At 38.0% G+C, this 144,179-nt stretch overlaps 2 protein-coding genes across 8 annotated transcripts; one reads left to right on the top strand and one right to left on the bottom strand.

Moving 5' to 3' along the window:
• Window positions 1–17,792: 17,792 nt before the first annotated feature.
• Window positions 17,793–22,474, top strand: SMLR1 (small leucine rich protein 1). Its single transcript, XM_008499284.2, has 2 exons — window positions 17,793–18,044; window positions 21,690–22,474. Exons 1-2 carry the CDS (start codon window positions 17,912–17,914, stop codon window positions 21,884–21,886), a joined length of 330 nt encoding a protein of 109 aa, XP_008497506.2. The 5' UTR covers window positions 17,793–17,911; the 3' UTR covers window positions 21,887–22,474.
• A 5,329-nt stretch (window positions 22,475–27,803) lies between these two features.
• On the bottom strand, window positions 27,804–135,665 carry EPB41L2 (erythrocyte membrane protein band 4.1 like 2). Of its 7 annotated transcripts, none has more exons than XM_030446941.1 (24): window positions 135,611–135,665; window positions 131,674–131,747; window positions 89,490–89,974; window positions 87,420–87,617; window positions 77,115–77,219; window positions 73,265–73,307; window positions 67,424–67,499; window positions 65,738–65,956; window positions 65,205–65,292; window positions 63,564–63,716; window positions 61,945–62,042; window positions 57,511–57,683; window positions 54,692–54,873; window positions 50,205–50,267; window positions 47,307–47,453; window positions 45,901–46,005; window positions 42,860–43,003; window positions 41,743–41,796; window positions 40,984–41,541; window positions 39,475–39,597; window positions 38,885–38,983; window positions 36,742–36,822; window positions 33,781–33,919; window positions 27,804–29,901 (listed from the first exon to the last, which is right to left on the bottom strand). In XM_030446941.1, exons 3-23 carry the CDS (start codon window positions 89,958–89,960, stop codon window positions 33,812–33,814), a joined length of 3,288 nt encoding a protein of 1,095 aa, XP_030302801.1. In that variant the 5' UTR covers window positions 89,961–89,974; window positions 131,674–131,747; window positions 135,611–135,665; the 3' UTR covers window positions 27,804–29,901; window positions 33,781–33,811. The 7 variants fall into 7 exon arrangements, with proteins under 7 accessions (XP_030302801.1, XP_030302803.1, XP_030302805.1 ...); XM_030446943.1 differs by lacking the exons at window positions 131,674–131,747; window positions 135,611–135,665 and adding exons at window positions 132,938–132,942; window positions 134,791–135,221; XM_030446945.1 differs by lacking the exon at window positions 40,984–41,541.
• Window positions 135,666–144,179: the final 8,514 nt, after the last annotated feature.

Here is a 144,179-nt window from a genome sequence, read left to right as displayed (position 1 = left end):
CAAATGTTTTTCACAACATTTTTAAGTTATAGAGGTCTCCTTACCCTTGGCTATGATGCAATTTGCATTAATGTGTTATATGTGTATCCTAGGCAGGTGAATCTACACTTAAAACCCAACGTGTGCACATTGCTTTTGTTTTGAATTCAGCTGTCGAGTAAAAGCTTGAACCAGGAGAAATTCTAAGATCAAGAAGTACTTTTGCACTGGTTTTACCAAGCTTAGAAGGTTCAGAATTGTACAAGTTAAAGATAATTATAATGGACACACAGGGATTAATTAAAATTCCCTGGACATCTGCATTCTTGCATATTGGATTTCATAACTTCTTTTCTAGGTACAGGTTATACATTCATGTGGGACAGAGAAATGGTACCCTTCATTTTTAAAAATTAATTGATTGTGGAGCTGCAATCCAACTTCTAAGTAGTCATCGTATGGGCAGGTTACCACTTGCAGAACTTTTTCTACTATTTGAAGTAATGAAGAATCTAGTAAGACTAGTACTAGTAGATGTTTAGGCTCTGAGAGGGATATTAAGGCAGGTCATGGCTCAAATAGTTGTAGAATCTCAGGTTTCATTCCACCTGTGGGAAAGAACAGCTCTCACCCTCACTACTGATTAAACATTACGTATGACTTACTTGATCTATTACTATAAATAAACCATTTAAAATATTTTTATAACTTGTTCAGAAATAAGCACTTTAGTTGCTCCAGAGAATATGGGACTGGAGTTCTTTGCCAGCAGTTTTTTAGGTACACAGTCTATGCAAAACATCTTTCTGATGCTTCCAATTCTAGCTCACATGGAAGGAATTGAATTTGGTTTTCCAATAAAAGAGGGACAGAAAAAGAGAAACTGGGGTGACTTTCACCAAAGCCAGCCAGATTAAATCACATTTTGATTTCCAAGTTAATTTATTCACTTTGTTATCTTTCATTTTCATTCTCTCAGTGCTTGCTTCCAACTGGAATTTAAAATACAGAAATGTTAAAAAAAAAAAAAAAGTTCTAGCAAGACATCCATTTTGCAGGCTCAGAGGAGACAGAGAGTTTGAGTTAGGTTGAGATAAGCACTCAGAATAATGAATGCTAATCTGAACTAAACTTTGAGGTTTTTCATATTATGAACAAGCATCTTAGCTGCAATCAGGGAGGTAAGAGAGCAGGACTGACTTGGGAAGAAGTGCTCCAGCCACCAGGTTTCTATTTCTGACTCTAAGAAAGTCTCTCTATCTGACCTTTGGCCAGAGATTTAGCCTCCCTCCACCCATCCAGTGCATGTAAAATGGAGATAGCAACACTTCCCTTTCCTTCAAATACTCGTCTCTGCTCCCTGTTCTTAATGTGCCCAGAAGGTACAGCAGGCAATTTCTCAATATGGAGAATTCCCTAACTCTGTCGGAACCCAAGTTATTGTTGCAACACTAAAAACATAAAAAACATAATTCCTTGGGAATTTCTGCCATTTCCTCCCCAAGTTTGTTTACTAAATGCTTTTAAGTGAGGAACCATACTTAATAAAGCCGTTCAGTGGAGAACTCAGACAGATGTATTTACTTAGAAAGCTTTGGTAGAAAGAAATCGTCGACAATTTTAAGCACTGAGGTTTTGCAAAGGAAAACACCCAGTACACTAAGGGAAGTGGAAATAAATCATGTAACATCTTTTCAAATCATCTAATCAGTTCATGCATACAAGCTCATGTCTTACCCAAAGTGGTGGTTGCCAAAAATCTGGAGAAGTCTAAAGAACAGTCCAATTGCCTGACCTGTGAGAGCATTAGCTAGGAGAGATGTGTGATGAATTTCCCTCTCAAGTTGAATTTCTACCAAGGTTTACTGGGAATTTTTTGTAAAAACATTTAAAGTGCATTTGAAGGCAAGGTAAAGAAACCTGCAGTTTAACTTAAATTGAGCTTAACAACAAGTTTTCATACTGCCTATTGATTTGACAGATGATATGATATTAAAAGAGAGATCAATATTAGGTCCTTTAAGACTGATGTGACAATGCTGGGAGTAGCTGCTGCTCCAATACACTTATTCAAGCTATTGGTATATGGATATGATGAAGTAAAGCCATGAATTTCAGCTCCTAACACCTGTTTGCAGGTCAACAACCTGAGACAGATCTCGAGAGGTGTTTTAAAGCTAAAACCTTAAAAAAGCAAAATAATCAGAGACAATAAATAAATAAATAAATAGAAAGCAGCTCCTGTTACCAACTACATGTACATGTACATGTACCAATTACATGTACTTCTGTAATACAGAAAGAACTTCTGTATTACTGTGGTAGATTATTCACTTAGACATAGTGGAGTAGGTTGATGCCACTGAGATAAAGAAAAAAAAAGCACATTGTCAGAGATCTGTAATTTATTGCCAGTCTCGTTTGCATGGTAGTGCAAAGCTCTGCAGGTGTCTGAAAGCAAGGTTCAGGTGGGAGCTGATAAAATTACCCAAATGAAAACAAGAGAACAAGAATTTAAAAAGAAGTTCTCTTTGACATAAAATTTCCTTTAATTACTGAGTTTTCATTCCGAAAGCTTTTTTAAGAGAAGCTCTGTTTCCACAGACTGGGCAGCTTCAATGAGCAGAGGGAGAGTGTTGTGCTCCCTCCTACTGTACAGCATGGAATTTGGTGAATTTTTATCAGACAAGTGCACTGATGAATTAACTTCAGTCACTCCCAAGGGGCCCCAAACCTATCTTGTCACTAGGCTCCATTCAGAAAACTTTGTACCTTCTGGTGAGAACTAAGTCTGTAACACAGAAAACTGGTACAGAGTGCAGTTTGCTTTGCAGAACAATTCAGATACTGCACATAATTTACATTTTCCAAGAGATATTATTTTTTTTGTGAATCCCTTAGGCTTAAGGATAAAGTCTGAAATATCCCACTATGAAATCTCAAGTTGTTTATGATTTAACAGTGAAGTACAAACATAGCACAATGAGCTCATCTTGGCCTTAATGGTCTCTCTGGTGACAGCAGTTTAATCCATGAAAGATTACTGAGACAGCTGAAGTCTGCACTTTAAACCATGAAAACCTAACAAGGCAGTTGTGGGTGTGTGTGCAGGTTTGGTCTGAGAGGCTTTCACTTCCCTGCATCTGTTCCTCCAGCCTCCTCCTTCTCCCTGCCTCTCCCCCCCTGCTCTCACCCACACCAGCAGAGTTGTCTTTCTGCCCCTGTACTCAGCTCTGGTGAGGCCACACCTCGAGTCCTGTGTCCAGTTCTGGGCCCCTCAGTTCAGGAAGGACCTGGAGCAGGTCCAAAGGAGGGCAACCAGGCTGGTGAAGGGACTTGAGCACAGATCCTATGAGGAGAGGCTGAGGGAGCTGGGGCTGTTCAGCCTGGAGAAGAAGTGGCTCAGGGGAGACCTCATCACTCTCTACAACTCCCTGAAAGGAGGGTGTAGCCAGGGGGGGGTTGGTCTCTTTTCCCAGGCAACTCTCAACAAGACAAGAGGACACGGTCTTAAGTTGTGCCAGGGGAGGTTTCGGTTGGATATTAGAAAGAATTTCTTTATGGAGAGGGTGATCAGGCATTGGAATGGGCTGCCCAGGGAAGTAGTGGATTCTCCGTGTCTGGAGATATTTCAAAAGAGCCTGGATGTGGCACTCAGTGCCATGGGCTGGGAACCACGGGGGGAGTGGATCAAGGGTTGGACTTGATGATCTCTGAGGTCCCTTCCAACCCAGCCAATTCTATGATTCTGTGATTCTATGCACCAGCCATCTCCTCTCTCATCCTGCAATCCAGCCTTGCTGCTTCCTTCTAATGCTATGGAGCATCTAGTCTTGGCCACTTCTTTTGCCTTCCAAAAAAATAAAATAATAATAATAAAAAAAAAAATATATATATATACACACCCTGTTCTCTTCCACTTCTTTGACTTATTTTTCTGAACAATACCAAGACACCAATAGGCTCATATATGCCAGTTTGCATGACATACCCATGATTTTCAGGTTACTCCACCTTTACATCTGGGAGGTGATCCAGAAGGTAGCACCTTGTAGAGTTGACTCAGTAACTGCATTCAGGTTATTTGCCAAGTTTCCTTGCTGTGACAACCACCAAAAGTCATGGCTACTGTGATAAGGATGCTGCTTATTTCATTGACTGATATGGTCTTTATCTACACTTAACTCTTGGTTATCTTTCAGTGTACTGGGGTTATCCATTCTTTAAGGCAGGTGTTATTTTTTTTTACCTAGCTCTATTTAAAGCTTTCAGAGCAATGTATTTATACTCCATAATTGGCAGTACACTGATGGAACACTAATCCAAAGTACTGTCAACTAACACTGCATGCTGTGTTGTAGGTGTCAGTGTAAAAAAGCAGCATGAACCACAAGTTTTTAAAAAGTGAAGCTTTGCTGTTCTTTTGGTAATATTTCTCTTTGCAATACTAGAGAAAAAAGTTAAAATATTCAGTTTTCCACAGCAGGTGTTTCTAGAAGAGGTGAAAACAAGAACTGAGAAGGGAGTCACTCCATGCACAGAAAACAACACAATAAAGAAAATCAAATAATAAAAGTTTACTACATTATTGCCCACAATTTTAGCAGATACTGGATGTCACAAACATGATTCAGCTCACAATTGTCTCATACTTGGCATTTAGACCATCTGCCTATAAGGCAGTACCTATTTTTTTTTAAATTTAATTTTATTTATTTATTTACAAGGAAAGGCATATTGCCACTCCAAGATTCAAATTCATTGACTTTGCAAGCTACACCACATAGCTGCATTATTATGCTTTCAGGGTCCATTTTTTATGCCTAGTGTACCAGGAAAAAAAGGCTTCCAATTTCTGACACTGCATTTAAATGAATAAAAGGAGCCATGGGGGATAGCTGAAGGCCTAAAAACTAGAGCACACTCCATGCTTTTGTGAATACTTACATTTAATTAAAGAGCACCATATGCCATTAAAAGTATTGTTGGCTGGGTAAGGTCTCTGCTAACAGATGTGATTACAGACAAAGGGTAAATATTATGCAGGAAGACATAAGAGAAGCACAGACCATTGGGAAAGGAAAAACCTATAATATGAAAGCTACTCTAAGCAGCAGTGAGCTATTTGGCAAGAATATAACCTTGCTCTGGAAAATACCTACCCTTCAGCCTGGTATAGAAAAATTCACAAGCTATCCAAGCTTTATCATAGAATCATAGAATCGACTGGGTTGGAAGGGACCTCAGAGATCAAGTCCAACCCTTGATCCACTACCACTGCAGTTACCAGACCATGGCACTGAGTGCCACATCCAGGCTCTTTTTAAATATCTCCAGACACGGAGAATCCACTACTTCCCTGGGCAGCCCATTCCAATGCCTGATCACCCTCTCCATAAAGAAATTCTTTCTAATGTCCAACCTAAACCTCCCCCGGCACAATTTGAGACTGTGCCCTCTTGTCTTGCTGAGAGTTGCCTGGGAGAAGAGATCAACCCCCACCTGGCTACCCCCTCCTTTCAGGGAGTTGTAGAGAGTGATGAGGTCTCCCCTGAGCCTCCTCTTTTCCAGGCTGAACAGCCCCAGCTCCCTCAGCCTCTCTTCACAGGATATGTGCTTAAGTCCCTTCACCAGCTTAGTAGGTCCCTTAGACCTATCTTGAAAAATACACATGGTTGCCCCCCAAAACACATAAACATGCTGTGGGCTTTGTATTTTACCTGAGAATGAGGTTGCATAGAAGTACAATTGGCTTTTATTGCAAAATGCCCTGTATCAGATACTTCCAGCCCACCCATTCACTCTTGCACCACAGACCCACAGTCCTGCTTCCATCAGTAATGAGAAAGCCCCTGCTAGGAACCAGTCCCTGCACCCTGAACAAGCAGAAAAAGTTGCACCAGCCAGTCACCAGCTTCTTCAAAGCAGTTTGCATCCCAGCAGCACAAAAAAATAAAAAGTATTTGGGCTCTGCAATACTACATTGAGTCTAGTATAAAACCTGCTACCTTACTCTCGGGCATCCCATTCCTCTAGTTCCAGGTACTCATTCCTCCAGTTCCTGGTACTTCCTTCCTCACACTGTGCCAGGCCAAACTATTTAACAGGAAAAAAGCCCCACAACTATTTAACAGACCACAGCCAAACTATTTAACTGAAAAACAAAAGGATGAGAAAATAGCAGAAGGGAAGTGAAACAAACAAACAAACAAAAACAAACAAACAAAAAAAAAAAGGAAAAAAGTGAATGGAAAATAAATGAAAAGGAAATGTACTGGGAAAAAATTTAAAATCTGCCTGAGCTTTAGTATTATTTCTTGCCATGCAAACTGAACAGTGAGTGCTGGTATGTGTGTGCCAATGGAAAGCAGAAAAGGCATGTCAAGATGCTTTCATTCCTTGCTTACTTCCTTTATTGCTAGAATATCTGTAAAGTAAAAAATAGATTTTTGGGTCATTTGTATTATTTATGCAGCTTAATACCAAGGATAAAATAGCTTTCTAACCACCTTAGCTAGTTTAAGATAAAATAAAAGCTATCTGTATCAATATAGGCTAAAATAGACTTGAACTACAGGATTCAAAGCCTGTCAGCTGCAACTGCCAGACTGTAATATTTGCTGAGCATAATTATTCTTTCCTGCTGGCATGGAAACATGCTTTAAGCTGCTTTTGGCTGCAGTCAGGTAGAACCCTGGCCAATTACCACAATAAAAAATCCCCCATTAATGTCAATGGGCTAGCAAACATATTCAGAAATCAGTTGTAGTTCATCTAAAGTACATGTTTGACAAGAAAATATGTTAAAAGAGGATGTCAATACCACAGCTCTCCAAATATATGAGTGGAAAAAAGCTACTAACTTTTTATCAGGAAAGCTGATGCTCCACAATACTGACTGATGTCATTGCAACCCAGAAAGCAGGTCCTTCCTCAACCAAACTGTATCTGTCAAGAACAAGCCCTAAGAAATCTTTTAATCTCTTTCTCTGAAAAGATGACTAGTCTCACGCAGAGAAAGAAACTACTGATGCAGCATGGCTTGAGGTTAGTAAGCCTTTGATACAGCCCCATTTCTGTTCTCAGAAAAGAGCTTGAAAGGAAGTCTATAAGGTAGCTGCACATTAACATGATAGCCTAACCTGCTTCAAATGAGAAGGTCATTCAAGTCAGGTCATCTAGTCTGTCCCAAGACTACTGTATTTCATATCTTTATCAAAGACTTGAGTGATGGGCTAGCATGTTGGTTAAGACAAGATGAGAAGACAAGCTTTTAAAATGGATATGAACAACTTGGGGAACAGTCTGAAAATGAAAAATTCAAAGTACAATGGAACACCTTAGAAACAAACTGAAAGTCGTACTTAAGGGGGAATAGTAAAGGTAAGTTTCAGCAGTCGGGGCCTTTTGTGGCTCAAAAACTGGAAGTGAAGAGATACTGTTGCAAAAAAAAGATTCTACTGAAAGTCACCACAACCATCTTTCCTTCCTTCAGTTATGGGGATAGTGACAGTGTGCTCAGCTCTACATCCACCCTTTCCCACCTGCTATTCCTTCTCCAACCCATTCTATAGGTAAAACTCCATGAGTTTTCCCCCCAGGCATCAATTCTCCAATTGTTCATCTCCATAGGGACTTTTCTAGAGGAGCTCCTTTTCCAAGCATTGTAGGGAAACTGAGACCTACTAATCCCACCAAAACTCCTCCCAAGAATTAATAAATGTCTGGCTTTTTATAAGACTCCCACTAATTCCTTAGGCTTTCTCCTATTTGAACTCTTCTTGAAGATGCTGTCTTTCCATTTTGTATGGGATGGTATCAATTACCAAGACATTTCCCCTTTCTGAGCCCTCAAGATCTCCTTTTCCGGAGACAGCATCCACCACCTGAAGGTTCCTTAGTATTCAGACCACTTCCTTCTTTTCTTGATCCCCTTTGAAAGATCGATGTAAATATTCTCCATCTTAGCCAGTTTTCTACTACCAGGCTTGTTCTTTCTGATAACCAACACTTCCCAGATGTGGCAGGCACACCTAAATGAACAGTTTACCTATATGAACAAAAAAAATTGCATGGCAGAGAAAATGATTGTACTCTGAGTACAAGAGTATATTATATATGTATGTAATATATAAGAGGACTTGAGGCCTCCAGTTGGACTGTGAGCAGCTCATTTTCAAAAGGGTATAGAAAGGCCGAGTATAATTCAGAGAAGAATAGCCACAATTATAAGGTTTCCAGAAATGAGGTGTACAGATATAAAAAAGATTGGCTTTCCCTGAAACTGGAACGAAAGGATGCATAAAGCAGACTGCAAAGATATGGAGTGTATTAAAAAAGAATGATGAAAAACTGAAAAACTGTCTGAAGAATAACAATTAATTTTCAGTAAGGGACATTTAGGCTAAATAGTAGTTAAGCCTCAGGATACTTACTCATTCCATGGCAGGATCTCAGTAGAATCCTGGAACCTTGATCTTTGGGAGTTTTAAGGTTATTTTGACATGTTCAAGAAGCACAGATGATCATGACCCTGTCTCAGAGGAGAGGTATTGTCAACTAGTTTTCTGGCACTTTTCCAGTGCTATTTCTTTGATTTCTCAAATAATTCCCTAACACTCTCACTTAGGGTGAGATTCATAGCTGCCCAGAGATTGTCCCTCAGAGATCATCAAAGCACAGTGACAGGGAGTGAAAAAGGCCATAAGGCCTTGGGGAAGGGCAGGGGGGAGCAGCTACAGGAAGAAATGTTTTTAGGCAGAGAAAAATCATAATTCACCAAGTAAAAAGGGCAGACATCCCAATGGTTACTAGAGAAACAGAATGTGGAGTGCAGCTTCTTTTCAGCAGTTACCTGCATAGAATGGTTGATGCAATAGGGAAAGGAGTCCTTCCTCTTCACTTCAGCACTAACCAAGAATTTATAAACAGAGAAGAGAATTTCCTATTCCCTGAGCCAATAATCCAGCAAGAAGTTCATATTATCCCTTTTTATGCGTGGTTTAAAATAAGGCTAAGTTTTCAGAGTAAAATTTTCCTCTCAAGTACACTTCTAGTCTGAAAGCTTCTCAATATACTGAATTTGTATAAAGGTACAGCAAATTACCTCCATTAAGTCTTTTTTTAGCCTGATGATGTTAACTTTGCTTCATTAAACACCATCAACAATGACAGAAGACTTAGTATTTAAGTAAAGTTCCCTAAATTTTTCTGGAATACTGCTAATATCTGAGATAGTCTACCTGCACTATTTTTAATACTGCTTCTCCGAGTTATGCTGAATATATCTAGAGCAGCAAGCTGAGCACTTAAAATTTGCTTTCCCAATTCACTCTCTGTAATATTTCCTACTAGTGCTTAAACTTAGTTTTATTACTGCCAGCAAGCAGAGAGTTACCTTGATGGCAGCAGCATATGTGGTCCTCACCTTCTTTTACCACAGGAGGTTATAGGAGCCAAATCTTTTGCCCCCTTTCCACCTCAGCTGGTAGTGAACACACCAAGTTATTATTTAAGGAAGTGAAATAGAGATTTATTTCTGAGAAACTCTGTCTACTAGTGAAAAAACAGGACTACATTTCTTTGCCTTTCCAACCTCTCAGTAGCCAACAGTGCCATTAATACAATTTCTCTCAGGCCTGAGGCACCAAGGCTCTTCCTGCTCCATCTCTCTGGGTTCTTGTCTGCCTTCCACTTTTGCTTCATCCTCACTCAGACCAACAGGCCCTCTAAACTATACCCATTGCCTCCCCTTGTGTTCAGAGCCCCGAAGAAGCCCTGTTACCTTCTGTCAAGGTACCATCCCACTTTTTCCACAGTGATTGGTGTGGGTATGGCCAAATAAAGATGTACCAACTTACTCTGCCCCTCTGATTAAATGAAATTCAACACTGCCTCCAACCAGCTACAGCCAACCTGTGTGTCCTCCATCCAAGCAACCTCAGGAAATGTTTAGGTGGTAAAGAAGATGTTTTCTTACTATAAATTTGTTACGACAAGGTAAAACCCTAGTTTTGTTGCTGTAAAACAGGAATCATTAATCCCAGCATTCCCAGAAGGCACTGAAGTCCTCAGCACATTTAAGAGAGCAACATCCATTATTGCTTTGCACAGTGCTTGGGGACCCTTAGATAGAAAGCCCTATCACAGCTTCAGATGTTGGTATTAGGACTTTCTGACAAATGCACAAATAAGCACTAGAGAAAGACAGGAGGACACATTTCTCTAATGTCAGTGATTGTAACCCATTATCTGAGTATCCCCAAACACACTGTGCTTCAGCAGGCTGCTGATTGAGGAAGAGTGCTAGATAATAAATGCTTTTTGGAAGTCATTAAAAAATCAGTAGGTTGCTGTCACACAACTAACTGTAAGTGAAAATAGATAATGCTACCAAGATAAAAACAGCACAAATGGAAGAAACAGTGTGTGGGAGAGAGCTCTGTATAGGTGATGGAGGAAGAAAATGAAACAGAAAACTTTAAAATGTGTATTTTTTCCTAATTTCTTCCTAGCCTTTTAATCTACCAGAGAAGCAACATGCTGCAACAATAATTATAGATGATTGTAGCTCTGCAGCTGCCATGTTGCTTCTGTTTTTGTAAACAACAAAACTGTCCAGACACTAAAGACTGATAAATCATAGTCTTTAGATCCATGCCTGCATACACTCACACACAGAAATATGTCACCACGTAGGAGAGGCTATGAATCCACAGGCACTCTCTGATTACTATCCAGCCATCCTCTCACCAGGTGAGTGATTTCAGCCACCACATGTTGACAGGGCAGCTAAAAATCTGCCTGGGGCCACATACCCACTGAGTAGCCAGAGTGCTGCTCTGTGTTCATACACTTTTCAATCCATATGGAATAAAGTTTGTTTGATAGCACACTGAGTTAGAGTCCTCGGTGTGTTTAGTACATTATCTTCAGAATTTCCTGCTCATCTTCTTGGTTTGATCTCCTTGACATTTGTGACTTCCATTCCTTTAATGTGTCAAAATACTGAGGGTACTTTTAAAATGAAGATCAGACATCTCTATGAGAACAGCCCCTAGCCGAGGTACCACAAGTAGCTAAATTAATTCCTTTTTTAAGCATCCACACTGGAAGAAATTGAGGAAAACCCCATGCTGGAGCTCTTTGGTGGAGAATAAGGGGGCAGCAAATATCTGAAACTTTAAGTGGTGCTAGAAGAGGTTACTGAACAAACTGAAAATGAACACTAAAACCCCCTTATTCCCTGAGAAGTTCTAAAAGAAATCAAGGATAAAATAGGTAAGGTACAAAGAGTGGTGTGTAACTAGTTAAAACTGCTTCAGTATCTTGGGGCTTAATGATGCAAAAAAAAGACATCAAGTTTTAAGAGAGACCTTGTGCACTCCAGGGTAAAAAAAAACTGATAAAGCTGATTCGGTGAATTAGTAGAATCACTAAGGAATGATTACTCCACTCCTGGATAAATACAACCTGATTTATGGATAAATACAACCTGATTTGAAAGAGCCATCATGGTTTCTGCAAAGAGACGTTCCTTTACAAACTTCTGAAATGATCAAGAAACAGCTGTAAGAACTAAGTAAGTTAACTTTAAGTAAGAACACTGTAAGAACTGTATGTTTTTATGATTTTGGCTTGACCTGCAAGTTGGTATCTCTGAGCATCTGGCTTGGCAACAGTAAGAGGTCATGAAGGGAATAAAGGACCAAAATAGGATGGGACTGCAATTTTTGAGTCAAAACAGATCTTATGGAAAATGTCAATTTGTGAAAGCTAATTGCAATTCAACTGAAGGTTTTTATAATGGGTTCTGAAGCCCCACAGGCTGAACTTCTCATCAACCTGAAATGCCTGACCATTTTATCAGAAACGAATGCTCATTTCACTATTAGGTTATTCTTTAGGTCTAGTCTAAAATCAGAATTAAAAAGAGCATCTATGATCTTCAAATTTTACAAGACAAGAAAACCATGCCCTCCTGATCCCCTAGTCCTGAGTCATTAAGCATTTTAGTACAAAGCAAAAGAAATCTCATTTTCTCTCACTCTCATCCTTCAGGATTAACTATTCAGTGTCTTGAAGTACCTTTATGAATCAGCTAAAGAGCCTTGCCTTCCCTCCCCTTCTCCCCATAGAGAGATTTGCTGCTACATTGATCGGTTCTTACAGGGCCTATCAGCATTTTCCATATAAATTGGGCCCATGATCTGAAAAGTCAGCAAATTGGGCTCACAATAGCTCCTTCAAAGCAGCCATGCCTTTTTCAAACAGGAAACATTTGTCTCAATTATTTTCCCTTCTTTCTGTTTTATCATTTTGCAATTCCTTTATCCCAGTGCCACAGCTCTACATGGTTTAACATTCATGCTAGAGAAACTGCTGCCTGCAGGGCAGTTTTCTGATGTGGATGGAGTATATTTACCTAACAACTTTAATGAGAAATAGATCTTAGAATGCATTCCTCATCTGGGGAAAAAAAAAGCAGATGTTGCTGTCTTAAAGCACTACATGAAGCTTTCCAAAGCAAAACATCCACAGTAAGTATTTTAAAATTATTGAACAATACAGGGTTAAAAACTCATTCCTTGGTCTTACATAGCTGCATGTGTAAATTAGCATTTGTTGATGACAGTGCCAGGGTTAAGCATAAGGTTTTCTGGATATGTTACAGTATAAGGAAAAACATGAAGGGCTGTCTGCCCTCCTGGGGAAAAAAAAAAAAGGACCATTTCATGCCAGCAGATGGCTACAACTCATTACTGTGTAAATGTATAGCATGGAAAATGGAACGACACACTAATTAGCATTTTCCAGGAATACATAACAGAGAATGGTATGTGCTCGTGCCATTTTATTCCATGTCACATTAATTGAGTACTGGATAAGTGACAAAATGCATTAAACTAACCATAGCTTTTGTCAGCAGCAGCAGATAAACTGAATTTTTCTCTCTCACAGAGATTTTATTTCCTTACAGACACAATGACAGAGGAGGAACCTGTGCACGGCCCAACCCCCACCTCCAGCATTCTTACTAACTTACTGTACTCTTCATTTCACTGTAAATTATTTTTGCCCAAGGTTACATCAGGCCTTGCCCCAGTAAATTTCTGATGAAACAATAGCTCACCCCTATTTAAGCAGCATCTTGTCTCCCTGGCATGGGGCTGCAGAAGGGATCCCTTTCTCCAGGGTGGCCATCTCTGCAGCAGGTTTGGCTTGCTACCAGGGAATCTCAGAGGGAAAACTGGCATAAAGTGGATTCCAGACTTTTAATTAATAACTTTAAAAGAACATTAGGTTACTGGCAACAGTGAGATGGACACTCTGACTGCGACCCTTGAGTTTTCAACAACTCCAGTAACTCTGTAAAAAACCTGGGCTTCTTTTTCCAAGTACATCCAAGTACATCCAATAAAGATCTTGAAACTAAAATGCTGCCAAATGCTCAGCTGTCCTGAAAAGCAGCTGAGGCATTGTAGCTCAAATAATTTTTATGGCACACAAATAAGCTAATTTTCTAAAAATCATTTGTATTTGCAAAATGCCATTTCTTTTACTTTGCAGAACCATACCTCAGATCTAATCCAGCTACACACCTGTGCACACTTAGCCACGGAATGAAATGCACCCAGCATTTGATTGAGGCACCCAGTGTCACCTGTTCACAGGGGCTACAAACAACCATGGCAGCCTTCTTTTCCATCCTTGCTGTGGGTGTCACTGCAGCAGCCCCAGGTTACCCAGGGCTGGGGTCAGGCTACTCAAAGAGCTGTGCACAGAGATGGCTGGGGCATAACCAGCTCAGCTTCTTGAGCTAACAGGGCAGAACTGTAAATCCCTCTCAAGGTGCCTGCTCCCCATCCTCTTTTACCATGGGGAACTGGGAGGAGAAGATGTGCATTGGGTTGCAGCTGTACGGTGACTCAAAACTGTCTGAGTTTTGGGTAGCCAGTTTTGTAGTAGTTTTCTGGAGCAGTCAGAAAGAGGGGAACCTTCTGAATGTTGAATCTGTCCCAGTTTTCAGAAGAACATCTTGTTGCTTTGTTTGTAGCTCAGTGAAAAATGACCTGTCAGTCAGCAAGCACTAACACAGCAAAGTGTAATCAGAGCCCAGGCCGTGGGTTATGGGCAAGACAGAAAGAGAGAACTGGGCTACTACCACACTGCTCCCAGTTCAATCTTGCACTGCCTTTCTGGGATACCAGAAGAGCATGTTGTTACACCACTCCTCTACACTGCCTAAATGTTACATCAATATCCCTCTTTACTAATCAAGGAGGAAAGTACACCAGGAGGCAGCTGTGAGACATCCAAGAGGTGGGATAGAGTTTGTTTTGCAGAGCTCATTTAAAAGGCTAAAGATACCCCTTCCATTTAGCTCATTGCTGTTTGAAGCCTCATGCTGAGAGCATTCATCATATGGCTTCTATAGATCTGTGATCTTGTAACACAAATGAGATTCAGTGGCAGGAAGGGACCCTGTAGGACTGGATTATACAAGGAACAGGTCAAATAATCACTGACTGTAGGGTCGAATTTCCAGTCAAGGAAACATTATTGGTTACCCAGGAAAGGCAGCAGCAAGAAATAATTTTTCCTCACATGCAGCAGAAACTGCAATGCCTCGTTTTCTATAAACTTATATCCTTTGCTACTTTAACCCTTGTTATGTCAATAAATCCACTGTTGGACCCATGCCCCTTGTGACAACCATACAGAGTGAGTAGCATAGCCAAGGGGTATGGAGGCAGTGAAGCTGTGAACAGAGAAAGTGGACACTATCAGCTCCTTTTATTATGGAAAATGCAGTGGTCAAAGGGCAAGGAATAATCAGACTTTTTTCTTCATTGTTGTAAAATTATACTGGAAGCAAGAGAGATGTTCACAGCAGCGTGTATCATGATGATTTAAATAATAATGTATAGGAAGTACTACTGCCCAATAACTGTTTTAGTTTGTACTCAAAAAGAAGGCTCATCCACTGGTATGACTGCCAGTGATGATGCTTCTGTATGGGGAGATTAGTATTTGCCTGTACAGATGATTAATAACAAAGCTGAAATTTAAATAAACTGTACTGAACAGAAACACTTTGAAAATCAAGAAGCCTGGAAGAGGGCTAGAAGTTGGCTGAGTAATTTTGTATTTCACTTACACTAATTTTTCAAATATCTTTAGCATAATATTGAGGAGACTAGAAATCCATCATTATCATGCCAGTGCTTACAGGTAACACAAATAAAAGCAAGGCAGGAAGAATGCAAAGACTGTCCAAACAGATAAAGAACTGGAATATAAATAAGCTTCTTAGCATGGCTTATGCAAAGTAGCTGTTACTCTCTTAATGAGATTACAAGTTTGTTTGATAAAGGCAGCCACAGCTTCAATACACTTAAATGTCCTAGGGTGCTTGAATTAGTTATACACAACGGGCTCATTAAAAAGTAATCACTTTTCTGTATCAATAAAGCACACAAGTGACAAAATCAGGAATTGCTGCAGGGTTCTTAAATGTCATCTACATCCACGGGGCAGTGGATGCAGGTAGTGCTCCTGGTGAGGCCACAGCAAGGCATACACTGAGCAGCAGTGCCAGTTCCATCTCCTGCCTCACTCTCCTTCCTCATCAGCCCCTCATCACTGCCTCTCCACAACTTATCCACCCTGCCAGAATTCTCTTGTGGATGCCCACACGATCAACTCCATCAGAAAGTGGATCCTGTTTAAAAATAATCTAGTTAGTACCTTTCCCTCAAAGCCCAGAAACAGCTTATGCAGCTTTTCACTGGATCAAAGTTAAGCCAATTTACTTTGTAAAGGCACAAATGCTTGCACTAGAAAGGCAAAAAACACCCAGAAAATAGGCAAAGTAGGAGAGGAAAAAAACAAAGTAGAAATTGATGTAAAAAGTGCAGATGCTCAAAGGCTTGATGCTAAGTAACAAGGAGAACACAGCAGCTATGCTGTGATGTGGGTCATTTGTGAAAGGCTGGGTTACCTATAAGAAAAAGCATCATAACATTTCCAAAGCAAAGTTTTACATCTAGAATCAAGATCAAAAGGTCATCCCTAAAAATTGTCCACAAATAATCAATTTATTGGATTCTACAAAGGTCATGGAAAGAAATTGCCCATAATGGTATAGACACAAACTACTTGATCTAATAACCTTTAGCAAATTCAGGTTGAAAGGAAAATAAAAGATTTTTGTGTTCTAGTGAAACATCCAGGAGAAAGATGAGGTCTAAATGGTCATTTAGCATTTAAATTTAATAAATTTAATTCACTTTTCAAGAAGCCTTTTAACTTGATAGCCCAGGAAACTGAAGACCTTTTCCCATTCAAAATGTGTCTCCTGAGCAGTGGCCAGACCAGAGGACACTGGTGGGAATATCCAGCCCTACAGACTCAGTTTTCACTCTGGCTCACAGATAAACAGGAGTCTGCCCACCCTCCTTGTCTGTGCTGGAAGGCTCTGTCCTTACAAACCGTTGCCTCTTCTTTCTACCATAATTAGAGAAATATTGACTTTTTAAAAAAAGATTTAGTCTTACAGCAACATTTTCTTTGTTTTCCCTGAGAAAGAGCAACCTCAGCTCTGCCAGTTCAGCTGCCATGCACATTGGTGATTTGCCTTTGCAGAATGTGTGCATCTCGGTTAGTGCCCAACAGGCTCTGGAACACCTGCAGTAGCCAGGGTTTGGGTTTGGTTGGTTTTGGTTTGGTTTTGATTTATTGTGGCTGAGTCTTCACAGGTAGATCTTACTTCTTCCTCTCAGCTCCAATAGGTATTTCTTGGCCTTTTTACATTCCCTAGCAAACTCATCCAGAAATTTCAAGGGAAGTTTCCTTTGGAAACTGTGATTGAATGAAAATAGTCACATATGCAGATGAGAAGTTAAAGCAATTCCTTCTAACAAGGTAGGTGTGATGTTCATCATTTCTAATGTCAGTTGGCAAGTTTTGGAAACAGAAGCAATTTCAAGTTTGAATGAATCCATTCGTGTTCATATTTTATGTAAATAATCAAAACAATACAGTTGAAATAAGAGGTTTAGTGGCTCTAAAATTAACGTTCCATAAATTCCATTTCACGGGAAATTAGGTTTCTAATTCAAGCCAAAAAAAGGAAAATTTTGCAATGGGTGAATTTCCTGGGAGCCAGGAAGGGAGCTTTTGGCAGGTCAGCCCCTGTGCTGGAGGTGGGAATGGGAGGGGGGCACAGTGAATCATCAGTTGCTTCTTTCCAACCCAGTTGCTTGAACTTTTAAAAGGTTGTTGAATTGCTTGCCACATCTGGCCCCTCCAAAATCACATAGTTTAATCTTCTCTAAAAGAGAAACCTTTCTGAGTTTCACTGTTCTGCAACTGCTTTTTGGAAAAAAATGTTGGTTCAGCATCTACTCAGCCACTTGCTGCTTGTCTCAAATGTCTGCTCTTCAGAACAGACACCTCATGTATGCTTGCATGGTATTTATAAAGGGTCTTCAGCTCAAGTAAGCATCTCAGATCCATTCAGATCCATTTCTGGATGGCCAGACCATTGTAAAATTAATAATATATCTAGAGAGAGGGTGTTTATTATTCAGAATGGCCTGCACAACATTAGCATATGACAGAACCCACATCGCTCAAAAGGCAGCAGCCTGGTGTGTTAAACCCTGCCCAGCCCAACATATCCAAAGGGTTCAAAGCCCTACATTGCTTGAATATGCACTTTTAAACTTTGTGGTTGAGTAACTCTGCAAGTGAACTCCAGACCCACTGGGAATCACAGGCCTAAGCAAACGAACCAAAGTCCACAAAGAGATGATGGCCTGAGCAAAGGGCAGAATGTGGATGCAGAGAAAAAAAGGAAGAAAGCAGAATAAATAAGCTCCACACCTGGAAACCTGAAGGATCTTGCTCACCATTGCCACAGAGAAAAATGAGAATGACTTACGTACTCTCGGTGTTTTTGAATGAGCTGCCTGGCTATGTTCTCTTTGCTGGGATCTTTATGCCAGTGACTTTACTCCTGCTGCTGGTAATTGTCTACTTCAGGACTGAACTACTGGAAGGTGAGTCAGGAATTGGGGACAAAGAGGGAGGAAGATAGACAAAACTTCTTTTTCAACAGGCTACTGTTAGGCTTCTACCACTAACTAAACTGATGAGAACTATGATCATAAATAATTTATACTGCACTTTAGACCATTTCCCACTTAAAAAAACATTGCAGAAATTTGTTTGGAACTTAGATTGAATCCACACTTAAAACTCCATATTTTTACATAGAAGATTTTACTATACTACACTACAAGGGGCAACCAAAATGAAGAAAAAAACCAGGGTAGTTGAAATGCAGATAATTTTCCTCTGTGCTTTCACCATGCAAGTATTCAGTGAGATAGGTAACAGCATTTACACACTGCAAGTATTTTGTTACAGAGCACACTACTGTGTTCATTCAGAGGTATGTACTTGCTTCTAGCTTGTACCTAAATGCACATTTGCCATGTTATCTTTTTCTATTTTAAAATCAGCTTCATACTCACTTCAAAAATCAATCTTCAGGGTAAAACCCAAACAAGAATCAGCCCCACACCAGTAAGCTCAGAGAGAGTGGAGCGCACCTGGGCCCTGCAGTCTGGGGCTGTTCACACAGCCTGACTCATCCTGCACAGAGGCTACAATCATAGCAGGCAAGGAGTTTCTTCTAGAAGTGAAACCCTTGTACATCACACCACCCAGTTTTTAATGGCATGATCTTCGTGCCTACCAGATTTCAGTTTCAGCTGCAGCAGCAGATTCACACTTACTCTCTACTAAACTTCAGGGGCTTCTTGATGCAGCTTTGTGAGAACCTTGCCTGGGACAATGGTCCCACATCACACACACTATGGGTTTCAGCTCTAGCAGCTCACCCACAACCTCAAAAGCAGAGGCAGGCAGGGCTATCCTGAGCACAGGATAAGCTGAGGTGTTTAAGAGCCAGAAATAAGCTGGCCAGAGATGCATTATCCCAACAGGAGAAGACTAGATTTATCCACTAGCTCAAAGAAAGGGAAGAGCCCTTACCTAGGTTGTCAGATCAAGCACTGTGATTTGTACGTTCATTAAGCTTGCCCTATTCTGCAGTCTTCTGAAATCCTGACAACTGGACAATTTAACACTGTTAGAGAAGTAAGGAAGACCACACATTCCCAGAAATCTCTAAAGGTTACACTTTCTATTTTATATAGCATCTCCAGGTGTTTAGACCCCGGGATTTAACAGAGAGGAAGAAGGGTGCCTCTTTGCATACAAGTGTACACCAGAAGTTACCTTCAGGCTAGTAAAACCCAAACATTTCCTGTTAAACTTGTGCTCTCAGATACTAAATTAATCAACCAGGGAATTTGTGCCTAACCCAGCTCTGTCTTCAGCTATAAATAATCATTAGAGCAAGGTGCTGACAGTTTTTCACACACTAATGAATACACAAAAACCCCATTGTGGTGCCAAAACATAATGCAACTGTGTATCTATGAGGGAACAGGAAGGCTAAGTATTGAGAGCTGTGTCTTGAAAAACAAGCTGGTAACATTATTGTATTAGACTTTGGATAAAAGCAGGGATTCTCCCATTCATCATCTCTGTGTCCAGACAGACATCAACTATTATGAAACAATACTGAGACACTACTGAACTTTTTCTTACCTGGAGATGCTCTTGCTTCTCTGTTCCAGCCTGGATCAAGTGATTACAACTCCCACCAGTTCAGGTGTTTTGCTGAGGCTCTGACAACACTTTCATGGAGCCAGATGTTCACATTCACTGCTGACACAGGCTGTCCTACCCTCTTCCACTGTCACCCTATCTTTCTTAGCTGCTCTTTCTGCAGGTCTGTAAATCCTCTGCAGAACCAGATGCCAAATCCTGCTTCTTTTAAAGTACAGAGATTTTAGCTTTCCATTCCTAGTGAGTTTAAGTAATGATTTCCAAAATTTTCTGAGATTAGCAATCAAAGCTTTAAGAGCGAGGTGAATGAATAAGCTGGCAAACTAATTTGCCAAAGGAATATCGCTTCTGTGGTTCTCTCTTTCACAACTGAGAAGGATGCTTTAAAGGAATCATCTGGCTGTTCAGTGCCTGAGGGAAGGAGATTTCTCAGCTTGCAGATCATAGGTCTAGTGGTTGGGACTATCATGAGGATGCAAGATCAATTCCTGTCTTATCTGGTACTTTGGGCATTGCAGTCCCAGCTGTACCCTCCGGATTTGAAACTGCCAGAGTTCAACCTATTGATTAGGTCTCCAGTCAGCTCACACACATCATCCCAAACAACTTCCCCTGCACAGGCAAGAGCATCAGAAAAACAGCTAACCACAGATAAACCTGAGAAAAGACTCCTTCAAATCCCAATCCTCCATCTCTGACAACATCTCCGAAATTCACAGAGTCACAGAATTTTGTCAGGGTCAGAAAAGGCCTCTAAAATCACCGCATCTAACCATTAACAGCTCTTCCTCCAAATAAAATATTAATCAACTATTAATGCCCACTAGAGCATGTCCTGAAGTGCCTCATCTACACAGTTTCTTAAATACTTCCAGGGCTGATGATTCCACCACCTCCCAGAGCAGCCCACTCCAACATCTCAGTAAAGCCCATTCCAACATCTCTCTTCTCTCGGTAAAGTCTTTCTACTATCTAGTCTAAACCTCCCCTGCTGCAGCTCCAGGCCATGTCCTCCAATCCTATCATTGTTCACTTGAGAGAAGAGGCCAGGACCCACCTCCCTACAACCTCCTTTCAGGCAGCTGTAGAGAGAAATAGTGTCCTCTCAGTCCCCTGTTCTCCAAACTAAACATTCCCAGTTCCTTCAGACTCTTCCTAATAGGGTTTGCTCTACATTCAGCAGGTACCTATTAAGTACCTATTTCCTTATATGTATCATTAATTTTTTCTTTTTAATAAACCAAATTTGCATTACTAAAAGTAAGGCTTCCTTGTTTCATTGTCAAATAAGCATTTCATTTTTCTCTGTGCAGCACAAAAGGCTCCATGTAAATGTATCAAAACCTACCCCAGTAAAATCCCTTAAAGATTCTTTAAAAATAAAACTAAAACCAACAAGCAATACAGCACACATTTGTTCTGAACAACCATCAATGACAAGGGAAGCTAAGGTTCTGTTACATGCTAAAAAGGCTAACACATGTTCTCCCTCCCACCCCCAACCTTTTTTTTTGTTGTTCTTTCTTCTTCCATCTTTCTCCAAATACTCTCCATCTTCTAACACCAGCATGTTCTGAGGATGCCAGGCAATGAGGGCAGAGATCATTTGTCTGTTCTGTTTGCACCACAGGCATCATGGGGAGGATCAGGACAATTTGAGGCTCTCATGGCACTGCCACAGTACAGCAGAAGGTAAACTGCTGACTGCTCTCCTTGACATTGTTTAGGGACTTTATTCTGGATTACAAATTGGTGGAGGCAAATTAGAAGAATATTTCTGTTAGTGGCAACAGGATTTGTGTCAGTGCTTCACTGGGCAGAGGCACAGTCCCAGCCTCACATTTTCCTCTAGACCATAAGCAAGTGATACTAATGTGCTACCTAGGCACCTTCAATTTACAAAGAGTAATTGTTACCAATATATGCCAGCTTCTTTATGAAAATTCACCACAGGAAATTAGCCTATTCTTATGGAATTTTGTGTTGTTTGGTTTGTTTTCCAGTTAATAAGGAACTGGCCAAGGCCCAAGACCCCGGAAACGCTCACCAGAATTACTATGGCCAGTGGCAGAAACCCAGGAGGCCTTGCATAAAGAGAAAAAATGCAAAAACTGAAGGACATTTAAGGGTACCTCGCATCTCAGGAAGCAAGATTAAACCTAGAACTCAGCTCTGCAGGTTTCAAAATAACCAGCTGTAGATAAATACCACAGAGGAAAACAAAACAGAGAGAAATTAGTGCTGCACTGTACAAACGAAACAGCTGCTGCAGTTCAAAAAGGTCTTTTAGCAGTTTTGCTTTCTCACATGAGGCCAAGTAAGCAGTGCTTAAAGCAGCTCCTGGGACACCAGAGACCTCCTGCAATGTACTGACTGCATCAGTTCCCTTCCATGAGGCAGGATTTTGGGGGAGGGAAAGGACCTTGCACACTACCCCTTCCCTGGCCTACTGAGAATAAAGCTGTCTAACAGGTTCCTGAGAAAGCTGAGCTGGCTTATATAAGGCAGGCAGTCTAATTCAATTGAAGATACATAAATAGCAAGCACTAACATCTAGGAAATTGAGAAGGGAACACTTTGTACACTTTGGGAAGATTTGTGAAGTTTTGCATAGAATTTGGAAGCAAAGTGGAACAATGAAGGGAAACAAAAGGACTGCTCTCTGCTGACTGACCATGCCAAATTCTGAAACCATGGATTCATTCAGTACTCCACAAACCAGCTATCATTCCAATTTAAGGACAAACTGATGATTTTTCTAATTAAAAACCCCTAAGTATGGACCCTTCTTTTTTTGTGTCACTTGTCATACATTAAAAATCCTGTTTCCCCCTCTCTTTAGCTATAGATGTACAAGCTGTAGTGCACCTCTGATTAGCCATGGCAGACAGCCCACAAAAATGCAACTCAAACTGTTTTAAAGTACTGTTGCTTTTTGACCTTTATGTTTCTGATTCTCAGTTTAAACTCAAACTGATGAATAATGACAACTGGCTATCATTACTGTCCCTGGTCTTGGCTATCAATTGCTATCTACAATTGCTTTTCATGACAGATGTTTGTCATCATCTGCCCTGCAAGAACAGAGCAGAAAATGCTCTGAGATTGTGTGATTTTTCTCATAGACTAAGAACTTCTTCAAATAATTTTATAAAAACACTGAGGCCATGACTACAGTTTTAAGAAAGTTTATGAAAACAAGATTCAAACAGCAAGTACTTTTACTATACATAACAGAATTCTAGTGCCTTTTAATACTATCCTATTTTTAAAACTACACAATTAAATCACACTGGTTTTATCAATTAAATTGTGTTGAACAAGTGAAGAGCCAATTGCTTATTACTTGGAAAGAGCTACTTGTTCACTTGTGCAGTAAAAGTAAAGGTTAGGTTACTTAAATTCTATTACCTCTAGTAGTCTAGAGGTAATAATAATTCTATTACCTTATTCTAAGATAATAATTCTATTACCTCCAGTAGTCTCTACTTAAGTTCCCCCCCAAATTATTTATGTTTCAAAGTGCTTTGTAGTGCCATTTGAAATCAGCAGAGGGTGCTGGGTGGAAAAAGCCAGAAATACATTTAGAAGTCACAGCATTAACATGCACAGCAGAAGTTAAATACAAGATGGAGGTATGGACTTTGGCTTCAAGGGAAGCGATCCTGTAAAAGAACCACAGCAAAACATGGAAGTAAAAACAAGCTTATCTGTCTTAAGTGCAAAGTACTGATACTTTACACCGTGTACCTCCAGACTTGACTGTAAAGGCAGAGAGTCTCATGAGGTCTTACTATTGCTCCACTCCTACCTCCAGTGAAGTCTGCTCTTGTACTTCAAGGGCTGGCACAAAGCAAACAACCTAATGCTGCTCTTGTTGAAGGATCCATCATAATCCCATGAAAACAGTGATGATGGTAAAGAATGCGATAATGTAGTGAAATGAGGCAACCACTAATTGCTGGAACTCACAACCTGGGCATGCTTGGCTTTTTCTGCTTCTATGAGCACCGTGCTGACCTGACTGCGCCCCTGGAACTTTGTCTCAGCACCGCACTAACTTGGTTGCGCCATCAGAGCTCTTCACCACTAGGGTGAGGCTCGAGTGGCACAGCCGGTTAGCGCGCGGTACTTACACAGCAAACTTGAGCAATGCTGAGGCCGTGGGTTCCAGCGTGAGCTGAGCTTGTGAGTTCAGGCCTCACCTTTTACTGGCCCCCTAATCCTGCTCATGCGCATTTGGGGCCCGCCCTAATCAGGCACAGGTGGGCTTAACACAAGCTCATGCCACTCCCTGGCAATTAGTGGCACCTGGTTGCCTCATTTCACTACATGATAATGCTTTGATTCATTGCTAATGCTTCTAAGGTTAGATCTATACCATTATGTAAAAAAGTTATTATACCACATAAGAAGTGTATTTATGAATGCTTGTGACACAGGGACTGAGACATCAAGATGCAATAAAGATTCTTTACAAAAGTCTTAACTTATATAGCTATTATTAACAGAGGTAAACAAGCCTGTTGCCTTCATTACACAGCTTCTTCAGTTCTTTGATGTTCCTGTAGGCTGTGATGTTAAAGATCAAACACACCACAGGTAGTAGAGAACCAAAAGTTAAAGCCAGGTATAAACATGGTGTCTAAGGAGAGAGATCTGCATGTTTGATTCTAGTGTTCTACCTCTGCTTTACAGCTGTCTCACCTAGAAAAAATGACACATTATCAATCCACCTGACAGACAGACCTCCTGCCATGACTGCTCTGTACCTCCCCAGAGGATTCTTGTTTCATCATTTGCTAGTTAAGTGTCTGACAATTTCCTCAGCTGATACAGATTCTTGCAACATGTAGCCCATACTGCCAATAGACTCAATATCCTGTGACACAGAAGAGTTCTGTTTTCCTACATACACCTTAGGTAACAAGTTTTTCCTTTCTAAGTAGACCAGCAGGTTTGAAGTGAAAAAATGCATTTTTCTACCACATCAGTGAAACTACTGTTACCTGAATATATCAACTTCTGATTTGGTATCCTTAGAGAAAATATGTAAATACTCTGCAATACATTCTTTCCTCTTTTATTAACCACAACCTACGTAATCTTTTGCAGAGAAGTTGAGCCAGCTGCTGCAAAGAATTTACTTTTTACATTTAAGATGTTGCCAGTAGAAAAGCACTGACCTTGGTTGCTGATCAGAGGTTAAAGGCACTGTAACACACACAAAAAATTAGAAATAATCATTCACCCAAGAAAAGATTGGCCTGGACCACATATAAAGTTATAGATTTTATGTTTAACAAGGCTTAGCACAACACAGAATTGATCTTATTGGTTTCAAAAAATGACTGAGAACAGCGGGATTTAAATAACTGAAAAAAGTATTATCACTCTTTAACAGCACTTTACTCTAAAATGGTGGTATGGATACTGGATAGGCTATAGATACACTGCATGACTTTGACACAACTGCTTATTGAGATGTAATTGCTAGGATGTAGGAGGATCTGACATTCAAGATTCACTAACATGCCATGAAAATACTCAGGTCTTCCTGTTTTCAGTTGAGTTACTGAATAGTGTTAAGAAATAATCTGTTTTCACACTACCAGGATGAAACACATCATAGTATCTCACACAATTCCTTCAAAAAGGGAAAAATGTATCTATTTCAATAGCACTAAAGAATTAAGTCTTTGTCCAGGTAAATTATAAAAGCATTCCCTAAATATACATGAACTGGCTGCCAGGAAATAATTTGGCTTCAGTTATTACCACTGAGGAGTCCTCTGCCTTCCTGTCACTGGAAATAACATGAAGCTGGGATTCCTCTCCATCTACATCCTGTAAGCATGCTTAAACGTTCTTGCCTGTGATTGCTACCTTTTAATTTCCAAGAACAGAACTTAAACTTTCAGCATTTAATAGGTAAGGCTCAGAACAAGGTGATGAAAACTGTTAAGTGTCTCTTCTTGTATCTGCAGTGGTGCTGTCGAATGAAGCTAGCACAGCAGTCAGTCAAAAGGAAAAGGCATTTATGTGGCACACTGAAAAACCTGCCAGAGGAATATTTTAAAAAACAATCAGTCAAAAGTCCAGAGAGACAGAAAAATCTGAAAGTCTGATAGAACATAAAATCTTTGAAAATTGCAGGAAGAACATTTGGGAAAGTACTGCTTTCTAGGATAGTACTTAAACACCCCCCTAGGTGACTCCCAGTAGCCTCAGAGACCGGAATCTGGGAGTGTTGGTCATTTAGCCCAGCCCAGCCGTTCATACACACTCACCTCCAAACCCTCTGCTTCATACTAAACAGAATAATTTAACACTACAGTAAATCCAAGTACCTTTTTTTCAAGTGCTTTTTCAACTCAAAAAACCCTGAGCAGCTTGAAAATCAAGAATCTCCAACCTTTCAGAGAGAGCAGTAGTTGGATATGCAGTGCAGGATATCAGTTTCTGCAAGAAGACCACTTCCACAGTTAAGATGTCCAAATGCTGAGGAGCTCCCACTGCACCCCAACCAAGGGTACACTTAAAGTTGCCAGTTACCAAATCTCAAACTCTGGATTTTGTATTAGTATTTCATGTATTCTGCTCCACCGTCCTGGTTTGGGCCAGGATGAAGGTAATTTTCTGTCTTGTATTTTTGCTTTCAGCTGAGTCTCTTGTAAGTAGCTGCACTTGCTGAAATTAACAGCAAGTTTCTCAGACAGTGTCTGCTTCTGGGACTGGTAACACTTGATGTTTATAGTTACAGCCAGAGACTGGTGTGCAGAGCCAAGGACACTGCTCAGCTCCGAGGAACATCTTACGCTCTGTAAAGAGGAGAAAAGAGGTCCCACCTGCAGCCCTCCTTTGGGGAGGAACAGACAAGATAGATGCCAGAATTGACCAAACAGAGTATTCCATCCCATACTTGTCATACTCAGTATAAATTTCAAGGATCATGAGGGTCAAACCCTTTCCTGCTTCCCCTTCTTCACCTGTTCCTGTTTGCTTTGGCATCCTGGGAGGATTATACCCGTTCCTCTGCCTGTGGTCCTGATCCGTGCCAGCCCATATCTGTGTGTTCCTGCCTCCAGCTCCCGACTGCTGCCAACTCCAGGATTCCAGCCTGGACTTTCCCAGGGCTGCCCTGCAGCCTCGGGGCTGACGTGAGAGTTACTGGGGGAGAGGAGGGAGGAACATGGTATCAATTTTCCTGTATATTTGTACATATCTAGTAAAATTTTTCCTTTTTATCATTAGTTTTTCATTAAAGCTGTGTAGTTTAGTTTCCAACGCATAAGTCTCTCTCCCTTATTCTCTCTCCTTTCTTTATCAGGGCGGAGAGGGGGATTAACAGCATCTGTCATTCAGTTTAATTGCCAGTCCAGTGTTAAACCCTGACATCCACATATTAATGACTTCTGTGGCCAAACTAAAAGCCACACTGTTTGAGTTGTCATATAGAATACTTCAAGAAACACTTTATATTGTACTTGTTGATTGCTTTGACCAATGAATCTTTTGCTATTTTTGTTTTTTAAACAGTCTGTTACATGGGTTGCTTGCTTGTCTCCTTTATGAAACCTTAATCTATGAATCAACCCATAGAACAATTCCAACATTTTTATGAATCCTTGGATGATCATGATTAAAAAGATGTATTAAGTATTTTTCTGTAGGACCCTCATGACTCATTGGTCTAAGTATTTACACAGAATTAATTACTGAAATATCTTCTCATTAAAAGGACCTCTAATTATATTTGAAATTGCCTATGTACTATAAAGCCAGCTTGTGAAGTGCCTCGAGAACAATTTCTTTTGTTGCCTGTTTCAGTTTTGCTATAGATACATTAAAAATGTAACAATGAACATTCACCAGAATTTCACAATATCCCAGGAAACTCAAATAATTAAGTAAAATCAGAAACTGTAAAACTTGAATATTTTTAGGACTGATCACACTTGGGGCTTATGTTCTTTGTGTGACAACAGCTGTTTAATTTGTACATGTTTAATTAATGCAAGTAATAGCACAAGCTATGCTGACCTGAAAGCACTATTAATTTTTCCCTGACTAAAGGTCCCAATTAGTATTTGAAGAAACACAGCTCTCAGTGGAGGTAATGTTTTCAAGGATATTATATTTGCAGGTTTAAGGATTCAATACAATTGCATTAAAAACCAATATTGATCTAGCGTCTAACATCAGAGGGATCCAAATCGATAAGGAATTGAAGTAATATGCTTTCCTCCCATCAGCTGAGTTCTGCAACTAATACCACACCACATCACAAATACCAGAAAGATTTTATAGAGCTTTTTCTTAAACACTTCTGTATGAAAAATCAATTAGGAAATCCTCCTATGTGTATGTATCCCTCCACTTTGACTTTCACTTACATACTCCAAACTTGTCACTTCCTTGACAAGACTGCCACTGATGCAGTGTTGTGGCAGTGTTCATGTTAGGAGGCTGGGTGGGGTTCTCTTCCCTTTTTTGAAAGGTAGAACATGTCTGTTTTTGAAGAAAAGCTGGTAAGATTGGTATCTGATATTTTTCCAGAGATTATGGGATGCAATAAAGAATGCCTGTATGCATACAGAAATCAGTATCTTGGTTACTGTTGTCTTATGTTATCCAAATAACATGAAGCCAAAACTATCAGGAGTTTCTGTTAAGCAAGCACACCGACAGATGGCAGCAATCTCAACTGAGAATAGCACCAAAAATGCATTGCTCACAAACGAAAAAGAATGTAGTGAGAAGTGTTATGATCTGTTTTGTTACTTGAAGAGCATCATAGAGTCTAACTCAATGAACTCAGAAACTCTAGTAACCCTGCTACTACTTTTCAAGGTTCTGAGGCCTCTAGAATTGCAGTTCTCAGAACTGACTTGGTCAATTTAAATATCTCTCAAATTTACATCTGAGTGCCAGAAGTCATACAGAGAATAAACAACTTTATTTTATAACAGAATTACTGAAAGCAAAATATCACTTAATACAACTTCAAGCTGCTATAAATCTAATTTGGCCTTTCAACTTTACACAGAGATGACAGCAAAAAAAAAAAAACAACAAAAAAACCAAAACCACCCCAAAACAAATCCAACCAACCAACCCACCCTGGAAGAACAACATAAAAATAAACTCCAAAATAATTAACAAGTTTTCTCAATGGCAGTCTCAAATGATGGTACTGTCTTATTACTTTAAGAAAGGAGTCCATTGTACACTCAACTCAGTATCCTAAAAACCTGCATTAACCATTAGATGAAGCATTTGAAACATAAACCTTCTCAATAACAGCAACGTCAGTTCTAACATGGAGACAGTGCAGTTTAATAAAAAGCAAGCATTCTATACAAGTATTCAAATAATGGAAGTGTTGAAGTTTGGACACAGTAAGAAAAAAAAGCACTAAGGTTTTAAGCTGCCTAGATCATCTCTCGTTGGAAGAAGACAAAGAGATTTTATTCCTCCTTCTTTCCTTATCTGGAATGCTGCAGACAGCAGAACATCTCAAAAAAGTTGAGCATTGGCACCAAAGTGCAAAAAGAACACAGTGCTCAGTCAGAAGAAATGGGTCTGCAACTCCTTCTCCTCTCTAGACTGCCACACCATCTCTGCTCCACAGAGTGGAGGACCTTAGAACAGAAAGAGTTACAGAGATATCAGTATAAAATTTATCCAAAGAAACACATTTCTTCAAATTTTAGGAAATGCTGTATTTTTATAAAAATCTTTGTTATGTGATACCATATATTTACCTGAATAATCTGAAAAAAAAAATTCTGTAAGTTACTCCAGTAAAAGATTTCACTTGAAATATTTGGAAAAACCTATCTAAATTAGTAAAGATCCCCTTTCCTGCACAATTACCACCTCCTCCAGTGAACAAAGCTCTCCACACTTTTTTTTGTTCACTTTCATGTAATTAAGAATCAGCTTCAAAACCACAAGTATTTGTGCAAAAGAAGATCATACCCTCTAAAACTTCATTTTAAAAAAATAATCTAAGATTGTTAAGAAGTGGTTATAAAAATAAACAATAAAGACTGTAAGGAAATATAGACCAAAGATGTTAAAATGGAGTTTGGTATTGGCATTTAAGTCTTGGTCATCATTGTTAGGCTTGGTGAATTCAGTTGAGTAGTGATGACTTGGAATGATTACAGTTCTTCGTGGTCATAATCATGGTCAGTATAATCTTTGCTTCTGGAAGAAAAAGAAGGAGGAAGATTACATAAGCATTCATACAGGATATTATGTGGATGTCAGATCAGAGTAAAAAAGTCATTTTTTCATACAGGTTATTTTGGGGGAAGTTTTTTTCGTAAGAAACTGGCAATAACTACAGCCCTCTTCAATCATGATGTAAACAGTAACTCGGTTTCTGTCTACACTTTTCTTGCTTTAGGGTATTATTTCCCTTCACACAACTGTCACAGTATTTTAATGGTCACCTCTTGTACAGTTTACTGAAAATTTTAATCCACAATCTAATACATAAAACAAAATTAGTATTATTTGTTCAATTAGTTCAATTTGTTCAACCCCTCACAATCTTAGCATAATATCTCTCACTTTTATCAGAGAACACAAGTCTACAATATTGTCATATGCATCATGGCAGAGCTTTCAGCACCCTATAGACACCTAAATCAAAATTCATGGCATGACTCCATTGCCTAAACATAATCACCTAGAGCTGTTCCTGCAGTCCCACCTGTCCTTCAGTTGCTGCTACAGGAGGGCACAGGGCTCTTGATAGTTCAAGCTGCAGACAGATATGCAAGGCACATCAGGTGGCTCGTGTTTAGGGAGCAATTTCTTTTTCTTAATGTTTAACTGAAAGTTATCAGCCAAACAGGTCATCAGATTATCACTCAATTATATTTTGGAAACACCATTCCACAATGTATGTATTTTTTTTTAAAAAAAGAAAAACATCCTCAGCAGATGGGAGGAATTCTTTGAATGTTTATGCTGCATAAAATGTTCATAAACTAGTTAAATATTCAATGAAGGAACAGAAGCAACTTTGCAGCTGGTCATTAATGTAGAAATGCAGTGCAAACCTGCCAAGTTTGTTTCTTCCTACAATGACACAGTCTCTCCTAGAAAGATGCTGTCACTGCTTAATAGGATAGATTATAACACCAATTTTAAAGACAAATTCTGGATTAAGGTAGTATAATCAAACTAGCACATTATGCACAAAATATAACAGAAGAGGCAATCCCTGCTACCAAGACCTTTAAATTCACACTGTTTAATAATAAATGAAAAAATTTAATAATAAATATTACATATTAAAATAGTAAATCCTTTTAAAACAAAATGATCTGTTCTGCTGTCTCAGTGAAGCTTTCACATTAGGTCCTGCCATGTAAATGCTGAAAAAATCCAAGGAGGAGAGCTTGAGTATACATGTTTAATGTTGCTGTGTGCCAAGGGACCAGTGAAACTAACTAAGCCAGAACCATTATCCTTGTTACAAACTCTCTCAAAAGTGATGTGATTTCCTCCAAGTCTTTTTGGAGCATTTGTATCATATGAGTACTCATCCACACATCCCTATCTGACAGTTCAGTACAGTTCCATGCCCTCTGAAAACACATCTGGACCATACGTACCATTCCCATTCTCAGTGTCGCCAAGCAACAAAGCTACAAAATACCTCAAATTGAACACTGAAATAAAGGTACAGAGATTTGTACAACCTTATTTTTGTTGACTTGTCCTCAATTCTCTCTCCCTTTGTTATTTCCACAGTCTATAGCATTATTAAGATTCGTAATAATTTTTGAAAGGATTCATGTTATAACATTAATATCCAGGTGTCTGTTGACCTAGCACTTCCAAATTTGATCCATGTTGCTTTCCTGATTTCCACACTTAGAAGCAAAAATTAATTCCTTTTTTGAAACACACAGTCTGATCAAAACAAAATAATTTTTCAGCTCAAACTTAGCTCCACTGTGATGTAAAATCTCGAGCTTCTTGGCAAGATCAGAGGAAAATTGCCTAAAAGATGATTTATAAACTCAGCTAATCAAAACAAACATTGTAGTGCATGAGGCCAGGAAAAGCAACTGGAATCACTTTGATGGAGAAGGTGGATAACTGGATAGTTTTCTTTCTGCAGGCAGAGGGCAGGTATCCTATTCTTGTCCTCCTGGACTTCTCCACAGCATTCAACACTTGTTCTATGCAGTGCTGCACTCCTGTCCAGATGTTCAAGAAAAGCAAGACCCTTGTGAGTAGATTAAATAAACTATAGTCTTTGGTCTGTACATTTCAGCTTCAAATATGCATCTGAGATCAGTGACTAGCTCAAGGAAGACTCTGATGCCTTGACACTGGTCCTCTTTCATAAGTAGCATCCAATAGGTGCACTGCATAGCCTCTCAAACTGATGCTTGCATCTTTTCTCCTCTGCACCACAGAACTGATACTTGAAAGTAAAATCTTCAGCACCAGGGAAACTCAGGTACAGCAGTAAAAGCATTCCAACATGAGAAACTGTCAGGATTATGTGAAATACATCCTTCTCTCTAATATCTTACATAAAATTTGGAATCATAGGTGTCTCATTTTTCATTTATTCCTGTCACTTTAATAGTCCTCACGATACCTAGATGTCTCCTGAAGCTGTGGGATGAAGTTTATGACAGGTAGACTCCTTTGCCAAAAACCTTTAGTTGATATTAAGGGAATGCATGCCTAGAACACTCTTTCCACAGGCTAAAACCAACATTTGTAGAAAGCGCCAAGGAAATAAGAATCATGACCACTCTCATTTCTTTCAAAAATATGAAACTTCCTCTACCTTGACTCCCCCTACATTAACATTGATCAAAATTGGAACGGGCTGGCTGGGGAGGTGGTGGACTCTTCATCCCTGGAGACATTTAAAAAGCGACTCGATATGGCACTCAGTGCCATAGTCTAGTGACTGTGGCGGTAGTTGATCAAGGGTTGGACTCGATGATCTCTGAGGTCCCTTCCAACCCAGCCGATTCTATGATTCTATGAAATGCTTAGTAAAAAGTTGTACTGAGCCCGTTCCCTTTTGGGATATGCCAATAACACCTCTGCTCTTGTAGTTTAATAGACTCATCAGCAGACACTAAGTTGTCTCTCAAAGAAGGATTAAAACATTTTTTAAATTTATTTTTAAATGTCTCCCTTTTCCAAAAGATACCTTTCCTTGAACCTGGATTTACAATTAACAAAACTACCAAGTTTGAAAAATCTGAAGCTTGAAGTTTCATGCTATCAGCCTGTGTCATACACAAAGGAAATCTGAAAATTTATATTCCCCAACAGTTAAGACATTAGCCTATAACCAGTGCAACAGTGGATTTATTCAGCGCTCAGTCTGATTTTTCTATTGAATACAGTATGAAGCAGAACAGGGTTGGTTAGGTTTCATTTTTGTTGTGGTTTTCGTTTTGTGGTGTTTTTTGGTTGTTTGTTGTTTTGTGGTTTTTTTAACTTCTTTCTAGAAATGAGAGCCTAAGAAAATGACATTTCTTAAAATACCTTTCACCTGATAAAAGGCTTTAACACTTGAGCTTGCAATGCATTTACCTCCTGGCCTGGGAAAATGATAAAAGGTTAAATATTTCCCTGTGCTTGGAATTAAGCTGACTAAATTAAAATTTCCAAGTGTGCCCTTTCACTACCAGGAACCGTACACAGTCTTTCCACTAAACAAGCCAGATGTAAGGCTTAGGACTGTAATGGTACAGGTAAACAGAAAAATGTGACACATCCTTCATATTTTGCAGAAATAACCCAAAAGCACTTCAATATAAACTACATCAACTGGATTAAGCATCGCAGGAAATGCCATGAGAACACTGTGACAAAACAGAGATATACACAGGAAAATTTGTGAACTAAGTTTATGTAATATTGTACTGAAGATAAAAATTCTTACACTAACTAATGGTGTTACCATTAGTACCTGCTTCAACTCACCATTTTCTGACATGTCTCAAAGAACCCCCCTATTTTTCAAGCCTTTTATTACAGAATACAACAAAATTTATGCTAAATTTTCCTATGTTAATTGCCGAAGCTTACCTTAAGTATTTCCTTGATGGCATTTTTGAGTTTACTCTTCATCTTCCTCAGCAAGTTCAGTTTCTTTGTGCACCACAACTCTTGTGACAGACATGTCAGGGTGCTGTTCTTTGGCTTCTTTGATTGCCTGTGCCAGGGCCTGCAAAGGTATTTGAAATATGAAACTCAACAACAGCAAAAGGACATTTATGTGGGGCCAGAGAACGTGAGAGTAGGATTGGAAATTTTTGCTATCATTGTTCAGAACTCTAAATTCCTGACCTTGAGAGGGGTCAAGAAACAAACAAACAAGAAAAACCCGAAACCCAGAAGATGCAGCCAAGCAGCAAATAAAAACCAAAACAAAAAATTCAACACAAAACCAAACCTCAAAACACAAAACTGAACAGCAAAAAAACCCTAAGCCACTATGCTAAAAAAGTTAACAAAATTTCCAGAAATTAATAAATAGCCATTAAGTTATCCTGTAACTTTTCTATCTCATTTTAGGAGACAAAGTATTCTTATACTCCAGAAGCTTTTGAACTGCTGCAACAAATCTGACAAATAAAGACTTAACAAGGACATATACAGTACAAAAAAAGTGAGAGTTCTCATCAGTTCCCTGAGCAAAATGGAAAGGTCCTTTGAAATGTGCACTAAGTACGGTACTGAAACTCTGGAAGATCATAGCAAACATTTCTTTCACAGCACAAGAATGTCCTTTGTCTCCTTTTACTACTTTAAGAGAACTTTCCCTAGCCTAGTTTAACTCTGTGAAGTGTAAATATTACTCAGTTGCTTATAATCCCTCCTCTGTATTTTCAGAATTTTTATGTTCTTAAGAGATGTACCAACATACACAGCTGGCACCTGAACTAGATCATTGTTTTAGGTCCCTTCCAACTGAAATATTCTATTCTTCTCTATACAAGACTTTACAATCACATAAGAGCATCCTCTGAGAAAGGGGAGGTAAAAGAGAATCTGGGACTTTCTATTCCTTCCCCTGATCTCAATCTTACTTCAGTGAGCTGTATTACTGTTGGAACCTAAGGAAAAAACAAGAAAGCAGAAGGCATTCTGAGGCAATAAGAAACTTGCTATTGACCTCAGTATCAACCACAACTAGGAAAACCCCAAATATACTAGAAGCAGGAAAATATAATGTGGTGAAAATGTCTATTTTCACTTATGAAAGCAATAATTTCCTGAGCTATAGGTGGTAAGTGGGAGAAGAAATAAATAATGAGAGAGAGAGGGAAACACCTCCACTACCAACCTTAACTATTAAATGACAATGAATTTAAAATCCTACAATGAAAATACATAGAGAAGAACACTCAGTGTGCACTGGTACAATACTGATGTTCGCTGATTAATTCTAAAAACTTTTTATTAATTTGTCTTTTACAACATGCCACATGGAATCTCAGTAGCACAAATACAGATTTAAAAGAAAGTGTTGAGATTTAAGAATCAGTGCTTATAATCAAACCATAAACAATGTAAAAAAACTTAGGTCTCTAGTTGCTAAATTACAAGTAGTACAAGCATATGTATTCTGAAATGCCAAATTAAATTACTCTTTTCCTACTGAAAAGAGTTTTATTGATGTAGGGAGCTAAAAGAATAAACATCTAGCACTTTGTGCAGCTAAAGAGCTTCCTACCCACTGAGGAAAAGGTGGTAGAGATTTCTTAAATCTGTTAAAGGATGCTCACTGCTACTTTAAATGTCAGTGATTAAAATCTTATTTTGTACTTCCTTTTTTATAATTTCATTTTCTACCTCATTACCCATCTCTCTCAAAATAAAGCTGGGCTTAGAAAATAGTTTCTGGTACACTAAACTTATTGTGAGACCTTTCACAGGATGGTCACAGTTGGAAAAGACTTCTAAGATCACTATGTCCAAATGTCCAAAAATGTCCAAAGCACAGTGAATGTGTGTCAAGGTAAACAAGGACAATGCCCGATGCTGAACAGCCCTGTCATTTAATTACAAATTTCAATAAGAGACTCAACTTGTCAAGAGCCACTTTCTGGAGGCAAATCAAAATGTGAAATTAAATTCCTTGAGAGCTCTCAGTATATTACAATTAAGAACTTAAATCAAATCCTGCTGTGCTGATTTGTGTAGCTTTCATAAAGCTAGAACAGGATTCACTGCAACTTTACACAGGTGGACTTTTCAATTTTCATTACCTAGTGACTGTTGACTTTGTTACTACAGCTTCTAGTTTCTTAGATGAAAAACAATAAAAAATGTGTAATCATCACCACAAAGAATAGATAATTGCACTTTCTTTGTTATTCTCCCGTATAATGATTCAATTCAACCTGCTTAATTGGTCAGATGTAATTTTTAACATTAATTTCTAAGGCATCATAAGATACTGCTCTGGTACTGATAGAGAAAAATGGTTCTTACATATTATTCTAGCAGATCAACAACTACTTTTTTTATTCATAATTCTATAAATACAAGTCAAAAATTACTTTTTAAATTAGAGCAGTTTATGCTTTCATGTATTTCAAACTTTCAGTCAAAATGAGTCCTTATTCTGATGTTGTTGACAGAACATAGTAGAGACTAGCTATCCAGATGAATGTATCAAAATAGGATTATTTTAATAATGCTTTTCCTCCTAAATGGCAAAAAGAGCAGTAAGCAAATTGGGTATCTTCCAAGAAAAACAAACCCCCCTCCCATAAAACAGCCATCCCTTTAAAAACAGTAAGAAAACCATTCACATGATTTATTATGCCAAGTTAAAAATGTTGGTTTTCTTTTAGTTATATTCTAAAGGCTCCTTATTGACAACCCACAAAAGCTCAACAACTTTGCCACAATTACCAGTATCAGCATCCTCTCTTCCAATGTCCCTAGCTTTGTCTTATTCCAGGTTTATAAAATACCATCTAGAACTCACTGGACTATAAAAAGCCCACAGTAAGTGTCAACATCTTGCAAACTCACCTCATCATGGTCAATATCTGCATCTCCTGTAATGACAATGCGCTTCTCAATTCTTGTTTCTGATACTCCACCTTTTACCATCTACAGATGGCACAAAAAAAGAAAAATAGTAAGAAAAAAGACGGCATCTTGTAATTATTCCACTTTTTTGCCACAAAGCACTTTTTTCTGGTGCACTAAAGAAAAAAATGAGTTGCAACTAGCAGTAAATATTCTCAGTGCTAAATCACCCTTTCCTTTTTCAGTTACAGAGTTAGTCACATTCTAGCAATTGCTAAACTTGATAAAAACCAAGCAGTAGAGAATTACTATTTTACAGAATCAGCTTGACTCCAAGCCCAATTCCACCTTCTTCCACCATATAAAACTGGCAATGAGGAAATTACAGGAGTCTTCTCTTTGATTTCAACCAATCTATCATGGACCCCTTCTCAGTCCCTGAAGAATCCTATGCCATTAAATACAGACACGATCTTATTTTTAGCTCTGCTGTTCATGGATGTTAGCGAGATATCTTCAGTTTATTTCAAATTGCTGGTGGAAATAATTATGTTTCTTCATTTCTTATTCTAATGATCAGAATATTTTATCTTATAGAAAAATTATCACAGAAATAACATATACTGGGTCTGGTTTTTTTTTTTCCCATCCTGTATACAACAAAAGAATGAGCTACTATTTAAGATATACTTGCACATATTAGCAAAAGAGGTTGTCAAACATGGGAACAGGCTGCCCAGGGAAGTGGTGCAGTCACCATCCCTGCAGGTATTTAAAAGATGTGTCAGTGTGGTGCTTAGGGATATAATTTTGTGGTGGACTTGGCAGTGCTGGGTTAAGAGTTGGACCTGACTACCTTGAAGGTCTTTTGCAACCAAACAATTCTATCAGCTAAGATCCAAGATGATTCTGTTAAGAACACAACTAGAACATTAAAACTATTTTGCCAGGTCCCTTTATCTGTAATGAATGGTTTGGGATGCAAAATAGTTCAGAAAAGTCAAAGTGTCTTTTGAATCAGAGATAAGCAGTCTTTAAGAAAAATAAGAATTTCCTGCATTATGGTAATCCAAGTAATTTTTTAGTAGAAGACAAGACTGAAACCATTTTATTTAATGGTTCCTTGCAAAAAGTAGCATTATTTTACATTTACTTTATAAGTGAATCTCCTCTTCCCCTCTCTTGCTGTGGTAGTACAATTTGTTGAATGAAGACTTTTTCCTAAAATGGTGGTGATTTAACAATTCCAAAAGGGAAGAGGAGACTCAAAATACTTACATTTTGAATTCTACGCTTACTTCTTTCATGTGACTTTTATCTGAAAAATTTCAATCATCCTTCCACAGTCACTGTGTGAATATACCTTTCAGTGAAAAAAATCCCAAAGTGAACCCTTATGTCTTCCCTTCCCTCTTGTCTTTTGCTTCACCCCAAAAAATGCTTTCTGTAATTTTCTTGGAAAACTATGTTAAGAGTTCAATGACAAGAGTTCAAAACTGTTGTTGGGACATGCCTAAAATTTGAGAAATATTCTCATAAATTAACAACAACATTCAGAATTATCACCACACTTTCATAGTTCTAACATCCTCTGGCACGTAATTCAGCACCAAAATACATTTGCAAAGTAATCTGGTGGACTGATCTGTTTTTAAATATGCTCTAGACCCAGCAGAACAAGGATCATCAACATTAAGGCTTAAACAACACTGTTTCAGTTCATTGTTATAACTGATGCCATCAGGAGGGCTCCTGTGGACCTCAGCCAAACCAGTTACAGTAACACAGATTCTGTAAGATACTAGTGAGTTATGACTGGACTGAAACTGTAAAAATTTAGGTACATACTCACTTGTCAAACACAGAAGTAAGATCTGCATGAAGTAATACAAAACCTGCCCTTCCCTGTCCTGTTCCCAGTTATTCCTGCTTACTCATTAGGAATTTTGTTTGAAAACTACATACAGAAAGGTTAGCTCTCACACATGGAATGAACTCAATCCATTTCAAGTCAGCTTTCTTCAATAAATTAGCAGATATGTGAGAAAGCTCAGGTAAGATTTTATTTTGAGGGTCTGGGATGTTTTTGTGGTTTGTTTGTTTGTTTTTTTTTTTAGTTCAGAGAGACATTATTACATTTTACCTTTGTGATATGTGTAGTTGTGGTAGTAGAAATTGACTCCGATGTAATTGTCTGTGCACTCAGCAACATGCCACTATCACCAGCAGCACTGCCATCAAACTGCAAGGAAAAAGAAATTCTATGTTGACACTTAAAGGCTTTGTTTACACAGCCAAAAAAGGCTGGTTTCCTTATAAAACACACTCCTTAGTTCAGTTGGAACTGAAATCTAAGTAGAAGCCATGCAAGTTTACTGAGCCATACAAGACTCATTATAATACATTCTTGTGGAAAGTTTATTTACATGTTCCTTTCAAGACTAGTGAGATATGTTAATCAAGTTTCCAAAACTAAATCTGATTTACACATATGCAGGCAGCAACTAAGTCCTTACATAAAAAAAACCCCAACACTTAGAACTTCAGAAGTAATGATGCTTTGTCTACACACACATCACTTACCTAATTTATAGCCAAAGCATACTCTTAGCTGCTAGAAAAAAGAATAGGCTTTTGAAAAGCATTATTTGGACATTATCTATTTTGCTCTACAAGTAACTGGAATAAAAGAATAGTTTGCAAGCAATATAATAAATAACCCAGCCACCATACCTGTGGAGACTCATACGTGATAGTTTTAGTTTCTGTTTGAACAATTGGAACTTCTTTAGTGGAGATTTCAGTTCTCTGCGTGGCATCCGAAATGGTTACCATCTCTGTTTTCACTACTGGAGGCTGTGGTGCAAGAAATAACCAATCAATTGAAAAGACATATGAAAGTCTGTAAAGTGGACCAAGCAAACAAAACTAAGAACTCGAGAACTGCCCAACAGTAAGATAAGTATTTGTGTGTCTTCCCAGTCCAAAGAAATGCAATAAGCAAGCAAAGTGAAAAGACTAATACAGCAGCCCAATAAACATAACATGGCAGGAAAATTTAATCTCCTAATAACCTTGCCAAAGTTCTGTGTTCCAGCCAACAGTACATATCTCAGAGATCAACTACTAAAAAACCAAGCTGCAACCCAAGCATTGAAAACGTGTAAAAGAGCTTAACTAAGGAATCCCAGAAAAAAACAACACAACAAACAAACCCTTTTCTTTCTCTCACAGACACTTGGGACACACAGCAGACCTTTCCCCTATACCTGCAAACTACACGTATTTTTGGGAAGTGTGGGTGCCTGCAACTTCTAAAGGTCTTATAAACTAATTCCTTCCCATCATTAATCAGAACTGTGTATGCAAAAGATAGCAAAAGAAAAAAGGTAACTTGTTTGGATTTAAGTGCAAAGAAACAAAGAAATTGCCAACAGTAAAAGAACAAGCAGATATGTATCTAGGAAAAAAACCACCCAACTGCTGAAAAACTCATAAGATCATGAAAACTTTCCAGAGATTAATACCTAGGCTTCATTTTTTGCCCTCCTACTTCTTTCTAAAGTTTGCCTCATAAAGAACCCTTCAACTTTGTTTCATTTAAAATGATTGTGACTGGAACCCATGCATGCTTCCTTAAATACCTACTGCATTAGGAAGACTTCACAGTAAGATTGTTACAAATGCCCTAACAATGCAGTGCTTTCAACTATGTGATTTCTAGCTGTACTTACTCAAGTCTGTAAATTCATAACACTTGTTTAAGAAGGAAAAAAAGGGCTAGACAAGTCGTGAGTAATGAGGGGGGTGGAAAGGAACAAAAATTGTGACAAGGGTTTTCTGATTTCAATTGCCAATAGTTTCCAATAACAATTGTATGCCATGGACATGTCAAAAACAATTGACATAGACAAGACAAGACTTAAAACACTGGAAACATGTAAATAATAAATATGCTTTATATATGTGCATAAAAATTAGGGGGAGATAAAAAAGGAGATGTCAGTCTTCGGAAGGTTTGCCTTACACTGGTGATTCTCACTCAGTTCTAGCAAAAAGTCAGAAACCATAACTGAAGGAGACAGAATTTCACTGCTCATCAATGGTTTCCCCTTCCAAATGATCTTAATCTTGTTGGATGCCTGAAGAGCTGGAGGAACAGGAGAAGAAGAAAGGCAGGTATAGTTTCACCCCAAGAAATACCTCTGTGTAATCTAGTTGCGAAACTGTTCTACCATTTACCTCAGAACAACAAATTATTTGTGGTGCAACATCAGTGTCAACATGAGACACATCTCCATTGAGTTTGAGCTGTTCTTCCTCTTTTTCTTCACCTAAATCCTGCTTAATTTCCTCTGACAAATTCTTCTCTTCTGTAGCTATGGTAACTGCATTTTCCTGGACCAAATCTTCAGCTATAACTTGTGTATGCTCAACTGGCAGATTTAGTTTACTGCCTTCTTGTGTGGCTTCCACATGCTGTATTTTTTCTTCTTTTCTCTTCACGTCTTCCTCTTCTTCCTGTTCTTCCCTGATGACTTCCTCAATTGCCCTATGATGTGGCTGGTATTCTCCCACCTCTTCATCCTCACTCTCACTACTACTGCTGCTGCTGCTGCTACTATCTGATGGCAATGATGAAGAGTCCTTTTTTGACAGGTCATCCACCTTACATGTTTCCCCAGCGTCAGTGGTAACTTGCATTTTCCCTTTGTTGTTTTCCTCTACGACTAGTGTTTCTTCTATCCCAACCTCTGCCTGCTTCTTCTCCTCCACTATGTCCAGAGTCTCATGTGAACTCTGCACAAAAACATGGATGAGGAAAAACAAAAGTATATGAATAAATTAAAATGATGGAAACAAAATTAGCTGATGGTTGGTTCATGTCATGTAGAAGAAAAATGATGGTTGTGATGGTTAACTGAAAAAGGAAGGAAAGAAAGAATGAAGATGGACTGGAAAAGTTAAAGCCAAATTTAACTACGGAAAAAGCAGCAGAACCTTATCAGCATCGCTGACTCCAGTACAAGGCCCTTCTGCTCTGGCAGCATGTCTCTGTGAAACAAAAAGCAATCAGAAGACAAAAATCAGTGCATAACCCTTTTCAATAGTGCAACATCCTCCAAGCAAGCTTTACAAATGTGATTCTAGCTAGATACACACTGTGTAGTCATTGCGAGACTCACACAGAACTATGCTGCTCCCTTTCTTCTGTTTCATTGAAATATTACATTCAAATGTAGGTAGGAATCACAGACATTATTAATTAGGATAAGAAATTAATTATGACTGAAAATAAAAGCATGAATGCACTGCCTCGTGAGACAGTTTTTTCTCTCAGTTATCACAGGAATTAAGAATAATATTAAGGGAAAGTAAAAAAACACCTATTTAGCATTCTACTATCAGTTTGTCATCATACAAAAAAATAAAAAGTCTATAGTAAGATTTTCTTAGTTGTTCATCTTTGTTTTGTTACTTTGTGAGAGTTAATAGGTGATACTGTTTAAGGTGGTACATTGTCAGAATAGCAATACAAAGTTATCAAGATGATCTCATTAGGCTTCAGTCTGGAGCCAAAATGATGACATTAAAGCAGCTATATTAGTATTTGTTCTGTGACAAAGTGATCTGTGATGGATATCTCAGAAAGCCCATGCTAAATTATATAGGTTATTTGTTTTAACATATTTTTAGTGAATGGTTTGCAATAAAATTTGAGTCCAAATGGTAAGAACGCAAAAATCAACACATCATCTGTGACTTAATCCTAGCTTTTTTTTTTCTTTTCCTCCCGTTCACCAAGCAAAGCACCACCAGAATGCCAGCCAGCATTCCTGGTGAAGCTCAAACAGCCACCAACTACTATGTCTTGAGTGTTTCAAGTACAGAGTCACCCTCTCTCGCTGGATCTCTCTCCCCTCCCATACAAGCCACCAGCTTACCGCCTTGGACAGGCGGGATGCAAGCTGCCAGACACCTCCCCGGCACTGCTGAGTGACCCCCTCCCTCTCCATCCCGCAGCTGACAGGGAGTGTGTGTGTGCCTGTGAGGGGGGGTGTCTGTGTGTGCCTGCCTGTGAGGGGGGGTGTCTGTGTGGTTGAGGGTGGGTCAGCACCTGAGGGGGCGGCGCGGAGCCGGCGGTCTCCTCCCCCGCAGCGCCCTCTGCTGTCCCCGTGCTGGCGGCGGCGCAGGGCGCTCTGGCGCTGACGCCGAAGGCCGCCTTACTAAATAAAATGGAGGTGATCTCCTCTTCTAGGCTCTAGACGAGTTGGGGAAGGGAAAGGACAGAATTAAAACAGTGACGGACTTAGCGGCAGCGACCTACAAAGCAAAAGGTTCGGCAAGAAAGACACATTGAGAAAGAGGAGGACTCGGCGGGGAGGTTGCTGCGGGAGCAAGGGGGGTGGGGAAGGACTGAGAAGGGACAGGACAACAGACTGCTGTCACAACACACAGGGTATCCTAACACTGCATCTCTCTACCATGCAGATTACACGATAACACTTAAAAACATTAACATATCCATGGATTTTTCCAAACAGAACAGTTTACCTAAGCGGTAATTCTGTGTTTGCTATTGGGATGCTTCCATTTTAAAATTCAATTTTTAACACCTCCCAGTGTCTCATGGGATCAGAGCTTCAGGGTAGGGAGTTAAATACATCTGGCTTTCAACAATACATACCCACAACACTGAAACTGGGATTTCTTTATAATGTGTATATATAAAAAATATACATACTCCCACACACATATGTATGTTTTCCAAATGCTTAAGTAACCTAAGCACAGTAATTTCTATATAAACATTTCCCATTCTACTGGGAGAGCTCATTTCATTCAAACATATGTAAAAGTGTATGTAGCTTTAAAGAATGAATAAGGTTCACAGTCTGGTCTATTGTCTGCAGTACTATAACTACACAGTAATGCAAACATTTAACATTCACGTGGGTACAAGCCTTGAAAAAGGCTAAAATTCGTGTTTCCCATTTTCCTTCCAGGAAATGTTGTATTTGGTTAGAAGTAAAAACAGGTAAAGTGAAAACCCAACAATGTAACAAATACCTAACATGGACATAACACACATTTTGACAGCACTGAGTAAAGACACATTTCTGCCTTAGAAAAAGGTACCACAGAGAATCACAGCAGAAGCAGATGCCAGAGGAAAGCCGAGGTGCCATGCGGACAGCTGCAGCCTGTGGACTCGCTGTGTGAGTAGCAACATAGAATCTGAACTGACATTAAATTGCATCATGCTGCTGTGTATATACTACAACACATATGGCATGCAGAAGAACAGAGAAGGAAAAGAAAGTGTCCCTGTGCTTCTTTACCCTACAACAAAATTTAGAGTGTATTTCAAAGATAGCTAAGAAAATCTAATGGGGATGCAAGTTACTGAATCTGTTGTAATGCAACATTCATAACCATCCGTGCAATGTGTTCCTCACTCCCACTTTCTTTCCCCAGTTTACCACTACTGCCATTAAATGGTAATCTATTAAGAGATTACATCAAAAGGCAAAAGTGTTCATGATACTCTTTCTACCCTACTCTGGTACCACGTGTTTTCTAGTCACTCAAAGCAGTTGAAAAAAAGGGCAGGAGGGGCTCAAAATCTTTATATGGTCAGATTTTGTGCATATCTCTCCCCCCTCATAGATTTATAATTAGAAGACAGGTACATGCCACCAGTCTTTTTGCATTTTACCACTTTCTCATTTTAAGGTCTTCTAAACTTTTAAAAGAAAAACCCAATCACACAATTTGCTTGGTAATATAACTCCTGTTCCCTGATGAGGCATCTAGTAAGAATAATTAAATGTGTAGATAGAATTGGCACTCTTAATCAAATAACTGCAGTTAAAATCATGTATAAGCCTAGGAAGAAATTTAAATTCCTGGCAAATTCCTTCTGGTACACAGTGATATACATTAACACAAAATACTGTTTACAAGCAGCAGGGGCAGGGAACAGATTAAAAAAAATTATAAATATTGTGGGTATCCATAACATACCATTTCATATATTTATTCATGACATACCAATGTATCACAATTTCTGCTGTAATTAAGTCACAGATGCTGTGCCTTTTTGGGAGTGTGGTGATACAGAAGTACAGTGACACAAATGAGATATACCCAAAATAATATTTCTCATACAGAGAAAATTACTTATTTGCAAGTATTTTCATTGAAGCAAAAGAAGGAAGAAAGGAAAGAATATAAGCCATGTTCTTGCTTGATTCTTGCCTATTGTCCAACTATCCTAAAAGACTGTCAAGAAAAATGCAGTCCAGCAATAGGACTGAGTATAGTATTAGTCTACTAATACCAGCAAGATTGTAAGTTGGGGATAAAATAGCACTTGAACACAAATTTCTGCACATCCATCAACAAATATTTCAGTGTGGAAATATACTGTTCCCCAAACCTCATATAAATGTGTTACTGAAATAGGGCTGAAAACTTTACATCAACATAACCTCATCCTAGTTCCTAGGTGGTGGAAAATAGTTGAAAAGTGATGTAAAAAAGCAACATCATATTTGCTACCTGTCATCACTATCACACTGATAGTAATCCCACCAGTTATATAGTGGTTTACACTGCATAGATGTTTCATCAGCTTATGGAGAGAAAACTTCCCTCTTTTCTTGGATTGAAAAAAGGTAGTGAAGCGTGGAGGAACTCAGAACTCAGCTGCCTTTGAAATTAAGCTGCTTCTACAGCAATACCCACTTGAATGATTACATAGTGAACACTGAAAAGAAGTTCTTGTGTGAAGCATCAAGTAACTGCCAAACCATTATTTCCATCTGGAACAGGGACACATGTTTTGCTGTCATAAAATACATCATCCAGTGAAAAACTGGTTTTCTTTTCAAATAGTAGCCACTCAGAAATTCCCAGGCAGGTTAGTGTTCAAGCAGAATGTTGCTGGCATTCATATATGGGTGTGCATATATATATACACACACACACACACAGATCCTCGTTTACAACATGGCCTTCTCCTTTCAGTACTGGCTTAAAAAAAAAAAAAAAAAGTAAAATATATCTCCAATAAGGGAAAAAAAAGAAGAAAGAAATGCCCAAGCTAGCCTAGAGCAGATACAGCAAAAAGGCAGTAGGTTTCAGGGCAGCCACCTTATCAGTTTCCTCTGGTTTTGCTCCAGCAATCCATGGCATTGAAGTCCATTGCTTCTCCTTCCCAGGCAACGTTTTCACTTGGAAAATGGGGTCTCCTTTTCTCTATTTGGTTTTCATTTTATAAAACCAGTGTAAATCAACAATCAATGAGACAAGACACACACTATACATTAACATAAAACCAAATCATCTGAAAGTGACAGAACATGCTAGATGAGGAAAAAAACCCCTACAGAAATAAAACTTCTTATGGCCTTAACTTCAACAGAAAAAAAATCAACACAGAAAATACACACAATCACATAGTAAAAATTAAGTTAAATTTTTACATGAGTGCCTATTTTAACCAGAAAGGGATTTATAGCTGTTAAATGAACCAGTGTGTCACAAACATTTGAAAATTTGATCAACATTTGTACCTATGCATGCAGCACTATGTGTAGAAATATTCAGATATTACTCAGAAATTTGCAGAACAATTTCTTAGTAGAAACCATAAATTAACAAAATAGTAATTAAAGAAGTGATCCATACAGTCAGTGACTGTGTATCCGTATGCAGATGCATTTCTGATTGCTTAAGTACCTTATTAAAATAATGTTCTATTGACAAAAACAATTTAGTAGCATCAGGCAAGATTGATTGAAAGCTTGCCTCTCTGAGGACTGAAAAGAGTACTTAAGAAGTTAATGGGATAGGACAACAATACATTAAAGAGGGATGGGTAGGTACAACCAGTAAAGGAACCCCATAAAGGAAAGGGGTAACAGAGGATCAATTGTCTTACACTCTATGAAAGAGGCAACAAATAACTCCTCATAAAACTAAAAGTTTCACAACAGGAAAAGACATATTGTGGTAATTTTCTTGCCAGAAGGATTCAGGATGGTATTTACAGAAAATCATTTTGCAACTTCTGTTTTAAGGTTCAATCAGGAAGGAGGTATAGAGAAAAAGTAGGTAATTTTAAAGACTTTGGAGATAAAGGTAAATAAATTTTAACAACTACATGAACTATGTCCTGAAGAAGTCAACACTGTACATTAAGTTCTTGTAAGGGCCTTCTGAAACAACACACATGACATCATTCTATCATCACTAAACTGTATCTTCATCGATCCATGTAAATCAGTGAAATGTAAACTGTCCTTAACACAGGAAAATACTGCAATCATCTTAATTTTTTTTTTGTATTTACTCTAATTCAGTTGTTCTTGTAGAAGAATAGAATTCCACACATTAAAGTGAGATCCAATGGTAAGTGGTAAAAAGTTAATGCACACTTAGTATAAACAAACACTACATTAGCCAAGAAAGCATTAACTAAAGGACAAAATACATTTACTACAGCACATAGAGGGTTGTAGGGAAAGGCATGCGGACAAGTGTGTGCAGTGACATACCCCTTGTGTCTGGAGGGACAAAGGTGTGATACGCCGCTTTTCCCACTCATTGGGGCGTGGTTCAGGTGTGGATTCCATGAAATTGCGCTTGAGCTCACTAATGCTAGCCTGGTGTTTCAGTAAGTCGTCCTGGGTCTTATCCAGGTCCTAGCAACCCACAATGTAAAACAAAGTAGGACAAAACACGACAACAAAAGCGAACTTAACTGGGAAAAACAAACAAACAAACAAAAAAGAAACCAAAAAAGAAAGAAACCGAACCAAGGAAAGTGCCTTGTGTCTAAAAGATGCTCTTCTTTAGAGTGCTTAAAATAATAGCATTCAAGGCCATAAGGCAACTAAGAATTTTTTTAGGGTTTTTTGTAATGAAGGGCTACTCATACCATGTTTCTTCCATATTTCAAGGCAAACAAAAATAATGCTGTGCGTGGTTATTTAACAGAGGGCTATTTTCATGCAGCCCCATGAAACTACTACTGTTTCCACTAGTTACTTACTTTCATCTAAAATTTGTAAGTATAGAAGGAAGAGTTTTGGGAGTATTGCACAACTAACATCACTGCAAGCAGCTTTAAGAAAGAGTAGTCTAAAACAAGTGCAACTATAAAGTAGCATCGTTCTTGATATTACAAACTCCATGAAAAATATTTTCATGAAGACAATATTACAGGGCCAAATATGTAAGCAATTAACACCTGCTGTAAGCAATTAACACTTCAGAGGAACTACTAATTGTGCTTGTCATGTAGACTTAAACCTACGGGAAGAATGTGATTTAAAGACTTGAAGCCTGGTATCTTCCAATTTCACATTTCAGAACGTGACAGCAGACAGTGCTCAAGGAGAGGTAGTTTTTGTGCACATCAGTATGAAAGAGATGTTCTCTCTAAATTGTGCCTACACAGGCAAGTGTCAAAGGGGACAGCACAGCGTGAATATAAAATTAAATTTTATCATGACCCACTGAGGCCAAGCTGCAGAACATTGGACCAAATAGCTACAAGCTAGTTTTTCATTTTATATGCAGATACATAACTGAAACGTAACTGTTCTGGTAAGCAGACAAAAATCTATCTGCTTATTCCTCTTGGAAAGTCATTATCCAAACACAATGCTGGACTTCAGTGGGAAGAACAGAGTTCACTCTGCTTCCGTTATTTGTTTGTATTTATCTTGAGAAAAGCCTGTGTTGGTTATGCCTGCACTACTACACAAGAACATTTTTTCAGTATTCTGTGGTAAAATTCAAGTTAATGCCTGAGATCCAATTTTAGTGCAGAATTAAAAGACTGAAGATTAAAATGAAATAGTATCACTGGCAGGGGGGACTTGGAACTATGTGATCTTTGAGGTCCCTTCCATCCCAAACCATTCTATGATTCATGATACTACGACAATACTTTGAAGTTTTACTTTGACATTTTAGTTAGGATTTTGGTAGTCAGTGCTCAGAATGCAAATTCTTAAGTCACTAAAAAGCCAAATCCAATACAAAGTCTTTAGTTTCTAATTTCTTTTCGATTGCATGTTCAGCCCCTGTAACAGCTGTTGATGCTGCATATATAATTCCTAATTCTGCAAATTCTCACACGTTTTTTGAACACTAAGACCCTCTCCCTTTTGGCAGTTCAGAAGGTTCCTATTGTCACAGGACCAATGCTTCACTTTTAATCTAGGACTAAGAACTGAGACATCAAACATTACCTTCTAAAGTATGAATTTTGAGTGAAGTAAAACCTTATGTGAAAGACATTCCATTACATAACTAACAATCACCATAGTTTAAAAAAAAGCAAACAACCCTATCTTGGCTTGACACAAGGCACGTTTCTTGGACTTGATCAAAGCACAGTTACACAATGCACACTTTCAGTGCTTTAGTAAGTTACACACAAGCAAAGTTTCAATAGTGATCAAAAGCTGCAAAAAGCCAAAAAACTTATTAGTTGGGTTACTGTGATCAATGTTTCCCTTCTTCTCTGAAGAAAATCAATGCTTTTTTAAAAGACAGTTTTTGTGACAAAGGGAATTATTTATAGCCCCATCTGGATGAATAAAATCCTACAGCAGTAGGATTTTTTAAAATCTCTTCAGTTACTAGTTTGTTATTAACCACATGTTAAATAACACTTTTTAAAATTACAGACAGTAGTTAATAATCCAGATTAACAGACTGTATGGAATTCTTATAATAAAAACATCTTTACTTCTGTGAGAAAGCACTACACATTAACATACTGTTCAAAGCTCTCTGCTCTTCATCTTTAATGAAAACCAACCTCCAGGAAGCAAGAATTACTTCCATTTGAAAAGTTAAAAAATAAGGCAAAGATTTCAGAAGCATATCTAACCATTCCCTTTAAAAATCTGATCCTTGCATACATTTCTCAAAGCTCCTAAAATCAACAAGTGTCAGAACCAGAAACAGTTTTTCCACAACTATATCACTGCTTGTGCCTTACTAACTGAATGTATTTTACAAAGGTTGATTTAACTGGTGAAAACTACAAATGCTGCTCAACAAAAGATGCACACATTAAGGATCAATATATAAAGATTACATTTGGGATTATGGATTGGATGGGGCACTTGCATTATCTAAACAGGGCTATTCTTCCCAGTTGCCACCTTGAAAACAACAAAAATACACAATCAGCACTGTAGCTAAGGGTTTGGTGGTTTGGAGTTGGTTTGTTTTGCATTAAAAAACAAACAAACAAAAAAAACTAAACAAAAAAACCCTCAGAAACTAAAATTATAAACATGCAACATTTCCAAGCTGGTTTTCCCAACATGCACTTCATGCACTGTGTCCATAACAGCCTGCAAGTGACCTCCCATCCCATGCAGCCTGGCAGCCCGTGAGAAGGGAAAGAGTTTCTTATATTATATACAAACCTCCAACATTAAATTGCTATGTCTGACATAAATATTTTCCCCGTCTACTCTCAAGGAATTGCTCTGTGAAATTAAGCCACATAAAAATAAAAAAATAAAAATGAACATAAAATGAAGCAGCAATAAAAAAAGACCCTTAGAATTAGACAGTTAAATAACAGAAACAAAACGGTAAGGTGAAAAGGCACTATTTCAGACTAAATCCACAGAAAGTTTAAGGTGCTAACAAGGCAGGCAGCTACAGCCAGATTTAATTGTAAAAAAAACAACCATGCACCTTCTGCTGTGCTTCCTCCTCTTCAGATTCCACCTATGTGAGCATGTGACAAATTATCAATAAAAGGAGCTGTTAACATATGCTTACAAACATAGAGGCTACATCTCTGTAAATGCTGCAAAGCGTGCTATGTTTACAGACCTTTCCTGTTTCGGCCCCAGATGTTGTTGAAATTAAGCGACTTTGGTCTTCCTTCACCTACATTGTTGTATAATGGCTGAAGTAATATTTGGCATAAGTGGCATGAACAATGGAATTTTCACACTATGTCCCTTTCTTATTGTACTTTGTGGTGTTTTCCCAGATGGAAATTTAAGAATGAGTAAAGAAAAAAAAGAATGATATGCATAATTTCTGTGGTGAATGCCTTAAACTCTGCAACTGGTTGATGGGAAAATGGAACGTAATACATGAGTTCTTTTGGTAAGATCCTAGGATTCAAGTCAAACACCTAAATATCATATTTACCAAGGGTCTTAATTGATTTAAGAATTTATCTGTCTTGAGTAATTTGCACCTCACTCCCCTATTTAGGTGAATATTTTCTTCCTCAAGCTGCAATGTGTGCTGTTGGAAATGACAGGTGATCTTCATATCTTACCTACAAGTATTTCCAACAGTTTAAAGAAAAGCACTCTTTAAACTGCAAACCACACCTCAGACTTTCCACAGGTGCAAATATCAACTGCTAATCTTAGGAAAAGATGCATTTAGAAAGTCAATGCTGTGCAAGTACATAAATTTGAAGAGGGGTTTACTTATTGCACGTGCTGCTGCATCATTGAGTCTGTGTGAATGCAGAGGTAATGTGGTACATACTACATTGTTGATAATTTCTTGCTCATCTGAGGTTATATTTTTCACAACTTTAGTCTAAAAATGAAAGTCTACAGAAAAAATAATTAAAAAAGGCTTTAAAGTAATGTTTTGCATTATTTTAAGCTTATATCAGTGTTCTTAATGACATCACATTGTATTTAGCATGTTTTTAATATATACATTGTATTGATTCAGTCAGTTGCACAAACTTTGTTAAATGTAATATTAACAACCCCTACTTCTGATTCTGTAATGGTTTCATATTTCATTAAAGATCAAAGTAAACCACCTTTTCATAGTAGTAGTGCTGCAACATGCACAGCACACAAAGAAAGGAGGCATTTTGTCAGCTACTCCAGGTGATCAGAGCAACATCAGTGTGACTGAGGCTGCTGTGCAGCAATTTTAATAGCATATTTCAAAGAATGTTCAGACTTCAGTGATTAAAATCTGGCACAACCTGCAATCCCAGCTGATGAATGAAACAAGTCTCTACCTAACTGTTGCTAGATATAAATTAAAGCAATTGAAATAAACAAAGTGTCTTGGACAGACTCAACTTTACATACACTCTTGTAGAGCAGAAACATCTGAAACTGGGAGTAACAAAAAAAGCTTATTTTAAAGCATTGACAATTTTCAGAATTGAGCTTTTAGGAACTCGAGTTTTCACTTCTAATCAGGACTTTGCAAACGTGCATTCCAGTCATTGCAAACAAGTCACATGCATTTTAACACAAACTGATAGTGCAAGCAGCACAACTTGCAAATTAGCATCAAATAATAATACAGCTATTATTACACACCACTTTCAGTATTCAGATTTACACACTCATGAACATTTTGTACTACAAAGCAACTCTACCTGCAGCTCAGTATGTGCAGAATCTAATGAAATTTTGCATGCTATAGGAATTCAGGCAGAAAAAGCACCATGTATCTATTGACTAAAAAATCTCTCAACAGTAATTTTTCACAAATGAGAAAAGTTAAAAAGATACAGATATATATATTTGTGTACGTGTGTGTGTGTGTGTATTTATATGTACACAGGCATGTACACAGATATATTCCTATCCTAGGAAGTGTGCAAAACTGAGCAAGTTCTGGGAGAGCTAGCATAAAAGCTATGTGCAACTGTCAACATTTAAGCAAACAAATTACACACCTCCTCTTCCTCTGCTTTGTCATTCAGGTCATAGTCACTAGAGGCACTAAAGGAAGTCACTTTAGACTCCAGGTAGCAGAGGGACAGAGCGAGAGGAAGGGAAAATGTGAGTGAAAAAGGAATAGACTGAAAAGCAGAGAGAAGGAGCACAAAGATAAGGAAAAAAGAGGGGATGAAGGAAGGAGAGGTAATAGGAACATAGTGCTGAAGGCCAGGTGGGAGGAAAGAGACGCAAACATCAGGAAGGCTAGGAAAAGTTATATAACCATCCTCATCAAGCAGTGAATGCAAACTAAAAGAAAAGCATCTGATAAAGCTCAATGAGACACACAGCTCAGTGCTTTTGTAGTCATTTGTACGTATTTTTCCCTCCACAGCAGGGGAGCCTTGACTAGCTAGAGGTCTCATAGATTCAAAGACGTTTGGTAAAGCTGTTTCATTTTTATCATGATCTAGTGTTTCTTCCAAAGAATTGCACTCTGAGATGTCTGGGATGGCAAGGAAGGGCTCCCCAAAGGAATCTTCCTCTGAAATATCAGAAAGTGTGTCCATCTCGGGGACAGGTGACAGGTTTGTGAGATGGGATGACACAGAATAGATGGGCACTGATGGTGGGTGTACATGAGTGAGCTGAAGAAATAAATTCTGTGCACAGTGAAAAATGAAAGCACAACAAAATGCAAGTTTGAAGGCACAAGAAAAGGGAAAAAAAAGAAATTATTCGTTAGTGAAAATTTTTACTCAGAAGCAGGGATAACTCTACTAATGCAATAGAAATGCCAAATATAGAAATTCTCTTATGTTTTACAACCAGCCAACATGTTTGGCTCTGTGGATTATGAAAAGGAACCTATTACAAATGTTTTGTTCTCATGCTGCAAAGAACTGTGCACTTTTGAACTGCAGTTGTCACTTATAAGAGATGGAAGAAGACAGACATTAAATGCTTTGGCAGTAAGGTCGGGGACAGTGCAGAACACAAGACAAGCTGGCACTTTGGTTCTTCAGTTTATAACCAATTCCTCTAAGAAATGGAGAGCCAGAAAGGAAAAAAAGTATCTGTGCTAGGGAGGAAAGAAAGCTGCTCACAGAATTGGCATGGGTAAGAAAACCTTACTGAACTGCTTCCTGGAACAACTTCTGAAAAAAACTTTGTGGTTGGTTTTTGGGTTTGGTTTTTCTAGCCATTTTTTTTTTCTAATTTTCTATTATTATTATATAATAATAGGGCTTTATTATATAATAATAAGGTATTATTATATAATAATAATAATAGGGTTAAAATACTGAGACTGCCACCTTGAAAACAAGGCAATGTAATCATTTTACTATATCCGAAGTCAAAATATAGGACTTTATGTTACCACTTTTCCCCCAAAACTCCATGTGTCTTTTCTCTAGGCTAAATCAAAACTTATTTCAACTTGCCAGCAAACAAAACAAATCAAGCATCTATTTGCTACACCTGGACACAGTGAGAACATGTGAACCACACAGGAAACTCAGCAGTCCCCTAGGAATCAAACATGTAGTTAACATGAAAAAAATTATTCTTTAAATGTCAAAGAAAATTCTACAGAACTGCCAGAAAAAATCATCATCTCCAAGAGAGAGGAGCATCAGATTTTAGCTGGCACTTTGGAAGGCAATTTTTACATCAAATCCTACGAGTTCTAAATTTAATTTTTCACCTACTCCCCTAGTAGCTCAAACAAACATGACAAGTAAATGGTTGTTTACAACAGGAACAGACAAAAGTACTCAACTTCTCATAGAAACCTACACAGAAGTCAACATTCAAGTTGTTAAAGCATGAAATAATTCTGCAGTGACTACAAAAACAGTACTGTTACCTATGGTAATTAAACAGTCATAACACTTTGTAAAATGTTCATGACTGTGGATATACTAGAATTTTTATTTTTTTTAATTCTAAACAAACACAGGAAATTAATGAAACATTTACCATTCAAAACCCTTTTTCAGTACTTATGCAAGTTTACAGAGAATTCATATAGCAATAAAAGAAACTCTTCACAAATCTATATTCTCTTTTGCTTACATACACTTAAATTAAGTTGAAACTACCAAAAGCACTTACAAATTTCCTTTAATATTTTAATATGATGTTCTGTATGATGCTCAGAAGTCATAGCCACAGAAAAACCACAAATGGACACACACCACAATAACAAATAATTTTAGTGTGAAAGTCAGCCATACCTTTCCATCCTGAGTCAATTCTAATTGTGGTGTTTTAATTGGGCTTCCATCTTCTTCTCTGTCACCTTCTTTTAACTTGGCCTGACCACCAGCTTCAATGTCAATGATTTTAACTCCAGCAGCCTGCCCTCCAGTAGAGGGGAAATCTCTTAGCAGACTTTGGTCTGAGATACCTGTGGGAGCTATTAGAGAACAAAATAACTTCAGTTAATTGGGGTAAGTTGGATTTTTTATTTTTTAAAAAAGAATTCTTAACAAAGTTATTTTATTGTGATGTCAGGAATGAGCAATACAGGCTAGTTACTGAGTGATACAGTATTTTTCAGCTTCTTGACTTTGCAAAAAGTCTATGGTTCTCATTGCACTGATATGAACAGTAATGTAACCTTGTCATATCATGTACGCTTGCTACTCAAGAGAAAAAACCTCACAGGATCAGGCAAGGTGTTTAAGTTTCTGATCAGTCTTGGAATGAAAATTGCAGGTACTGTTCTTGTAACTGTGTAAATCAGAGCTGTTTGAGAGGGCTGTTTTAATAGCTATGCATGTAACTGTCACAGCAGTGACAATCTGAAATGTTAGCAAAATTGGTGCTGCAGAAACAACAGCTCAGTAAAAGCAAGACTTTTCCTCTCTACATGCTTGCGGAAAATGGGGCAGGTAAATACTGAATATGCATACTTGAATATAATGAAAGCACAAGAGAATGAAAGGCCTTCAATTAGTTTTTCTCTGATTTAGCATAATACAGTGGCTTTTTCTTTTTTTTTAAATCAGGATGACTGGCTCAGTCAAAATAGTAGTAATAAAATACAGGAGAATTAATTAAATTATGCAGCTTTAATAAACACAACTTTTGATACTAACTTAATTTATTTTGACAATGTTCTGCAACACCTCCATAGGTCTTGAATTAAAAGGACAAAGTGCAGAAAGTTAAGAGGAAGAGTCATTCCTTGGAGTATCTTTGAGGGGTATTTTCTTTTGAAACCAGTCTCAGCTCCACATCAGACTCCTTTAAGCTACTGAGAAGCCAAGACCAGCTAATGGCAAATGTGGCATTTTGGATGTTAAAGAGGCCCTTGAAAGCTTAAGTTCTGGAACTTAAAATTCTAGTCCCTTCTTGAGTGACAAATAGAGCATTTTATGGGTATATGTCCCTCAGATTCCTTAAATAACACTTGATAAATCAGAGAATAATTTAGAGTGGAACAACATCTGGGGGTCAGCTAGTCCAGCTCAGTGCTCAGAGCAGGTCCAATGAGACCAGGTTGCTCAGGAGTTGTCCATTTGAGTTTTGAACATACCAATGTCTTTTTAAATACAAAAAAAAATTATTCTTGCTCCTAACTGAAATTTACTGTCTCAACTTGCAGACACTCTCCTTTGAGTAGAACTGGACCTGCTCTTAAAGGAAAGGCAGAGTGCAAGTGCAGCCTCTAAGTAATTTCTCAGTCCAAGTGTATACTCACATTATAAACCTATATCAGGACTACTACCTGAAGAAAGATAAATAGTTAAGTTTGACTTTGAATGAACACAGTTTAAAACTATCACAGCCTGCAGATGGCAACATCAGCAAGACGCCTTAAATGCTGCCAGGAATAGCTGATTTCATTTGAGATGAAACCAAAATGGAAAAAAAAGAAAACCAAAAGCACTATTTCATCATGCTCAAAATTATGACTGTGATGGTTCTGCAAGAGTGAAAGTTTGGGCCCGAACACACATGCCTGCACATTTGAATTTTGCAGATGATACAAAAGGGTTTCCAGAATGGCTGGTGATACAGTCTCCAAGAGTCTGGAAGAATTCAAATTGCTGCTAGCCAGAAGTACAGGAACTAAACCAGACTCAGGCTGCCACAAGGACTCATCACACACTACCAGTGCAAGCCCTTTTGCCTCTCAGCTTTGCTTCAGTTCTTCTGTCAAACTTTCTAGGTTTCCCAAGTAGGTGTCACAGTTTGATCATTATTTGTCCGAGTATAGAAGAAGTATTTGCCAACATTGCAATATATTTGACTTATAAGTAAACGTTTTTGTTTTTTTTTAGGAAAAGCAAGCTAAATTTATCAGTTTATTTTAGATAAACTCGCATCATTGTCACAGTTCACTTTCATTCTAATCAAGTTGTGAATCTAAGTTAAGCTTCACATCATTTTTCTGAAGAATTTCTCTATATTTCAGAAGTGATTTAGATTTACATGTAGATTTTACTCTATTAGATATAATGTTGCTATATCTGCCTTTGGAAAGCACTCCTGTTTCCCATACAGGAAACCAGAAGTTATTTCTGCTCAAAGAGAGCAAACAACAACGACAAAAAATTATGTAGCTATTCAAACAACCTCAACATAAAAATTGTCAACTAAACACAAAAGTCTCTAATACTAGAATAGGTACACCAACATGATAGAAGCCTAGAATAAACAACTTGTTCTGCCTTTTATGTTTGGTGTACAGACATGCCAAGCCAAGAGATGTTGCTGATAAAACAATGCTAATCAACAGTGTATAGTGCACACCTATCCCATGAAGCAGATATGAGTATTGAACAGAGATGCCAGATGCCCAATAGAGAATCCTCCACACATTCACAGCAGTGCCATACAATTTAGGCAGTGACTTAACTTACTGTTTAGGTTACCTAAAACTGAAGTGGCTACTCCTCACATCACCTGTCAGAAACCCAGATTCATAAGTTCGTCAATGGACATCCTAGCAATGCACAATGTCAGCATTTTGGAATGTTGGGAAGATCAGAGTGACAACACACAATGGAATCATTACACTGAAGAAGTAAATGAAATTTGATACCCCCATCAAGGCTTCTGGAAACACGTTTGCTTGAAGTACGCTCAAAGTACGGAGCTGGTCTGTCGATCAGGTTGCTTGCTTGTTGGGTCTGTGCTTGTGTGCGGCCACTGTAGCGGAACTTGGAACCCAAGGTTAGAAACTTTGCTTTTGGAGGCTGCTCTGGTGATACAAGTCTAAAAAGTAAATATGAGGAAAATCAGTTAAAAAGGCTTTTTTATGTATTTAATGAAGTACTTTAGAGCTACTTACTAGATTTCAATTTGAATTCACCCTTCATGATTTGTGCATGCCAAGAAAGGATTCTAACACAAGGTCCGAGAAGAACTTCCAGAACAATGCATATTATTTAATCTTGCAGTTGGAGTTGAAGTGGGGGTGACAACCATCACAGTTTCCATATATCTGGGATCCTTAGATTTTGGTGCTATCTTGGTTGATAACAGAGCTGATGCCATTATAAGCCCATGCAGCAAACCTCTCAGATCTCTGTGCTCAGAATACAGCTTATAGTAGAAACTATACATCATATATACATCATTTCCAATGTCCTTTCCTATATTCTTAGGTACCAGTACATCAGCTACTATTTCTCAAAGTCAGAGATTGGCATATCAAAGCTGCACAGAAGGCTGCACCAAGTGAGAAAGACTTAAATGGCTGGAGAATTGTGATCAAATAGTAAGAAGTTAAACGAGCCAGACTGAGACTCCAGTTTCTTTCCAATGTTATTATAGACTTACTTAAGTTGATGTTTGCTGGATATGGGGGGGGGGAAGAAAGAATACTGTGGAAAGAGTGAGAGAGATCCAGTTACAAGTACTAGCAATATTGGATTCTGTGCCAGGTATACACTTCAGTATCTGAGTCAATGTCAAAGTCCAAATAACAATGTGGCAAAATTCCTTAGAGATTTTATTTTGTTTCACCATATATTGATACAAATTTGAAGAGACTGTATTTCCTTCAGTGTTAGGACTTCAAGCTCTCATCCATCTAACTTTGTACTTCGTTGGTGACACATGAGCCATCAGCTTCAACACTGAAGGTACTATTTGTTCTAGTACCATTGGATATATGGTCACCACCGTAGGTATTCTTCCAGGAGGTTCTTGACTAGAAGGTTCTTGGACGTTGCTTCCTGGATAAATGTAGTGCTTCAAATACACACTCCCCCAGCACCACAGTCTCCATGGCCTATTCTAGGTCTGTACAAACCCACCAGACTCTTCTAGACAGAGCTTTTTGATTTGAGGATCTGCAAAGAATAAGAAGCTCCCTAAACACTAGTTTCTTTCAAGCAGAACCAGCAATTACTGTGCCTTTTGTACTTAGGATGGCACAGATCAGCAAGCAAGATTTTAAAGTATGCTGACTTAGGTCTCTTTTGAAGCATTTGCACAAGAAGTATCTGTGTCAGTGAAATCCAATCCAACCTATGTTAAGACAGTATCTAATGGTGGATTCTGAAGACTGACAGTCATTCTGAAGATATTTCAGCAAAACTGAAAAAAATTCAGATGCTTAACTAAAAGAACAGTGATTTAAGTAGAAGTTACATTTTCTCTAAGAATAGATGTTTATGGCTTTGTCAAAGCACAAGCCAGAAGGATCTAATTCTGCATACTTAAGATGCATATGGATGTGCCTGATCCTGACTAGACTAGGGCTACTTATGTAATAAAAATCACATGAAGCTTCACATTCATTGCTTTTATAAAACAGCCTTATGCAATCTTTGTGACGACTTATTTCTCCACATTATTTCCAAGAGAGAGTGCATTATGCATTAAGATGAAGAATGCTAAGAGGGTTTTTCCAAGGTTCATTCTGTTCTTTATTTTTCAGTCTTGGCAAGGCTACAGCATTAGCTGCCTTTTTTATCCTCCATCCTGCTGAGATAAACTTTTAATCTTTTAATGTGGAAAAAACAAGAGAACTAATTACTTCCTGACTAAGGGCATTTGAATGGATTTTTTGTATTACAAGTTTAATTACATAAAATAACTGAAGACTATGCTTTTTACCATTTTAAGGCATTCTAGGAAGACAGTGAAATAAAATTTCAAATAAAGCATCATAACACGGAATTATAAGCAGGTTTCTGAAGTCATTGGTTAAGATCCATAGCCGTGGGCCAAGTTACCTCAAAAGATTAATGTAGGTACATAGTCTGACTGTCTTTCTTAAAGTAGACTGTTAGTCTTTGACAGTGGCACAGGAATCCAATGAAGCTGAGCTGAATCCAAAGCCTTTTTGTTGTCATTTTTATATAGTTCACTACAACGCTTTAGAAACAACTTTGTATACTGGCAGAATTTCCCATAAATTGCAAGATCAATCTCCCTGTAATTATTTGAGAAAAATTGAAACATTGTGAAAGACAGCACAAGCAATCAAAACATTATATAGGGCAAGCAAAGAGAAATGGAAGCTAAAAATGCATACGGCTAGATTGGACACCTTTACTGTGGTTATACATATGCTTTACATACGCTCTGAAAGAGCTATGGTCTCTTGTTCTGTGGCAATTGCTTTCTGCTTTTTATCTTTGAAGAAAAATAGATCTGGATTTATTATGCTGTTTTTAAATCAGGACAAGAAGTTCTGAGAATTTTCTGTCTGGTGACATCAGTGGAGTATACAAATTCTAAAGAATGGCTCAAATATTTGTTATACAATTCTTGTTATGTCATTCCTGTTTAGGAAAAGCCACTTCTGATTGGAATAAAATCCAGTTATTTTTATGTAAAAAATCTGTAGTAAGATTATCTAGTACATATTAAGTCTCCAGCAAACTTTTATATTTGCAGATGAAAACTTGCAGTTTAGCATTTTTGACTTCTGTAAGATTGGTTCCCTTCTATGCTGGCCCATTTTAATTACTACAAAATTGCAAAATACATTTCCCCAGCACAGCAAATCATTGCTGAGTTATTTGAAGAGCATTAATGAAGTTTTCATTGCAGACAGAACTAGATGCTATTTTTGGTAACAGATATCACCAGACAAAACAAACTTCCAATTTTAAAGAAGATCATAATGGTGGGCTACATATTTTAATAAATTTAACTCAAATTCTATCAAACATAGAAAAAGCATCTTTGATCAGGATTTTAAAAATAAGTGCTTCTAAATTAAGCATTTTGAGACTGTCAATCTCAGCACAAATTTTAACACTGCATTCAGGAATATTCTTAATTCAATGAAATGTCCAGTGAGACAGCTGCAGTAGCAACCTGCTTAGGTCTCACCATCCCCATATTCTCTGAAAGTCTCAGTCTGGCAAGTATATTCAGCTTAGACTACTATTCAGAAACAGGATTGCATCTACCTCCAAGAACAATTGCTTTTTCAAAATAAAAAACAGGCTAGTGAACAAGAAAGCTTAGCTTTTCCCTGTAGCAAGATGAACCTCCTTTAGGGCATGGCTCTTCAATGTCCAACCAGGTGTTCCAGCAGAAACTCACAAATAGTGCTCTGAGCCTATTGCCCTCAGGGTTGACTAGCCTGGATTGGTGCTGTTGCTCCAAGAGCAACTGACCTCTCTGCTGGCTTGCTCAGGACTGAGCTGAGCCTGTGTTTCAAGCCTCACCTTTTATTGGCCCCCTAATCCTGCTCATGGGCAGTGGGGGCCTGCCCTAATCAGGCACAGGTGGGCTTAACACAAGCTCATGCCCACTACCTGGTAATTAGTGGCACCTCGTTACCTCATTTCACTACATTTCCCCATCCTAATTTCTGTGCTCATCTGAAGCAGTAAACTCAGATTCAATGCATACGAGGTTCAACCTAAATCTTATGACTTCTGTGCGGCATGGGGCACATCCACTCCCTCAGGGAGTTTGTGCTGATACAAAAATCAAGCAAGGTCTTTCAAGTTCCTTCTCAAGGGAGGAAGTAACATTCTTGTTTGGAAGAAACAGCTCTGTGGCCTATTGTTAAAATGCTCAATTACAAATAGACCATAGTTTCACTGACTAATTCAGAATATTACATTTATCAATTGCTGGGCAGTACATTTATCAAATGCAGAGAAAATTAGGAATTACTACATAAACAAATAGTACTACATATATTGGGACTACAAATAGCACAGAGTAGGAAAGTGAATGAAGAAGGTCACTGTCAAGCCCCAAGAGATTTCTGTGAAGGAGTACAGTGGCTTTACAGATGGTCACACTGAAGAGTCAACCTCTCAGGAAGTTTTAAGTATAACCACTAGTCTAGTTCTAGCCTATCTAAATGAAGCAGCTAACTGTACCTGAGACTTTCAGAACTGGTAATTTGGTGTCAATGGTCGTTAGGGTGTCTTTTAAGAAGTGTTCCTGGATGACAAAGTGGGGCAAAGAGGGGGGAAATCTACTTTCTTCACATCGTTAAAAAGAAGGATAAGCATACCTAGTAAAAAGGGGGAAGCAAAGAATTACCATTTACCTGAAAAAAGTATGGTGCTCCACACAAACTTTCCACAATCTTTTAGCAGCCCGATGGTTTGGCAGTTTGAACCCAATAGTGCTCTCAAACTGTTCCAGCTGGAAAGAATCCACAAATAAATTAACCCGTTTCCTTAAGCTGCCTATTAACTAGCAGTCAGAGTTCAGATAGTTCCATTACTATAAGCAGCTGTATTTCTCCTGAGCCTTAATGAGATTTATTAAAAAAACCAAACCAAAACAAAAAAACCTCTGAATGTCCAGCCTTTTAATAACATTATAGTTGATGGGCTAGCCAGAATAAAAATAACGCTATGACTTCCTATCTGTACTAATGACTTTGGAGAAATGTAATCATACTTTAGTGTCCACACTGATTTTTTTTATTTTCTTTACCTGCTCAAGTAATTTATATTTAAACTGCAAAAAGTAATTGTGCTACAGGTTGTGCTGCACACTTGCCTTGGTCTGAAATCTATCCTGCAGTGTTAGGCTGACCTGATGAGTTTGACTAAATAATACTTTCTCAGCAAAAATATTACATCTGCACACCATGGGTGAGAGCAAGAGCAACATATCTGTCTTCAAAAACAAACCTACAGTGTTAGTATTTTACTATTAGTATTTACACTTATCTTTAGTTTTGACTTTGTTTTTTATGATTGTTTTCTTTGCAGCTACAATATTTTTGAAATGTAAGTCCCCTTCCTTCAGCCACCCCCACAAACTTATAATCGTATCTGAAACAAGAGTCTAATCCACAATTTCCACAGAAGCTAACAGAGATAGTTATAACATCCTGTAGGACAACTGAATCCTCCAGTAAAATCTATAAACTAGATGTGTTGACATTTATTTAATATACCCAGAGAAAGAGAAGATGACTCTCCTCCAGGACTGCAAGTTTGCAGAGACATTAAGAACATGGCCAGTGTAACTAGCTTTAGTTAGATTTTAGTTAAAAGATTAACAAAAGAAAACAGACTGTCTTCTTGGTTTCCTACTTGACATTTACTAACCAGGGTAAGTGTTTAATACAATCTGTAGTACAAAGAGAAAAATACAAAGAGAAAAATAAAACTCTCCTAAATTCTGTTCAAATCCAACATAAACCTCTGAGAACATCTGGGGAAAAAATGATGTTTTCTTATTGCTTGATAGAAATTAACTATAAAAAAACCAAAACAAAACCCAAAACAAAAACCAAAACAAAACCCAAACAAAACCCAAAACAAAACCCAAAACAAAACCCAAAACAAAACCCAAAACAAAAACCAAAACAAAAACCAAAACAAAAACCAAAACAAAAACCAAAACAAAAACCAAAACAAAAACCAAAACAAAAACCAAAACAAAAACCAAAACAAAACCAAAACAAAAACCAAAACAAAAACCAAAACAAAAACCAAAACAAAACCAAAACAAAAACCAAAACAAAAACCAAAACAAAAACCAAAACAAAAACCAAAACAAAAACCAAAACAAAAACCAAAACAAAAACCAAAACAAAAACCAAAACAAAAACCAAAACAAAAACCAAAACAAAAACCAAAACAAAAACCAAAACAAAAACCAAAACAAAAACCAAAACAAAAAACCAGACAGAATGGTGCTACTTACTTCTGCTGGCCTGACTTTGATGTAGAAGTTACTTCTCTTATAGGAAATCTTCAGAATTTTTGGCCAAGCAAAGCGGTTGATCCGGAGTCTATCTTTGTAAATGAGCAGTCCGTTAGCACATACACCCAGCATGATATCTACGCCTTCAGAATCCTACAGTGCATGAGACAGTTTCATAAAAATCAGTTTAATAACATTCCAAGCAAGAAGTTATTGTTGGCATACCTTGTGGGAATAATGCAATTGGGACTTGTTTAATATTCAAATCTGAAAGACATTGACAATGAGATTTTTAAAGCAGAAATAGTCAAGTATTTTTATGGGAAAGGCAACTCTCTATTTGAGCATCCCATGGTGCTGGAAAGTTCTTCAATATTCTAGCAATAGGGACCAAATCAACAAGATTTCTTACAAGAAAGAAGTATGGTGGGTGTGCTACCAATGACTTCAACACATACTAAATAAAAAAACCAGGCCTTTCCAACTTAAAACAGTCAACAGAAGTCTGAAGTTGGGGATCATTGTCATCTACTAGTCCAATAAAGATTCAGGAAACAATGGACAGCTGACTGAAAACATCAACATAATTATTTTGAAGTGCTGATGGGCTGGGTTTCTGCCCATTCTGTTCCACTGACAGCATCTGATGCAAGTTTTACTTGCTAAGGCTAAAAACTTCATCACTTACTGAAAAGGCTTTGATACACTGCACCACTACACAACACAGCAGAATCTCATGTCCTGCCCAACAAGTTAAACACTGGCACTATCAGTAAAAGGTTGCTTCACTACCATAACCAGCAGCTAAAAACAGATTCTGGCAAACGGCAGTTCTCAGGCTTGAAGTTACTTCATTATAGCAAAAGAAAGCTCCAATAAATCTCTAAGCATCTAAGTTCCTTAAAATGCTACATGCCATGCCAATTGTTTTTAAAAAATGAATAAATGTTACAGACATAGCTATTGTATGTAAAAAAAAAATATAGAGAGATATTTTTTCAAGTGTTTCTAACAGAAGACAGGAACAAGTCAATAGAAAATTGCAAAAAAAGTGCAGAATGTTTCCCTATGAAATGGAATTAATGTTTCTAAAGCATTAATTTTCCTAACAGTTTGAGACTCTGGATTTGTGAGAGGGAGTTGGTAGGTTAGTTGGCTTATTGGCCTTTTAACTAAAAAAACCTCCCACTAGAAATGTAAATTTGATTTGACATCCAGAGAAGAGTGGAAAAAAAAAAATCAAAGCCACTCTCCCAGAAGACCTCCATCATTCCCCTCACTCCACACCCTCTGTTTTTAAGTCTTGTGGTATTACAAAACCAGTTGTGTTCTTTCAGCCTTTACTTTACAGCCCCATGTCTCCTTGTATCAAAAACCTGACATTTGAAATCTGTTCAGATGCTCTTTTGCATAAAATCTTATTTCCAAGCTTCAGGTAGGTCTATGCATTAAATAAACCTAAATTAAGTAAATTCTAAGGATTATAAATGCTGTAAACTGAGTAGTTAGGGTAGCCAAAATATGAAAGGCTTATACCCAATAAATAAGAGCATGAAATTTTTAAATTATATAGATACTATGTTCTTTAGTACTAAGCATGTCTATCCTAAAACAGAACAAACCCAAACCAATCCCCAATACCTTGGCATGATGTAAATCCACTCCATACATGGAGAGTCTCTTAGCATTTTCTAGGAACTGGGAATCCGCTTGTGCTGGAGTCAAGCCCCTAAAACCATTGAATAAGCCTTGAGTTTATTGATAAAATAACTGAGAATCAGAACTGACTGGAATCCTGGAATTCAGACATACAGAAGAACCTCAGTTTGTAAGGTATCAATAGCATTTTCACCTTAAGGGAAAAATGTTCTTTCAAAGCATACAGCATTCTTGTAATAGAGATTTCTACCTTCACTGTCAAAATATTTTAGCTGTATGCCACTTAAATTAATTCGTATGCTCAAATAAAAAGATTCTCTAATTCTTTATCTGAGATTTTACTGAAGCTATTTTCAAGCTGAAAAACACAGGAAAATAAGACGTTCTAGTTACACAGCAAAATATTTCCAAACTAACAAACTTCAGCTTAGCAGTTTTGTGCATACCCTTAAGAGAATTGACATAAAGATGACAAAGCCTGCTTATTTTGTTTAATCCTGCTGTATCTGACACACCTGTGGGTTTTGTGTAGCTCAGCTACTTTGTCTTCCATTTCTTGAGTTTGATTGGGTGCAAACTGGAATTCACTGATGTAACCACTCCGGTGCTCCTCTGGGTCATGATCACCCAGCTCAGCCTGGAGGGTGTATGAACCAAGGAGGGCATGAGTCACAAAAGAACATGGCAGTCGACCAGAAACAATATCCTGACGTAGCTGTAGGCACAAAAAATATCTGCAAGACAAAAGAAAGGGGAAAAACCAAACACACAAGAACAGAGAAGTGTTATCAAATGGAAACTATAGGATGTGACTGAATTTATCAAGACATGTGTAATCATATAAGCATATTTTAAAATAGGACAATGTATTAATAATTTGTGAGACATTGCATTATTTGAGCATTATTGCCACACAGTAAATTCCACTTCATTTTTAAGAGTCGATAATACTTTCAGAAATAAAACAAGGTGCAGGAAAAATTCCAATTTCCAACATAAACAAAAGAAAATCTCCATGTTTTAACAAAAGCAGACCAACTACTTCATTTCACTCTGTAGTCTGCAGCCATCTATGGTTCACAAAGAAAAACCCACACCTTGCCTTTGAAATTTCCTTTTGGCTTGAAAATTCTAACTTTTATATACCTTGAAGTTCATGAGTCAAGTCAGGCAATACACGAAAAGAAATGTGGTTTAGTGCTGAACCCATAATTGCATTTCTTAAACTACGTATTATTATGTATTAATATTTCAGGTACTGCATAGTCTTCTACCAAATTTAACAAGTTAATGATCAGTAGATATTCTTCCCTAGCACAGATTTTTAATGTAAATTTTAAAAAGTTTTCAACTATAACCATTAAAATGCTTTTATCAGTCAGCACACAACTAAAAAGTCAATCAACCCACCGAAAAATTTAAGAAAACACACACAGCTTCCTTTAAAAACAGTGCCTACTAAGGGTCTTAGACTATTTGTAGTAATAGAACTTGTGTACCTATCTTATTTTGTGCAGAAGACTGATCTGATGTGATGTGACATAACACGTATCCTGCCTTGGTATGCATATATAGCCTTACAGTCAGCTAGATACAAACCAGAAATAAGTGTTTACATTTTTCATAACTCCTGAAAAAACAAGCTTTGTATTTCCTGCACTCTACACACTGGTTATGTTGCTCATGATACGACTTGTTAGGTGCACAGTACCCACTGCATAACGAGTACTTTCTACCTAAGAACTTTGGAATATTTTTTTTTCAGTTTTATTATCTTTTGTGGGTTTATTTAGTGCATAAGAATAAAACAGTTTTCACCAACATAGCCGATATTATTACTGAAGTACCTTGAACCCCGTGAGTTTTGCTCTTAATATGAATGCTCCCAAACCCTAATTTGCTACATAATAAAGCAGCAGAGCAAAAATAAACCTCTTTCAAACACAAATTTTAGCATCTTACCACCCAAATAGTATCTTTACTTCTGAGTAAATGCTTCTTTCTCAGGTTTCTTCCCTTAAGTTTTTACTTTGCCTTTTCAACTTCATTCCAAAAAGCAGTTGGTATAACAATATCTATAGTGTTCTAAGAGCAACAACTAAACCTGTTATGTCATCCAAAAACTGAAGAGGAAATTTTATATGGTCTTCAAGTTAGACTAAAAGTGTATTTTTAAGTTTCAAATTCTGAATGATGCCTACCTAGTGATGTCTTCAGTCAACTGTGAAGGATCAGGAGGATAAAACTTCACATTAAAGGTGAATATCCAAGGTAAACCTAAACATGGGAAATGTCTCATTGTTAATCTCAAACAAGTTGAAGTAATAAAAAAAAACCTGCTGAAAAAAATGTTCGGCAGCCACATAAATCTTAGATCATTGAAATAATGAAGAAAAGGGGTTTTCCCCCCTCTTTTAATGTTTCCATTATAAAGTAGGAACTCATACACAGAATGAAAAATCAGCATGTTTAAATTTATTCTCAATGATTGTTTTACAATAAAGTATCAGATGACATTTTTAATTTGAAAATTACTACAGTATACTAGTACTTAGGATATTCTGTGTTCAAAGACACATGAACTGAATTTGTGCTCATTTCCAACTCTAAGGCACACAGTCTCTCCCTGTGACTGACAGTCTGAGAGACTGGACAGTAACTATGAACACAAATGAGATCTGTATTGCATAAACCAAAAGTAAATTATTTCTATTCATACAGAATGCACAGAAGACAAAAATTATTTGCTATTCCTCCTTTAAAATATTTTTTCCTGAAACTTTAGCAACTATAACAGCAATGATATTGAAAGTTTAAATTCTCATGTGTTAGAATTGTCGACACCACATGAATTTTTGTAAGCAGAAGCATGCTTGAAACTAGATGAATAATTCAACAAAGCATAAATTGTTGTTTTCAGTCATAGCTCTGGTTTTAAATAAATTTTAGGGTATGAAAGCTGAACTTGCCATCAATAGCTAAAACAAATTTTCAGAATTTTACTTTACCAGCATTTTAATACAATATGCATCTGGAATACATTCTTTGGAAAGTACTAGTAACTTGACAAATTGTAGAACTTTACCAGTTCAAATATATTTTATACAGACATAAATATGAAAGAAAATGCATTTAAGCTTTGTCATATCTTGCCAAACTTAATGAAAGGAACACTATGATGCAGATCTGCTAAAAATTATGTAGAAAGATAAGAAAATAATAAATCTTTCTCTTGCCTTTTTTCTACTAATACAAATATTGTGGTGAAAGACTTACAAAAATAATTGTTGGTTAAAAAGTTCATCTTAAAAAGCTAATAATTTTGTAAAGCTCATTCATGTTGAGGCAGTAAACTATTTTTAAAATGTCCTACACAGATAAGTCATGCTTTTGAAAAAAAGACTGAAATGCCATTTCAAACATTATGCTAGAAAAAAGTGCTAACATTTTTTTTGTTATTTTCTTAAAAAAACCCCAACAAATTCTTACAGCTGTTAAAAGTGAAGAGTTCTTTTTATGTAAAAATTTTTAAGGTCTTTTAACATTTAAGAAATTGTTTCAGTTTTTCAGGCAATGAGTACTCATTCATTGGAACACTTAAGTTGCTGCTTAAATGTGAACATCATTCTCCACCAGGCTGCCAACTCACTATTTCCTTTTAAAAGCTCTGATTTTTAGGATGTCTTAATCTTCCCAGTTACCAATTATTTGTCAAAACAATGGTAGTTTTGCTTACAAAATAAGGCAGGAAATTCTAAAGAACAATTCTAATTTACTGGATGTACACATAGTACTAAATTTAGCAAAATCTGGCTCACTACATCATCTACTGCAATCCATTGCAAGTGAGAACTGAGACAAAAATACCTTTAAAATGTCTAACACTAATCAATACATATAGCACAAACAAACAAAATTAAAGCTGAAATAGATTAGCACACTTTCATAATTTTTCTCCCAGAGAATGAGCATAACTTAATGAAAATGCTGATACTGAGTTAGACTGGTGAAGAGAAACAAATGAGCCAAAATATCTATGCAAAAAGTGCTTAGGGAAAGTTGTCCAGTTAACCAGACTGTGGGATGGTGAGAGATGGATGAGGGATGTGTCCTTATGTGCAGGTACTAGACCTGTCTTCAACATTTCCTAGAATGAAGCAATGTTTTTTGGTATGAATCATTTTTTTGTGGTCTAACCTTGCAGTTAAACCAGTCACAGATTAACTCCTATTTAAATTATTTCTCCTTGGCAGAATTTCTACAGTTAGCTTTCAGAAAGCACTGCAGCCAGGAGACCTAGATGCCATTTAATGGAAAAAAAAAAAAATAAATGTGTATTCTTTGCAAAAAGCTACAAAGAGCACAAATCCTCAAAATCCTCAATTTCTAGGCTGTGTAAAAAGAAACCAAAAAAACACTCCATGTCTACTCATACTAATTCTTGTAGCTATGCTATTGAAAAATGTTGCGGTTGACTTTCTACTAAATATTTTCTGGACAGTTGGTGGCCGCCTCTTTTGCCTGATTACTGAAAGCACATTTATTCTCTGAACATAAGTAGCAAGTATATTGCAATGTGCACAGTCTATATTTATGCTTTGCACTACAACATACTGTTTATAGCCACATAATGGATGCATACAAATGTATTTGTCTTCACACAACAATGCACACTATTACTGACACTTTGAATTGGTACCAAAAAAAAATAAAATCTGATATTTCAAATTATGTTTAGCATTCTGTCCCTGATAGGGCTCTCTGTTTTGATGATTAATAATATGGGCTACAAAAATGTCAAAATTCTTTCTAGCCAGCTAGTTACCTCAAAAATGCTTCTGCAGCAACTTTAAGCACATTCTTAGAGAAAAAGAATGCAATATAACCAACCAGCTAGCAGCATGTAAGTAACATGATTCATCCCATTCAAACTGGGAAATCAGTGAGGGATTTTTTTCCAGTATGTGATTTTTCAGGCTTCGTCTCAGTTAAGATTTTTAGGGTACTATGTGACTAGGACAGATTCACAGCTCATAGACAGATAAAAATGCTCCATAAAATTAAAACAATTACTACTTTTGTAATTTTGTTTAAATTATCATCAAGAACATGACAGAAATAAGATCTGTGTCAAGTCCATAGCTTCAAAAACACATAAAAAAATTCCCTACAGTCCAGCTAGCCCTAGTTGGACTACAATTCAGCTCACAAACTCTCATCTCCAAACTGCAAATCATTCTTTATAATTACAGTAGACACAGAGAAGCACTTCTGCAGGACAGCTCTTCTGTCCTCAGCAGCTGTAAAGCTGGACTCTACTGTAATTAACTTAGATTAAAAAATTAGCTACAACTTTTACAGATACATATTTACATAGAAGAGATGCATATAGAATAAAGTCACTCCACATAGAGCTACTTCCCTCAGCACTTTGAATAAAAACTTTGAACTTATTAAATATTTTAGTACATTGTGTTGCAAAATTCTAAAATTGTGATTATATTTATGTATTTATCCCCATTTGGTTTATTGTGTAATTTGAAATTATTTGAAAATATACGTATTCAAACATAACATTTTTCTTCTTTATCATCTTTCCTGAGCAGTTGCTTAGGCTGTATATCAGAATATACCATAGAACTAAAAATATATAAAGATTTATATAAATTCCATGACATTCCCAAAAAACATAGGTAAGTACCTCTCAAAGACTAGGTCAATATTGCATTTGTCTGTCTTTAAGCTCCTTGATCCGAATTGTATGTCCATCAACAATGGGATGTTGAGAACAATCTTCAACATGAATAAAGTTTAAACTTCCAGCTAAAGATTTGTCACCAGCTGCCTTACCCATCATACTATTTCATCTGTTCTAATCCACTTCTGTAATAAAATTACACATGATTTTCCTTATTCCCCTCAAGAATTAAACTGAATCAAGTGCCTCAGTTTTTTTTGTACAAGAAAATTAATTCAGTTTCATAATTTCAGAAGCTCAAATGGAGTAGTATGTTTCAGTTACCTTAAATATGTTACAATTGATTTATTTTTTAATGTAAGATTTCCTGCATCTATTCAGAGATATATTTTTAGAACTAAGCTTTGGGTTTTTTTGCAGTACATTCCAGTATCAGGAAACTTTAATATACTGACTATGAGGAATGCAACTGACAGATTGCTGATTATTTGCCAATCAGTGTAAGCAAGCTTCATGCATAAAATCCTTTAAATGGTTTTCTTACTTGGTTGTTTTGCCTTACATACTATGTCTATCAACTCTAAAGCACTACAGACCAGAGGAAAAAATCCACTTGCAATGCCTAAAGCAAGAAGCTAGACTTGATATTCAGTATGAAATGTAGGTCCTCATTAAAAACTCAATGCCCTTAAAATATTTTTGCACTACTTATTACACAATGTTAAAAAAGTTGTTATATAGTACACTCAAATTTCCAGGCCAGTCCTAACACTTCAAATTCATGACACTTACTTGGTTGGCTATTTAGCATGCAGAACACTACAGAAGAGAGTAACACAAAAATATCAATGTCCTTGATCTTTTCACAAATATTAAAACCAAACAAAACAGTCTTTAGCATAGATTTTGTCAACTAAGAGGGTTTTTTACTGAAGATCTAACTTTCCTCAGAATAAAAAATAAAAATACCACTACATCTTTTCTTAATTAAAAATAATTGTAGGTGGCTTCTACTTTCATACATACATTAGTACATTCACCATTTTAATAGGTCTGGTTTGCTTACACAAGAGCATGTCAGATAAAAAAAAAAAAAAGTCTCCAATGAAGCCTCACTAACTATAATTTCTTTACTGAAAATAAAAACCACACCTTTGTAGTAAGGGATTTCATCAGTTGGGAAAGGTCTAAAGCAAGCAAAATCAACACCATACTATTTCTGGAAAAAATTAGTATTGCCTTAAAAAAAGAAGTTACAATCGTAAGGAAACAGCTGGTTCACACTGTAAATAAGTGTTTTTAAATAAAAGTGCTGCCACTGGACATTCCTCAAAAACCAGACTCTTCAGTAGCTTACATTCTTGTTATGTGGCAAGTGTAGACATGGCAATCTTATTATCATCATTTCTCCTCACTTAAATTTCCTACCAGACAACAGCAGAAGAAGGTTTCCATCCAACAAAGAAACTACCTGCCTTGACCACAAATGAGTAAATCAATGAGAATGTCAGTAAGGGCTCTCAAGCACTTATCAGTGGCTACTTATTTTACAAAATTTGAGCTCAGGAGGAGTGTTTCCTAAATTTACTGTCTATTCTGCTATTACTACAAAAATCACTTGGCTAATGAAGTCCCCGACAGAGTTTATACAAGCAGACTAGAATATATTACTCATTTTGATTGAGTATGGGAGGTAGAAAGATTTCCCTAATGTACTGAAAAACATTGTAGGGAGCAGTCTGACATCCCAAGATTATGCTCTGTATTCCACTTCCATTCTGGAAATTATGGACATACCTGAAAAGCCAGTGCTGGGCTGATAAAGATTGAAAAATACAAATTTTCTGTATGATACTGATCCTCTTTGTATACAATCTTTTTTAATAACCTAGAGCAACAAACATGACCGTCTTTGCAAGACGACATTTTCCATCTCATAAACCAAATATCAGCACAAGGTTGAAAAACATCTACTGTTTCAGAATGCAAAAAGATCAACAGCAAAAAGATACAGGGAAGCTTTGGGGCAGCAGAAAGTATAATGATTAATTTCTCCAGCACAAGTCTGAGTGCTTCTCTCTCTCCTTTTTGGATAGCAGACTGAAATTAAAGTTATGCTTGCTGTCCTAAGGCTCAATATTTCATCATTTCATATAGATTCTTTTAATTATATAAGTGTACAATTTAGTCAACATCCAGGCTGGTAAGTTTATGAAGAATACTATAGGAAAAAAAAAGGAAAAAGGACTATAGGAAAAAGGAAAAGGAAAAAAAATCTATAGGAAAAACTATAGGAAAAAAAAAAAGGAAAAGGACTATAACATCTGTATACAGAAGTACTTACTTCGAATTTGTCTCTTAATTTCCTTTGAAGAATCTAGCCAGTTCTGAAAAAAAAATAAACATCATTTAAAATCTTTTCAAGCCGACAACAGTAATTTTATATAGTGCAAAGACTGTGTTGGTCAAACATCTGTTCTACTCTAAAAATAAAGATTTCTAAAACTGAAGTTGTGATTTGCTAGCAAGTCTACCCAGACATATACATAAATCAAACTCTGGGACTGCCTTCATGGTCTTCTTACTGCTTTAGACTATTTATGCCCTGTAATTTTGAGAAGTGTGTATCCTTACAGTGGGTGTGATCTAGCAAATTACATTTGAGAATGCCATTCTTATACTCTTTTTACTGATATAAGCAGATTTTAAAGGAAAGGCTGTGTAGTCTCTACATGCCTGTGCTTATATTTAAGATGATACTTCTGAAGCCCAGCATTTCTTCTTCTTAAAGCATATACATTTTAGTTAACATTCAAAGGTGCTTGGAAAGACAATATAATTTCATGCTTTTTTTGTGACCTTCCCAAGCTGAAGTTCTCTGTAAACATGTATTATGTTAACACTGAAAAATGGGCAAAGTTCAAATTTAGGAATTCAGCTCTATTTTAGGCACTGCAAATAAAGTCAGTTGTTAATATTTAGATGCCTCACTACTAAATGTGTTCTATTCTCAACACCAGATTTTTTTATATCATTTGTGGAACCTATTAAATAGCTCATAGCATTTCAGCTATCATTGATACGTGCAAAGAGACTTTTTTGTTGCTGACCATCCAGTAATAGAACTTTGGGAAGTGAAACTAAGAAATCAGTAACATAAACTCATCAGTAGCTCAGATAATCCCCCTTACTAATTTTATCCATTGATGCTAGAAATCTGATTGAGTGAAAGACTAGAAACATATGGCTTTTAAATGCAGTAATTAAGAATTTACTTTATATAGTGTTTGAACCTTTATTTCCCATGGCAAAACACACATGCGTGGAAGAAACACACGTGCACCCAAGGCTGCCAGCAGGACACAGAGCACATTTCAAAGACAGAGGTGTGCAAGTGGGAGAGAATTAGCAACTAACCTGTAAGGTCAAGGACATTTTCATTCCACAAACCACTGCACATCAACCTAAAAGTCAGAGGGGACCTCAGTGCCAGCACAAAAGTTCTTGAAGGCTTATGGATTAAAAGAATATGGAACTGTATTGTTTTGCACTAGTGCTAATCTTTAATATATATCACCCCTGCTGACAACAGATGTGGCTTCTATGAATATAATCCAAAGCACTAAATTCCCTGTCATAATTTACCTAATCCAAGTTGATTTCAGCACAAATGCAGCACGTGCACATTAGCCAAATGTTTACAACTTCAATGCAAAAGCCTCTGTCATTTTTACAGGTGTGACGTAAATAAATTAAAAAATAAAAAAATCCACATTTCCTGATTTAAGTCTGTAAAGATATTTATGTAAGATACATAGCCATATTCTTGCAACTAGAAATATACCTAGAAGTAGCTTGAATTCTTGGCCACTAACTTTCATTACTGTTCCGCCAAATAAAATCAGTTAATTACATTCCATTTACATGCATATATACAGGGGTGTGGGTTTTTTTGCACCTGTGGATAAAATAAACACTATTGAAGAAGCTACCCTGAAACAGATTTCTTAATGCAGAATAGACAGGTCTGTCTTTCCAAACAAAAGACTAAGTGTAGACTTTGCTCCAGCAGGCAGAAAGCTATTTGTTTAATTTGTCAGTGGTAAGGTTAGGGGAGACAAAGTAATGAATTGTCATTACTTTGACATCTTCTCTACCAGCACAAAAGTATTTTGTACAAACCCAGAAAAGTAGTATTTCCAGCTGGTGCCCAGAACATAAGAGCAGAAGCTGACACTTTTGCAGACCAGTTACAGTGTGAATGGAGCATTCATGAACTTCTGAGGGTGTAATGCAATGAAATCACTAACTGAACTTTAGACCAATAACTTTAACATTAGCAAAACCGCAAAATAAGTCAATGAGTAATTTGACCTAAAGAGTTTCAAAATGTGTATTAAAGCTAACAAAAAAAATCAGTCTGATTTGGAGACGTAACATTTCTCCCAGCTGCACAGAACACACATAGATAAAAGTTAATGGGACAGCTCCTCCAATGGTACCCTGATGGTGCATTAGGGAGCAGCTCTAATTCAGAAGAGTGCCTGGCATTCAGTTTCCACACCCCACAGCTGCCATCGAGTTCAACAGCTGGCTCATAAATGGGTAGCTGTGATGAGTGCACAAGAATGAGAAAAACACAGCATTCAGCATTTAGTACTGATTGGCCTGGAGGTCAGAGATTTGTGGCATTTTAATCTGAAGGCAACGTTACTTCATAACAGAAGTAAAAATGCATTACAAAGAACTGGTACTGAGATGAACTGAGAATTCAAACTTACTACAGAGGTGAACAGAAGAGAAGATCCTAAAATCAGTAAAAATTACAAGTCTCCAAGCTTTCTTTGGCAGCTATTGCTGAACACAACTGATTTCCTTCCCCCCCCCCCTCGTCCATTTAGTGATTAAGTCAAAACATAAAATGTTGACTTTTCTTTTTTAAAAAAAGTTGAGACACTTAAAAGCCCTAAAAGCACAAGAATCACTAGAAACATACCACAAATACTTAAAATACTGAAAGCAATTTAAATGAACTTCAACCACATATTAAAAAAAAATCCCTTTGATAACAAAAATGAGTGTTCCAATCTTACTGAACACGTTAGGTGTAGCTATACAATTTTAAAATTTACCAGCACGAAAGAAAAGCACAGAAAGGGAGGGGGAACTTTGTCAGCACACCACCAGTAATTCTGTCTTACAAAGACATAGCAGCAGCTACACATTTATCAGGATATGTTTATAGCACAACTGGTGTAAGAACTTCCAGTCATGGTGCTGCACAAGAGCAGTAGCTTTGAATTATGTAACTTGAGTGATAGGAGTAGTAAAAACAAGCAAGTCTTTCTAAATGTGTACATGTTACAGAACAGGCCATCCAAGGCATAAAAAAATAAGCATTTATCCAAATGACTAGCTCATGACAAAGCCCACATTTTCAAGTCCTCTTTTGAAAACCTGAATCTTCCTACTCATCATCTGGAAATCACAAATTAGACCTGCACCAGGGGCACAGTATCATCCACATACTGGCTCTTTGGGCACAGACTTGAGCATATGGACTACCCAGCTAGGAAATGTCTAAAATCAACTCCTCCTTCCTGGGCATTCAAAATCATGTTGTTCCTGCAGTTCACCAGAAATTAAAGTTAATCCTGCAATAAAAAGTAGGAAGCAGGAAATGCAAATCTGCCAAGGAAGACTGTTTTTTTAGTTGAAGTAACATGAAGAGCTTACTTGTATGAAGATGACAAAATACAATTGTTTTTAATCTTCACAGCAAATTGGATCAGATTTGTTCAGAAGTTTTTAAATAAAAGTCTGTTGCTGTCCATAATTCATAATTTCCTGTCTTCATTTACAGGGATGGCACTGTTTTATTATACTACACTGTTTTATCATACTATATTGCTGTTTTACTGTAAAGCCTAGAAATTACACTCTAAGGGTTTTCAAAAATTAAGATACTTAAAATATTCTCCCACTCTAAAGACTAAATGGGCATTTTATTAGAGATCAACATACACATCATTATCTCCCACATGTTGCAAGGTCACACCAAATTAGATTGACATTTTGCAACAGTTTACCTAAATATATACCTAGTGGTATATATTTAATACAATATACCTCACTAAACTATTGAAGTCAGTAGCAATGTAGAACAACCAAACAAAACCCTCATACAGGCTTACCTTTTGCTCTGAATTCTCAGAAAACAACAGTCCAAAATAGTCTTTCTCCAGTAAATTGAGATGTTCACACACTTTGTCAAAGAGCACTTGGCCTTTTGCTCTTTTCTGAAGCGGAAAGAAACAGAAGAAAAAAAGTCAGAAAAAAATATGAAAAAAAAGTGCTATTAGTAAAATCAGTAAAATCCTGAATTACAAATACTTTTATTTGATACTATTTAGTCCGGAAAAGTTTAAATATCAATAATATATAAAGCTGTAATTTTTTTATGATACGCTATTCACCATGCTTTGAAACATATAGATATCACTGACAAAGACATTTCTTGTTTTTCAATTAATTGAAAAATTTTACTCTAGTGCACAAGGAAAATTCGGTACCTAAATTGATTTAAATATTTTACACCACGTAATACAACTATACTGAGGTTTTGAGGGGCAGACAATAAGAGGGCTGCCTTCTGTCTCTAGATTTATGAATTCTCTCAGTACCCAATAAATCCATTGAGTACTCACAACAGAATCTTATCTCTAAGAATTTTATTCTTCCTGAAATAGTGTTTCTGTAAGGCAGTTAAAAAAAAAAACCAAAACAACCACAAACCCCAAAACAGGAAACCAAAATCCAGAAGAAAAACAGCCATGCAATTTTTCTAAGGTTAATTTCAGTATCAGTCTTCCACTTTATAGTAGCAATCCAAGATCAATCATCATAACACATTCCTAAAAAGGCTGCTTTTATGGAGTATTACTGCAGCAAATGCCTATCAGTTCTGAAATTTTCTCTGTTCTTCCTGTACTTGGAACTGGGAATGCAAAAAGGGGCATCCTGTATCTTCCTATTGCTGGCAATGAAATGCAGACTCAGACCCTAATTTAGCGTGCCAGGTTTTAGGGAAAAGATCTGTTGTATTAAAGATGACAACTGACAGGAGACAGTTTTAGAGCAGAGGGCTCACAACACATAAATGGGGGGAAGATGAGGATTTCTTTTCACAGTCAAAATTTCAACATCAGTGGCATGCAGTCTCCCACTTTGAACCAACTCCTTCATGACTGTTCTGCATGGCATTTCGAGGCTTGGCAGCTTAAAAGAACTTTTGCCCTTGCTTATTCCTACAGATCTCAGTAGATGCCACACACCACTGCAATTCCACAGAAACTCCATCAACAGCCCCTGTGTAGGCCCTGGGGACACTGCAGTCATTGTCCCCCAGGCAGTGTCAAAGAACTCACAATATGTCCCAGCCCGCTCTGGCCTGCAGCTCAGCTCCACAGCACCAAACACTGAGGCTGGGAGGGGGGAGAAAAGAAGGTAGGCACTGAGAAAATAACGACGGCATTGTTATTTTATTCTCCAAGAATCCAATAGCTTTATTTATTCAAGATTGCATTGTCCTGAAGACATTACAGTCCCAAAGAGCAGAAAATTTTCAAAGAAACACTTGTAAAATGAGTATATTTGGCCTAAGCATCACAGAAAGGCCGTGGAACCTGGAAGTCAAAAACCACTTTTGAAACAGAGCTGTTCGGTAGTTTCAAAAATGTTACTCTTCAAAAAAAAGAGTACTATGTACCCTCAGCAGTCTGGAGTAACCACATGGTTTTCTAGACAGTCTCACCTTCAACTTGGTAAAAGAAATAAAGCAATATAGAGAACAGCTCAATACAGAACAAAGTATAAGCAAGAGAGGCTTTGAAGAATCTTAGCCTGCTTAGATACATGATAGATATAATTTTTCTCCCTAAATCACTGTGCACATCAGCTGTCAAACCTTGCAAAGGCAAGCTTCAGGTGTACATATTTCAGTGAAGGAAATGTACAGATTAGTGTAGAAATAATATATGCTATCATTGTACCTGGAGGCAATTGCTAATTATGTAGCTTTGCATAAAGTTAATAAACTAAAACCCACTAATATCAACTCTTTGACATAAAGAAACACAGAGCAGCCAAATTTACAGGAAACATACTACTGGTATAATAGTAAGATATTGCAGTTCCTTCATAAAGAGACAAAGTCAACACAGAATTTGAATACAGTGGCAAAGTTGACTGTATCTTTAAAGATCTTTTTGTAAGTTTATAGCTCTTCCACATAAGGCATCATCATTTTGCCACAGAGGCCACCTTATGTTAGCACACATTCTAGAATACAGCATGATGCAAATAAGTTACAGCATCAGACAGAGACTTTTCTAGAGCTCTGTTGAGAATACAATAGTTTTATCAGTGATCTGGATGCAAGAGGTAAAGGCACCATTAACAAGTTTCCTGATGACACCAAACTGGGAGATCCTGTTAACTCACTCAAGGGACAAGAGGCCTTCCAGAAGAATATAAATAGACTGGAACATCAGGCAACCATCACTGGCGAGAGATTTAAGAAGGAAGATTTAGCAAGTGCCAGATTCTGCATCTGGGACAGTAATGTTGGGCACAAATAGAAATTGTGAGAGGAGTGGCTGGAGAAAGCCCTGCAGAAAGGGAGCTGGGGGTGCTGGTTAGCACCATCCTCAACATGATCCAGCCACACACCCTGGCAGCCAAGAGGGAAAACGGTGTCCTGGGGTCCAACACACAGCATGATCAGCTGGTCAAAAGAGGTGATCACCCCACTATACTCAGGGTTGGTGTGGTCTCACCTTGAGCACTATGTACAGCTCTGGGTCGCATAATTTAAGAAGGATGTCAAAGTCCTTGAATGTGTCCAGAGGAGAGCAATAAAAATGGTGGAGAGGGAGGTGATGATCTCTTCCACATGGGTTCCATGAATAGGATACATGGGAATGGTTCAAAGCTCTATCAGGGGAGGATTAGACTGAACAAAGGATGCATTTCTTTAATTGGAGAGTAGTCAAACACTGGAACAGGCTTCCAAGAAAGGTGGTCAAAGCCTCAAGCCTGTCAGTGTTTCAGGCTGCTGGATTAAATTGCTGTAGGTCCATTCCAACTGAAAAAATATTTTCTATTCTTTTTACTTCCTCCTTTCCCTAGCAGTACATTCTGGGGAAATCTGATTAGATTTCTTCCCAGCTGTGCACTAGTAGAGGAGACAAGGTAAGTGTGTCACAGCCTAGGCATTGGGTCTTGTCCTTTTGTGGGAAGGAAGAATGTACCTTCTGAGGGGGTGAGAGCTTTGGATGAGTGCTTGGCTGCTTTCCTGAATGGAGGTCATACCCTGTCACACAACATAGAATAACTGTTTCTGTTCCCTGTGTTCACTGTGAGTTGAATAACGATGTGATAGTTTCTTGCCTGAAGTACCATGGGGCTTTTATCTCCAAAAACACTTGCAAGGATGCATATCACAAAGGTTACAGGAGGAAACAGGATATTTTTTTTTTTTTTTTTTTTTTTTTTTTAATTTCATTTTTCCAAATTTATTTGATAGCCATGCTCACAAGCGTTAACAGAAGCGTAGCCAAGAGCAGGCTGATGCATTTTTCAGTTTAGATTGAAAAAAACAACCCTCGCAGTCTGGAAAAGACAAGTCACAGAAAGAAGCAGTAGGCATAACAGTCAAGCAATGCCTGTTTCCTGAGGAACAAGTACTTTAAGAATGGGGATCAGTATTGATCACACACACACAACAGCGATAACGATGAATAAGAGGATTTTCCAAAGTATGATACATGGTGATGTTTTTTGGCTGCAAAAACTGCTCTGCTGTGCTTTCTTGGCCAGTGAAATGAAAAGCACACTCATGCCTGCCTTGCACTTGTATTGCACACAGGGAGAGCTGAAAAGAAGCAGCAACACCACCTAGGGGAAACAGAACCCTGGGAATACCAGAGCTTCCTCCCACTACAAACTTGCAACAGCAGAGTCAGAGAAAGGCAGGGCACAAGTGACACCTCAGGAAGAGCAGAACGCAAGAATCAAACCAAACTGGCCCAGAGAAGCCCAATCAAGGCAATGTGCTCACTGCTGCAGGGGAAGGCAAAAAACCACCAGGAACCATTGCAAGCCCATCCCGGGGGGAAAAGTGCCATCTTTGTGGCTAACTTCATGATGCAGGAGCAGCAGGCAGTAACTTAGCCAAAACGTAGCTCTAACCAGTACTCATGCTCAGTGCTGCAGAGGGACCAGTGTCAATTTGCCACGGGGGAAAATTTATTCCTGATCCCAGAGGTGGCAATCAGCTATTCCCTGAGCATGTGAGCAAGACCTGCCTCCTCATCCCACAGGCTGGTCACGCTTCCCAGGAGATGTACAACCCCTATTCTCTCTCAACCTGAAGCCATCGCAGGGGCTTCCAAGAACAGCAAAATGCCCCCAGCCTGGTTGACTTTGAGAACATGAATCCTTCCTGTGTCTGTCAGGACACCAGTGGGTGCTCCAAAGCACTGGGACCCCTTGAAACATCTTTGCATCCCATTTCTTCCATCTGCTGCCCCTAGCTCAGCAGGGGATAAGGACTGAGCTGTACCCTGCTCTTCAAGAAGGCATTCCCTTGATCTTGCCACAGCTACCCATCTGAAAAGGCCTTATAGCCCCAGGCATCTCCAGCAGTTTCTCATATCCTGAGGAGCTGGCATCTGTTCTCCAAAGGCTGAAGCAGGATTTTAGTCCATCTGATGAGCTTTAAAGGCTGCCCTGCCGGGATGTGACCACTGCAGCCAAAAACCTCCAGTTTTGTCCAGCTTCCAGTCCTCCTTCCTCAGTCACCTCCTCCAAGTAATTCTACTGGTCCCATTTGGAACCTCTGAGGCCAGCTCTGTCCCAGTGGCAGAGCTGGAAAGGCTGGAAACAGTTCAAAGGAGAATGCTCTCTCTTATCTTGCCTCAGGGCAGTGACTGCTACTTGCTGAGTGGTGGCACTGTGACACAGGACTCCCGGCAGCCCTGCCCAGCATCCTTCAGAGGAAGGCCTTTGGGGTGCTGCCCTTGAGGCAACATGGGGGCTTGTCCTTAACCTTGGTGGCTCACTTGGTGACAGCTGTCACTCAGCTCCTGAGGACAAACTTACTCTTCTCCCAGGCCATGGCAGAAACCAACCCTGCAGCCCTCAGAGCACCCTTGCTAGCTCTCCTCTCTGCACCAGAGCTTACATCCATCACTGCCACACAGCTAGGAAGACCAGGGACTTGATCTGCCTCGACACCCTTTTCTAGGGGCCTAACATGGGATTCTAACAGCCACAGCCTGGAGCAATGGTAACTCTACCAAACATCCCTTTTTCCCCAGGAAACCAAGCACTGCAATTGCTTGTGTTTATACAGGACAAAACACACACTTCAGCCATGAGGTAAATCATTCAGAGTTCATTTGTAACTAACATTTCTGAGTTGCCTTTTATTTATTTTTTTTTAAGTTGTAAAACCCTATCAAATCTTTCTTCTTCAGGATCTAGTATTTTGAATACTGAAAGAGCAAGGAAGTTACTGTTCTTGTCATTTCATATGCTGGTACATTCAGACTGTAAATAATGGCATTTATACCATATACATTAATTTGGTTGTGGAGATGCCAGAGGTGAAAGAAAGGGTTTTGGTTCCCCCTGAAAGAACTTCAGATATGCAGTACAAATCTTTTGGCTTTAAGATGACTTCACACAAAAACGTTACTTTCAGTGCTGTCTGTTGAACCTGGACCAAATTTTAAATACTTATAAAAGTAAAACACAGGTGATGATAAATTTGATATATAAAATGTGTCATGCTTTAAACAGACCAGTTTGTTCAAACACTAATTTACACATCCAGTAAGAAAATTGATTTGCAAATGAAAACTCCACTACAATTAAACATGTTCCATATCAAGTTCATTCAGATTTTTCTTAATCAAGGGTTTAAAACAGATCTTAATTGTACATTACACAAACATTTTACTTTGTATTAGTAAACTGTAAGCAAACATAGAAGCTGTGTCAACTCCAATATATTTCACTTGTTCATACGTGCATAAAATATGTTCAATGCTGGCATCCTTTAAATGCCTTTTGTTATACATATTCAATTAGACCACTGACTGAACGCAACAAACAAATTCAATAGTATCTTCATTTTCTTCTAACTAGTAATCATGCAGTTACTACTTTTTTTTTTTCATTTGTTTAAACTTCTTAACATCTCTCAAGACTCAGGTTATATTTAAAGCTGAAAATCAGAACAAGTCTTTATCGTAGATCCCAAATTTAATGACGAGATTTCCTCACAACTACCTAGGAAAAAAGAGGGGCAAAAAAAGCAAGTTGATTGCCCCCCCCTTGTCATGACAGCAAGCACCACATACAGACCCCCCTGAAAGATTAATAACTTATATTTGCTTCCACAGAAGTCAAATATAAGGAAAGGAATACATTAAAAATTAAGTAATTTGCAGTGTGCTAAAAATATTAAAAATTGCTTCTAGAAATTAGATTTCAACCATTCCAGCAATATGCTCACTCATGCTATTAAAGCTCAACTGCCATTACATTTCAGAAACATTGTACTATTGATTCATCAACCTATTTTACCATTTAATATGGTACTGTAATTTCAAGTAAGCACAAAGAGTCAGTTATTTCCAATTTTTGTCAAATACAACTCAGTATTTCTCACCCTCACATACTTTGAGAAGCTTCTCTGATACAGGAATAACAACATGCAGGTGAGATGAAGTCTCTTAAAAAAAAAAAAAAAAAAGGGTACCTGGAAGTTCCTAATAGTTTGCAGCCTGTGAAAATTGGTTTAAGTCACGCTCCTCCAGAACTAATCAAATGATAGTTTTTTTCTCTTTTCTATCCTCCAGACATTCACAAATTACTATGTAGAGTCTGAGGCCATGTGGACATTATGTTTAAGAGTTATTTAAACCTTAAAACTATTGTAAATTAATTGAACTAATTGATCATTCTCTAGGTATGCACATATTGAGTACACACAACTCATCTTCTTTAGTACAATACACACAATATTATTTTATGATGTATTTTAGAAGTTTCCCAGAGATAAAGAGCTTTGGGTATTTTGGATACTTTAAATCTACACAACACAGAAAATCAATTATTTTGTTAGCATGCAGATTTAAGGACTTAAAGCTCTTAAATAAAACACTTCAAGGGAGGCTGTTCTGCTTACTTATGGAGCTTTCCAGGGCTCAAAAAATAAAGTTTGAAGACTGCCTGGTATCAAAATTCATAACACTACTCCCACTTGTAATTTTCAATTCCTCAGAAACCGAATATCATTTACAGACCAGAGAGACATATTCTACCAATCATTCAATATACAGGTGCAGAGAATCTGATGGCAAAATTGAACACCATTCACTTCTGGGAAAAAATCAAAGACCACAATATACCAAAGTAAGATTTTCAAATTACAATGAACTGAGGAATAGGGATCACCCTGTACAGGCCTTATCTTCATTATGCTACTAGGTCATGGGCTTTTCTGAGCCATAGTGAAGTAGCTTAAATGTTGTATCTACACTGGCACTCAGACTAGCACATTTGGAGAAGCTACATAGTCAAGAAAAAGACTATGAAGCAGGTCCTTACTGTTTGCATCCACAGAGATAAAGTAATAGAAGTACAAAGATAAACAAGAAAAAATCATGAAGGAAATCAACGCAAAGAAAGCTGAAATCTCTTTTAAAAGTTCTGTAGAAAAAGAATTGTTGACTTAAAAGTTCAGCCTGTCAAGCTGACACCAGTCAAAAGACTTCAGGCAAAATAAAGAGCTCTGGGCACAAGAACAAATAGATTATTTCAGCAGTGATAAATTAATTTACAAAGTAGCCCTCAAGAAAGAGAAACATCTGAGATGTACTTTATGTTGGAAGCCAAACATTAACGATGGGAGGCATGCCCTATGCAACAGGAAAGATATGCAACACCGAGCTAGAAGGAGTAATCCCACTGTCACCACAAGATAGCTGCAAGCTAAAAACAAAGAACATTTGGAAGTAATTATCAATACTCAAAAAATACAAGTGGTAAAGAAACAGAAAGATTCAGATGTACCTGTATTCCTACAGCAACATATGATAAATTCTTAACTATGAAAGCACAGCATCAACTTAGTAATTTTCAACAACGTTTCTGTATCACAGTAAAAAAAGCAAAACAAAAATCAAACCATGCTGATTTGCCATGAGTGAACTGCTTGGGTTCCCTCTCCTGGCTCCCAACAATATCATACATAAGCTTGCTATCTCAGCATGTTAAAGCTATTCTTTTTCAAACTGAGCATATCCTAACAGTTTCTATTCTATGACACTCACCAAGAAATGAAGCATGTTAAAGACACAGAAATTAGCTTTCAGGAATACTGTCACAGAAAAAAATGTTTACTTTGAAATCTCTCAACGCATTCTACATATTGCTACACCTTTTTTTCCATCAAGTGTTTTGTCCCAGTGAGAAAAATGCCTTCTGAGAAGATGTCTTCTTATGCAGAAGTTATGTGAATTCAATTTTAAATAGACTTTAAATTGTAATAAATCCCAATTTCATTCAACTAATACATGCTAAGTTTGCACATGTACTTAATCTATCAAAATTAAGTTAACTATAAAAATTAACTGTAAACTGATATAAATATATAATATAATACAATACGTAAAATAACTCCGGAACATATTTTATATTGATATAGCTAATTTGTTTATAATTACTTTGTGATTTTTTTTCCAGCTATTAGGTTTTCTCCCCAAATTCCAACTCCTTTCTGAAGATTACAGAAAAAAGAACTTGACATATGATATATGATTCCCTTATGCAAAACTTTTTCCTTTTTGGTTGACATACTGTAGCATTAACCCTTGCTTGCAGGAGATATAAAGCCCTAGGATACTCCCATTTTTCCCTGTGTAAGTTTTCCATGAGTATTTCACAATGCATTTATGAAACTCCATGATCAAACCAAATGCCAAAACATCCTCACAACTGATTGCTTAGCTAAAAAACCAAACAAAATTTAACAAGAAATTTATTTTTAAATTTTGAAATGTAAAAAGAGAAGAGCAGGCAAGACACGACAATCTAATTACTGTACCTGTCTACTGGTTACTGCCACAGACCTACTGCTTTTTCACCTCTGCTAATTAGATGCTTCTTACCCCAGCTATTGAAAGTTAAACCAGCTCATTGTGGAGGAAAAAGGAAAAAAGGAAAAAAAAAAAAAAGCTAATCATCCATAAACAAAGCTATGTCATCTTCTCAGGTTTAACTCTGTGTCAAAAGATTTTTGTCTTCATAATAAAGTTCAAAACTCTTACCATAAGGCAGCCAAATCATGCCACTAAAAAAACAATCAACTTCTTAATCTGGACAGACTACCAGCCAGCTAGTGAAGAACTGTCATCTTAATAAGGATTACCTATGATGCCCTAAGAATGCAGTGGAGAGAGACCACATGAAAATAACATCTCTGCTGCATATAATTCAGTCTTTCACTCACAAGACAAGTGAAGAAGCATTTAAAGAAAAGTAACTTCAGATGTTTGTCAGTCACAGCCACTCAAAAGAAACACTTCAGTATTGAACTTTCCCAATTCATGATTATTTATAGGTAATAATCCAGAAAGCTGAAATATGTAACACCTGCCACTTGAGGAAGGCTGTTACCAGAGGCATAAGGAAAGCTCACAGAGCATGTGACACAACCAATCCTGACAGAGCCCTCTAAGTTGTAACTGGCTGAAAACAGAACTTTCAAAGAGTTCCTTGGTTGCTTTATCACTCTCTCCAAGTGATGAGTATCAAGAAACTCTGTAACAGCAATCTTAAAATAGGACATGGAATGTATGCAGACAACTGAGTCTCTAGTACCATATATAACAAATATACAAAATACCTAACCCAGTGACTGAGAGTTGTAAACAAGCATTGCAATTGAATGCAGCCATGAAAATTTGGGACTACAACATAACTTTAAAGAGAAATATGTATTTTATACTTCTAAAAATTTTTCCTAAAGAAAATTTCTTTAAACTTTAGTTCTTCAGCTAACTAAAATTAAAAAATAAATTAACTCAAAACATTTAGTACATGAGCACTACCTTCAGGAAAACCTTAATTCTTTGTAAGACAACAAAGCTTGAACTGTCAAATGATCACCACTGAAATGATTTCTCTGTTGCATTTTTGCTTATTTGCAGGTATTCCTCAGAGTGAATTTTTAAAGATAAATAGGTAAGGCCTTAAATGCTAACTGGCCTTTAATGATAACACTAAGAATGTAACATTGTAATGAACTCTCTAGATATACAGAATCACATTTGCTAAACACTTAGTGCAATGAAACCGAATTTTCTTTTTCTCTATTGAAAAACTCACCTCCTTCTATAGAGACCTTACCTCTATAGGGGCCTTACCTCTAGATCACAGCTGTATTCTGCACCATCCAGAAGCATCACTTTGCACTGCACTGTTTTAGTTTTCTTGGGAGACTTCTGATGAGTGTTTTCTGTTTTAATTTCAGCTGTCTGCACTTCTTTTGTCTCCCTTTCTTTTTCTTCTTTCTCCTCTGCAACTTTCTCTACTTCCGCTTCTTTACCATCTTCTTTGGTAGGCTATATAAAATACAGGTAAACAATGAGTGAAATTCATGAAGGTAGGTATTTTTAATTTGTTCACTTCTTTTATAAGCTACTAATAAACAAGACATTAAATGAGAATTAAAGTTGCATGCATGCTGGAAGCACAATAACCAGTCTAAGTAGTCAGATGTTCCTTTGCAGATGAGATATTCTTGCCCTCAAACCACAGAAGGTGCTTTTTTCTTTTCCTTCATTGAAAAAGAGATTTTTATGTTTTACTGGCTTTTTTTTCCTAACAGAAATTAATTTAACAAGCAGTTCTGAGACTTATACAAACTAAAAAAGTGTTTATGAAAGTCAGGTTATACAAAATCACAAAATGGCTGAGGTTGGAAGGCATCTCTCGATATCATCTACTCCAATACCCTTAAGGCCATGCTAGGGCCACCTAAAGCAGTTTGCCTGGGACAGTAACCAGCTGGGTTTTGAGTACCTTCACAGATAGAGACTTCACAACCTCTCTGGGTAAACTGCTGCAGCATTTGACCCATCATCACAGTAAAAAAAAAAATTGGGGAGATTTAAGATGGAGTTCCATGTTTTCACTTTCTGCCCCTTGCCTTTTGTTATTTAATGACATATCACTGAGAAGAGTTGGGTCCCTTCCATTCCCTTCCTTTGGGTATTTATACACACTGGCAAGATTCCCTTTGACCTTCTCCAGGCTGAACAGTACCAGCTCTCTTACCTCCTCCTCATATATTCTCTATGTCCATAATTATCTTAACCACCCCAGAACATGTGGTTTGCATGCTAAGAACTGACATGCAGGTTTTCAAAAGGCAAGACTCTGGAGCACTGCAGAAGGTGGTTTGTCTGGAACTCAGCACCAACCTCCCAGAATGAATCAATAAAGACAGTGACAACAAGAATGGTTTCTAAGAAATGGATAGTAAAAATCGAGATATAAAGGGCTTCTAGATCAAGCATCTGTTATGGTTAAGTGACTAAGGAGGTATTGATGTGATCCACAGGCTTCAGAGGCAAAGATGACTTAAAAAAAACTACTGCTGTAATACCTGCTGATTTCTACCACGATGTAACAGTTTGATGTCTGAGTGTGATGTTACACTAAAATTAGACATCTAAAACGACTGGAGTAAAAAAAATGGTCTGCCACAGAGTAGAAACTTTTAAAACCAGTAGTTCTACTTGTTAACTGTATCAGCCCAGGTGCAAAAAAGGCCAGACTGTGCCTATCATTTTTCCCCAACATGATCCTAACACAGCCTTACATGAATGACAAAAATTACAGAATTTTCATAGTTGGAAAAGACCTCCAAGATCACCACATTTAACCGTCAACATCCCCCAACCCCTCCCCCAAATATTTAAAATACATTTATCTATATCACCACACCCCCTAGAGCCTGTCCTTAAGTGCCTCATCTAAACATTTCTTAAACACTTTCAATGATGGTGATTCCACCACCTCCCTGAGCAGCCCATTCCAATGCTAACTACTCTCTCAGAGTACTACTATTCTTCCTCAGGTATAGTCTAAACCTCCCCTGGTGCAACTTCAGGCCCTTTCCTCTGGTCCTATCATTATCCACTCGAGAAGAGGCCAGCACCCACCTCCCTACAACTACCTGAAAGGAAGTTGTAGGGAGCAGTAAGGTCACCTCTCAGCCTCTTCTTCTCCAAACTAAACATTCCCAATTCCCCCAGCCTCTCCTCACAGGACTTGTTCTCCAGACCCTTCACCACCTTGGTTGCCCTTCCCTGAACTCGCTCCAGCAGCTCTGTGACTTCCTTGTGAAGTGAACTTTCCTGCCTCATGAAATAATGAATCAGGTCTCATTAAAATCACTCCAAAGCACCCATGAGCCTTCCCATATGTACCTGTGTTTCAGCACTACTAACGGAGTATTTTTCTTCTTTGTCATCTGCTTTAGCTTTATGCTGATTTTCAGCTGCTGCTTCTTCTAAGCTCTTTTTTGGCTGAGCCACCCCCTCTGGTGTCTGGCTTTCACTTTTTTCAACTACTTGCTCTTCCCCTGTGGTCCTTTTCTTGCTCTCATCTTTGGGCTCTGCCAAGGTGTATGATCTTTGTTTCTTAAGCCAGGGGGGGAGGAAACGAGAAATACCCTTGCTTTCAGGTGAAGATTTTTCCTTCTTTTGGCTACGTGGACTACTTTGGCTAGTTGCTGCTGAGACAGAAGAAGAATCTTGAGCTTCTTTAGAGGATGTTTCCCTGGATTTTTGATTTTCTGGAGTCTCTGATGCTTTTTCAGTCTTGTCTTTAGGTTTGTCTGTTCCCACATGCTCAGAATCTTTCTTTACTTCTGTCTCTGAGCCAACTTCAGTTGTCATTTTTGCAACTTATGCTGAAAGAAACAATAAAAAAAATAGTTTTGTTAAACAGCATCAATACTTTTACAAAATCCTAGATTATTTGCAGTAATTTGTAGTACTAATAAAAATAGTTTCTGAATTAAACTTAGTGGGGTTAAAGAAATACTCTCCAAATGCTCAGCTCAGAAGAAAAGCCAGTAAGTTAAACAATGCTCTGCAAGCAAACATTTTAAAAAATACTATAGAGAGACAGATCTGCCAATAGTTTCCCTCTCCTTGACAACAATTTGGTGTTCTCACTGAAATGCTTTTATTTTATTGTAAGCTACCCCTAAAGTTATTAGTCAAGATTATTCCATGAAGAACTTCAGTTCTGGAAGCTCAAGCTTCAGAAGAGAACACCTTCTCCAGTTAGTCTGGTAGATTCAATCCTCTTAATGTTCAGTGACACTTCTCCATATAACACAAGTTTTACACAGCAGGTCTCTTTAAAATAACAGAGAACATGCTTCTAGTTGTTCCTTTTCACATTAAGAAAAGCTATTCTTCCCTTAAAGTTTCTATACTCTTAGATCTTATGCAACTCTTCCATCTTCCTTATCATCCATACCTTTTCAGCAAAGAGTTTAACAGTAGGCTCATAGCTGTCTTTACCAGAAGTAGAGACAAAAAAAAAGTAACTATATCGTGCATAGTTTTGTTTGCTGCTTTAAACTTTGCAATCTAAACAAAACATTAATGAACGGGCAAACTGAAAGTATCTTTAATGATATGTCAGATTTCTGAGTTAATTTCAAGCTTAAATATTACTCTGAGGGTAACAGGCCTTCAAAGGCCAGGTTTTCATTTAACTGTTGATATTAAAGAATTCGCCATATATATATATATATATATACAGATAGATATATAGATACATATATAATCTAGATACATATGGCAAATTATATATATGCCAAAAGGCACAAAAAAAGATGCTCCTGGTCATACTACATTTGCATTTGTCTCCATATATTACACAGAACGGCTGCTATTCTTGCAATGGTAGTTATTAATCTTACTGATCATGTAGAAGTTCATTATCAAAATGAACAATATATACAAAACCAAAATCAACTTGCCCTGACACGAAAATCCACAAACTTTTGCTAAACAGACAACAGAAATCCACTTTGCTTAATAAATTCAAAATGGACATTGTATTCTTAATAGACATGGTGGGGATTTTTTCTCGTGCATCTCTAACCAATTTCTTCTCAGAAAGTAGCTAAAATAATAATTCTGGAGAGCATGATAAACAAATCTTCAAAGAACCTACCAGAAAAGGGAAAAAAAAAAAATCACTATTGCCTGCATTTTTTTCTTTTTCAAAACCTGCAGAAGTACATGAAATACATGTATACACTAATAAAAATTATAAACTATCCTTGAAATTAAGATCATATTTTGTTCATACTGTCAAATAGGAGGCGTCTGCAGAAAATTCCTTAAAACTCAACAAAATAAATGACCCTGTAAACATGCTCCTATGGTACTGTTCTAACAATAAAAGAAACCAAGGTTACCAAAAGTTACACATCTTAACTGATTAAATTTAGCCAGGACAGAAGCAGGTGGTGCAGACTCAGTCCCTATGAAAACAAGAAAGGTTCTGCATCTGCAAGTGTCCATGTTTTCCAGAACTCATGTTACATTTAAAAGGAGAACTTGTCTTTATACACCAGAACCAAGGGAAACGTGTTACAGCCTCTGTTTAAACAACTCTGTCCATGTTCATTTAATGCCTTCAATTGATGCCCACAGCAGGAAGCAGTTTCTTTCATGAGCTCAGTTTCCCATAAGCTTGTGATTTCACCCCTTTTCCAGATAAATAAAAAATAAGACACACTGAGTCACTAAGCCTGTAGATTTCTTTACACTCCTAGAAGTCTCTGAATGAGCTTTTAGATAGATGAATTTACAGAACAAGGGCACTGACCAAGAGTGTAAGGGACAGTCTTCCCAAAGTGTTTACATTCCCTAGCACAGGAGTTTGTCATGATTCTTTTTTGTAGTTTCATTTCAGCAGACAAATTAGGAAAACTCTTGAAAACTAGAAAAATCAGGTCTAACTGCTCTTCCCTGCACTCTCTTCCATTATAATCATTATTTCAATGCTCTACAAGATCCTCTGGTTTTGCAGTTCACAGGACAAAATGATGTAGTGGTGGACAAAGCACTGGAGTTCTGCAGTCAGAGTATAGTGTTGAAGGTTGCAAAATCTACAATACTATATACTATAAATAATATTATAATAGTATAATATAGTATATTAGTATAATATAATACTAATATTATATACTATAATACTAATACTATAAATTTTTGAAACACATTTGTCTGACCAGAAAGTTTTCCTGGCACCATAGAGAAGCCAGAAACAGAAGGCAGGTAACATGATATAACATGAAGTTTACAGACAGAAAAGAAAAAAAAAAAAAAAAAAAAGAAAAAAGATGACAACTGTGTAACCTGAAAAGTTAGACAACATTGAATTAAACCATAGAAAACCTCCTTTCACTGCAATTGATAATCTGCATCTTAATTCACCATTTTCATTAAAGTATTACTTATTCATAAGCACAACAGATCAAAATCCTTTTCCCAACTGTTTCTAGATCTCATTTTACTAATTTTCTTTTTCTGAGTGCATAAAATAAGAAGAAGCAGTGCCAAGCTTATTTTTTCTTTTTCATTTGTCAATGAAATTTACAAATTCAAGCCATACAGCTTATAATACAAGCCGTAAACCAGTCTACCAGGATCTACAAGGAAACCACTATGTTATAGTAAAAACAAATAATCCTATTTCAAATAAATTACAACTGAGTCCACTAATTCCACTCAGGCCAGTGTGTGCAGAAGTCATGCAATCTTCTGGATCACGCTGGTATTAGTAATTCCTTTTAAAAATACTACCTTCATAAAAATTAACTAACTGCACACTTGCCCTGACACATATTAAAGCTCACATGGAATACACACGCAAGAAAAAAAAAGTAAAAAAGTTTCTTGTGTCTACAGAACATACATGGAAACATGAAAGAAGGCTGTGTGTACTTAAACTGCTTATTTGGGATTTTTTAAAGTTCTGTTTAAGAGAAAACATTCTATTTCTTTTTTCATATTATTGATTTGAAGCACAGCAGAACACTGCTCTGCATTTCACACTTGGTTAGGACAGGTCATTTAAGAAGAGCAGGCTTTCTGGTTTCAACACAATTTTTTTTTACAAAGAAGCCATAAGGAAGAAAAATCTAGCTGGAACAATCATTCAAAATTTACAGACTGTAAAAGGGTCTGGTTTAACAACTAAGTAATATCTGAAGAACTTCATACTACTCCAAGAAGATTTTTCAATAGCATAAATCAGTTTGGAGTTTTTTCTGTAGTTTGTAATAATTATACTCCAAACCAGGATGAATATACTAACCAACAACTTTATTTTTCATTTCTGTTAAGATTAACACTTGAATTTTATAGTATGAAAACAAGAAAACATGGCACTGCATCATTTGCTGCACCATTTGCTAAAAGCACAACACATCCTGCAAACATTTTATTAGCATACAAAGCAAAAAGTGAATCAAATTTCACCCTTTAGTCATTATTAAGTAGATTACTAGAGTTGCAAAGACATGGAGCTTTCTGAATACAAAAGAATTAATTAGTTACAAAATAGTTTTCAATTCTGATGTCCTTAAGGAACCAAAACCATCCCTAAAAATGGCTTAGTGATATCAAACTGCAACATTCACATTGTGTAGCTCTCAATAAAATACAGGTCTGCACTCAATCCTCAGCTCAGGAAGTTCTCTCCATGGAAACTTGAATGCTTCTCTGCATTTATACAAACAGAACAGTATGTCTGATATATACAAGGACTGTATGTATATACATACAAACAAACAGACTATTGACTCAGTTCATTTTTAAGCACATTCCTGGGGGGGGTGGGAGAAGAAAAAAGATGAGACTCATGTCAAAAATCAACAGTTAAGCAAACTACTGAATGCATTTTTTAAAACTTCAACAAAGAACCACAGGAAAACATGTTGCATATGTATGAAATCTAATCACGTATTTTCAAGTTAAGATGATCTCTAAGCAAATGAACCCAAACATAAGCACTTACACTTCAAATGTGACAAGGGATGTTTTCTTTTGCCCCTTTCCTGATGATTGTTGTGCACAAAAATCAAGACTGACCACAGAGACTGAACAGACAGACTGCAGACTCTGCTTTTTGGAGAGTCTCAAGAGCAGCCACAGGGCAGAAGCCTGTCAGAGTCCATTGGTTTCTCACACTCTGACAAGACCACCAGAGCTGGGGCCTGAACTGACCTCATGGCTTTTCTTTGTAGGCTCGGAAGGTAACACATTACTAAACAGAATGCCAAGAACCATCCTATGCCACAAAGAACCAAAACTCCCCGTATTATTTATTTTAACATGCCACGGTTCGTACCTATGCAATAATCCAGGTGACCTGACAACTAAAGCTCTTATGATCCAGATGTTTGCCACTGTAATATCATATCCTGCTAAAAATACTTTTGCCAAACACAAGCCAACTAAAAACCAGCTTTTGTCTTTATGATTCTATCCCAGCTGCCTCAAACTGGAAGCTCGTTTGCAAAGAGGTAGTGAGGTGAGCAAACTGTCATTGCCAGTCTGTGCATCGGTCAGCAGATGGTGCCATAATAGTTCTAAAAATCAGTAGCTCATTTCAAAGATCAAACTTTAAACAGCAACAGTATCCCAATTTCAAGTGTAATTCACACTGTGGCAAGTAATTGAATGCTTTTATAGAAGTATTAATGGAACATAATTTAATAAATATAACTTCAGCACCAGACAGTAAATAAGTACTGCATGGCAATAAAACATAAGGTTTCACATGTACATTAATATGTGTCAAATTTTATATTATATATATATTCACATAGCCTCTAAGCTTATCTCCATGAGCAAAAATGGAACAAAATAGTGTCCTCACAAAAGTTCCTATGTCTATGAAATCCATTTTCCAGAAAACAGTGGGCAAGTCACGGTATTTCACAGTCCCAGAGACAACGGTAACTATACCCATAAGCATCCTTTGACCTAGATAGCAGTCACTATCCAAAATAAAAAGTATTTTCCTAGCCCTCATGTTTATATCTATGCCATCACACAGCTGCATACTTCATTTGCAAGCATCCAATGTTTCCTTCCCAAATACAGTAGCATACTTGCATTACTATGAAGACATTTTTGTCCTTATATAAATATTGAAATACGAACTAGTTTCTCTAGTGCTAGAAAATTACTGCAAATGTGTCATCATTCCTTGCAATATGCAGAATACACAGGACTCACCAGAAAAACATTGACAAGTCCCTGCATAAGATAGTGGGAATGTAGAAGATACTTCTGAAACAAGGACTTGAGACAATAATTCTGTAGATCACAGTGAAGACAAAAAAAAAAAAAAAAAAGAAGTTTTTTGTTTTTTCTAGGACAGAGACTTGGCTATTTCCATCTAAAATTGCAAAGTGAGGAAATGCAGTCTAGATAGAATATTTCCACATTTGTAAGAGCTTTTATGCTGACAATTTTCTGTAAAGTAACTCCATGGAAGTTACCTCAGCTCTTTGTAAAGTCAAAACACAAACCAGGAACATGACTATTTTTCAAAATCTTTTTTCCCTTAAAGCAGCACGTATGTATTGCCTATCACTAAGGTGCTCCAAAGTATTCATAAAACACCTTTTGCAGATCATCTGTATTTTGTATGGCAAATAACCTGGTTATTGCAATCCATATACAACTTAAAAGGATTGGTTTTAAAGGCCAATTCAGTTGAAGGGATACAACTATCCAGAAAGGAAAGTTAATACTACTGGACATGAAAACAAGTTAAAATTCTTTTAACATTTTTTTAAAATTTGTCTCCTGACAATAGGTAGCAGCCTAAAAATGTATAGTAAGACACAGAAAATAATATTAGAAAGTACTGTTCCCCAAAGTAAATGAAGTGTATTGAGAGCAGCATCATCTGTGTAACAGCACCCATACATCATGTAAAGCTCAATCAAAAAAACCCCAGAACTTTCTGACTAAAGCAGATCATATATACTTTACAAGTGCTACAACAGATTCTGAATTGATGTCCTCATCAAAATTTCTTTAAGACTACATATAAACACATATACACCCTGCAGCTCACCCAGTGCTATCTATACTATATCCAGAGATAACAGGAATATGCTATTTCTATATTTGCAATCTAGAAATACTCTAATATAGTAAGGCAAAAAAAAAAAAAAATACTCAAAGAGCAACTTAATTCATATTGGGAATTCATATCTCTTTGCCAGAGTACATATGCAAATATATAATCAAGCTAGTTTATCAAGTAAATTTATCAAGTTCGTGTTGTGCTGTTATCAAGCCCTGAAAAAGAACTGTAAACTGATGAGAATCCAACAGTCTTTTTGAAAAGCTGCATTGAACAAGTGTGACCCCACCCAAGCCCTGACACTGCTAGAGAAGGGCACGCTCAGTGGAAAACCTTGGATTCAGTTCCAAATTCATTCCAGCGGCCAGAAAATGAACACGGGTCAAGAGACAGCTCTGTTTTCCTGTTATCTGTCCAACAAGCTAAGAAGATAATTTGAGAAAAATCTCTGCCCTATCTTTAAAATCAATGTTTCAAGTTCACAGAGGGTTCTGACTTTTCACATAAAACCCTCACGATGACCACAATTTTAGACACTACAAAGAACAGTGAGAAATAATTTTCTGAGCAATGTTGTCCCCTCAGATCTCCATTCCCATTCTTCCACTCCATCTCGCCTCACTCAAATGGCTGTTTCTATAACTGCCATAATCTCACTGAATCACAGGCAAACATTTAATTTTTTTCACTTCTTCATTAAAAAATTGGGGGATTGGAAATCTACTTGGGTTCTTTAAATTTAGCTTCTTCTGATTTGGCAGTGACTGATTTCTAGATGACACAATAAATTTTTCATTTCCAACTTTCATTCTTTCTAATGTACTGGCAAGATTAAAACCAGCTTCTTTTTATACTTAAAACATTAAGTTTAGTCTTGCATAAAGTATTCTTCCAAAGCACTTACAATAACATGGTTAATCACAGCACTTTCTAACTTTGGTACATTTTTCCTTTTTTCAACTGAAGATTTTTTATTTTTTTTTTTAATTCCAAAGTGAGAGGCCCCCAGTGCAATAAGCCTCTTGGAAGCTGGAATCCCAGATGCACATTATTGTTTTGACAAGTATCCATTTCCTCTTCACTGAATGTCATATGGAGACTCATTACCATCTTGCATGTTTAGGAAACGTACAACAGCATGCTAAAAGAGGGAAATAACCACAATATCGGGATTCAGAAATGAGAAACAACTAACTTGTGTTTTTGGTAGAATGCCAGTGACAGGTACCTACAAAAAGAACACATTTACAAGTAATTTTTGTAAGCAGATATAACCATTAGCTTTATTTCACCAGTATGTTGAGGCTCAATGTCATACAGACGCAGACACTAATGAGATCCCATTCAAAATGCCTGATAGCTTTTTATTTCTGCGAATCCAACTCTGGAACAATGTCCAGAAACCAACTGCCAAATGCATTAAGACAATCTGCTCTGTCACATAGAAGAAGAGAGTTTAATAGACAATTGTTTACAAAGCTTTACACAGTAAACATAGCCACAGAAGTGCCTCTTTCAGCAGCAACATTTGCTCTGTATTTCAAATTTAAAGTGCTCTTTATCCTTTTTGCTATTGTCAAATACAAGCGCTAAGGAGTCAAAAGCTCTTTGGCAAGCCAGTTAAACAATACTGGTTGATGTCTGCACATTAAGGAGGAAAACAAAAACTGGCAAAAAGTGACATTATGTGTTTTTATCCAGGTGACAGATCCATAATCTTCTGCTATTTTTTTTCATGTAACATATCCTGAACTAGGATGCAAAGTGAAATACAAAAATTGTCTGAAAAATTGCTACAACATCCTGCTGAAACAAGAAGTCAATTTCAAATACTTGGTTATTATAAACTTGCAATTAAAGAACCTTAATGCAAATTCCAAATGGCTGCAAAAATCCAGAAGTTTTTCACTTTATAGCTTCAAACTCTGCAACTAAGTTGCAGCTCTATTTTTGCTAGATATTTTGCTACCGAAAATAAATCAGCTGCTGAAGGACCTGCAAAGATCTTGACACACATGCAATTAAAAAAACCAAAGCTATTAATGTAGTACACTTTAATTAAAAAATAAGCAAATGAAAAATAAAATAATTACAACCATGAACATTCACAACTGCTGCTGCAACAAATAAATACTGCTCCATATTCTCTGCCAGCTATCCCACATTCCCCAAACCTCAGATGTTAGTGACCCAAGATGTCATGTTGGTGGTTTAATTTTTGTGACTGCAGCTAACACGTACTAGCAGACTCTTTCATGTGCTACTAGAACAGAAGTATTCCCTTGAAAGAACAGAACCAATTCGCTCAGTATGCCCTCTTGTCCTCTCCCAAAAGTTGCAACACAGCTAAAACGATACATGTAAAGCACTAGGCTGCAAATATTTTCCTATGTACTTATGTTGACTGGAATATATAACAAAGTATTGAAACTACAAACAGTACTGCTCTTCCAGAAAGTATGCATCTACTGCTCCTGTGGGAGCATAACGTTGCCAATCCCAAGCAACAAAAAGCAGAGAAGGAGAGATGCCTCTTAGCTGAGCAAATAAAATTGGCAGCCAAAACTTCATTGCTCCCATAGGCTCTTCTGAACGCTGGTATTTGATTAGACTGAAAATGCCAGCAGCCTTCTACAAGTTTCCTGCTTTTCGTGACAATGGCTTTACCACTCAGTGTTTTGAAAGATCTCTGGGATGGACAAAATGATCCCCTCATGGTCAGAAAGAAATCTAATACTAAAGGTAAAAAACAGGCAAAAGAGAACTTCATGCTAATAATGCTGGTTTTGTGCCTGAGTTCAACACTTCATATGCTTGTTAGTCATCTAAGTGCTTTAGCTGTTCTGTGCTTTTTGGAAGGACATTCCCAGCATGAAAGATTGTAATATAAAACAGATAACAGGATATGCATGAAAGTCCCAAGGGAGTAACTATTTAAACAAAGTTTTCTGCAGAGAGTTAGGGGCAAATGACAGATAAGTAAAATTTAAAAGAATTCATTTGTGAACACCAAGAACAGGGTTGGGAGGAGTATTTAGAACTGTCTTGTATGCAAGGAAAAAAGGACTAACTTGCCAAACCACGACTGCAATGACATTCCCATATAAATATATATCACTAACTGCAGTTTACTAAAGCAGCCTCACCCATTGCAGAAAAGCCTTTTCAAGACCACATACAAGTGGGGATGCTGAGTTATTACACTAAGCTTTCAGACCAAATTTCAGTTCTCATTCTATATATCCAGAGAAATTTCAAAGCTCCTCAGCAAACAAATCCAAGTTGAAAACAATTTACTAACAGTTTCTTTTTGCAAACATACACAGCATGACATTATGAACTCCACACCAAAGAGACCTATTTAAAAAAACTCCCTATCAGTGTAATTTTGGGGTTTCTTTCCCTCTTTCTGACCTCACCAGTTTCAAAGTTGAGAAAAGAAATGTTTGAAAGCATCTTTACCTTGCTATTCTCTGACTATACTTCTGTTGCATTTCATCTTAGATCCAAGACCATTTTGAGTGTACAATTGTGGATTTCCCCTTTACTACCTGTTTTCCTTGACTCTGGATTCACCTCCGAAGTTCTTCAAAATATAAAGCAGTGAGAAAATGAAAATTGGTGTATGTATGTAAACATAAACTCATTTCAGTTTTGTTACCATATTATACTGATTAAAAATTGGGTTTTTTTGAAAGACCACATTCCTGTGTGGAAGCCAAAGGAATCATATCCTAACATAAAGAGACTCAGACTGTTGTTTCAAATTACATTATGGTCTCTTAGGAATCAAGACCCCTAGAACAATAGTTCCTAAAGTGAGATGTCAGAGACCAAGAACTGGAGCTCTAGTCCAGATGAAGCCTGGGATGTGCTACTCTTAAGGTATCTGCCTGAACACATGATCCGGCACAAATAAAAAGCTAAAAACTTCCAGCACTTAGAAAATGTGTGCATCTAAGTCTCTTTAGTAGAATGGGAGAAACACAGATCCATATGGTAGACTTGAGCTTTGGGAAACAGTATAAACATCAGAACACTCAATTAATGTTTAATCAATTCAGTAACTAGTATGGATAGAGAAACACATTAAAGGAGAAAGACTGATACTGTAGTTCTTTATTTCATAACTCTCAGTCCTCTTAATTATGAGAAAAAAACTTGCAAAAAACAAGCTAACAGTGAACCAAAGAACAAGCACTGGAGAGAAAGTTAGGAGTAAAAAGTGCAGTGGGGGAAGGAAAGAAAAAACAGGAAACAGATACTGAAGACAAAACAGGAAAAAAAGGTCATGATTTGTGTGATAGACAAAAAACTGCAGTGCAGCCAGAGAGGGGGCAGGGTGGGAAGACACCAAAATCTGAGTATGGACTAAGTTCCATTGCAGAGGTTACTGGACGGCACACAAGGTCTAAGGGTTGGTCCTTCAAGTGTGAAGCCACAGGAAATTCAGAAGCTCACATTTCACCCTCAGATATAAAATCCTGCCTAGGAAAATCATTAAATCACAAAATAATTCATTGAAGAAATGGCATGTGCATGTCTATAGGACTGGGAAGAGCAAAACCTTTAAATATTCTGCCCCCCTTACAACATCCACTTTCCACAGAAAAACTGCTCCTCAAGAGCCTAAAATCTCTTTCCTGTCCAATCAGGTGCCTCACAAGAGACAATATTTTTCACACTTTGCCAGGAGCTTCCTCATTTTCATACAATTATTTAAAAGTTTCAGTAAGATTTAAACACAGTGCTTCTTCCTTTGCACGTGTAATTATTTATTTTAAGTAGTGAATGTTTGCTTTATATTGTCTAATTGATTGTGGGAAAATTTTACTTCCTGCAAGACTGGGTTACTGTATCCCCAAATCCCTAATATGAGAGTTCACTTTTGGTTTTCAGGCATACCTGCACATACATGTGTTCTGGTTCCATTCAAAACCAAAATTTAAGGCTCATTTCAAATTCAAAAATTTAACTACATCTTCAGCTCACCAGCTCCTACCTAGTAAACTTCTTTGTGTTCTTAAAACGCATCATTAATTATATCCCATTTACTTGTTGTTGAAGATTAGTGCTTTATGGTAGTTGTACAATTGGCTACTCTAGAAAAATTTCTGGATACCAAAAAAGTTTTACAGATACAGAAACTTGGGCACTACAGGGAGAAACTGACACGAGACACTCACTAGTAAAGCAGTGAGACCAAAGCAAAAATAGGTTTCAAGGACTCTTATCTTACATACTGCAAGTATTTTGATATGTTCTATATAAGTAGACAACATCAGAGTCTTTCATTTATTTTTCATGGTTCTAAGGCAAACCCAAACACAATTACAGGCTGGGTAGAAACATATTGAGAACAGCCCTGAGGAAAAGGACTTGGTGGTGATGGTAGATGAAAAGCCCAACATGAGCTGGCAATGTGTACTTGGAGCCCAGAAAGCCAACCAGGTCCTGGAATGCATCAAAAGAAGTGTGGCCAGCAGGTCAAGGGAGGTGATTCTCCCCTTTTCCTCAGCTCATGCGAGACCCCACTTCAAGTTTTATTTCTACTTCTGGAGCTCCCAACATAAGATGGCCATGGAGTTGTTGGAGCAAGTCCAGGGGAGGGTCATGAAGAGGACTGGAGGGCTGGAGCACCACCAGTCCTAGGAGGATGGGCTGAGAAAGTTGGGCTTGTTCAGTCTGGAGAAGAGAAGGCTCCAGAGAGATCTTATAGGGGACTTCTAGTACCTAAAGGGCACATACAGGAAAGCTGGGGAGGGACTTTTTACAAGGGCATGTAGTAGCAGGATGAGGGGGAATGGTTTTAAGCTGGAAGAGGTAGATTTAGCTTAGTTATTAGGAACGAAGTCTTTAGTATGAGGGTAGTGAGACAGAGAAACAATTTACACAGGAAAGTCATGGATACCCCCTTCTTGGAAGTGTTCAAGGCCAGGCTGGATGGAGCTTGGAGCAACCTGATCTAGTGGAAGATGTCCTTACCCATGCAGGGGATTTGGAACTAGATGATCTTTAAGGTCCTCTCCAAACAAAACCATTTGGTGATTCTGTGATTCTATGATTCCATTTTCAGTTGAAACCCAGAGGTAATTTCTCTCAAAAAATTAGAGTGAGTCCATGGGAGAAGTTCAGTCTTGCTCAGACAATAACAATATTTCTAAACCCAATATAGAAAGAGAAAGTGGAGACATCTTTGTGATGTGTTTACAATATTAAATCACTTAAATGTGCACAAAAATAGCATTACATGTACAGATCTTAAATACTGCATTACATGGGAATTATGTAAACTACAAGGAGTTATGAAATTTGTTTGTTTTTAAAGTTAAAACCTGGAACAGAAGTATTCCCAGCTCAGTTTCCACTGAAATAACTACAATACAAGCTAAAAGCTTCTTCTTGTAACATTTTCTTTTTGAACAATCCAAGCTAAATCGTGCTTCTACGACATCCCTAAAAATTAGAGGTCAAATCTGAGTGTGGAAGAGACAGACACCACTAGCTCTACATTCCAGATTAGCATAATTTATTGTTAGAATAGTTCAAATGAACTAATTTCTCTTCTACATCAGGTGAAAGAAAGGATTTTGTTTTGACAGATTCCTTTTGAGCTACTGCTGTTGTCAAGTGATTCCCTGTAACTTCATTAATGACCATGACCACATTTACACAGAAGTAATTAAATACTTGGAAGTAAAATGAATATGCAGTCTTTTTTCTGCAAAGAAAAATTGTGCAATTTCTCATTCATTTCTCATGCCAATTAAAACAACGTTCCTTTGTCTTCTGTAACAAAGGGGAATGGATTTGAAACTCAATATACATATAAAATATACTGCAACAATTGAGATGAAAATTTTAAAGACTGAAGTAAGCTTGGTGGAAAGAAGAAAGCAGAGAAATGCAATTTAAGGCATTTCTTATAGGACAATGCAGGTAAGTAGATACTCAATGTGACTTCCAAATAAGAGTTTCAAATTGTCAAAAAGACAATCTTTCATCCCACATGAGCCAAAATATTGCACCGTACTTCACATAAAACAAAGCATGTTAAGCTATAAATTTCAAAAATGCTGCAAAATTACTTATATAATTCTTATTCTGAAAACGTTTTACCAGCTTGTGTTACCCAACGCTAAGATGCATTAATAAGGCTTTTAAATATATATACACACACACACACACGTATACACACACACACTCTATAGTAATGAGACATTTAGATGGAAATGATGAAAAAAAGAATTATGTTGGAGCAGAAATTTCCATAATGCTATAATGGGAAACAGAGTCCCTAAAATCTCAAGACATAGCAACAAAGCTATTTTAAGCTGTGTGTGGTCTTTGTTTGTAACACACTTCTCACTTCATTTTTGTTTCATTTATAAACATGTTTTCCATCCTCTTCTCTCATCTCTCTCCCTTTGTATCTTCACTTAATCTTATTTACTTTTTTTAGAATCTCCCTGATTATCAATTAAGTCCAATGCCTTCCACTCTTAATTCCATCACCATTGCTAGAAAGCCAGGGTCCTAAACTATGTCAAAAGCCTGGCTTACATGCAGACAGTTTGACTAGCTTATATTCTTTTGTCCAGGTGAGATGTCCATATGTAAACTGGAAATTTCAAATAATATCTACAGAAGAACAAGCAAAATAAGCTGTCCACAACATTATTTTTATGTCATTTGCTAGCTAATATATTTAAATAAGTACTTAAAAGTTGGTCAACTAATTACAAATTATGCCACAGGCAAGTATATTTTGATGAAATAGCTTCAGAAATACAGAATTAATTTCTGCAGCTAATTTTTTAAGCAGAACTATACTACTACCAAGTATTAGGTATTTGTAGCTGCCCAAAGCAACTGGAAACAAGTACATATCACAAAATGTATAGGATGTAGAATCAAAGGGAATTCAGTTCTTCCTTCAGTTGCATCACAACATATGTTCCAGTTTGTGTTCTCAATATTTACCTTAATAATCAGAGAAGTGACATAAATCCTCTTAAAACAAAGAGATAATTAAATCTGAGAATGGTATAAACCACCAGCTTTTCCTGCTCTAATCTCCCAAAATATCATCTTCTGAGAAATGTGAATTGATGATGTTCTTGAACCATAGTCTATGAAGACCTCCACACTCCCTAACTGAAGGGATTACAAGCATCAAAAAGCAACAGGAGAGCTCCTTTCATAGGGAATCTCCTCCAGAACAGCCCCTGATTAACAGAGATGAAAGCAAAGGCCTTAATGCTTAATGCAAAGAATATGCCTGACAAAAAACCCAAGGCAATGTGTATCTAGAAGAAAAGGACTCTACGCTCTGTTGACATTGTCAGTGACCTCTTTTAAACTGCCATGGCTGGGATGAATAGCCTAAGTCACCAATCCATTTTATGACTGCTCAATCTGAGCCCCGGTTTAAGCATCATGCTGTGCTGCACAAGCTGCAGTAATCTGACTACAAGTTAAGATACGTGGAGAGCTGCAATCTCCTCATGACCAGCAGACAAAGAATATCCCTCATCTCTCTAATTGAGGACTGCATTTATTTAAAGAATAGGTTTTGCAGCTCATAGAATTGATATAAAATTTTCAGGGAAATATGTATTCTGCATTACTCAACCCTGAGCAGGTTTTACTGTTTGCAGACCTCATGCAGAGGTTGTAGAAATATCACATTCTTTTTCTTTTCAATATTGACCATGACACTATCTTAAGAATTGGCTCTCACTAATCCTTAGAATATCCTTTAGTAAATGAAAATAAAACCAGCAGGGAAAAAAAAAGAAAAAAATCAATTATCCAATGAAAAACTGTGAGAGGCAGAGAGAACGTCTGTGTTTTCACTAATTCCTAGCAATGCAGATCTGCAGAAAAAAAAAAAGGAGCACTGAAGTGTCTTGGAAGCAGTACAGTATTTCTATTTCTTAGTGTTTAATCCCTTCAGGAAACACAGCAAGAGGAATGCAAACAAATTTTAAAACGCTGCACTGGAGCAAGTTTTTTTTTTGTTCTGAGCACTTTGTTGAGAGCGATCCAAGAAAAGCTTCTAATACTTAAAATTTAAGTTGATGAAAAAAAGCTAGTATTTTAAACAATGTTTAAAAAAAAGAAAGAAATAGCTCTGTTTGTATTGCTGTTTTTAAAATTTAAGTTGTTTTAGTTACAGGTGCTCAAACAGATCTGACAGCTTTAAAAGATTAAAATATTATAAATACTTAAAATATTTATTAATGAAGTAAGATTTGGTAAGGCACTTTCTCAAAGTGTCCAAAGTTTTCATTCGAGACATCTGCGAAGCACTTCCAAAGCATGCAGTTTAATCTCCCAGGGACAAAGTCTTTGGCTTTTTTTTCTGAAAAGGATAACCAGGAACCACTAAATTCTATGTATGGAAAAAAAAATAATTCAAGGTTGAATGCCACCTTGAGTTATATTCTAAATAGAACTAGAACTGACTAGTTTGTGGACTGAACACAGAATTTATTGTTGTATTTATAATTAAAAAATTTGTTTTCAAAACATGGCATGAACTATTAAAACCCTTCCAGTGAGATATAAATTTTGTGAAGACACTCAGTTTGATTAGAGACTTGGTGTGTACAAAACACATCATTATTTTCAGAGCTGATTTCCAAACTAATCATGCTTGCTAAGAAACAGTGACCTGCTTTTTAACTGAAGTGTCAGGCCCAGCTTCTAATCAGGAATTGGGCAGTCCATAGGTTCTAATTTTTTTTCCCTTGTTAATGTACTTCTGTATTAAATCATCACACCTCAATCTTTTACTGGTAAACTAGTTTTGATAAACTCAGCAGGTCAAAATCCTTAAAAACTACTCTCTAATAGTTTTAAAATCAGGTTTTTTCTTTCCACTTTTCAGCAGACTTTTAAAAATTGTTAACACTGTTAGTGCTAATAGTGTTTTACTCTACAGCTTCTTCCAATATATAAAGCAGCAAGGCCTTTTCCCCACCCTTTCTCCCTAGAGATTGTACATCTACCAGATAATTCCATTGGTCCTTTAGAGCTCTGACACTGATACATATACTTTGAAGGGTAAGAAAATGGGGTATCACAGATTCTGCAAGACTTGGTAGAAGCTTGACATGGGTTGATTTATTAGCACAGTTTTATTCAACAGCAGTTTCAACTATCCCTCCACTGAATTAAGTTGTGCCCAAATACCTATACCCATACCAAAACTTAAAAACAAGCATTTAGTTCCCAAACCAAAATGCACAGATTCACACAGAAGATGCTATATCACATTTTCAAAACATACATACAAACATCTGAACTCGTATTCAGATGGACACCTAATGAGCAGCATCAATACTTTTTTGCTGCCCTAATCATGTATCCAGAACCTGGTACTGTTGAAAGCATTAAATCCTAAGATTTCTTATCCAAAATTTTCCTTTTTAAAGTAACGTATCTCTAGAAAAATGTATTTTCTAATAGCTGCCTTGCTTCCGTGTCTCCAAGCATCAAGTATGTGGCTGTATACACCCAAACTACTTCTGAAACCAGGAGCAGTCATAAGGAAGAACTATAAAATTCTGATATAGCCATTATATTTTGGGGCCAGTAGCCTGAGTTGCTGAATTTTTGGTAGCCTCAGAGTAACCTCGGAGTAACCTAATACTGCAGATTTTTCCTTAAATACAGGGATTTCTTTTCATACTTGAAATGTAGTATGTACTTTTAAGAGGTGAAATGTGATAGGAAAGATAATGACCAGGCTATTACTTAACCAGATTCTCCATTCTAAACGTGTCCCAACAAGCAGAGTGGAGTTTCAATAGAACTTTGATTTCCCAGGTAGAGCTCTTCATGCAAATCCCACATGAAAAACACAGGGTGTTTTGCTACTTCAGGATTATGAACTCTCCCAGAAAACTTCTAATACTTATTCTGAAGCTGAATAGCATAGAAGTAAAATAGGAACAAATTTGCCCATGAGCAAGTGTGTACAGTAGCTTCATCTTGCCAAAAGATTTCACATACACGACTCCCATTGTATTGGAAATGTCCACCTGAATAGCAACAACCCTTTATTTCAAGCTGGAATTTTCTCAGCCTCTCACTACCCAATAAGATTTACTGAGGGTTTTTTTGCAGGTCTAATAGAGCTAAAAGAATCAGTTTAGCTGACCATGTGCTGTTGCACAGTGCAGACCCCACAGAATCATCTCCGTTTACTAGAAATGTGCAATACAATTTCAATCTTTCCCAGTAGGTGTAACAAATTATGTTTCAGACCCACGAGTTCTATCAATAACATTAAACATTTTAGACAAAGTTAGTTAAGGTGAATATTACTTTCTCCTTGCTATACTATCTTCCTCCCTATCTCTCAGCTCAGTACCTTGAGATAATGATTCCAACACAACCCTCCACAGGGCTGGCAGCTCCACAGAGTTCCGAGCCATTTTGCTGGAATGCCACACACACTCAACTCCTAAGGAACATGAGAAAGGGGAAAGACAAGGTGCTGGACAGAATACCCCACTTCTTGCATCGCCATTTTTGCTCCAAAAACTGGTGAGGTATCACGAGGGGATGAAGGCTGACACACAAGAATAAGGCAGCATGAGGAGTGCTGAGCCAGGCTAGAAGGCTCAGCCCACACAGCAACCAGCACGCTTGTTTTGCATTGCATAACCAAATGATATGGGTCATGAAAGTAAATCTGAATATACACCCATAAATTGGAACACTTATTGTAGGAGGAATATCTTGTGTCAATCATTTCAAGATCCAGTACATGAAAAAAGAAACCTAAAGTTCGCTAAACACATGAAGCCCGACACTTGAACAGCATCTACAAAATAGCAAAGACCTGTTCAAAATTGGGCAGTACGTAACACATTCACTGACAGAAAATACACTGCAAGTGACTCCTCATTGTGTTCTTTTCATTTTTTAGTCAATACATGCATCATTTCTGCACGCACAGTTCTGTTTCTCCCCATCTCCTAGGTTAAGAAAAGGGGAAAGAAAAAAAAAAGTGATAAAAGAAGGATTTAGCAACATTTACTGTGAAAACAAGCCAAGTCTCTTCTATACCAGTAATATTATTCTAGGTATACCTTACCAACTAGGATGTCTACTCCCCAGATCTTGCAATAACTCTGCATTAAAAGACTACAGTATTTTCCCACTTTGTGCAGAACTCATTTTGCACCGTTTCTGTAAGTTTCATACATAAGACAATAAAAATCTACAAACAGAGGAGTAAATGGTAATTCTCATTTTCCCACTAGCCATCAAAAGAACTTCTGAATAAATGTGGTATTGCCATAAAAGAAAGTATGGTATAAAAACACATTACATTCATACATTAATTTAATTTTTTGGTTGTAATGCAAAAGCTAAATGAGCTTTCAGAGTTCCCCTATCACTGGATAAAAAAAAACCAAACCTCAAACATTAAATACACAATAACTCTACAGTGTAAACAATTGAGAAGCTCTGATACAAAAATCAGCATAAATTTCTGGACTAACTACATTAAATACAAGATAAGCGTTTTTATACAAGAAATGTATGAGATTTCAGGGTTAGTTTCCCTAAAGTGTAGCAAGATGACCAAACCAAATCAACCTTTCAATGGCACTTACAAAGGTCTTAAAACAGGCATTATGTTTACTTTCAATCCTTGATGACCCAGGGGACCTACTCCAAGTCTTTAATAGCTAACAATTCCAACAGACTAACACTCACCAAAACTGAAACTAGGATTTTTTTTTACTTACATTGCTGTCATAGTGCTCAGTCTCTCCTTTATGCATCACATCTATTCTTTCAGAATAGAAACACAAGTGCAATGTACTCTCTCTGCTGCTCTGAACAGACGACTCTCTTTGTAGCCACTCAAAGAATGTGTTCTACAATCTCTCATAATTTAATCACTGTCAGTCATAACAGTCTATTGGGAAAAATAATCCACTCATTCAATTTATCATCAGTGCACTCAAGCATGGTCAATTTATGAGCAACAGAGTCACATGTAGCAACCACGAGAGATCCATTATAGAGCTGCCAGAAAGTTCATGAACAAAACAAGTTGCTTTACTCTGATTATCCACAGGCTACATCTAGAGATCTCATAGTTTTACATACAGAAGAAGCAAAGAACTTTCAAGCAATAGTTTTAATGTTAATACATGCTCATGCAGACAGTAGGCTAATTACAGTTTCAAATGTTAATATTAAGTTACAGCATCTCACTCAAATTAGGCAGTTCATGGAAGTAAATGTCAGCTTAATATCACCGTAGTTGCTCACAGGGCATTTGATACCATTAACACAGTTGCTGGTGCTGAGAGAGCAAACGCAAAGCTGCCTCTGCAAAGGAAGGAGTTGTTCAGAGCTCCAGAAGATAGACGAAGGCTTGGGAGCCACCAGGCTGTGCAACAACCAGGAACTGCACAATTGCAGTCAGACCATTACACCTGCACACATTTAACAAGCCCTGTACAAACACTTAGATTAATGAAGTCATACAAGTACTGTCAATAATAGGTATGAGATACTAAGAAGAGATCCTGTCACTGCTAAGCCAAAAATTATCATGATGAATTAGTAGATACTAGCAGACTGAAGAGTTCCAAAGTTACACACAGGAAACACATGCATATACATTTTTATTTTTTTTTTAGTGTTTGCACACACATGTATGTACACTATAGCCTCATCTCTCTCAAGCACCCAAGGATTCCTCACAAAATTTCCTCCTACATTAAATGTCATAGAAATTCCTACTACAATAGAGATTGGTCAGATAATTCAGATTATTAGAAATCCTAATTTTTTGTAAGAATTTTCAACTGATAATTGTTGGGGGGAAAAAAATTAAAAAAAAATAAAAATCACAAAGTAACTCAACAAATCTTGATTTTTTTTGTGTGCCATATGCAGAACACCTTCACTTTAAATTTAGCTTCCTCATATCTTCCCTTTTAAAAAGAGGATATAAAAAACAAAACGGTAAAAAAACCCACCTAATTTCCAGTGCTACCACTTTCAGTCAGGATATGTAAATAAATCTAGATGTTTAAAAAGAAACCAAAATAAAAAAGCATCACTGTGAGCACTCAGCCACTGAAGGTCCTTGGCAAGCTACAGAAGCCTCACCCATCCATCCTTTTTGGCAGCAGGATGATGCTACAGGGTAACCTACGCAGGAGACACGGCAGACGTCACTGTACATCCTGCCAAAGCCCTGCATATTCATCTGGAGAAAAACTGCAGAAGCACTACAGATACTGACAATTTGGAACGTGCTCTGGTTTGCATCATGCTGTGTTCCGCAATGTACCTGACCAAAACTGCAGAGCAATTCTCACATTGTACAGAGGATTGGTATTTCTCTAACTTTGCCAGAAAAGATTCCTAGACAAGTTTCATGTTTCTTGCAGTAGTATTTGATTATGAGGCAGAATATAATTAATCCTCCACTTGGACACTCAATCACTTAATACAATGCACTCCAGTTAATTAATAAAGCCAATACTAGGTAGCTGTGTAGGTATTTCTTGAAGTGAATTTTTGGCTCCTAGAAGAAAACCCACTTTAAATGCAACAGCTTCCACAATGAAAGTTAATTAGTGACTTCCATAAGAAATCTAGTGTATTAGATACGTGTATACACATGAAAACTGGTATAGAAGAGCATCATGCCTATTCTCTCATTTAAAGAGATTTAATTTAATCTCTTGAAGTGTCTGGTATCATGAGACAGAACTTCTTCCAGTAAACTGAAAATTATATATTCTGAGTTTTCTTTACAATCAAAAAGACTTAATACAGCAAATCTCCTGCCTACCTTCTCACTAAACTACAGGCCACCATACTGTTCAACTTTTAGATGTCAAAACTATAAAGCGTAGACCAGCACCACAACTACCTGAAGTAACTTTAATTCAAGCCAATACTTTACAGGAAACCTCTTCAGGCTCCAAAGGTTACTATTGTTGAATTTTCCAAAGGAGTCAATGAGAAGCCATTCTTCATGCAGTGTACAGCTTTAAAGACTGCCAAGCACTCAGAAAAAGGCCAAGAACAAAAGCTGGAATTTACTACCCAATTAGGCCAGACAGACTAGCTCCTCAGTAAGCAAACACTAGCAAATACACCAAGTGTTTGCCATGGTTCAATTTTCTAAATCAGAAACACTCATGTTTGAGACTCATGCACTGAAAATCTAATTCTACCATTTGTTCGTTATTAAATTCCAAACAAGACAAAGGAACACAAAAATCCATCTCAAACTCATCCACAAAATTAGCCACAAAAAGTCACTATATACACATTACACAATTAAAATAGATTACCTATAAACTCCCAGAAACTGACAGTTATCACTTCTATGCAAGTCTTGAGTTTCAGAATTAAATCTGAAATTTTATGATGTTTTTCAGAAGTGTTTCTGAACTTAAGAATAAGACAAATATAAGACTTCTAAGAGCCTGACTAATTAACACCACTTTACGTCTTGAGCAAGAACATAGTCCCAGCTACTCTGCAATCACAGCAAACACACCTTCTGGCAGTCCAGAAGTGACTCCCCTTCTGAGTTAATTATCAATATCAGGCTACCACAAGGGCAAACATGGTTACCTGAATCCCCACCTAGTCACAGGGATATCACAGCACTATCCTGAGACGTGGCAATGACACGTAGATCCACTGCATTCAGCACTCCCACCCATTACTTAGTGCTGATGCTTCCCTCTTTTTGAGGAAAAATGTGCGAGTCCTGGATTCTCAGCCAGACAGAATTTTTGGCGTGAAGTCGCAGGGCACAGGAGCTAATGGTCAATTCATCAGTGATGCTACTTTAGGATAGCCCTAGACAACTATACAAAATTCAGTTTCCTACTTACTGTTAAGCCAGATCTGTTTGAATGTCTATATAAAAAATGATGAGTATTTCTGATCTTTTCAAAATAATTAAAGGAACACTTACTTTAAGAAAAAATAGAAGACTGTGACTAGACCAATCCTGAAAGTACAGTAGATTCTCCTAATCTACTTCTCACAAAATTATAATAGACTGACATAATGCAACTGTTTGCATCAGACTCCACAAGGCAATGAAAAAAATATTCCACAGAAAGAAGATTTTCAAGGAAAATTTACATTATCCCAGAAAACACCACACCTTACTTTGCAATGACCAACTTTTCAGTATCTCTAGCCTGAGGCTGCATTCAGACAATATTATAAGCATATAATCACTTCCACTTTGATGTGCACTTTATTGCTGAAAGTAAGCAATACCTTTCTATGGCACTACATGCATCAGAAATTACCATGGATGCATTACATCATTTCAGAACTCATTGGCAGGGCAACCTCAAGACTGACATCCAAGGACTATGTCAGGCACTACAAATGCTAACGATAAATTCTCTTCAAATGGATGTGCTACAGAACAAGTAAAAAATTGTTTCAAAGGTGAATATTTAGCACTTCCAGAAATATCAGGAAGAAGCTAACTTGACAAATAAAATCTTTAGTAGTAAAAAGCTTTCTATTGTCATGAGATCCCCATCTTTATTTCAGTATAAAGCTAGTTATTCTGCATTAACTTTTTTCAAGAAATTAAAGACTTTCATATTAGTTAATATTTTTTTAATATATAAATTATTTGTTGAAGGAGGTCTGTTTTTTACAGTGGATTTACTGGTTTGGCTAGTTCACCTGATTCCAATAGCAAGCTAGAGGAGTATCATAGGTCAAGCACCACATATCTCAAATTACCTAAGCTTTAAGTTTTGTACATGTTATTGAAACACTAAAGCTTTTCAAGATTCCCTCAACCTTTTCTCTTATTTCTAGCTAATATGATCTGCTAAACATAAAGGAAGCATTCTAAAGAAACATGCACCTGTCAGAGGAGATACATGATAACACTTACTAAAAGCAAAACAAAGACATTTAAACATTGCTGGTATTTCATTTTTCAAGATTTGTCTACTCCATTAAAAAGCACCAGACATGTGATTGAGAAACCATTTAATTTGTTTGCAACTTTAGGGACAGAACACTGCAAATCCAAGGCTTCTTAGCAGTACTTGGAAGACCAGCTTTTACCATTCAACTCATCTTTGCTGCAGCAGCAACACTTGCTCTTAATTCCATCCTTCCTCCCATAGTTGAGGAGCCCCAGTTACCTCCAAAGCCTCGCTGCACTGTGACTCTGGTCCTGCTGCCCCATACTCTGCTCCTGGCTCCTCTCTGTCCAAATTTCTCACCAGACACAGAGCTAAGGATAACCCAAGACACAAACTTCACTCTAGGTTACCTCAGCCTCTCACAGAGAGTGCCAGTACAAGAGGATGGGGCAAGATGCACAGGCAGAAGAGGTGGGCTGCAGACCTCGTGTAGGATCAACCCCCTGAGCCATTCAAGCAGCTCTTGTGCCAAAACAGGCAAAGTTTGGGCACAACCTCCCCCCTGAGAATTTCATCCTTCTGGTTTTGGGTAAACTTCTGCTGCCCTTATCTGGTCCCCTCCTTCCAACATCTTGAAAACCATTGCTTTGCCACCAACACTAACTTTTGTAACAAAAAAACAAAACAAAACAAAACCACAAACAAACCAACCAAAAAGTCGATGTTTGGCAAACTTGTGTAGCCATTCCTATAGGCTCTCTCACAGAGGTCTTATTTAAACTAAGCATTTAGGTTAACTTCATTTTTGGAAGGGGGAGGGTGGGTAGTGACAGAAATCAGACAAACACTGCTACTGAAACAAAACAAAAAAGAAATTACTTTGTTTCCAGCTACAGCTAAATCATTACAGTGAATTATTTCACTGGAACCTCCTGAAGTGCCTCAGGAGACATTCTTGTGTATTAAGGCTTACAATTACTCTACAAAGCCATACTATAAACTCTTCATCTCTTTACAGCTGTCCCTCTGTTTACAGCTACACTTAACTGAACTGCCACTAGCAACCTGTATTTTACAGACTCAGGCTACATAAATTTTAAGAACTATGACATTTACATTCCCCCTTCAATTCTGCTCTTTGCATCTGCAACTTGCCAGCACTTCTCAGCCATAGGTTCATCTTTGTTTAAAAACTATTCTCCATAGTCTTTCAGGCATTAGAAGCTTTATTCCTATGCCATAATTCTGACTAAACTGCAAAGTATTTTCAATAGCAATTTCAGAGAGTTATTTTTGTGTCTTAAAGTAAGAAGCATTGTTCCTTCCATTCAGTAATGCCAAACAGGTGTAAAATTGCAATGGTAGGCAAGATAGCACCATTTTTTAAAGCTATGATATCTACCCAGTTAAATCTTGCACCGACACCTCAAAACAAAAATTTAAAATGCTCTTTCATTCAACTTTTCACTGCAGTGCACATCAAGTGTGTCCACTCCTAACCAAGATAAACTAAGAAACTGAAGAAGAAGAAGGATGCTAGATACCATCTAGTATGGCTAGAAACACTAATTATGGTTCCAGTTTAAGATAAATTTCCCCAGTTAATGTCTAAAATTAACAATTACTGTTTAAGGATAAGCCACCTAAATAAACAGCTAAGACAAACAAGAACTGTACCTTTGGTATAAGGTATGAACTGTCAATGTGTGCTTGCAGCCCAGAAAGCCACCCAGGTCCTGGGCTGCATCAAAAGCAGCACAGGCAGCCAACTGTGGGAGGTGATTCTCCCCCTCTGCTCTGCTCTTGTGAGACCTCACCTGGAGTATTGTGTCCAGTTCTGGAGTCCCCAACATAAGGACGCAGAGCTCCTGGAACATGTCCAGAGGAGAGCCACTAATTTATCAGAAGGCTGGAACATCTCTCCTATGTGAAGACAGGCTAAATAAATTGGGGTTGTTCAGCCTGGAGAAGAGGAGGCTCTGAGGTGACCTTATAGCACCTTCCAATATCTGAAGGGAGCCTACAAGAAAGCTGGGGAAGGGCTTTTTACATGGGTGTGTAGTGAGAGGACAAGTGGAAATGGTTTCAGACTTCAAGAGAGAAGATTTAGGTTAGACATTAAGAAGAAATTCTTCCCTGTGAGGATGGTGAGACACTGGAACAGGTTGCCCAAGGAAGTTGTAGCTGCCTCCTCCCTGGAAGAGTTCCAGAACAGGTTGGATAGGGCCTTGAGCAACCTGGTCTAGTGGGCCATGTCCCTACCCATGCAGGGAGGTTGGAGCTACATCATCTTTGTTGTCCCTTCCAACCAAACCATTCTATGATTCTGTGATCTCTGTTTTCACAAGACGTGGAAAAAGTTGAAGTAGCAATCTCTTTTGTGGTAAAGGAAAGGGGGTATTTACAGGGAGAGCGTGACAGAAGGCTGTCAAAGGAATTATAAAACATAATCAAAACTTCCTGTTTAGTTTTCTGCTATAAAGAGACAATCTGCAACTGAAGAGTAACTTTTTCCTGATAATTGATACCAGCTTAATGGATGAACTACATGATATGGTTAAGGCAAATAGTGATTTTTTTTTTTTTTGTCTTGTCTATGACTACAACCTTTTGTGAAATATCAAGTCCTCAGAAATTAAATCCAGGATCCTTGACTCAAGGGAGACATCTAAATGTAAAAAAAAACCAAACCAAACCAACAAAAAAACCCACAACACCCAAAAAAACCCCAAACCTGTGGCACTTCGCTTTCAGAATAAACTTTTTGAATCTCTGTACAGCAAAATCTATTCCTATGAACACTGAGAAAGCCTCAAACACAAGTGATTAGGAAATCTTCCTGTATCTTAATGACTAAGTCATGTTCAACACCTTGATACTATTAAGATAAAAAACACTTTGTGGTAGATAAAACTGAAAATATGGAAGACTACAGTTATTTCATTAGTCTTTTAATTGGCAGCATTTCAGGGCTCCTTTGAAGAAAAACAAATACACTGTTGTGTTTATCCAATCCCTCCAAGTAATGGAGAGGGGTGTCTATATGCACAGCAATCAAAGCTTTTACTCTTGGTAGATTTAGCTTTTCTTGATGCAAACTTAAAAAGCCATATTTGAGATGAAACCGTAGACTAACAGATATTTGGAAAAACTGAGTTAAGCACCAACAACTTGTTACTGTCAGACAACTCACACAACCAAATATATCAATAAGGACTGTATCTGCCAAAAAATACACCACAAGACACAGCTTATATGAAGTTACAAAGAACAGCAATAGATAAGCTTCCATTTTATGTTAAGGTTCTATTCAAAACCCACATACCTTCTTAGAATTTGAGAAAACTGATTGGCTCTAAAGATCTCTTAAAAAACACAGAACAAAATTAAAACAAGACCAGAAGATGTATTTATGTTCTCTGTAAAAGCAGTTTACAATCAAACAAGTTAGTAAAAATATTCCCTACTGAATTACCTTCAGTCCCTCAAAGAATTATTTTTAGTATTAATGAAATATACTAGATTTTAGGATGCAAGCTTTACACACTTTAAAACAAGTTTTAAATACAATAAAATCTGAAGACATAAGTTGGAAAAACATGATTTCATGCCTTGATGTCCACTATGTTCATTCCACAATGATAAAACGTATTTGTAGATGGAATGTTCCCATAAAATTTCATAACTGTATTCTATTCAAACGATCCAGAAGAACAAGTTTACATAAAACACTCAAACTGTGTTAAAATAACACTTCAGATACTTTATTAAGCTTTATTAAACATCTTAAACATTTGAAGTTTCTTTAAAAAAAGCATGCATAAAAAAGGTACTACACTCTTCCTGAAAACAAAGGGATACTGGACATCTGGTCTTTCCCTCAGAATCTTTCCCACATAAGACCATTTAACTCTTTGTTTACTTCTCTTCACAATCCAGAAGGTTTTTGCCAACGTTCTTGTGCAAACGGGGAAGCCACTGTAATGTCAAAGGGCTTGGTTATCACTATGGATTTGATTACTGCCTTAAGATACTATGCTTGACCCCAGAGGAACTTTACAAAAATCTTAGCCTTAGACTTAAAAATTGGAAGTAACGATCAACTTTGCATTTGCTAAGTAAGAAAAGACCGCGTACACAATTTCTGGAATGCCTGCGTGGGCAGTGCCATTTGTAATTCTGTTTGTGCACTCAAACAATGGTTGACAGAAGATCTTTCAGATACAATTAGACTGCAGACCATTGGTTCCATCACAACAAGCCTGGCGTGTCCTCAAATTTAGGTAATATTCACAGGATATTTAACTAAGGGGCAGAGATTACCACCACCACAGCTGCCTCCTTGCCTTTTCCAGCTATTCCTTCCCTCTTTCCCTTGTGTCAGTGCACTAGGGAACAAAAAGACGACCAAATAGGACCCAAAGCCATAGAATAGAATCGTAGAATCGAATGGGTTGGAAGGGACCTCAGAGATCATCAAGTCCAACCCTTGATCCACTACTGCTGTGGTTACCAGACCATGGCACTGAGTGCCACACCCAGTCTCTTTTTAAATAACTCCAGGGATGGAGAATCCACTACTTCCCTGGGCAGCCCATTCCAACGACTGATCACCCTCTCCGTAAACAAATTCTAATATCCAACCTAAACCTCCCCCGGCACAGCTTAAGACCATGCCCTCTTGTTTCGTTAAGAGTTGCCTGGGAAAAGAGACCAACCCCAACTTGGCTACAACCTCCTTTCAGGGAGTTGTAGAGAGTGATGAGGTCTCCTTTGAGCCTCCTCTTTTCCCGCTGAACAATGGAGCTTGCTTTCCCACTGCAGGCACTGGGATTTACTATGAAAACTGTCTGGGACACAGACTGCTGCTAGTGTTGCCTGCAATACTGGCAGGCTGTTAGAAGTTACAAAGAGAGTATGTGCCAAAATATGTACTCTTGCTTGCCAAACATATAATTCTGATGCATATTTCCTGATAGGAAAAGGATTTCATAAATATGAGACAATTTCCTTTTTCCTTTGCTTAGAAACTATCTTCTTTCCCATGTGCTTAAGGTCAGAGAAAAAAACTGCAGAGTATCCACTTTTAAAAGAAGCCAGTTAATTATCTGCCTGGAATACTCAGGTTCATTTGATCAATCATATTCCATATTTTCTTAACACCTTGGATGACAATCACCAGAACAAGATCTGGAGTTTTGCACTTTATTCTGTCTCCCATTACTCGTGAAACACTTCAAAACATGCTGAAGCATGGTATTTATTTGGCAAATATGGCCCTAGCTGCCTGGCCTACTCTACTGTGTGGTCTACTAGTAGTCTCTCTACTGGTCTGAAACAGATAAGGAGTTATCTGTGAGGGCCTATGGGTTTTGCAATTGAGGTGTGGCATCTCTTGATTAAAATCTTCATGAGAGGGGAAGTTTGCTACAGACTTTCCATGCCACAGATTTAAATTAATAACAGGATACTTACAGGATGATTAATAGGTTGTGATGCTTAAAAAGGCAACAGAAAGATAGTAGGAAGAAAAGCAAAACATATAGGTCAGAGAATCAAATAGCAGACAGTATTGCAGTGCCAAGGTACTTCTTGTTTTCTGCATTACTACAGAATGGTGATTATCAAATTAATTATTTTGGTACAATGCTATATGAATGATACTAGTAAAATACTAAGCAAACCAAAACTAGGATTTGAAGAGTCCCAATTAAAGAAAAACTAAGAGCAGATAAATTCAGAAGATCTTGAAGAACAAATGTGAAGGATCTATTATTAACCATGTCAAAACACTGCATCAAAAATTATCTGAACACATTTAAGCAAATTCTTACTTTCTTAAGGCTTCCAAAGAAGAATCAGTTTTCATCTAGATCTAACAGAAGAGTTGTTCATGCACTGAAAGATGCCCAGCAAATTACTTAAGTGTTACTAAGACAATGATCCTGACTGTATTGTCTCTAACATCCTTCTGCTAGTTAACATCTTTTCCTATTTGCAAAAAAGGAAATAAGACCTTTTAGTCATGACAAGCTGTCAGATTTCAGTTGCTAAAGATATATTCAGCTGAATGAAATTAAAAGCTTAGAGGATTCAGCAAAACAGCTAACGATTTCTGGAACAAAAGTCAACAACACGCAGTGAATTTGTGCAGGAGCAAGATTTGCTTGGAAGTAAAAGGTAGTCTACAAATACTCCATTTAACCAGGAGTATTAGTCATTCTTGAAGCAAAAAGCAGGCAAAAGGTTTCACATGGAAAGGCAGTGCTAAAGTAAATAAGTATTCTCAACTGAAATTGGAAACAATGCCTTCTGGTTCCCAGTTCTAGGATTTCCAGAACTACCTTAAGTCTAACAACTGTGTGTCACATAGAGCTTTAGCCCCATCTGACAGCTCTAAGACAGAGCTGCACAAGGACATAACAATCAATGTGAAACAAAAAAGAAGTATCTTTCCTTCACTTTAGAAGTTAAATCATGTAACTTTTTAACCATTATTTTCTAAATCACAACTAGGCATGTTTTTCCTGTATATATATATTATATATATATATATATATGCACATATATAAACAGGTATGCATTCTTTTTTCCTAATCCTCTCCTACCCTATTAATTACTATCTGAAATATCCAATACAGGCCTGGAAGCTGGTCTTTAGAACCAATATGAACTATGGTCTTAAGAGTGCCAAGGTAATCACTGGCAAAATGTACACAGACTGTACACAACAGAGTGCTACAAGACAAACCAGTAGCCTCCCCACCCCCCATACCTATCAGATGCCCAGTAGAGTGTTTCCCACCATTCCATCCCTGCTGCACATTATGGTTTGCGGGTTTGTCCAGTTTTTGGTGCCCCAGTCCAACAGAGTTTAGGACATACTGGAGCAAGTCCAAAGATGGTTAAAGGCTTGCAGCATCTGCTGTATGAGGAAGCAATGAGAAAGATGGGATTGTTTAGCCTGGGAAAGAGAAGACCTGGGGTCAGGAGGATCATATCACAGTGCACAAATAACTGATGAGGTTAGCAAAGAAAACCTAGCCAGGCTCACCACAGTGGTACCTAGTGAAAAGATAGAGGCAATGGTGACAAATCAAAATACAGGAAATTCTACTTAAATATGGAGAAAAAATGCTCTCTTTTTTTAATTCTGAGGGTCACCAAACAATGGAACCAGTTGCCCAAATAAGTTGTGGAGTCTCCATTCTCAGAAGTATTCAAAACTGACCAGATAGGGTCAGGCTTGCATTGAGTGGGAGATAGGATTGGACTGGGCAATCTCCACAGATCCCTTCCAACTTCAACAATTCCCTAACTCCTGGCAGAAATAACATGACTAATCGTATTCACCAAGGGAAGTAGGAAAAAAGAGTAAAGATAAGAATGCTTTCTTGTTTTGCTATGACACATGCCAAGTACTTAAAAAAAAAACAAACCTAGAATGCCTACCTCAAACCAGCTAACAATGTAATCAAACTGAGACCAAGAAACACAAGCCATTATCAGATGTGTTAGGAATATGAGGACAAAGACTACCTCAAAGTCCAATAAGAATGATGTTTGAATCACTAGTTTTGGGCCTGGTTACCTACAGAGGTAAGACTCATGCAACCACAATCTAGTGATCATCTGTTTGTTATTATTCTCTAGTACTGCTTAAGTTCAATGGTCATTTATGACAAAATTTAAGACAAGAGGTCTTGATAATACTTCATTTCTACAGGACTAACAAAGTTAGTTACACTGGAAAGTCATCCAAATTAGCAGAGTCTCTACTATGAACCCATAAGTAACTTATTTAGCTTACTAGCTTTACAGCCATCACTTACCCACTAGGAAAAGCTTACCTAATGATGCTTGGATGGTTGTGTATCAAGTATATTTAGAGAATAATGGAAGAAAACAAAGGAAAGAGGTATTGACAGCACAAGAACATTTATTGACAGGAAGAAAGCTGATGTTTTGTTACAAAGAACAAGACAAAGTGAGAGAAAAACATGCTTCGTAAGTTCTCCCACTGGAACTTAAGTTTTAAATATTTGAAGTCCTGATGCCTTCAGATATACTTGAAATTAATTCTGAGGAGGATTACAACAAGGTCAATGTATTTGTCACCACTAGCTAAGAGAGGCTAGTGCTTCAGTATTCCCACATTACTACTTCCAGCTATTACTGAATATTGCAGAACTGAGCATCAGAGCAGGAAAGGAGGAAAAAAGAGAAAGAACATGAGTGAAGCAACATTTCAAACACATGAAACACTGATTGTTACCTAAAAATTCTACTGCTCATTTCCTGCTTTTGGCACATTACTACTACATTCATTAGTAAGTTCTTGGAAAAAGTTAGAAATCAATTTAGCAACATAAGCCAGTTTCAGCTGACAGTACACAGACAGGATCACTAAATCCTATTTATTCAGCTTGCGGGACTCTCATAACAAGTTTTTCATTCAGGGTTTCTTCCCTCTGCTCACTATCCACCGCCTTGCAGACTAATTTGTGCCTTCGCCCCAAAGAAATCTGCACTCAGATACGTGTGGACAGCTAGCTGGCCATAAAAGCAAGAAGGCAGGGCTGCTGTATTTGAATGGATAATGCATAGATGATAACGTAGATTTTTAATTTTAAAAAATGTTTTTAATTTATTTTTTGACTCCTGTATTATCAGTCTGATAACTTCGGTTAAACATTCATGATGGCTTTGCAAGTATTCAAATTAAGTTCACACTGGTTATCAGTGTACCTTGACTGTTGAAGCTGAAAAATCTGAAAAAGTAAAATTTTATATAGTCATCCTGCAATTTTGGCAGCAGTAGTTCCTCCAGCTATAAATAACTCATGTCATCCTTCCTATATCCCCCTTCACAAGAGCGCAGAATTTCTTTCAGTTTACCTTATTGGGTGCATTGAACTCTTAAACTAACAGCAGAGAGCACAGCCACTATGTATGGAAACAGAACTGACGTGTCTGAATCAAAAGGTTACCTTTACTCAGAGCTTGGCAGTCCACCTATTTCTGGTCTGAACACTGACAATTTCAAAGCTTCATAGACGGCTTAGACATAGATGGTTCACATATAGACAATAAACAAAGCACTTCAGTCTCACCCTGAAAGTGACCGTATCAGCTTCTCTGTGACCTCTGTTAGGGGTATCTCTCATAAAATACATTAGAGAAGTTAATTTGCAGCCTGTGTGGAGCTTAAGCTGCTTAATTAAGTTTCTTGACATGGAAAAAGAAAAAAGTATAAATCAAGATACAATTCTCTTGACGTTGAGGAAGAGAAAAAAAGGGAAGGGTCTTTGACATTTTACTACAAGAACTCAGCAGATCCAATTTAGAACTCTCATAATGGCAACTCAACCTTTTACAAAAGGTCAGGAGATACCTTATATTTAATAACACTCTAGTCTCCTAATGCTTATGCAAGCAATGTAATATATAAAATTGTCTTATAAGACCACAAAAAAAAAAATCAGAAATATCTTAATGCATCCAGCTTTGCATTTTGGGGTAAAGAAAGAACAAAAAAAAAAAAAAAAACAAAAAAAACCAAAACCACCAACAACAACAAAAAAAGACAAAAGCAATTTTCACTATAATAAATACCTCCTAAAAAGTATTTTTTGCATGACTATCAGCTGCTGTATTTCAACACTCACTCTTGTGCAAACTGCTGGTAGTGATCTGAGAAAGTTCTTATAGATAGTCACAGTTTAAAAATTGTATTACTGTAGCAAATAACAGTCTATCATAAGCAAGAGATGCAAGTTCTGCTAATACTTCTGTATTTCTTATACATTCCTTATATTTAAGTCAACACAACTCAGTGAGGATGCTTTAGAAATATTTAGCTTTATAGCCTGACAAATATTTGAACTACAATTCCCTTCACAAGAGGAAATTAAACCATCCAACAGGAAACAAAGCAGCATCTTACTGCACATACATTGATATGCTGACTCAAATGTCTTGTGAGCACAAAACCACAATAATACCAAGTCATTGCATCAGACTGAGTCTCTGCACTTCTCACTTTCTGATTCATGCTATTCAAGAACTACCTGCTAGTCAAACCTTTGAACACCACCATTTGCACTATGGTGCAACACAAACAGCCAGAGCTCACTAGCTCTAAGAAAAAGACCAGCAGCATTTATCTGAGAGGGAGAAGTACACCTGAACCTAACAGAGTACAAAAAGCTACAGAACAAAAACATGTGACTTAGGAAAAACCAAGAAACAAATGAGCAAAACACAAACACACAAAAAACAAACAAACAAAAAAAAACAACCCACAACTTTACATATCTCCTTTTCTCTTGCTTCTAACCCCAAAAGTTATGTCCTCTTTAGCACAGCAGTCACAAAGGGAAAGCTGGTGGAAGTCAAAGCCCAGCAGATTGTACCTATGCCCTCCATAGGAATTAGTAACTTCTCTCATGGTGACTTCTCCCTGTAGCGGGAGGAGCCCTTCTTGCTCCTAGGGCTGCTCCTGAGGCCTCGGGGTTTAGCCCATTCCTGGATGATGTCCTAGGGCTGTTCCTGAGGCCTCGGGATCTACCCCTTCTTGCCTGCTCCTGGGGCTCCTCGAGCTATGGGCTTCTCCATCCTCACTGAAGAGTGAGAGCCCTCTCCGTGGGTGTCAGCTGCTCTCTTATTGGCCCCCTGCTCCTGCACATGCTCAGGAGGGAGGCCAGACACAGGTGAACCCACACCCACTCATCAATAACTCAGGGCACCTGGTCCTGTCTCACTACATTTCCCCCTTCTTTTTTTTTTTTTTTTTTTACACAGACATTTACATAGACATTTACATTTACATCTTTAAACATTAAACCTTTAAACATTAAACATACATCTTTAAATATTTACATCTTTAAGGAGAATTAAACATCACCTTTAAACATTTCTTTAAGGGGAATTAAACATCACACAATTTACATATATTTTTAGGGAGAATTCTCAACCCTTACACATATTTTGGGGAGAATTCTCAACCTTCTTTCTTTCAACCTTCTTTCTTTAAGGGGAATTAAGCATACCCATATATTCGCTCAATGTCAGCCCCTTTCTGGCAAAGTCTCTGCAAGTTGTCTGAGCACTCTCCACAAAGTCTCTGCAAATTGTCCCAGGCACTTGCCCTCTGTTCGAGGGTTTCTTTCCTCATGGGCCTCGGGATTTAACCCTTCCTCATGGGATTTCCCTCTGCTCAAGGGCTTAGCCTAGGCATATTTCACAAAGTCTCTGCAAGTTGCACCAGGCACTTTTCACAGAGTCTCTGCAAGTTGTTCTTCTAGTTATTATTCTCCCTCCTGTATCTGCTCCTCTGGCTTGGTTTCCCTCTGTTCCGGGGTTTCTTTCCTCACGGGCCTCGGGATTTAACCCTTCCTCATGGGATTTTCCCCTCTGCTCTGGGGTTTCCTGTCCAGAGAGCTTGTTGATCATACCTTACAGAGAGAACGTTCTTGCAGTTTCTGTGCCAGCTAGGTTTTCTGCACGCTGCCCGCATTCTCCACCAGATGTAGCGGGAGGAGCCCTTCTTGCCCCTAGGGCTGCTCCTGAGGCCTCGGGGTTTAGCCCATTCCTGGATGATGTCCTAGGGCTGTTCCTGAGGCCCCGGGATCTACCCCTTCTTGCCTGCTCCTGGGGCTCCTCGAGCTATGGGCTTCTCCATCCTCACTGAAGAGTGAGAGCCCTCTCCGTGGGTGTCAGCTGCTCTCTTATTGGCCCCCTGCTCCTGCACATGCTCAGGAGGGAGGCCAGACACAGGTGAACCCACACCCACTCATCAATAACTCAGGGCACCTGGTCCTGTCTCACTACATCTCCCTTTGCAGCAGAAAGCTAAGAATTGATCTTTCTGCTTGGTGTCTCAAAACTTATACGCTAAAATTTGCAAGTGTGCTTTAAAGTATAACAGCAAAACAACAAAAGCACACAAGTGATTAAAAAAATTAACTACAACCTAGTCCATGGATCAAATTGGAAAACTCATTAAAATACACATGCTCCCATGGCTGAAAAGCACTCCAACAATTGCTGGAAAAACTCTTGCAGAATATTTTAGCCCTTCAGGGTATTGGCATCAAAGATGGTTTTGTCTTGTGAATGAATGCATATGCCTGAAAAGTAAGTGTAGCCTACGGCAGTATTTTTACACCGAGACAGGTTAGTCAGTGAGGAAGTCCCTCATGCAAACGAAGATGCAACTCAATGCTAACAAGGCATCTCCCTTAGCCTAGTAGGGTGAAAGGGGCATCAATAGTTTCCAAAACAAAAGATTAGATGCATTGCATGACTGCATTAGTTTAGCTATTCAGCTTAGTTTGATTTTGCAAGAGAAGAGTCTTAATATTGCAATCCTGTTCATAAGGCCTATATTAGATTTTATTTGCAGCAATAGTTATGTTGCCCATCTTCAATAAATAATTCTGAGGTGGCTTCTCCAGTTTCAGCTAAAGACCTAAATGCAATCATCTTCATATAAAGCAACAAGAAGCCTTTCATAAGTATTGCAGCACTTAGAAATCCCAGCTGTGGACCTGGGTAACCTTTTGCTGCTTACCCTACAGAAAGTTTTGCACACCTTTCCAACAAAAAACCCACTCTCAACTCACTACAAATGTTTCTTTAGCAATGATTAGCAGAGCAAAAGCTGTCTTCAATTCTTCACTTGTACAAAACTTTGCAAACAAACAGAAGTGTTTACTTTAGAGTTAGCTAATTCAAAGGGAGAACAAAAACAACAAAACAAAGGGAGAACAAAAACAGAAGAAAATGCAGTGGGGACAAGGTTATAAAGGGCTTGGAGCCCAAAGGATGAAGGGGACAGAAAGACTGAGAGCCACGTCTCTAGAGGAAAACCGGAAATGGAAAAGAGAAATCAAATCATAGGCATAACAGTGTATCTGCTGCTGTAAATGAAAGCCCAACATTTACTTGCTTAAAGCAGCCTCCATACAGACTACAGATACTCAGCCTTCTCACTTTCAGAGATACTTTTAAGTATATTCTTGATTCAAACGTCCCATGATAAGAGCAGTAGTTCTAAAGTACTGTTCTTGAATGATCCATGGACACCAAGACACCTACTTGGTGAGCTCAAATTTCATACTGAAGCAAAATAATACAATCCAGTTAGTGGCTGTTAAAATGTCTGTACATACAAGATACACGTGATCAAAGGTACTAAGTCACACTTTACTCTCCAGGCTCACCAAACCAGACAAAGAAATAATGAATCATAGTCAGAAATGTCTCAAGTGTTTCCAGCTACAATTCACTCCTACACAGTGGTACATTTTCCCTCCATACCATCATAGGTCACATACCACTTCAGTCTAATAATGCTCTGCAAAATAGGTCTAAAGAAAGCAAATTTCTGCAATTTTACTTAATGCTACTGAAAAGTAGAAGCAATTATAATTTTCAGCTTGCAAAAAAACATTGGAAAAACATGGTTTGTCATATATATATATATGTATATATATATATAAATAAAAATTAACTGCTAACACCCTAACAATAGCAAACAACCAGAAAAACAGTACAGGTGGAATTCCCATTATAGCACAATCTTGCTGTTCTAATAAGAATATTTAATAGTCATTAAGTTTTGTTTTGACCAACATAAAAAATGCTATTATTTTCTCTTTCATTTTATAAAGGAAATACACACTGCAAAACCTTCCAACTCAGTTTCATCTCTATACAGAAACAAACATTGTTCTGTCATGTGAGAAAGTAACTCAAGCCTCTACAATACCAAGAAACTTCAATAAGAGAACTTCCATACAATTAGTTCAAGAATGTAAACAGGCACTTGAATAACAGAATAATACTATTTCCTGAGCACATCTGGGGAAAAAATGTATTGCACAAAACCAGACATTTAACATTTCTAACACAAATAGACTAATTCAAGTCATATTTGCCATGAACCACCACTGCAGTGCATAAGCAGATAGGAGCCCTCTACCTCAAATCAGGACGAGGTACTTTCAAAAGTCAAAGGCTCATCTGAGAGCAGACCAATGCCATCACAAAGTGCTCCCACACATTTCCCTCCATACACACACACACAGACACACACCAGTCAGAGATTTATTTAGAGGTGAGCAACTGGCTTCAACATACACATTGGTGGGAGGCAGAACCTGAAGCAAGTCAGCAGAAGCCACCTGTCTCCAAGATAAATGAAAAAACCTCATAACCATTTAACAAAACAAAGACCAAAACAAACAAAACTCACTTTGTTTCCCCAAAAGAAATTATATTTAAATCATTTTATGCTAAAAAAAAGCAGGTTGGGGAAGCACAAACAAGATTTGACAAGGTGCAGAAAGTTACCACAAGTAACTTAAATACCACCTAATACAGAGTAATCCAGAAGAGCTGATTAAACACGATATTCTTCTAGAATAAGCTTTAAGTGCTTGCTGCACTACTAAGAATCAACTCAGCTAATTACATACTAAAAATCATCTAACTTGACTAAAAAGACAACTTTTTCCACTAAAAAAATTACCTTCAAGAGGGAAAACTGCAGAATTTTAATAGAGAACAGCATCCAACAGGAAATAGAAGGCAAAGCAAGGGAAAGGAAACTCAAAGAAAACACAATGAACTCCTAATTAAAATAAGACCTAAGCAACCAAAAAAAAAAAAAAAGAAAAAAAGAAATCCCATGAAAAAGTCAATATATCTTATAATACTGTCTTTCACTAGCTCCTGATGCATAAAACCTAAAGCATTTTCCATATTACAAGAACTAGGACAATTTCATATACAACGTAATATAAATTCTAAGACACAAAATCCAAGTACTGCAATCCTGCTTGTGTATTTATCATTGCTTAAAATACAGCAATACCAGCTCTGTAATGGTAGATCACAGAATCATGGAATCATCATGGTTGGAAGGGACCTTTAAGACCATCAAGTGCAACTGTCAGTCCTAGACCACCTTAACCACTAATTAATTTCACAAAACACAACATCTACCCAATTTTTAAATATCTCCAGGGATGGAGACTCCACCAGCTCCCTGGGCAACCTGTTCCAATGTTTCATCACTCTTTCAGTGAAGGAATTTTTCGTAATATCTAATCTGAGCCTCCCCTGGAGCAACTTGAACCCATTACCTCCTGTCCTATCACAAGTCACTGGGGAGAACAGCCCAACACCTGCCTCACTGCAGCCTCCCTTCAGGTAGCTGTAGAGGGCCATATGGTCTCCCCTCAACCTCCTCTACTCCAGGCTGAACAGCCCCAGCTCCTTCAGCTCCTTCAGCCCCTCCTAGTAAGACCAGTTCTCCAGACCCCTAATCAGTCATGATTATATTCTGCAATTATCCCATGGTACTTAAACAGCACACTTACTTTCTGAAATGACAGAATGGAACTAACCACAACTGTGACAAAAAATGTTGTAACACAGTAGAGGTTTCACATTTTGTACTGGAAATAAGAGGTAAAGACTGAGAATATGGATTTCAGTCTTTAGAAATGTGTTTAGAAAAATAAACCTGCAAGCACAGAGATCTTATTAAACAACTGCTTTCCATAAGACATCCTCAAGCACACAAAGAATAGAGGAAGCACACAGTGAAAGTGAGCCCAAACACCAAAACCACTTAATTAACACGATGTAGTTACAGGTCCAGAACAGGTTGAATACTGAAATCACTTGTCACTGCAGTTTGTCAGGAAGGAATAGTAGAACTGATACACAGGCATCTCAGGCTTGATCCAAGCAGACACCTCTAACCATTATGTGGTTAATATCTTGTCAAAGACCACTATAGTACAAAAGTGTTGACTGGAAAATGAACAAAGCATCCTTAGGACTAACATGGATTTAAGTATGAAGTTTATGCTATGATACTCTTTGTGTTTTAGTCTTGGGTTCCACCCTGGCTCTTCTTTTCCTCCAGGATTTGCTTCAGATTCATGGTCCAATAGTGCAATATCCTACCATGTGAAGTACACAAAAAGCCATTTAAGAAAAAGGATCCAGTCCTCTAAGAGAAGATCACTTATATACAGGCTTAGTATTTTGCCACGTTTCTTTAACTGATGGATGATGGAACAGCAGTTAAATGTTTAAATACAGCATTTAAGTGTAAGTTCAAAAGGAGGAAGCCAAACAGGATAAAATAGCTTCTTTCAACTGAGGAAACAGCAAAGAGCACATTAAGACATGGTTTCTACAAAGTAGAAAACTCTGCATTTGGAAGTCATACAAAAACTTTCAGACCCAAAACTGAAATGTTCCAACTCTAAGGAGTTCTCAGGACATACTCAGTATATTGTAAAATATCTTATTAATGTCTGTGTTTTTCTAAGTAACTGGAAGCAATAAAAATATTTCAACAAATGTTAAACACAAGTGTACATTTTTAACATTTTAATTTTTGTTTGACTTTCAGAAGTAGGATACATGCTGAGTCAATCATAATTTAAAGGTCTCCCTATTACCAGTTCAAAAGCTTGAAATAAGAATATGTATTTTAAAGCCCATACACAGGATAACTGCGTATTCCAAATTAGAAAAAGCTGTTCTAATTTTCCATTGTGGTAAGAGATCACATCATGCATTTTAAATACATAGTGAAGAATGTTATTAAAAATACAAAAACTATGTTCTTAAAATGTTGTAGTCAAATTCTTATCCAGGCCACTAAAAAGAATACCACAGTTACAGTCTATACTTCCCAAGCCACAGTAATGGAATAGCAGTAATTTACAGTAAAATCTGGTGTTACATTTAGCTGTACAACACTACTAATTACAGAGTCATTTCAACAATAAATATTTGGTTAGACTCTGCTTTGTCATCAGTGCAAGCAATTTAAGATGAAACTGATCTTTCAGAGTCTACACTTCTTTTTTAAAGTCTATTTTTATTTTCTGGTAACTGAACATCTACAGATTTCACCAGAACTACTGCTTTGCAAACAGAAAACCACACAGACGATCGTTAGAAGCAAAAGGGAAGAGTCAAACCTAGAGCACCAGGGCAATCCATAGGTCCCTTTAAATTGTCCTTAGCTAACCCTAGTTTACTATTCAATGCCACGGTTTTCTAACAATGGCCTTATGGAGCATGGAGGCTGCATATCACTTAGTAACAACAAAATAAGTTAACAGGCCATATAAGAACCTTCAAAAAGAATCTAGGGAGGAGGAACTGAGACACAGATGAGTCTGAGCACGATGGTATTCCTATTATCAAGTCAAACACTGTTAACCTCATAGACACTTGTAAAGAAGCCTCCAGTTTTAAAGAAAGGATCCTCCTGCAATGCTCCTTGTCTCTGAAGAGTCAAGCTACTATTAACAACTACACTACACTAGATGAATGGCAGTAGTATTTGATGTTCATTAGAAAAAGAAAGAAAACACCAAAACCAAAAACACAACAAAGCAAACACTACCAACCAACAAAGCACTACTACCTCCTTCTGAGAATATTCAGTCCACCAATCCATTTTCAAACAAGAGTCCAACTTAAGAGAAGTCAGGCCTTGAAAGCATGTCAGACTTAAGTCCAATTACAGAACTTCAAGTTCTCATCAAAGGAAATTGTAATGTGGAGAGAAAAGGGTAGGCATCTGAAATGCTCCCTTATGAAGATTCCTAAACATTCCCTATAATTCATCACTCCCTATAAGTCACCCACTCAGTCTGTTACTCTCCCAGCTTCAGCTTTCCTCCAAAACTAGGACAAAACCCAGTGTACAGGAGTATAGAAGGCAGGAAGGCGAAGAGAATTATTTGAGAAAAGTAACAGGATTTGAGGTTCTTTTTTTGTTTTTTTTTGCTGGGGTTTGAAGTTTTACATATCAAGGCCATAGATTTCTTGAAATTGTTTCTACTTTCAAGGTAGCATGTCAGATGTGAGGAACTACATAAAGAATATAAAATGGAGAAACTAAGCCATGTGCTTTAAACTGAAATTCAACAGTGCTATTCAGCATTTTTGTCAGCAATGTCTATACAGCTTGCTGGGCAGGTAGCAGCCCTCACAGAGCTGCTGTAATGCAGTGTTTGCATAGTGTCACTAAAACACCAGACAGTACTGCAGTGGAAACAAACCTTTTTTTCTGCCCAAGTCTGTTAAAATAAACAAGCACATATTCTTGCTGAGCTGTTCCACTTGCACTATATCCAAGTCTATAATCTTATACCATACACAGAACATACTTTTCTCATTTCACTAGCCAAACAGAATGGCTATTTTTGGATCACCCAATAGTAATTAATCAATATTGTGTTGATTTGGCCTTTACTTAGTCTGCAGATCTTTACAAAGCACTCAAAGTTGAGGCGAAGTCAATGGAGGAAGTAAGTCACTAGTAAAATTACCTTCACAGATTTTATATCACAAGGTTATAAATTAAGAACTTAATTTGCTAAAAGTCAAAATATTCACTATATTGTTAATGTGTTACTTTCTGTATGTTACAAGACTGGCAAACAATGTAGATTGATCACATCAACAACAAAAATGTGATCATAAAGAAAAATAAATCACAAGTTACCTCTAACTCCAGTACAAGTCTTGAAGGTTAGTAGAATGCTATCAACTATGACAACTGGATAATATCTTCTTTACCTATAAGACAGTTAAATTTGCAGTCAAATTACACACAAAAATATCTGTGCAAGTGAATTAGAAAACCAGGTAAGTGAAACTGAACTGTGCTTAAGTGAAAAATATCTTTTTAAAATGTGAACACTTCCAATAAGAAGGGAAAAATACACAATCATTTAATTTACACCTTAATTTTACATCTTTAAAAAGAAAAGAACCAGAACTTTAGCAGCAGTTTATTTTGAAGTCTAACACTCCTAAAGTCAAGAGGAGTCTTTTCTTTCAATTCAGAAGGCCAGAAATAACCTCTTACAATGTAGCTTGACCTCTTGTATAACCCAGGCTATAACACAGTCACACACTCCCACATCCCCTTTTCTTGCTGCCATCCCCTGTCTTGTGTCCAGCCATTGTGTATTAAGTGAACAATCTTCCAACACTGCTTTCTTGGGTTAATTTTGCCTGCAATTAGGAGGAAACCCCACCTGCCGTGTTCTTACTCCCCCCTGGCTTAAGATCAGTTCCAGAATGGAAGCACCACTTGAACTGGTCTTTCCCAGGAAAGAATTTGATTGTGCTTTAAAAATATATAATGGAAATACACTATACAGCAATTTTTACCCTACAGAAATTTACACATGGTGAACTATGATGTAGAAAACTTCTACTTTTTCAATAATTAGAGAAATGCTGCAGAATACAGACATAATTTAAAACAAACCACGAGGGCTCTTTAAATCCTGCCACTGGATCCTTTGATTGCTGCTCTTATCTGTTCTCATCCACAATACAGGTATATATATCACCATTTTACTTTCTTCCCTCCCTTTTTAATCCTTAAATAGACCAATCTTTTGTACTGAAACATGCTTCCCAGTTCTTGCAACTTTAAATTCTTTCAGGTTATTACCATCAACTTTCTGAAGTTTAATGTCAAAAGTGAACACATAATTCAAAAAAGAATCCCATGAGCACCAGCTAGAGATTTTATTATCTTGTCATATATTTTATGTTTATATACCTAGTCTGACTATTTTAATGACTTTAAAAGAACTTATGTTCTAATTATTATTAATTGCAACTCATGATACCTCCTTGTCTGTATTTCACAGAACACACTCCCACTCTCCACATATGACCCACATTCCTCAGTCTTAATGTATGACTCAGGATTTGGTTACATGAAAAATTCCCATTTTGCCTATATCCACACTCACTAAATAATTCAGACCATAAGTAATCCAATTATTCTTCAGGTTACCCTCACTAAATGAGCTATTCAGTGCACAGTTATGTCACTGCAATCCCATTAACATACATCAACAGGTAACATTTGTTTCATGGAGCTGCCTTTAGTTGGTCCTACTAAGTAGTAATAACCAATTTTGAAATTTCATAAGAATTACCAGCAATTGCTGGAGACTTATCAAGTTAGAAGTGAAACAAAAAGTACATTTCCAAAGGAATGAAGCCTGGAGGTCTATTCCACATGGCCCTGACTTTTATTAAGAAGGCTGAACTCTCCCTATTCTGCACTTTCAACACATGTGCACACAGAGTATGTGCATTTTTTAAAGTCTTTTCTAGACCATCCTAAATGACATTGTTACAATGCAAGCTCATCTGGCAGGGGTACGAGTTGTTGATATGAACTTTGGAGATCCATAACCCCGGAAACATGGAACAGAAGGTCATATTCCAAGCCCAAACTGAATCAAAATCAACAGAATACTGCAATTTAAGTAAGTGAATGCAGCTCAACTTCCCACCATAGAGCTAAACACAAGATAGAAAAGAGCATGGCAAGCAGAAACTGAAACTTGTTGGAAGGGAGGAGAGCAGCAGCCAAAGCACAAAGCTTCAGCTCAATACCCTTTCATGGCCATTCCCATCTAACCCAGGATGCCACTAAACTGGTTCTAAATTGGGTCTGTTCTGTTACTGCTTGGTTCTGTAGCTTAGGGACTGAATTTATATGCTATTTTAAACTTAGAAATGTTGCACCAAAGGATACGTGTTGATTTTTTACATAGTTCCTATTAAAGAAGTACTTTGTCACTTCAGACTCTCCAGGTCTGGAAATAAGCAAGTTTATGAGAATTTGCTGAAGGCTAAGTTTTTCACAACTATGTGCTTGTTGCATTTCAGTAGCAGATCCATTTCACCTATGCTAGGAGACAGGAAAATGAGGCAGTAAAGCTAAGCAAATAGCTATATGTCAATGAAAAAGCTATAAATTACATGTTTTTAATTAAAAAAAAAGGTCTCAAACAGCTTTACAAGAAGAAAAAAAAAATCTAACTGAACTGTCTGCTAGTTGTTACTGGTATCAAAGCACTTTACCTTTAGTTTACTCCCTAGCTGGCTATTACTTGTTCCCTGGTAGTGATTTATTTCAAAAGCTGTTTCAGGAAATCATAACTATTAAGATGACAAACCCTCAAATCAACTCCTTTTATGTCAATCAACGATCACTCATAACCTCCTTTAAGTCCATTTTAGCCATACACATGCATGAACAATACTATTAACATCAAAAGGGATTAACTTCAACTCAGTAGAATCTTCACCTGAGGAAAAATGCTAAAAGTGTTACCACGGTGTTAACAGCTCTTTTGAGAGTATTCAGACTTCACAGTACTGTAATCAAAGCCTTAAAAAGAACAATAATAGGAAAAGAGCTTTGGACTTAAATTTATAAATAACATCTCGATTTTTTTAAAGACCCCGGTGCACAATGTTGACGCAGAGGGCAGGTCATCACATCTTGAAAGGTAGACTGCTTCTAAAAAGAGCAAATAAAGCACATACAATGGGACTCTAACATGACTATTATTCTAATCCTGAAGAGAAAGGAAATTAGGAATACCCAGTCTTCCTCAGTTTTAAGCCCTAATTACTGATAAACAACTTCTGTACAGGGTCGTATTTAGCTCATTTTTCTGCAGCTGCTCACCTAGAGCTGAAAAGAAACAGCCCAAGATGCAAACAGATGAAGTTATCAGAATGAGGAGTGGTGCTCCGGGAGGAAACAAATAAAAACCTCTTCGCGCAGTACTCACACGACGGGTGCGATAGGAATAACCAAAACAAGCCAGGACAGATCTTTTTGGGGAAAATACCCCTCTTTTTCTTCACTCAGCGTCAGAACAGACGCAGGAGACCCGAACGCGCTGCAGACGGCTGGGCGGACGTCGGTCCAGCCCCGGTCCGGACGCCCTGAGGCGCCGTCCCCTGACGGGGCGGTGACGACCACAGGGCCGGAGGCTGCGGGCACTGCCCGCGGCGGCAGCCCTGCGAGGGAGATTTGAAAGCGAGCGGCGAGCAGGAGCTCCGCACGGCTCCCCTCGCTAGAACCAGCGCCCGAACCTCCGGCGAAGGAGGGAAGGGAGGAATCATCCCCCTCGGAGACCCCCGCCTGCCCGAAGATAAGCGAAAGCCTGCGCGAAGGGGCTGTGACGGGGAGCGAACGTCCCCCGCCGCTGCCGCCGCTCCGGACACGCTTCCTCGGGGCCGCTGCCGCCCCCTGCTGTCCCCGCTCCTCCCACGGCGGGTCCCGGTTCTGACAGCCCCCGACCCACCTCCCTCCCCCCCGCCCCCGCCCGGCAGAGCGCTGGGGCTGAGAGGCAGTAGCTCTGCGCCTAGGACAAGCGCACAGCCCGGCCCTGCCCGCGGCCCCCGCATCCCGCGGCGGACGAAGCAGGGGAAAACGTCGACGGATGCGGGGCAACGCGGCCCCTCGGCTCACAGCCGCCCCTCCCGCAAGGCTGCGGCTGCCCGGCGCCCTCTTCCCCGCCTCCCGACGCTCACCATCGCCGCCGGAGAGGCCTCGCCCGACCCGGGCTCCCCCCCGCCGCCCCCCGGGACCCGCTCCCCAGCGGTACCTGACGCCCAAACGGTCGCCGCCGCTCGCGCTCACATACGAAATTGAAGTTCCCCAACCACAGCCGTCAGCCCAGCCCGGGAGAAAACCCCGCTGGCCCCGCCCCCCGACCAATCCGCGCCCCCCGGCCACGCCCCCCGACCAATCCGCGCCCAGGCATCCCCCAAGCCCCGCCCCCGTCTCCGCCCAAGCGCGGCTGCCCCGGCGCCGGCCCGCCGGCTGCCCGCTCCGCCCCCGCCGCCCGGCCACGCCCCGCCGCCATTGGCTGGGGCCGCCGTCAATCGTTACAGCGGTAGCTTCGCCCCGCCCCCCCGCGCTGGGCCACCTCCAACTGCCGCTGCCCGTCATGGGTGCGGGGGTTCCGCGGGAGCGGCAGCCAAGTGGCCGCGGGGGCTTCGGCGACCGGAGGGATGGGTGCCCGGCAGCGCGGCTGGCGAGCCAGGACCCTGGCTCCTTGTCGGCTCTCCGGGCACGGCGTCGTCCTTGCGGGCGGTGGGATGCGGCGGTGCCCGCAGCGGCTGTCGCAGCGGTGTCTCCACGCAGACTCGTGAAACGCCGATGTTACGTGAAATGCGCTCTCGGCGGGGGCGAAGGAAGGCGGCGGCGGCGGCTGAAGGGAGGCGGTGACCCCTGATAGCCCAGCACTCCTCAGCCCCCTCGTAGATGCAGCCTCCGGCCGGGCTCTCGGACACAAACACCCCGAACCGAGCCCAGCGCGGGGCTCCGAGGTGGCCGGGCCGGGGCACCCCTCCTGTATGGGTCAGCCGAGGGACGGGTCTGGTTCAGCTTGGAGAAGAGATGGGGGGCGCGGATAAGAGCAGCCCCCAGCACCCCTGGGGAGGTGCAGCCGGGCTCTGCACCGGCCGGAGGCTGAGGGACGAGGGGTGTGAGCTGAAATGAGAGGTTCAGGCTCAGGAGGAGCTTTTCGGTGCTGAGGCAAGGCGGGCTGGAGGGTGAGTGCCTCCGAGGGGGTTTCACACCCGAGTGGACACAGCACGAAGGAACCTGGACTGACCACGCTGCTTGCCCTGCTGTGAGCAGGAGGTTGGACCGGAGACCTCCTTACAGCCTGAATTTTCTAGTCTGCAGTTTTGATAGGGGTTGTCCTCTGCTTTGGTGAAGATCTTTCAGATGCCTTTATGGATGCTGACTGCTGGAAGGCCTGGATATGAAAATCCTGATGGAGTGCAAGGGCAGCTGCTGTGCTGGGCAAGCTGCAGGCACCACGGTGCCTGTGGGTACTCTGCCCTTGGCACCTTCCCCACCTGAGGGCAACTCTTACTCTAGCCCTTTGGGCTCTCTTTTAAACCATCTACTAGCTCTTTCTCACATTCTCTTCCTAACTTTTCTTCTGGCATCTGAAAGGCGTGTCAAATCTTGGATCAGGAGGTGATGCTCTGGCCTGCAATTTTTGCGTATGTGTGCAAGAAGGAAAGAAAAAGTTGGCAGAGAAACAGTGCTAACAGGTGTAAAAAACCAAAAACCAACAAATCAAATGTCTGGCTAAGAAAGCAAGGCCTCTTTTAGCTTTGATCTTCTTCTTAATAAGAAAATTATTTACATTACATGCAGTTATGCTGAATTTGCAAAATCCAGCTCACAATATATGTTGCTCATGCAACTTCAATTTATCCCTTTTATGCATTATAACCTACAGTTAGCTACAGATTTCTCCCCTCACATGTACATCAAGTCATGCCTTTTTTTATGGTACAGAATAGAGTTTTCTACTTTGGAGCACAGCTGTGCAGTAAAATAAGCTATTTTCTGTGTAATCCCTGTGTCATCTCTAGGAAAATTAGAATGGGGGTGGTGGTGGTGGGAGAGCAGGATCGTGTCTAAAGCTATTGAGTGTTCTTTACAGAACTCTAAAGAAAGTGTAAGATACTAAGTTTTGAGAAAGTTTCTGTGATGACATGTGCCACATCTCTTGAATCTGATCTTGTGAAGAGACTGAAGGATGTGTTCTCATAATGCCAATCTTAAGATGCTGGGGTGTCATTTAGAGTAGGTTATTACTCAAAATGAAGTCAATAGGCAATAATACACCTTAAATATTCTAGGTATTTCATAATATGTAAGATCTAGAAATGGAGTCCTGTTAGACATGGATGAATACTTTTTCTTTAATCTTGGTCCTTCAGAACTAAAACCAACCCTGCAGCTCATGGGAGTGCAGTTAAAGGAAATTAATATAAGCACACAGAGAAGCAATGAATGGAGAACAAGCAGTATTAGATATCTGTGCTTAATTCAGCATTGTTCTTTCTGCAGCCACTGAACAAGCTTATGCACCAATAATTAAAGACAGAATTACGATGCTTGTGCACAAGCAGTTTTAATTCTTACTAGCTGTATTGCTTGATGTTGTAATCTTCATGTTTTATTCAGTGTAATGTATAATTTAAGTAAAGCTAATGAAGTATTTTCAGTATCTCGTGCTCCACATTAAAAAACATTAAAAGAGCCTTCAAGTCTCCCAAAGAGGAGATGGAGTATCATTTTACTTCTCCAGGAAAACCAGACACTGTGGTTCTTTCTTTGATATAGCAGATGCTACTATTACAATAGCAACAGGGTTAGGATTTTGCCTGTAGATGCTTTTAATACGCAGGGCTGTCTCTAAAGCTTTATGTGTGATCTTCCATGGATCATTCCTCAGGTGCTTCAGCGTCTCAAAGCGTGAAGTAAGAACAGCAGAATATGCCTCAGTTCCTCAAGAAAGTAATACAGCAGCTTTACATCCCTTGCTAAAAACACTAACTACTACTTTTAAAGGCTTAGTTTGCAGACACAATGGGAGACACTTGGTCTCCAAAACTTTCTGAAGCTACCTGAGTTTGCACCATTAAAGCTGCTTTTTCTTATTGCTAGCACTTGTTTGGCTGCCAGTATTCAATACCATTGGCCTTGGCAAGTTTCACTGGCACAGTACTAAAGCCAGCTGTTCCTGCAACCAGCTTGTCTTCAATAAGCTTCCCAATGTTCCTAAACCCCGTGGAAATGCCTGAAGTGACATTCTCCTAGATGACAAAATTAAGAAAGATTTTAAAAGAAAAATCTTTAAAAAATCTTTAAAAGAAAAACCGCCTCAGACTTGTGTCTTTTTACTCCTTTCCTCAGACTTAAGACACCTCTGCTAAGAACCCCAGACAGCAGTGTGCCTCAGGGAGGTTTTTTTAAACTCCTACATCGGTTTTAGGCTGTTTGTTTCTAAAAAAATCTGCTGCCTTATGACAGACTTTCCTTCTGCCCTGATGTACAATTTTGGAAAAGAGAATAGCAGTTTCATTGGTTTAAAAAGCTATGCTTTACCAAAATATAAAACGTTACACCATTTTTGGTGTAGGCTTTTCCTTAACTTTTATTGCAGGACATGCATGACCAAAGGAGTAGATGGATTCATAATCAGAGTAATGAAACATCTGGGGAGCCAAATGAAGTCTAGAGCATTCTGTCTACAGCACGTCAGATGGTGATTTTCATAGTCTGCTAATTTTTAGGAGATGTACTGCTGCTGCACTAGAGAAATGCCAGTAATCTAGTTTTAAATGTTCTCCTCCACCCTCTCTCCACTTTACTGAGTTTATATCTAAATTTTGTGTAGGTGCCACAGTGGTAAGAACAGTTAGCAATCTGTTGTTGCACTTCCTATGCAAAGTTTCTTGGAATTGCTGATCCAACCAAAGCACTCTTTAACACACACACACAAAAAATCCTGCAGCAATACAGCTGAATGTAAGCTCAGCAAATTTTAAACCCCATATTGGAGCTGCCGCAGGTTATATACATCTGTAGGGTAGGCCTCTTGGCTTTACCTAGAGAACACTAATGCAGCTCCCCTCTTATAATGTCCACCCTATAAAGACTCCACATTAGCCTTGTGGCACAGCTGTCAGCAGTGTCTGTTACAAGAGAGAATGAATGAGAGGAAAAATACTCATTTCCAATTGTAAGCTATTTGATGTTAAAAACAAGGCATAAGGAAAAATACTCATGTTGCCTTCTTGTATGCAAAGATATATTCATTATAGAGGTTTTTGAAGAAGAAACAAATGAAAAAATTCCAACAAATGGCTCAAGTAAACACAATAAAACTACATAATCTATTATCACAACAATAATCTGAATACTCTTGCTCTAAATACTCTTCTCTAAATATTAATTCTTAGTTAGTTTAAGTTCAGTTATTCAGCAGCACCGTTGTGGTTTTATAATTCATAAAATCCTGAGCAGATTCAAAACTGCTCCTGAAAGAGTGTGTCTTTTAAGTTGTCTTTTAGATGGGAATAAGCTTCTAGAAGGCTGCTTTAGAAAGGAAATTCTTTTTCTTTCCAGAGGTCTGTCTGCTGGCATGTCTGCATCTAGCAAGGTTCCAAGGTATTGAAAAAGCATGTGAAAATATATTCCACAATTAATAGAAAACATGCTACAGCATTAAAACGTGCACTAGGAAACAAAGTGTACTGTACATAAAATTTTAATGTGATAAACCTGCATTTTCAATCAAGACAACTTCAATCAGTCATCACATGGGATTTCATGTGCCCAGTAATTCGATTTGTACACAGCCTCTCAGGGTTAAACAATTAATATGCATGCATGAAGTCATCTGAAAGGTGCTCTTTGGCATCAGCTGTGGATGCTGCTACTGCATTTGATTGCTGATCAGGGAATGCCCCTTCCAGTTGGCTGCATTGCAATGGGTGATTCTGCTTTGCAGATCTGGCAGGGAAAGAGTGCAGTGGGTTCCCTCTGACCTCGGATTCTGGCACATCAGACACAACCTGAGACAGGAGACAAGCTCTATTGCTGCAGTGTGAAGGCATGAGTTTTCTCACACCCCAGCTGTGATGCTATCAGAGGGGACAAATGCAGCAATGACGGTTCTTATATGCTGATTATAAGCTGATAAATTTAATTGTGGAGTTTTGGAATTACTCAGATTCCAATTTTGCAGACAATACTGGTCTTTCTTGTGAGTGCACCTTCTGAACCGCTCAGATTCTTCCTGGTTACTGCTGAGGATTGTCCTCAAGTTAGGACATGTCGCCTCTGCGGTAGGAGATGTTGGCTGTCAGACAATAACATTAAAGAAAAGAACCTTGCTTTTATCTCTGGAAGAAAAAGGCTAACCTTAGGGGCCTTTGTGTCTTTCATAGAAATAGAAATTGTAGAGCTGGGACTATTAAAGGCAAAACACAAAATAACAAACCATCTGGAAGGTGAGCAGAATGTGATACAAGGTAAACACAGTGAATTTAAACTCTTTATTCAACTGGAGGTAAGGGGCAGGTGGGAGAGAATCTCATAGGAAATATACCATGTTGGTTATTAAATTGATGCTCGTGATATGTGTCTTTTATCTTTACATTCCCGCTTTGTTTGATTCTGTAGTGTTGCTAAATGTCAAAATCAATGCTATAACATAAATTCCCCTGAACAGCTAAAAACAACTCAGAGTTCAAAGTGGCTGCTGATGTGAAAAGCCTGTGTTCTCTGCTTGGCACTGGGAGAGCCTGGGTAGTGAAGCAGATAACAAATACTGGCATGTGTAAGTGGCAAGTGTCGGTGAAGACCTAGATTTTGTTTGTAGAGCAAATATCCACAACAGATGGAAAGATCCAACCTGGCAGGCCAGCCAGGGTTTGCAATCAGTTATGCCATAAGAAATCTAGCTGAAACATTATTGTGTAGTAACAGAGAATGAAAGCCATTAAGAAAGAAAATCATTTAGCTATTTTACAGCTTCACCATACAAACCAATGGAGACTGCAGGGGAAAAAGCAATTTTAAGAAAAACAAAGGATGCTTGTCTTTTGTTACTTAGCAAAAACACAATTGCTGCATCTCTGGGATTTCAATAGTAAAGCTGGTAATTTTCAGCTCATGTCTTTGTTAACATCTCTCTAAAATGATTCCAAATCTAATTTATTTAAGTACTGATGAAAGCTTCTGGACTTTGGTTGGAGAGAGCTTGCCTTCTTCAAGTCAGAAGCTGTGATGGATATATTTGGCACATGCCCACTAGCTACAACATTTAGGTGGAAGGCCATAAAGTGAAAAACATTGGGGATGAGAGAATGAACACTTTGCAAAGAAATCAAACCAGCCGGCTATGTTGTGCAACATAGAAAAAGCTGAAAATAGAAGGGAGGAATGGAGGAAAATGCTGTCTGCCTACAATATTATTGTTATTGTGGAAAGGATTAGTTAAAATGGATGCACGTGCATTTATAATAGTGGTAATAGTAATAGTTCTTTAACTTGTGGAGACACATCCCATAAATTCAAGGAAGTAGCCTACATGTTCTTTGTGCAGGGATGTGCACAGGTGCTGTCGCCTCATCAGGAAATTCCGGTGTGCCTGTACAAGCTCTGATTTCTACTCCTGCTTTAAGAATTGTTGCTGTAAAATGCCTATGGGCAAATGCTGATCATATTGATCTGTTGTCCTCCAGAGGCTACAGATTTTCTTGGTTTGACTTTCATTTTTGCTATTTAGGAGTGAGTGGATTGTGTGAGAGGGTTTTCACTTGGCTGACAAAAACTGTGAATAATTGTCACATTTGGATGACATTTTCATGGGGCTGGTAAATAGTCTTGGAAAAAATGTAGGCTGGGAGGATGTTTTTTATTTGTATTGGAGTTCCACGAGAGTTGTGCTAAATAGGTTATGGTCCCACCCTGGTCCCATTATCCTCTGATAAAATTGATATTTATGTCATCAGCAAAGTATGTCTCATACGTATTCCTAGAATCATTCAGCTAAGAACCTGAGACCAAGGTATGGGCAAATTTACCACTCAGATAAATTCAAAGAAACTGAGGCTGATTATAATTCGGTATAAATCACTTAACACCTCGTTGGAACAGGCTCAACAGGATTCTTTAAAGAGATTCTTGTATCACAGTGTCCTATGGTAGGAAGCCAAACCATTCACTAAGAATGCTTTGGAAAGAGCATATTGCAATGTGATAGATCACACAATGAGAGAAGATGACATTGGTTAATTAAATTAATCACATGTTAATCCCACAACTCTGCCTGGGAGTTTTGGCCTTATTACTCCAAAGACAATGAGAATCTGCATCAAAATAAAGTGACACTCCTGGAAGAGCTTGGAACAGAATGTTTTTTTACTTTTGCCTGTTGCTTTCTGAAATGTTTCTGACTTTATTTTCCTGCTAAATTTTCAAACTTTCCAGTGGCAAAAAGTTAAAATTGTAAAGACAAAACCCCACAAATTTGATACCACTTGCCTGTTGCCTGAAAACTACAACTTTTTCAAAAGCCAAAATGCATCCAGCATCCACTCTTCTTCTCTGGAGTATGTGCTGCAGATTCTCTAAAGCAGGCTTTCTCAGGCTGTAGTGAGGGTGACAGGATACTGCTGGTGTGGGTCAACTCCCATTTCATTTGTGAAGCAAACAGGGACAAGCACAGCAACTGCTCGAATGGAAAAGTAACATTAAAAACTATTTAGTCATTCCTAACTGTTCCAGCTGTGGTTCTGGCCTTCACTTTTTCTGTGAGGACAGTGCATGCAAGAGGCAGTTAAGATACTTATTTCTGTCCCATTCCAAGTGCTTAAAGAAGATTCTTGACTTTTCTTTTCCTGGCTACTCCTCCAAGTATCTGTAAGCATGGCAACAGCACTAGCATACAATCAATTATATACAGATCATTAGAAAACTATCTGCTGATCCTATCTTGGAGATTGCTACCACGGAAAACACAAAGAAGTTGTGTGTCTGTAAGTGTAATAATAAATCCACTTCACTTTATTGTGTCATGAAACTTCTCCAATAATTGAAGCTTATCAATAGGTCACTCCACGTCTATGAAGATCCGACATTTATGGAAATCTCTTTTTCTTGCACCAGTACTTGTGTGAAAACCCAGCTCCTAGCCCTCACGATGTGCCTCTGCTTTTGTGTGATGTTGGTGTAAACCCTTCACAGCACAAATAAAATATAATTAGTAGGGGATGCATTTGTAGCTGCTGAGGGAGAAAGGAACATTCAGAAAGGAACCATACTAACATTGGTGTTAGTATGGGAAAAATTAGTATGAGAAAATAAAGTTTCCTGATTAGCAGGGGGTTTATTTTTATTCATAAAACTGTGTCACTGGAAGTGTAGCATGTAGTGAGTATTTTGTGGCACTTCATCACGATTACGAGAAATTTTTTTCTTCCAAATAACTGTTTTCTTCTCAGTATAGTCCCAGTGTCCCTCTCTTAGTTTATCCACATATTTTTCTGCAATTATGTTTGTTTTTGTAAGCACAGATTTCCAGTATCTATGAACTTGCTTCCCAGGGTATGTCCCAATCATTAAGGCTGAACTAGTCAAGTGATTTAACATACGAGGATTCCAGGTAGGGTGTAACCGGAGGAGGGAATGCAGCCCACCCAAGTCTGAGCCTGTGAACGCCAAGTTCAAGTAAATTTACTAGCAGACCTTTTCCCTTTAACTCCCCCCAACAAAACATATAATCAAAAGGTGAAGAGTTCAGTTATGGAACAAACAGGACCTCTTTAAAAATATGTAGCTGGCTGTAGCCA

This window comes from Calypte anna, chromosome 3, assembly GCF_003957555.1.
Source record: "Calypte anna isolate BGI_N300 chromosome 3, bCalAnn1_v1.p, whole genome shotgun sequence".
NCBI classification, from domain to species: Eukaryota; Metazoa; Chordata; class Aves; order Apodiformes; family Trochilidae; genus Calypte; species Calypte anna.
Note: the sequence above shows the minus strand (reverse complement) of the source record. Positions and strands in the feature narration are given on the sequence as shown.

Coding starts and splice junctions, on each gene's coding strand:
- SMLR1 (XM_008499284.2), top strand. CDS start 17,912: ATGAGAATGACTTACGTACTCTCGGTGTTTTTGAATGAGCTGCCTGGC. Junction 18,045..21,689: donor CAGGACTGAACTACTGGAAG/GTGAGTCAGGAA, acceptor TTTGTTTTCCAG/TTAATAAGGAACTGGCCAAG.
- EPB41L2 (XM_030446941.1), bottom strand. CDS start 89,960: ATGACAACTGAAGTTGGCTCAGAGACAGAAGTAAAGAAAGATTCTGAG. Junction 54,874..57,510: donor TTCCAGAAGCCTTGATGGGG/GTATCAAATTTC, acceptor GTTCTCTAATAG/CTCCCACAGGTATCTCAGAC. Junction 46,006..47,306: donor TGTCCCTCCAGACACAAGGG/GTATGTCACTGC, acceptor AAAACCAAATAG/AGAAAAGGAGACCCCATTTT.